At 39.4% G+C, this 129,137-nt stretch overlaps 2 protein-coding genes across 6 annotated transcripts; one reads left to right on the top strand and one right to left on the bottom strand.

Moving 5' to 3' along the window:
- Positions 1 to 721: 721 nt before the first annotated feature.
- On the bottom strand, positions 722 to 11,368 carry TRMT5 (tRNA methyltransferase 5). 3 transcript variants are annotated; one of them, XM_015473237.3, is made up of 5 exons: positions 11,052 to 11,368; positions 9,416 to 10,071; positions 6,783 to 6,907; positions 1,955 to 2,609; positions 722 to 1,587 (listed from the first exon to the last, which is right to left on the bottom strand). In XM_015473237.3, the coding sequence occupies exons 2-5, from the start codon at positions 9,903 to 9,905 to the stop codon at positions 1,535 to 1,537; spliced, it is 1,323 nt and encodes a 440-aa protein (XP_015328723.1). In that variant the 5' UTR covers positions 9,906 to 10,071; positions 11,052 to 11,368; the 3' UTR covers positions 722 to 1,534. The 3 variants fall into 3 exon arrangements, with proteins under 3 accessions (XP_015328723.1, NP_001029737.1, XP_010807776.1); NM_001034565.2 differs by having other exon boundaries at positions 11,310 to 11,335; XM_010809474.4 differs by lacking the exon at positions 11,052 to 11,368 and adding an exon at positions 10,516 to 11,020.
- Positions 11,369 to 11,495: 127 nt separating this feature from the next.
- Positions 11,496 to 81,493, top strand: SLC38A6 (solute carrier family 38 member 6). 3 transcript variants are annotated; one of them, XM_002691023.7, is made up of 16 exons: positions 11,496 to 11,660; positions 13,028 to 13,158; positions 14,873 to 14,946; positions 31,565 to 31,617; positions 35,908 to 35,947; positions 49,136 to 49,214; positions 60,293 to 60,375; positions 60,844 to 60,902; positions 70,465 to 70,530; positions 70,772 to 70,825; positions 72,947 to 73,026; positions 73,497 to 73,597; positions 79,610 to 79,734; positions 80,866 to 81,010; positions 81,116 to 81,210; positions 81,397 to 81,493. In XM_002691023.7, the coding sequence occupies exons 1-16, from the start codon at positions 11,556 to 11,558 to the stop codon at positions 81,475 to 81,477; spliced, it is 1,371 nt and encodes a 456-aa protein (XP_002691069.2). In that variant the 5' UTR covers positions 11,496 to 11,555; the 3' UTR covers positions 81,478 to 81,493. The 3 variants fall into 3 exon arrangements, with proteins under 3 accessions (XP_002691069.2, XP_005212125.1, XP_010807846.1); XM_005212068.5 differs by lacking the exon at positions 13,028 to 13,158; XM_010809544.4 differs by lacking the exons at positions 35,908 to 35,947; positions 49,136 to 49,214; positions 60,293 to 60,375; positions 60,844 to 60,902.
- Positions 81,494 to 129,137: the final 47,644 nt, after the last annotated feature.

A 129,137-nucleotide genomic window follows, 5' to 3' on the forward strand; every position in this document is an offset into this window, starting at 1 on the left:
TATCAACTCATCAAGAGTAAACAACTACTTGGACTCATTTACCATTTTGACTATTGATGGTACTCCCAGTGTTCACAACTCTTTGGGCAACTGTCCTTGCCAAAAGGCTAACAGTCCTAAACAAAACTTGCTTTCTCTGGACATATTTCTTAAGACTCCTGCTTTCAAAACAAACACAATTAACTCTCCGTCAGTAAATAATTTTCCTTTCTTGACTTAAAAAAGTCACTTGGAGACTTTTTGGTTGTAGCCCCACTTTCATTTTTTATAAGGAAATTCTACTGTGAATTTCCAGTTTAAATATGTAATTTTTCTGACAGTTGCTTGCCTGTGACTTGGAAATACTGATGAGTAGTAGTTCTTTTGGGAATGTCAAAGTATATTTTACTTTAGCTCAGTTACGGATGCTTTATCATCTAATTCAGTATCAAAAATGTTCATACTCTACCATACTTTAAAAGCTCAACATGGATGTCCACTTTTGTTGTTTTGGAATGATGGATATACACTCATAATAGTAAAATAAAATGTTATAGCTTGGCAATATATGTTGCACTTAAATGCTCTTGCGTTATAACCATGTCACTGATTTGTAATGTGCTGAGCAGCAATGTGAAGTGATGCAAATCATATCCCATCTGTGTTGCAGCTAACTACTCAGCTCTGGTGTTATACAATGAGGGCAGCCATAGCCAGTATGTAAACAAATGAGCATAAAAAATAAGTTCCAATAAAACTTTATTTATGGACACTGAAATTCAAATTTCATATAATTTTCATGTCACAAATTTTTTTTTCCCCCAATCATTTAAAAGTGTAAAAACCATTCTCAGCTTACTTGCCGTACAACAGGTGGTGGACCAGATTTGGCCTGCTGGACGTAGTTTGCCCGTCTCTGATCTAAATAATCTCATTTGTTATTACTAATACTTCTATATTAACAGTAAGTATAGGAGTACTTACATATAACTTAGCTACACTCTTCAACTACGGATAACTGTAAAATGATGAGTGCTTTCCTAGTTATTATGCAATTATCATACTTCCAAAAACTATTTTCTGGACAATATTTAAACATATTTATCTAATAAAAGACTAGATATATATGATGATAAAATTATAAAACAACATATATTTAGTAGGCTTAAATTTTAATTTGATAATTCCCAATTTATAGGACTGTGTTAGTCTCTCAGTCATATCTGACTCTTTGTGAACCTGTGGATTACAGCCCGCTAGGCACCTCTGCCCATGGGACTCTTCAGGCAAGAATACTGGAGTGGGTTGCCATTCCCTTCTCCAGGGGCTCTTCCAGATGCAGGGATCGAACCTAGGTCTCCTGCATTGCAGGCACATTCTTTACCATCTGAGCCACCAGGGAAGCCTCGAGGGTAAAATAAAAGGGTTCAATACTAAAGTAACTGAATGCTAAAATAAAATCATACAAATGATAGTTCACTATCACAAAGGTCTAGTGGGGAGATGGAGAAAATATTTCCAGTTAAGTGGCTGAAGCAATTTGTGTATTTTCTTCTTAGAAGTCTTTATCTGTCCTCTGGCGTTTAAGAGGTGGACCTTCATGATTGTCTGTAACAAATCCAGAAAACCTATATTATGTAAGATACTTAACATTTAAAATAACTTTTAAAAAGCAAATAATATAGGCATTTTAAACATTTTAATGTACTCAACTTATGCATGAAATAGTAACATTGCTATGGATTTAATGAAATAGCCCTTCTACTAGACTGAATAGTGTATCATAATAAAATCTGTAAAATTGTGAGAAATTAGTCACTGTTGAATGGCAAGGGGTCTTGAACTGAAATATCTAACTAGAATCAGTTTAATCTATTTCTAAGTTTAAAAAAGAATATAAAATATGTATGTTGCCAAGAAAGTTATGTTAAATTTTGTATTACAGCTTACATTTAATTTCCCAGAAATCGCTCACCTCGATTCACGGTCTGGTTCTTGTAAAGTATAGCAGCAGGAATCCGAAAAGTGATGCATAACATTTCCTTGTTAGGGGCCACATTTCTTACTAGGTGAACTGAACTATATGCCTCCAAGGAGATGCCTAACACAGTTGCAGCTCGTTGCTGAACATCCTTAGCTGGATTAGCATCTTTGGAAAAGCTGTAACAGTGCACAATGGGAAGGAGTTCACTGCCACATGGCTGTCCCTCTAAGAGTGCTTTGAAAGCACTGAGAAACTCAATAGCCTTTGCTGGCAAATTCATGACAATGTGCACAGAGTGTTTTCTTTCTTTAGACAGTGGTCCTAGCTGCTGCATTAACTCTTCTCTGACTGGTCCTTGCAGGAAGTCTCTCCCATCCAAGTTAAAGACTTTTACCTTTTGGTCCACTTTATTTAATTTACAATTGTGCAGTAGCCATTTATGGGATTCAGGATTGAGATCATTAGCAAACACAGTGCACTTTTTCTTTGCTGCTGGAATGGCAAAGGGCCCAACCCCAGCAAAGACATCAAATAGGACATCCCCAGGTTTGAGAAGTTCTGTGATACGGCTGTGTTCTGTGGAGAGACGAGGATTCCAGTAGACTTTTGAAAAATCAAATTCATAGGTGTAATTGTTTTCTCGAACCTGAAAAAGTATTATGCTTTTGGTTAAACTGTTTAGTCTTAAATTCCAGCCACTGATATTGGATAGATGCATTCACACATACACACATTAAAATTTACTACTATTAAGAGCAAATTACAGTGAGTTTAAAGGCATTTAAATTAGAAATCTGGTGTTTATGCTAAACTTGAGGGTAGTTACTATCTTGCATTAGATGTTTTCATGAGAGGAGTCATCTCTTCAAAACCAAACAGCTCTCCATCTCATCCTAAAGGACCATAAAGTGGCTCCCCGATCACACTAGGAATTTTTCAGATAGGCCAACTGACTGGCTTAATTATATTATCTCCTGTCACCTGATAGGAAGAAAGCCTTTAGGGTGAAACAACACACCACATCTGTCTTCATGGTGGGTAGCTAAATTGCAGACAGTCTTCCACGCAGCAAACATGCTTTGCTTCCTTAGTTTTCAGTTTGGCAAGATAGATGTGTCATGTGTCAGTGAATTTCAAGGTACTTCGTTATGTTTTTAGACAGTTACTTGGACTCTGCAGGTTTCATGTCTATAAATAGAGCCAGTGTATAGAATAAATCATTCCCGTGTTTTTGCCTTTCCCAAATCTGAGTTTTCATGGATAAACTAAATATACAGTGAAGCTAAGTCTTGAACAAAATTAAAACTTTATAGCATTTCTTTGGGGACTATTATAAACATGATAGAAAATAGAAAACAAAATTAAAACTACAATTGTGAAATGTGACCTCACCTATCATCTTAAGCCCCTTATTTTAACAGATGAAGAATCAAAGGCCAGAAAGTTCCTAAGTTCTATAAATCTAATAGAGACATCTTCTATACTCTGTCTTCATGGACCTTAATTCCAAATTTGTACTTATTTTTTCCTCCTGACCACATCAAATGCTCTAATCATATTATTAAGTTTCAAGAGTTTGAAATATTTCTTCATGATTCTGCCAACTGAGAGTCAATCTAGGTGTATAATATAACCTGGAAGGCTTAAATGTGTCTTGGGATGCTTTTCCTGAAATCTCCTTTCTACTTGTCTTTAAGCTCTTTAGTGTGAGTCACAGATCTAGATCTAGATTAAATGATGCTAAGTATCCCTCTGGTTTTACTCATGCTGTCTTTGATATCTTGTTCCCTTAGTTAAGCATTGCTTTCAGGAGATCCACTTTAGCAATGTTTTTAAATACTACTTAAATGTTGCATGAGCTCTTAAATTTAAATGTGATTGTGTTTGGAGCAAAGAAATTATATTGAGTTTTCATATTTATTTGATAGTATATATACTAGGCATAAAGTATGTCCTAAGAACAAACTTTAGTTGACTTGGGAAGTCAATCACAAGGCATTTATAAAATTACAGAAGTTTCTCAGTTTATAGAAGTTTACATCTTCTTTCTAAGAAGAATGATACTACCTGACACCCTAAGGGTCACTACCAAGTAAAGAACATGACAATGTTCAGTCTGGGTGTGCCTAAAGTTGAGTATGTCTTAGTGTCAGCTGAGCTGAGCACAGTTATTATCAAAGGATTCACATCCGAATCTTGCTTGCCATAACAGACCTTACTCACTGTACACAGGCAGTAGGTAGTGGAGGTCTGGTATACAAGGCAGGACTAAGCATGGACTCGAGTCAGAAGCCTGACTCAAAAACCCTCTGCTCAGTCAGTCCTTCATAGTTCATGTGCATAGAGAGAATAACAACAGCCATTAACTTGGGGGTCTCTCAGGATTTGTCTAGCCTGTTTCTTAGCTTGGGTACAAAATTTCACATAATGTTAACATGTAATTATCTAAGGCTTTAACTTAAAAACAGTTTATTATATCCAACACTACAGAGGGTCTTGGGGTGGAAGATGAGAAAATGGTTTATATCAGGAATCTATTCCTATATATTTTAAGTTATTTTTTCTTTGAAATAGGTTTTGTTTTTCTTATAGAAGAAGTATGTGCTCACACTTTAGAAAAGTATAAAGATAACAAAGGTCACCAGAAACTATACCGAGTGAAAATATGCTCACTGTTAACATTCTGATATTATGCATATTTACACATTTAAAATCATCACACCTAAAATGGAACTCAGTTATGTATACTGTTCTACAGTTTATTTTTTGTCACTTGGCTTGTCAGTGGACAATTTACTTTCAGTATGGAGCAATACTGCATAGGAACCTTGAATGTTAGGTCCATGAATCAAGGCAAATGGAAGTGGTCAAACAGGAGATGCCAAGAGTGAACGTCAACATTTTAGGAATCAGTGAACTAAAATGGACTGGAATGGGTGAATTTAACTCAGATGACTATTACATCTACTACTGTGGGCAAGAATCCCTTAGAAGAATTGGAGTAGCCATCATAGTCAACAAAGTCTGAAATGCAGTACTTGGATGCAATCTCAAAAATGACACAATGATCTCTGTTCGTTTCCAAGGCAAACCATTCAATATCATGGTAATCCAAGTCTATGTCCTGACCAGTAATGCTGAAGAAGTTGAACAGTTCTATGAAGCCCTACAAGACCTTCTAGGACTAACACCAAAAAGAGATGTCCTTTCCATTATAGGGGACTGGAATGCAAAAGCAGGAAGTCAAGAGATACCTGCTTGGTAAAGTTTGGCTTTGGAGTACAGAATGAAGCAGGGCAAAGGCTATTAGAGTTCTGCCAAGAGAATGCACTGGTCATAGCACCTCTTCCAAACACCCTCTTCCAACAACCCAAGAGAAGACTGTACACATGGACATCACCAGATGGTCAACACCAAAATCAGACTCATTATATTCTTTGCAGCCAAAGATGGAGAAGCTCTATACAGTCAGCAAAACCAAGACCAGGAGCTAACTGTGGCTCAGATCATGAACTCCTTATTGCCAAATTCAGATTTAAATTGAAGAAAGTAGGGAAAACCACTAGACCATTCAGGTATGACCTAAATCAAATTCCTTACAATTATACAATTAAAGTGACAAATAGATTCAAGGGTTTAGATCTGATAGATAAGAGTGCCTAAAGAACTATGGATGGAGGTTCGTGACATTGTACAGGAGGCAGTGATCAAGACCATCCCCCCAAAAAAGAAATGCAAAATGGCTGTCTGAGGAGGCCTTACAAATAGCTGTGAAAAGAACAGAAGCAGAAGGCAAAGGAAAAAAGGAAAGATATACCCATTTGAACGCAGAGTTCCAAAGAATAGCAAGGAGAGATAAGAAAGCCTTCCTCAGTGATCAATGCAGAGAAATAGAGGAAAACAATAGAATGGGAAAGACTAGAGATCTCATCAAGAAAATTAGAGATACCAAGGGAACATTTCATGCAAAGATGGGCACAATAAAGGACAGAAGTGGTATGGACCTAACAGAAGCAGGAGATATTAAGAAGAGGTGGCAAGAATACACAGAAGAACTATACAAAAAAGATCTGCATGACCCAGATAACCACGATGGTGTGATCTCTCACCTAGAGCCACATGCAAAGAACTGACTCATTTGAAAAGACCCTGATGCTGGAAATGATTGAAGGCAGTAGGAGAAGGGGACAACAGAGGATGAGGTGGTTGGATGGCATTACCGACTCAATGGACATGAGTTTGAGTAAGCTCCGGGAGTTTGTGATGGACAGGGAAGCCTGGTATACTGCAGTCCGTGGGGTCACAAAGAGTCGGACACGACTGAGGAACTGAACTGATGGAGCTAATAATCTTCAATGATGGGAGTATTCCATTGTATTATTATCCTAAAATTTAACCAGTTATCTACTGATGATATTTAGATTGTTTTCATTCCATCATGTTTATTTATTATTATAAAAGTGATGTAGGGGTCTAGTGGTTAAAATTCCATACTTCCACTGCTGGGGGGACATGGGTTCAATCCCTGGTTGGGTACATCATTACAATCTTGTCCAGTTATATTCTTGAGATAACTTCCTATACATGGAGTGCTAGGTCAAAGGATGTATCTATTCAAAACTGCAATATATTACAATACACTCTTCCACTCTTCCTGACTATATCAAATTCGCTCTCTCATCAATAATACATATATGTAAATGCTTACATTCTCACATACTCATCAATACTGGCTATTATATTTTCTTAATCTGTTATCCTGATTTCAAAAGTTAATCTTGATATATACTGTATTAGGAGACAATAAAATATTCCATACCTTTGTCATCATATTCTCCTCTCCAGATAGTACTTCCATTTCAAAATTTCGGTAGGTATTATCAATATTATTGATTTTATTTACTGCTGAGGTGATTCCTGGATTTTTGTCAATCATAACTTGGCCTAAAAGCACAGAAATCATGATAAATACTCCCTTCTGGTTGCAAAATAAAAGCTAAAATTGCAAATATGAAATGGATGTGAACTATATTTTCTGGTTTATAGTCAAAAATTGCACCTATTTTGTGTGCATGCATTCTAAGTGGCTTCTGTCGTGTCCGACTCGTGGCAACTGTATGGAATGTAGACCACCAGGCTCCTCTGTCCATGGGATTCTCCAGGCAAGAATATTGGAGTGGGTTGCCATGCCCTCCTCCAGGGGATCTTTTCCGACCCAGGGATAGAACCCAGGTCTCTTATGTCTTCTGCATTGACAGATGGGTTCTTCACTAGCACCACTGGGAAACTGATGTGTGTAGAGGAATGCAATTCTAAAAATTCAGCAGATTACTAAAGTTAATGTCTGACAGCCCCTAAGCAAACACACAGAAAATGTGTGGGTACATTTATAAAGAAAAAATTTTGAAGAGCTTGTTCTGTCTAATATTTTTCCATGTCTTTTACTTAGTCTTTTCAAATGTATCAATACAACAGTAAGCAAACATGTAGGCCCAGGGAACTGGTTAAAAAATAGAAGAGATGTTAAGGACTATGGAAACAAATGGTTTCAGAAAACACTAGCCTGTCCCCACTGGCCTCAAACCAAATGTTTGCTTTATTGTGTATTTAAAATAGATACTTCCACTTTGGAATGCATACTAGCAAAATAATGTTTTCAAATAAAAGAAACATAGATTATTTACTTTTCTCTAAATAAAATTTTTATTTACTTAAATTGTTCTTTATGTCAAATAGTTTCCAGAGCACAAAAAGCTACAAAGGTTAAAAGACACTGGCAATGGTATATTGATGCCATATAATCAAAGTCTGCATTTTTGTCAGCACTTAAAAAAATTTACAAGAATCTATATGCTATCTCATTGTATAAAGAAAGATACGTTGATTTGTAAGTAAGTATAAAGTACTCCATAATACAGGTACAACAGAGGACGACAGAGGGTGAGATAACGGTTGGAAGGCATCACCGATTCAATGGAAATGAGTTTGAGCAAGCTCCAGGAGCTGGTGATGGACAGGGAAACCTGGTGTGCTGCAGTCCATGGGGTTGCAAAGAGTTGGACATGACTGAGCGACTGAACTGAACTGATAATACAAACATGCTTAAATACCAACTGGAATTTGTCTAATTTCTCCCTGATTAATTAGATACCTGATTTTGAATATGATAATGTCAAACTATTGTCAATCATTGTTTTATCTTGTTCTGCTTCAGGTATCAGAACTCAATTTTTAAGGTACAGAAGTTAGTTTGAAATGAAGAATTTAAAAAAACATTCTAAAGGTCTATAGTAAAAGCTTTAAAATTACTTCTGTATGAAAACGTTTCATTTTCAATCTGTGAGTACCCTTTTATGAGAGCGAGTTTATAAGAGTGCTAAAAGAATGTTGAGTTAGGACAGGCAATGATTCAACGGAAAGCCTAGACTTGACATTTGTACCAGATCATAATTATAAGGCTCTGCTTAAGTATTTATTATGTTATCACTATGCATTATTAGTCCCTTTCATCAATAAAAACAAAGTAAACGCATAACAGCACATCTCTGAAATTCCGCCCATGCAAAACACTGAGCACTACATTTTAAAGCTGAAAATAATTCCCAGGAAGTTCTGACAATTACTCTGTATCAAAAATATTAATCTGGAGAATGCATGGACATTAAATATTCATATAAGGACAAGAGCGATTTTGATTAGTCTTCTACTTCTTTCTTAGCCCAAAGAATAAAAGACCCATGCTTCAACTCTGGGCTATAGAGTTGGTTCTAAAAAGCTAGGAGTACTAAAAAACAAAGTATGGTGCCTACCATATAGAAGAGGCTCAATTACCTGAATTGATGAAAGCCTGCATAAACATGGTCTTTCCCTTTTGACTATGAAACACACATTTATGAAACCTAGCATTCAACATAGTCCTGAAGGACTAATAAGTTCTGGATACCAAAATGATAAGTTGCCAAAGAATTGTGCCAAAGCAAACGATTGAAGTTAATGCTTATGTATTGTAAACACAAAAGCCTGAACTGATATTTAGAGCTTGCTTGACTCTGGGAGGGCTTCCCTGGTGGCTCAGTGGTAAAGAGTTCACCTGCCAATGCAGGAAATGTGGGTTTGATCCCTGGGTGAGGAAGATCCCCTGGAGAAGGAAATGGCAATCCGTTCCAGTACTTTTGCCTGGGAAACCCCATGGACTGGGGAGCCTGGTGGGCTACAGTCAATGGTGTCTCTAAGAGTGGAACACGACTTAGCAACTAAACAGCAACAACAAATGACTCTGGGAAGGCTATTCCAAAGTGGCCCTTAAAGGAGGGTATGGAGCTCAAGATCCTGCTTAAAATTATAATGATAAAATGTCCCGTTTCTGTAATTAGGCATTTACATTTTTTTAAAACTAAAATTAGAACTTGCTAATTGGTTTCTAATACGTGATTATTACTAAGACACACCTACCAATTAAATGCTTGTAAGGTAGTTGATGATCTCGAAGGTTCAGGTGAGCAATGTGTCCAACTCTGCTAAACCCTGAGGTCACATCTTGACCTTCAGGAAGCACAGCTCTCAAGATTTCTTCTGACTTAAAGTTTTCATAAGTTAGGTCCAAATTATATTTCGATATCTGTGGATTGACATTCAGCTGCTTTAAAATACTGAGTTCTTCTTTCTCAAAGGAGTCAACAGTAAACATTTTATAGGGATCCAACATAATTAGTCTACCTTCTCCATCTTCTGGATCTTCAATCACACGTTTTATGCCTGGGCGCTGCAGTGCTGCTCTTTTAAGGGATCGCATCAGTTTATTGACTACTTCTTTCCTCACTTTAAGCACTGGGATGGTGACTGTCTTTTTAAAAGCTGTTCTATCAAGTTCTGTCATTCCTCGAACTTCAGAGGGTGGGGAAAACAATTCAGAGTCTCTGTGATTTGTTTCTATTTCAGGCATGGTTGAGAATCTTTTTCTTTGATCCAGCAAGAAAATAACAGGTACTCTGTTAAGCTTCTGTATCAACGATGCCCAAGGTAGTAGAATCAGTGATGCTGACTCAGTTATTCTACAGCTTTCCACTTTGAGAAGTCTTCTTGAGAATGCAAATTGTTTCAATAAGCTCCTAAAAATAAAGCATTCAATTAAAAGAACTACCATAAAGCTACAAACTAGCTTAACATATTCACAAGTCTTAATAAAAATTTTAATTGTTTCAAATAACCTGCTAAATGCCAAAGATTAAAACTTTTAGTGGTATGTGAGAAGTGTAATATTAATAATTTTTCCAGGATAGGATGAGTTTTATTAGTAGTAAATAATAAATCTGTATACTTCCAGCCCACCTGCGGCCTGGACTAGGGTTTAGTGATCCATCACTCTCGCTATAGTCAACAAACCTCCCCACCCACAGTTTTCTACAGAACATTTTGGGACTGGAAGGCCGAAATAAAGGATCATCTCTAAACGACATGGTCACTATATTGATAATTTTACCAATGTCAATATTTAAAAGGATATTCTTATGGAAGCTTATTGGGTCAGATATTGTGCTGAACGCTTTACTCACAGTAATAATCTTCGGAGGTGTGTGGTGTTGCATTCTCATTTCTGCAAAGGTGTAAACTAAAGCTCAGAAATAGGTTAATTGACCCAAAATCTTGTTGCTGTAAATCGTTGAGCAAGGATTAAAATCCAGGGCCTGCGTTCTTAATCTATTTCTATGCTGTCTTTAATGTTTTACTGCCACAAGTCCTACCTATAAGTAGAGGTTTCAGTATTTCTAGGATGGGAAATTTGCTGAGTGTTGCATGCACATCCCGTTAGTATCAGTTTTTCATTTTGCCTTCCGGAATACCGAGGAAGTAACTGTTAAGAAATGGCCCTGCCTGCTGCTGCTGCTGCTGCTGCGTCGCTTCAGTCGTGTCCGACCCTGTGCGACCCCATAGACGGCAGCCCACCAGGCCTAGGAACCCTGTAAAGCAACTGTCAAAAAGTTGACAGGGTTCAAACTGGGTTTAGCAGTTAACCAGATGTGTGATCTTGGGTAAATTACTTAACATGAATCTCTGCTTTCCACAAGTAAGATGTGGCTAAAGGTTCTACCGGAAAGTTCTGAAGCGATGAAACACCCCTCACTTCGCCGTCCTCAGGCCTAGGCTCTGCACCGAGCGGTGGGCGACTTCCCGACGTTTTAGCGCCCAGACAGCGCGAGGCGGAGAGCCGCCGAGCCGACCGGTTCCGCCACCGGACCCTGAGCCCCTTCGAACTATCTATCAAGGGCACCACGGCCGCCACTTCACCAACGTCACCATCCCATTTCCCGGCGTCGCCCCGTCGCTGGCTCCAAGACCAGACCCTCACCTCATGCTCTGGTACAACTCGGAAGCGTGTCTTCGGCGGGTAGGCGGGCCCTCAATGACACCATCAAGGTTCGCCGCCGAGAGGCGAGCGTCACCAGATCGCGTCGATCCCTCTTTTCGTCCCGGCCCTGGTCAAGTACGGAAACCCGGAAGGGCCGGGAACGTAGGCCCGCCTCCAGCGCGACTACAGGCGGGAGGGCAGGGGTAGCAGCTAGTGGATGGACTGGGTAGTCGACCAGCGAGCCGCATGGAGGTCCCAGCGGGGGTCATCAACGCCGAACCCGGCTGGTTTGTCTCTACTCAGGAGCCTGAAGAGGCGGAGGCGGAAGAGTCTAGCCCGTTGCTTAGCAACGTAAGTTTGCTCCGCTGGCTCCCCGTTCTGAAGTGACTGCCAAATAAGACCGGGAAAGAAAAGGGATGGCAAGGGGAGCGGGGAGAAGCTTAGGACCTGGGGCCCAAAGGCAGCAGCCGAGATTTCGAGGAGGTCTGGCGGAGTTCATCAATGAGATAGGAGCCTAACCTGTCCTAGAAAGAAAAGTTGAAGCTGCAGGCTCAGGTGGAAGAGACGCAGCAGCAGGTGGAGGCAGGGGACCCTACTAGGGGAGCAGCCCCACGGTTATGTAACTCACTGCTCTCGGTATACTTGTCGGCTTCTCGTTTTTTTCACCAGTCTTGTGAGCTTTTTGCAAGAGTCACAAGATTTGGCTTTTCTCAGCTTAGTCATTGCTGCTGCTGCCAAGTCATTTCAGTCGTGTCCGACTCTGTGCGACCCCATAGACGGCAGCCCACCAGGCTCCCCCGTCCCTGGGATTCTCCAGGCAAGAACACTGGAGGGGGTTGCCATTTCCTTCTCCAATGCATGAAAGTGAAAATGGAAAGTGAAGTCGCTCAGTCGTGTCCGACTCTTAGCGACCCCAGGGATTGCAGCCTACCAGGCTCCTCCATCCATGGGATTTTCCAGGCAAGAGTACTGGAGTGGGTTGCCATTGGGGACCTGTAAACGTCTTAATACAGAGATACTTAACCGTGAAGGAGCGTGAGAGGCCGGGTAATAAATACATAGCACTTCCCTGACCCTAAAACCTGTGCAGTGGGCACTTCGGCCCTTTAACTCAAGTCCCAGGGCAGTAACAGTTTCTAGGACTTTATTCCCAAATGCTGTTTTAGAGGAGAGTGTTTTCAAGGCTTATCCTCGCCAGAGCAATGTGAATTGCTTCTATTTACAATATCGTCATTGCATGGCATTCCTGCCCATCCTTTCATTGGGCAGACTTAATTCATTAAGTGTATAAATAGAGATTAGTTTTGTAGTCCTAGTAATTAGGGAGCAACAGTTGTCTACAGCAACCTCAAGCTGACTCAGGGATTCTTCAGTTATCACGTGAGCTTGAGTCCATCTGCCTGCTCCCTGTCCCCACCCCATTTTACCCTATCTTCATCTTTTGCAGTCACAAGGTTAGTCATGCCTTCTTCCTGAAGCCTACTGGGTCTCTGCGCAGGTGGAGACGATTTTCCTAGGAAACTGGCTTCCTGGAGCTGCACTAGTGGGAAGTGAGAAGGAAAGGAAAGGAAACGAGGTCCTGGTTGCTTGTTGAGCAACTAGTATGTCACAGTATGTCTGTGGTTTTAGGAGACTCTCCATAACCTGTCAGTCATTTCTTGACCAAAGTTGGACTTCACCATTCAAACACTTAACTCTGTTAATTCGTGTGCTTACAGGAAGTTCACACACAGAGATCCCGAGGTGCTTCATTTGGTTTCTCAGTGTTTAATTTGATGAATGCCATCATGGGAAGTGGCATCCTTGGCTTAGCTTATGTTATGGCTCATACTGGTATCCTTGGATTTAGGTGAGTTTTTTTCTTATTTTACAATTTTTTCTTTTTTTCATTTTGATAGTACATTGAGAAGCAAAGAGATAGGTTGTAGAACTTGGTATTATACAATTTCTAGTTATTTCTGGGGTTCCTCTTATTCTTATATTGTTGCTAGTCTGTAGCTTGGAAGGATGCTATATAATTTGGTTTTTTATCCAAAGTGTGGCTAATTTAAAAAAAAAGAGAAACTTGATCCACATTCCTTAATAACCTTAACAAGTGGCTTATTTGTTGTGTTCAGTGGGCCAAAGTAAATCAGAGTTTATCAGTCATGCAGATTATTTATAAATAGCGATTTTGTGACTGTAAATAAAACATATAATCCTTTGGTTTCTCTCCGTCTCTTTCTCTCCTCCTGTTAAGTAGACTTGTTTCACTTTCTGAGGCTAGACATGTACCCTGTATTTATTCCTTTACATCTTTTAAGACAGCTCATGGCCAGTTTGCCCAAGACAGAAGACATTGCTGTCTTTTCTGTGTTTCCATAGTACTTGTATATTCATTCTTTTATTATAATGTAATTATCTGTTTGCAAGTTATTTTCCCCACTGAACTCTGAAATCCTTTAGGACTAGATCTTATCCTTAGCATGGAGCGTCATGCTTAATAGAATGAATGAACAAGTTTGTTTTGTCAGTACAAGCAGACCTATTTTTTCTATGAAATTTAAAATACAGTCTCATGTAGGATCATTTCTGCTTTTACTTTGAATTTCTTGGTTAGCTAACCAACTTTTAAGTAACCGAACTTGCTTTTAATATGGGATGTATTTGCAAACTTTCATAGTTTTAAAACTTAAAAGCTATGTATGACACCTCAGGCGAGACATAATCATAGGACTTATTTCTTAGTTCCATTTGAAAAATCACATTTTTTACTGCAGGATCTTACATACAGGTAAATACCACCGAATGGGGGCTTGCTGAATCATATCACAGTTTCCATCTGGTGATGCCAACCTTATTTTGTGAGGTCTCTGACATCAATTGACAAGTGTACTTTCACCTCTCCATTTTGCTACTTATTAACAAGTATTAAGTGGACTGCAAAGATAGAATTTCTTCAACTTCAGGAGCACTCCCCTGGAAACTTGTCTTGCCAGTATCTTCCTGAGAATAAATAAAGGATTATGTATGCTGTTTCTTTTCATACTTTTGGTGAGAAGACCCCAATTATTACATAACACATTTTTCAAATCATATCATTAAAAGTGTTTTAACTGTATTTTTTTGGTTTGCTTTGTTGAGTATGTTTAATAGATGCTGAAATGCAGTGTTTATTCAAAATTATAGGGAGGTACTCATCATTGGGGGCTTCCCAGATGGATCAGCAGTAAAGAACCCTCCTCAGAGGAGCCTGGAGGGCTACAGTCCTAGGGTTGCAAGAGTTGGACACGACTTAAATGACTAAACAACAGCAACGCATCATTAAAAGGGGAGGGATAGAGTAAAGAAAAAAGACAATGGGATTTCAAAACTGAAACTTACTTCTCTTAAGTTGGAGAGAAGACAGAGGAGCCTAGAGGGCTACAGTCCACAGGGTCACAAAGAATCAAACGTGACTGAAGCAACTTAGCACTCATACACGTGACCATTTGAATGTGAAAAAAAAATGTTTTTTGAATGAAATACCATAAAAAGGAAACTTTTAGGGGACAAATTTGACCATGTACTCTTTTATGTTTTAGTTTCTTGCTGCTGATAGTCGCTCTCCTGGCTTCTTACTCAGTTCATCTCCTGCTTAGCTTGTGTATTCAGACAGGTAAGTAAAATGTGTGCTTGCTTATTCATTTGATAAAATAGCCTATTGAGATCATGTCAGCCAGGTTGGGTGTCTCAAATCTAATTTCCAGTGGGAGTATTAGGTAGGGTGGTTGAAATGGAGAATTTCAGAAGGTCAGAATATATGGACCCAGTCCTTCAGGAGAATATCTGAGGGCAGACGAGGAGGAGGAAACCGGCATTCTTCCCCTGCCTTTCTCCACAACATGTGACATAGATTTCTAGGTTAGAGTAGATTAGGGAAAGCACCTGAAAGATGTTTAAAGGATCCAGACCTTGTGTTAGGGAGAAGCAGTACCCAGGTGTTCATGCTCATCGTCTTTCTCCTAGGGTGATCACTTTCTGGAGAACACCTTCCGAGATCTACTACTGCTGTCTCTGCCCCCCATATATTGATGTGTGTGCATATATATACATATATATATGTTTTTTCCACTTATGCAGTTCAGTCATGGATTGAATAAGTTCTTTCAAGTTGCAATAAATAAAAGCGTATGAATCGTGGAACTGCTTTCTTAAAGTTTTTCTTTTGGCATTAATAAATACTCTGTGCCCACCAATCCTGGTCTTTCTATCTGCCTAGGCTGATCTCCCTTTGGATTGCGACAGTTATGATGCCAGAATCATGAGTTTAAGTCTTATGTGGATGGGTTCACTTTGCCCTGTTGTTTTCAGGTTTTTAAGAAACAGAACAGATACATAAAATAGATAAAAATGGGATTGTTCTGGTTGAAACAGGTGTTTCTTGAGGATTTTAAGACTCTTCAGAACAGAGTTCTAAATCCACAGCTCTAGGCTGTTTAATCTGTCTATGCATCAGACGCATCTGCAGATTGTTCTGTAAACAGAGGTTTCTAAGCCTCAGGGATTCTAATTCCAAGAATCTGAGGTAGGATTCAGGAGTCTCTTTTTAAAAGTCCTCCAGGGGACTCTTACACAACATGGACTTAGGATCTGTAGTTCACAGCTGTAAGTTGTGTCATTGCTTTTGGTCATTCAACCAACGAATACATTCCTTTGCTTGCGGGGGCTTGGGTGACTGTGTAGACAGATAGAAATACCAGGAAATGATGCAATATTAATCGCAAAGTAACAAGTTGTTATACAACATCCCAAATTCAGGAGTAAGAGCATTAAAGAAGTATATTTGTAAATCCTGCTGAAAGGGGACTGAATTTTAATGCATGTTTTGAAATTTTGCTTCTTTGTTTAAAAAAGTTATTTTTACTTAATTGTGATAGTCTATCTAACATCTTCATAGGTTATTTTATCATGGTTTCTACTAAAAGATTAATATGGTAGTAAGTCATGTGGCAATTATATCTTCATTACCTGAAGTGTTTTGCTTTATTAATTTAGATTATTTGGAAGTAGTATTCAATTTATGAAGATTTCCAGATAATGCTATTTTTTTTTTTTTTGCTTTCCTTCAGATCATATGTATTTAACTTTAAAATTCTGACATCTGTTATTCTTTTCTATAACTTTGGGGCATCTAAAGTGAAAAGCTCTGTTTCTCTTTCTTTTTTCTTTTTCTTTGATTTTTTGTAGCTTACTTGGTCCATGAACTAACTTCTTCATGATTCTTCATACACACTGCTGCACCTGTCTGCTGTTGATTGAATTCCTTCAGTCACTGTAAAGTTCTCTGTGCAGGTAGGCTTTAAAAATAATAACAAATCATATATATATATACACACATATATATATATATATATATTGCATATGCTATACATATATGCTAGAGAATAATACACAGCTAAATTTCTCTCTAGTTTGTTGGACTGTCATAAAAGAGTATTCAGACTGGATTCACTGGTTGGAGAAAGGATTATCACAAGTCTTTACAGATTAGCTTCATTATTTGCCTAGAGCACAAGAGAAATTCTACCTTTATAAAAGTTCAGTTCAGTTCAGTTCAGTTCAGTCGCTCAGTTGTGTCTAACTCTTTGCGACCCCATGAATTGCAGCACACCAGGCCTCCCTGTCCATCACCAACTCCCGGAGTTCACTCAAACTTACATCCATCCAGTCGGTGATGCCATCCAGCCATCTCATCCTCTGCCGTCCCCTTCTCCTCCTGTCCCCAATCCCTCCCAGCATCAGAGTTTTTTCCAATGAGTCAACTCTTCGCATGAGGTGGCCAAAGTACTGGAGTTTCAGCTTTAGCATCATTCCTTCCAAAGAACAGGATTTCTTTTAATGAAATTCTGGTATTTTTGATTTTATATAGGATTTGGGATATGTCTGGACTTTTCTTGAGGGCTGAGGCATATAAGGTACCTTAATCTCTCTAGCCTTAGTTTGTGCTTAGTCATTCAGTCATGTCCAACTCTGAATCCCCATGGACTGTAGCCTGCCAAGCTCCTTTGTCCATGGAATTCTCCAGGCAAGAATACTGGACTGGGGATCCATTCCCGTCTCCAGAGGATCTTCCGGATCCAGGAAACCTTAGTTTGCCAGTTCTAAAATGATAGTGTAAATACTTTTCTCTTGGGATTATTGTGAGAATGAAATACAATGACATACGTAAAATATCAAGTCCTTGGTAAAATGCTAGTAGCTTTTATTATCATGAGTTCTCATTGGGCCAGAACGCATAAGGATTGCAAAGTATGTATATATATATATATATATATATATTTTTTTTTTTTTTGGCTGCATGGCATGTAGGATCTTAGTTCCCCAACCAGAAATTGAACCCATGCTCCCTGCAGTAGCAGAGTCTTAACCACTGGACCACCAGGGAGTTCCCCCAAGGTGCTGTACATACTGTACTGCTGTCCCAGAAACAGTTGGCTCATTATGATTCTCTGGGGAAATGTTTATGCTCTGGGAATAAAGGAAGAGCTCCCCTCCTCTGGTTTCCACATCAGTGTCAACAGAAGAGAATCAGAGTCTTAGAACTCAGCCTGTATCTGGTCAGGTCCCTACTTCCTAGTCTTTGCTCCCTACCACTCACTGCATTGTCATCATTATTTGCCTTGAGATCATTTGGATTAATAATCTTATACCACTTAATTTATGTCACTCAGTTTATGTCAATCAGTTCAAGAATCCTATGTTATCCTTCATTTCCCAGACTCACCCAATATAGTTCTGTCATTTTCTTTTTTTTAATTTTACTGAAATATAGTTGATTTACAATGTTGTATTAATTTCTGCTATACAACAGAGTGATTCAGCTATACACATATGTGCATTTTTTCATATTCTATTCCATTATGGTTTATCACAGGATATTGAATATAGTTCCTCTTAACTCTTCTGAATATTTCCTTACCTTTCTTACTCTAGAACCTAAGACTTCTCTGTGAACACTGCTTTCCCTACAGTTCTCTCAAGTGGCCTCTCTTTTCTCTTCCATGTCCCTCATACTGGTCTAAAGATAGGATAGATGTCCTACTGACATCTCATTTCTACTTCCTCTCCCTAAACCCCAGCTTTGAATCTCATAAAGTCTACCTTATGGATATCATATACAGACTCCTCAGCCATGTTCTGTCATTTTGTGAACATTTTAGCTTCTGCTTTCCTTTCAGTTTCATCAGTATCACCCCATCTGGATGGGTACTGGACGATTTCAGTACCCATATAGATAGTCTAACACTTTCATTTCTGTAATTTTTTGTCTTCTAATGATTATATTCTCTTCCTACCTCAGCTACTTATTTCCCTGGTCATACTATTGATCTTGTCTTTACCAAAATTTCATCCCCTCCAAAATCTCATTTTCAAGAATCCACCCTCCAAAAACTACCATCTTTTTAATTTGTTAAAAATTCATTCCCTCAAGTACTCCAACTCTGGCAATTCTTCGCCCCCCACCTGGATTTGAGGTCATTGATATACTACTTTTTGCTCTCTCCTTCACTCTCTTGTCCATATTTCTTCTCTGCATCCAGTTGAAGTTTCTTGTTACAATCATACCCTTGCTCCTCCCTTTCACCATGCTACTTTCCTGGCAAAACTCCAATCATAGTTAAATGTAACAGCCTACCTCACACATGCACCTGTGCAGTTGACTATTCCTGAAGAAGAACATAAAGCCATGCAGATTAATGTCACTGTAATTCAGTGTCTAGTGGATCTGTGATGCTATCATCTAATCCTTATTAACTTCTTCAGTTCATTCATTTGCTTACTGTGCTGTCTAGGAGATGTCTTCTTTCTCTCAGACCTTCAACACATTCTCCTTGATTTCATTCTTAGCTGATAGCTTCACTTTCTTTTTCACTGATGAAACAGAAACCATCGTAAAAGAACTTTATAAGCTCTTACTACCACTTCCACCCACCTGTCTTCACCTGTACCTTATATTCTCTTACTTTGGATGAACTCTCTGTGTTCCTGTCTGAGGCTAGCCCCTCCACTTCTGCTGTGACCCCGTCTGCTCTCACCTACAGTATTCAGCCACTTTCTCCCTTCTCTCTTCTTTTTCATCATCTTTGTACTTTTCTTTCTATGAGTTTACAAATAGATCATAATTTCTTCCACTTAAAAAATGACGCTGCATGCATTCACTATGCTCCATGCCTTCATAGGGGATGATTATCAGGTGGCGCTAGTGGTAAAGAACCTGCCTGCCAGTGCAAGAGACTCAAATTCAATCCCTGGGTCAGGAAGATGATCCCCTCGAAGAATTCATGGCAACCCACTCTAGTATGTTTGCCTGGAGAATCCCATGGACAGAGGAGCCTGGAGGGCCCCAGTCCACAGGGCCGTGAAAAGTCAGACACAACTAAAGCAACTTAGCACACATGCACACTGTCGTAGTAAAGCTCTTGTGAAAATAGTTATCTATACCAGATACCTCCCCTTCCTCTTATTCTCTCTTGAACATTCTTCAGTCAGCCTTTCCCCATTACTACACAGAAATTATTGGGCCAGCATCTTCCACATTGCTGATCCAGTGGTCAGTTCTGTCTTCATCTTAGTTGACTGGTCAGCACCACTGAACACAGTTGGTCACACCTTCCTCTGTAAAACGCTTATTCACACTCTCCTGGTTTCCTTCCTGTTTCACAGAATATGCTTTTCCTCTGCTAAATCCTTTTTATCTCCCTGTCTTCTAAACATTGGAGTATCCCTGGTACTGTTCCCCTGATCTCGTTTCTTTTACACTCTTGGGCTCATTACAGCCAGCCCTAAAATTGATACCCCTAGCCTGGATCTCTTCCCTTGAATTTCAGACTCATATCCAACTTCCTCCATGATATTGCCACTTGGATATTTAATATGCTAATGTCAAATTTGCCTCTTTATACTACCAGTCTACACTTTCCACTGTTTTCCTATCTAAGTAAATGATAAATCTTCCTTCTAGTTGCTCAGGCCAAAGACCTTAGAATTATTCTGGACTCTTCTTCTCATACTCCAAATGCAATTTCCAAATGTGAGGAAGTATCTGTCCTATAATTGTGAAAGTAAAATACTGACAAAACAAGTGTGAAGACCGTGATGAAAAGGTATAGAGGCTAACCATCAATCCAACATTTGTATTAGTATTTACCTACATGAGTTGAAAATTTATGAGCATGGATGTTTATAGCAGCTTTATTTATAATTGTTAGAATTTAGAAGCAACGAAGATGCCCTTCAGTGAGTGAATGGATAAACTGTGGTCCATTCAGTTAATAGAATATATTAACAGCACTTCAGAGAAATGAACTGTCAAGCCTTGAAAGACATGGAGGAATCTTATAAAGGCATCTTGCTAACTGAAAAAGCCAGTGTAAAAAGGCTGCATTCTGTATGGTTCCAACTATATGACACTCTAGGAAGGACAAAACTATGGAGACAATGAGAAGATCAGTAGTTTCCAGGGCTTAAGAAGGAAGGAGGAATGACTAGATGGAAGCATAGATGCAATTTAAGGTAGTTGAGACTGTTCTGTATGATACTATACTGGTAAATACACGTCATTATTCATTTATCAAAACCATAGAATGTGCAGCACCAAGGAGGAACTCTAGTCTATGGATTTGTGGTGATAATGATGTGTCAGTGTAGATTCACTGATGTGACAAATACACCCCTCTGGTGGGGGGTTTTGATAGTGAGTGGGGCTGTGCATGTGTGGGGATAGAATGTGAAAACTATACTTTCCGCTCAATTTTGCTCTGAACCTAAAACTGCTGTGAAAATAAAATCTGTTTTTAAAAAACTTAAACAAACTCAGAGGGAAAGAGGAAACAGAGATAATTCACAGACCAGATGAAAACTTTAAAAACTATATTTAATAGCTTCAGAGAACCAAAAGAAGATATTACATCATTGAAATAAGGACAAGAAATTATTTCAAACATATAGTAAGAGTATAAGAGTCCCAGATGTTAGAAATGAAATTTAAAATTAATTTAGTAGCTGGGTTGAAAAGAGTTAAGGAAATTTCCTGAGGGGAAATAAAAAGACAAGGAGCTTGAAAATGGGAGAAAAAATATAAGAAAATGAGAGGATCGGTCCAGGAGGTTCAGCATGCAAATAATAAGAATTCCATGAAAACAGAAAAATTAGATGATAGAAAATTATCAACAAAACAATACAAGCAAAGTTTGTAACTGAAAGAAATTAGTTTCCAGATTGAGAGAATTTTTCCTGGTAACCAGTGTAATAATTATAAAAGAATTCATATCAAGATGTATCTTTATGAAAAATTAGAATACAGTTATAAAGAGACTATACTGAAAGCTTCAGAGAGGAGAAACAAACAATTCTCATGCAAAGAGTCGAAATCTATAATGACAAAAGACTTCCCAGGAAGAACTATAAATAAGACTATAGAGCAATACCTTCAGAATTCTTGAGGAAAATGATCTCAGTATAGAATGCTACATCCTGCCAAACTATTTTTTACAGGTAGAATAATGACATAAAAGACTCAAAAAATTATCTCCTATACACTCTTATGTAATGAGCAATGGAGGATGCCACTTACCAAAAAGTTCAGTTCAGTTCAGTCACTCCCTTGTGTCCAACTCTTTGAAACCCCATGGACTGCGGCATGCCAGGCTTCCCTGTCCATCACCAACTTCCAGAGCCTGCTCAAACTCATGTCTATTAGGTTGGTGATGCCATCCAACCATCTCATCCTCTCAACCATGTCACCTTTCCTCCTGCCTTCAATCTTTCCCAGCATCAGGGTCTTTTCCAATGCGTCAGTTCTTTGCATCAGGTGGCCAAAGTATTGGAGTTTCAGCTTCAGTGTCAGTCCTTCCAATGAATATTCAGGACTGATTTCCTTTAGGATTCCCTGGTTGGATCTCCTTGCTGTCCAAAGGACTCTCAGGAGTCCTCTCTAACACCACAGTTCAAAAGCATCAATTCAGTGCTCAGCTTACCACAATTAGGTGGTACCAAAAAAATTAGGGATCCAGCACAAGGGAGAGGCTCCTTGGTGGCTCAGACAGTAAAGAACCCGCCTGTTCAATCCCTGGGTTGGGAAGATCCCTCGGAGAAGGGAATGGTGACCCACTCCAGTATTCTTGCTTGGAGAATCCCATGAACCGAGGAACCTGGTGGGCTGCAGTCCATGGGGTTGCAAAGAGTTGGACACGACTGAGCAACTTACACACACAGCACAGGGGAGAAGTGGAGGGAATTCCCAGGACAACAGCCAAACAGCAGGTCTGAGAGCTCCCTGCAGGTTGAAGTAGTTCTTTTTACAAAGGCGCAGTCAGCTTTCCAGGTCATGCTTGCCTTCAGGATTTTGTTCAGGATGGAAATCATTTTCTTTTTCTTCTTCCTGAAGGGAGTGCCTTTCTCATTTGTCTGTCTAGCTCTGATTTGTACTAACAGTACCTGTTAGATTAGCAGTAGATTAGCAGTCAGACCTGGCTGTTACAGAAGTCTAAGAATCAAATAGTGGAAGATTGAAGCAAGGTATTAACAAAGAGAATAAAAGGGGAAAAAAAGCAAGTTAAGAAACTTGGCGAAGTTAGACTGAATGTGGAGGAGGGCCTGTCTGAGGATATCTCCCAGATTTCTGACACAGGCCACTGGATTAATGATAGTGTCATTAATGGTCATAAGAACACAGCAGGAGATGCTAGTTCAAAATAAAAATGAGTTCAGTTTTGGATATGTGCACTCTGAAGTAAAATTAGATGGACCAGTCCTAGAAGTGAAGCCCAGGATAGAGGCTCATTCATTCATCCTATACTCATTTATCTGTGAGGATTACAGAGATAAATGACTTCCTTCCTTCCCTTAAAAAAGCTCATAATCTAGAAGGGGAGACATACATAAGCAAATGATTTATAATGTAGTGTGATCATTTAAATATGAGCAAGGTATAATGATAGCTCGGAGGAGAGAATGTTTTGCTTTGTCTCAGTGGGGGGTGAGGGGGGTGGTGAGGGTCGGCCAGTATTGGGAGGACCGAGCTAAAAAGGAATTTGACCAATAGACAAGGCAAGAGAGAATATTCCCGCACATACAAAGGTACATACTGAATATTTTACCCACCATACTAAAACTAGTTCACTATTATTTATGCATAAGACACAAAGAAGAAAATGAAACTGAATAAATAGACAAGTGTCAGATCTTAAGGAATTTGGAGCTTTTGCTGAGGCCGTGAGAAGTCACTGAGGTGGCTGGAAAAGAGTCAAAGTAGATACTAGGATTCACCAATTGTTGTTTCCAAAGAGAATTTTGATCCTTCTGAGAGCCCACTGAGAAAGAGAACATAGTCCCCTATCTTCTTCTTTCTAACGGTTACAATTCTTTTACGAGGATTTTATTTTTTAGCAATAATGAGGAAATAAAGAGTAAAATGACCCCCTTGCCCTCCCCATTCTTTTTTTAATGAAACATGGTAGAGTGGTGATTTGAAATCCATCACAGCACCCTCTTTTTTAAAAAAAAAATTCAAAATGCTTCTTTTATTACCTAAAGTGAATTCCTATAGGTATTATAACCTACTTGTGGTGGGCTAAGTTAGTTCAGTTCGGTTCAGTTGCTCAGTCGTGTCCGACTCCTTGCGACCCCATGGACTGCAGCATGCCAGGCTTCCCTGTCCATCACTAACTCCCGGAGCCTACTCAAACTAATGTCCATCGCTAAGTAAAGGTGCCCCCAAAACATATCCAGATTCTAATCCCTGTGAATGTTACCACTGATGGCAAAAAAGGGACTTTGCGAGGGCGACTATTCTGTGGACTCAGTGCAGTTACCTGGTCACAGAGAGAGAGCTCAGACAGCAGCGGAGAAGGCAATTATGACCACAGAGGCAGAGATGGGAGTGATCTGGCCACAAATCAAGTCAGGCCAGCTGTCACTGGAAGCTGGAAGAGGCAAGGAATAGACTTCCTCTAGGGCCTCTACAGAAACTGTAGCCTTGCTGCTACCTTGATGCTGACCCAGTGAGACTGATTCTGGCCTTCTGACCTCCAGAATTACGAGAGAATAAATTTCTGCTCTTTTAAGTCACCAAATTTGTGATACTTTGTTACGCAGCCATAGGAAACCAATACAGTACTTAAAATTAATATAATGCCGTATAGCAAAGTAAAGGAGAGGCAAAAACAAAATAAACGCTGTTAGTGATATGATTTTTCTAAATGGGAAACAGTTTTTGGCAAAGTTCCAAACAAAACCAAACATAGTAATTATGTTCCTGGAAATTTTAGTGTGTATTGAAAGCATTAGCCATTGTTTCCTCAGCATCTACCAAACAGAGGGTGTTTAATAAAAGCTGGGTATGTGGGTGATGATGGATGGATGGATTAGAGCTACAGAGGGATTCTATTTTAAAAGTTCCAAATTTAACACACAGGCAGAAATTACGTATGTCAGAAGTATCTTTGAAAATTTATTGTATAGTTTATAAAATAAAGTGTACAAATTTACATGTTGGACACCAAGATACCATTTCTCAATAAAGCTGAGAGCCTTTTATTTTTCCCCCACATTAGTCTGGGTACTGTGTGAAGGCTTTGGATCTCTTTAGGGTCCCATTCAGCACTGAGATGCTCTCATTGTGAGAGCAAATGAAACTGAAACTGATTGAAAGACAGTAGATTCCTATTTCCTATCTCAGTGCTCATAGTATTTATTTATTGTTTGGTATGATAGCTGCCCACACTATTTATAATTTTGTATCTTTTTCTTGGGATTAATGAGCATAGTTCAGTATTCCCACAATTAATTAAGTGGGCTGATTATGGGACTCCATTTTCAGTGAATGGTGGTCTTGTCTCATCCTTTCTTCTGGTAAGTACTCATCTTGCCTAGATTTTTCTCCCCCAGGGGCATGTGGCAGTGTCTAAAGACCCTGGTGGCTCACACAGTAAAGAATCCGCATGCAAGGCAGGAGACCTGGGTTTGATCCCTGGGTTGGGAAGATCCCCTGGAGAAGGGCATGGCAAACCACTCTAGTATTCTAGCCTGGAGAATCCCCATGGACAGAGGAACCTGGTGGGCTACAGTCCATGGGGTCGCAAAGAATCAGACATGACTGAACAACTAAGCACAAAGACATTTCTGGTTTTCAAGGCCGAGAATTGGTGGGCAGGGTGAGGTGCTGCTGGCATCTCGTGAGGCCAGGGACGCTACTAAACCTGCCGCAGTGCACACAACAGCCCCCTCTGCAAACACTTATCCAGGTCCAACGTATCAGCAGGGCAGGATGAGAAAACCTGAGCTAGACTGTATGTGTACTCTGCTTTTGTCATGACCCCTTTGTATTGTCTTACTTGATGGCAGAATGTTTCCTGTAGCAGAACTGAACTTTTGTTAGTGGGCTGCAGGGAAGGATGGGTATAAGTCTTTGCAGGATTAAACATGTTTTTAAATGAACCTCCTCTTTTAATTTTATCAAGGTAATAACAGTCACACACATGTGGATGTACATGCCGTGTGTATATGTGTGTGTGCACTTATGCAGGAGGACTTGGAACACTTTCCTGCCCATTCTTCCCCACCTCTAGATCCATTTTCCAGAGTTCACAGCATTTAGAGTTTTGCTTTGACTTCTCTTGGGGAGTTACCTCTCTAAGTGTAAATCATATTCTTCTACTGTTATTTATTGATTTAAGATATTATTTGTTGACACCTCGTTATGTAAGGTGAGGATTTAGCTTGAGTACACTAGTCCTTCTTCTAATTGTTGTTAGTTTATATTCAATAATTCTTTTTCTGATTATTTGTGACTCTAAACAATACATTTAAAGTTTTGTTTTTGTTTCTTAGATGGTGTTTTACTCTGCTACGTTGCATATATATATACTTGTATATATACTGTGCTTGCTTTCCCCTGTTGTCTATTTCCCGTCGTCCTTCTACTGTACTCTGATATTGTCAAGGTTGACAATATTTACTTTCTGTTTTATAATCTATCTTAAGTCATTAATGTTTTATGAATAAGTTGAGTCTAAAGTTGGAAAACCAATGAATAGCATTTATAGGATATAACCATGTAAATCCAGTTCACTGAAGAACCATGTGGTATGTTGGGACCCTAGAACTTTCTCTATGCCTGCAGGTATCTCACTTCTGTGACACTGAAAGGAGTATGTTCTTTGTACTCTCGCATTCTATTTTCTTTTACTACAAGTGCTCTAAAATCATGCCACATTTAGTTGGTAAACTGACATTTAAGTACACATTAAGAAAGATCAGAAGTGGTGGCACAGTTGCATAGGGGATATTCAATAAATGAATGGCCTGTGTGACACTATTAAGGAGAAAAAAGACAAGAGGAAAATGAAGGAAAGCACAAGAAAGAAAAGAATTTCAAAATAAGAGTGCATTCCAAATGGCCTGTTTTCTGAGGGTTGAACTGTATTTGAATAACTCACGTCCCTCACTCCAGTTCCAAAGATAATATTGCTGCTGCTGAAACTTGGGCTTTGTACTGTAACCAGAGTTTATTAATTGTCCTATTTCATTGAGGAAAAAATGCAAAGCAGACAGAACACTGGAGTAACTAGCTGGAAATATTCCACTGCTACATGGGAAGCAGCTTTCCAAATGATTCCTGTGGAGGCCAAACTCTCGGTCTAGCCAAAATAGCACTAAAGTGTGCCTTGATGGTACATTAAAGAAGAAAATTTTCCCCAATTTACTTGATTCAGATTTACAGCCTTTCTGCCCCCTCAAAGACATAGCATTGATTTCTTTAATATAAAAAACTAATTTCCTAAAATAGATTGCTAGTAACTGCTTTCAGTTATTTATTTAGAGAGGATTGTGCCAAGTATTGCTTGTTTGAATTCCTGTAAAAGGCTGAATTAATTTCATAATTTTCATAATTAATGTTATTCCTCTTCTGTAAGAATTTGCTATTAGTGTGACTGGTCATTACCATATCTTGTTTTGATAGCTCTCAAAGCATTTTTAACATTATAAATAAGGTATTACAACACTGATCGTATATTTTGCTTTATAGATCATATTTGATAAAACCTTTTGTTTTTCACTTAATATTGACATTTTTCATTTTATTCTAAACATAGCTTTTAATGGCTACATATTATTCTACTAGATATACCTACCATAATTTACTTAACCAGTTTACCATCATTGAGCATTTAGGTATTCTTTGTTTTCAATGTAATAATGCATAATGAGTTACATTTGTATACATGTATGCATGCTCATACGTAATGAGTATTTTTGCATACAGTGATTTCTCTGATATTAGCCTTATTTCCTAAGATGCACACTCCCAGGGGTCAAATATTATAAATGTTTTCAAGGTTCGTTTTTGAGATTACATTCTGAAGTCAGTTCCAATTTACACATAATTGTCCAAATGATAGAAAAGAATTTTAAAAGTATTTCACAATTGTTTTGGTTTATGTGTCAAAATGATCCAAAAAACCGTTAAAAAGTAAATATGTGGAGATAAAGCATTTGGCTGACTATGTACATATTTTATTTTAGCAATGCCTCAATATTAGGCCAGAAGCCATTATTCATACTCATGATGTCTCAAACATGGAAAAGTACTTCTGATTTTTGCAACATAAAAGAAGTAAGATGACAGTTACGGAACTGAATGACTAGTCAGATCTGCTGACTTGAAAAATAGAATTAGGATTTGAACATAATAGTCAGTCTCCATTTAAAAGTCTAAACCTTTTTTCACTCTGAATTTGGGGCTCTGCTATATTTAGAGATTTTTTAAAAAACTAGAAAATAATAGAGAATTAATTTGAGGTTGCTAAGATGTATGCCACTGTTGTCTGAAGTTGCAGTTACAGTATCTTCATTAAGCTGTTAGTGTGGTTATATTTTCTGGAGTAATGTTCTAATTTAAAGATTAAGACTAAGTGTTAAGTGTTTAATTTATTTAAATTTAGGTAATTGAAATATCAATTCTTTGGGGATTATTTCAGTATTATTTTTGCCTAAAGCAAAGTTACTTGCTTTAAAAAATTTTATTTATTTATTTTTAATAGAAAGATAATTGCTTTACTGTATTGCACTGGTTTCTACCAAACATCAATGTGAATCAGCCATAGGTTTACCCATGTCCCCTTCCACTTGAACATCCCTCCCACCTCCCGCCCCATCCCACCCGCCTAGGTTGTTATCCAGCCCCCGTTTGAGTTTCCTGAGTCATACAGCAAATTCCCACTGGCTATCTATTTTACATATGGTAATGGATGTTTCCATATTACTCTCTCCATACCTCCCATCCTCTCCTCCTTTTCTTCTCATGAAAAGTTACTTGCTTTTCATATTTACTAATATACAATTTATGGGGCTCTCTAAGTGGTGCAGTGGTAAAGAAGCCACCTGCTAATGCAATAGATGCAAAGAGAAGTGGGTTCTATCCCTGAGTTGAGAAGATCCCCTGGAGTAGCAAATGACAACCTGCTTCAGTATTCTTGCCATACTTGTTTTCTCCTATTTAAAAGTGAAACAAATCCTAGCTACATTTTTTGAAGATTATTATCTTGATAACTTGCTCCCTGACAAAGAAACTAGTGCAAAATAGGTAATTTTTAAAGCAAGTTATGTGATATATTTCCATGCATAACACTGAAAGCCTCCTTGCTTTAAGCCCTTGGAAGGAAAGTTTTTCTTTAAACAACACTTTCAACTCTAATATGAAAGAGGGATGCTGAAAATGAACACTGATGTTCCTTTAATCTCATGCTTCATAGTGACAAATCAGAGACCTTCTGAAGACTTGGTTCACATACACATAGTATGTAACAAAATTCCCTTCCCAATGTCAAATCAGAACTAATATTTAGAGCTTGTTCTGGTTGAATATATAAAACCAATCCTTTGGAATGTTAAATATAAAAAATTGTGTCCCTATAAATAACATTATTACTTAATTATGTTTAGGAACTTTGAAACAAACTTGTAAAGATTTATTGGTTGAAATAATTAATAATTTTTGTGATGACATTCACTTTAGAACATATGTATTTGGAAAAATAGAATTTGGGCATTTCAAGTAGAGGAAAAAATTCCAGATCTCAGTTTTTTAACTTTTTAAAAAATTTTTATGTTTAAAATATGTCTACAGTCTGCCCCTCTAGGATTATTCTAGGAAATTATTCTAGGAAATCTTTCACTGTTAAAGCATGAAGGTTCCTACTTGTAATTAAATTATATATTCCAAATTCCAAATTAAATTGTCCTTGCCCACTGTTGAGCAGTGTGTAAATACATTTTAAAAAATAGCTGTGTCTGGGACTTCCCCTGCGGTCCAGTGCTTAATACTCCATGCTCCCAATGCAGGGGGCACAGCTTTGATCCCTGGTCAGGGAGCTAAGATCCTTTATGCCACATGACCCAGCTAAAAAAAATTAAAATATTAAATAAAAAATTAAAAATAAGTATGTCATGCAAAAAGTTCTAAATTCTTTGATCAACCCTGATAATAGATTATAATTTTAAAATGTTAAAAAAATTTTTGTTCTTAAGTAAAACTTATTTTTTTAAGCATTTCACTGTGTTCTTTCTAACTTTGTAGTTATAACATGAAAAGACCACATATGGTTTTCAAAATGCTTATGTTTGCATACTTGATGAACTTTGTTCACCTTATAGCATGTTTAAAAAACTGATAATTAGAAGATCATGTCACTTAAGAGCTAAACAATGCTAAAAGATGAAAGTATACAGTTTTTTGTTAATATAGTGATAGCTTAAAGAAACCCATGTATATCTTGAGAGGAATGTTAAAAACTTGATTTAAGAAATGATGATCCATATCTTTGATTCAATAGGAAATGTGTGATGTTATTATTAAGTCTTAGTATCTACTAACCTGCCTTTTTTTGGCATAAGCACTGAAAAGTTAAGGACTTCTCAGACTTTGTTGTTGTTCAGCCGGTAAGTTGTGTCTGACTCCCTCAACCCCAAGAACTAACCGTAGCGCGCCAGGCTTCCCTGTCCGTCACTATATCACAGAGTTTGCTCACATTCATGTGCATTGAGTTAGCGATGCTATCCAATCATCTCATCCTCTGCCACTCGCTTCTTCTCTTGCCCTCAATCTGTCTCAGCATCAGGGTCTTTTCCAATAAGTCGGCTCTTTGCATCAGGTGGCCAAAGTATTGGAGCTTCAGCTTCAGTCCTTCCAATGAATATTCAGGGTTGATTTCCTTTGGGATTCACTGGTTTGATCTCCTTGCAGTCCAAGGGACTCTCTAGAGTCTTCTCCAGCACTGCAATTCGGAAGCATCAATTTTTGGCACTCAGCCTTCTTGATGGTCCACCTCACATCCATACATGACTACTGGAAAAACCATAGCTTTGATTTAGGATTATATAAACATTTTTAATTCTCTTATTTTTACCTATGGTATCATTAATTTTAACATGAAACTCCCATTTAAGGACAAATTTGGTTCTTTTATGAGCCTTTTAATTTTCATCTTTTCTGTGATCACACTTCTAGAACATGTGGAATGAAAATGTAATTTCATACTCTATGATGAGAAAGAAAATATATTCCCTTATCGCAGGATGAAGGTATTGTTTCCATCTGGATATATTATATCCTAGGTAGCCTGTAAAAGTGAATGTCTCTGAAAGTATGATTTAGCTTTTATACTTTAGTAAGATTTATTTACATAGACAGTTTTTAGAAACTGTTGTCAATGAAAATTAATATTGGACAATGTAGTCTGTGAGTACTGTTTAGTGAGAAGTGGATTGTTTTTGAGTAATTATTATTTGAATTATTGCAACCTGGGTAGTTAGACAACCTTAGGAATTGCTAAACTCTATAAGAGGACATTGTCTTTATGGATCATAAGTTTTCAACTTTCCCCCAAGTCAGTACTTCAGCTTTAAATTTAATGTGATTGTCGAATAGCTGGGCTTCCCTAGTGGCTCTGACGTAAAGAATCCACTTGCAGTGCAGGACACCTGGGTTCGATCCCTGGGTTGGGAAGATCCCCTGGAGGAGGGCAGGGCAACCTACCGTGGTATTCTTCCCTGGAGAATCCCCATGGCGGGCTACAGTCCGTGGGGTCGCAAAGAGTTGAACATTTCTGAGTGACTAAGCTTAGCACACAGCACATCGAATAGCTGTAGGTAGCAGTGGAATAGCTTTCTTCCATGTAAGACTTGGTACACAGACAGAATTGTGTAAAAATAACAATTATGATTTCTCTCAACAGCTGTGACATCTTATGAGGATCTTGGACTCTTTGCATTTGGATTACCTGGAAAGGTAATTTTTTTTCTCCTTGCTGTATTCAAAATCCTGAAAGGCAGTTTTTCCCTTCCATTTCCAGTTAGAAAAGACAAGTATATATAGGAGGAAGAAATTAAGGGAATAAAAGGAAACTAAAGTGAAGAAAAGGAATGATGGGAGCAGGAAGAGAAAGAAGAAATCTCTATGACCTTCCTAAAAATGCATTGATAAATATAATTCAACACTTAAATTTTTTAGTGTTTTTTATTCTAATGAAGGGGAGCAGTGACTTATAATTTTAAATCAATACAATGGCCTGTTTTAACATTTTGTGATTAATGTTGATTAGATTATATTTGAATTCTCATGAAGACTGAACAAGACAGATGCATGGAATTAACCTTATAGCATGTTTATAAAATTGATAATTAGAAGATCATGTCATTTAAGAGCTGAATAGTGCTAAAAGATGATCCTTCATTTATAAGTGAGGAAATTAAGGCCCAGAGAAGGGAAAGGGCCTATTTGTCTATAATTACTCAAGCCAGTATGGAACCATAGGACTCCAGACTCAAAATCTATTACTTTTCCTCCCCAGAATAAGAGGAATAACAACAGTATTTATGGGGCATTCATTTGTGGTAGGCATGCTAAACTAGTTTAGTTAAACTAATTACCTGTCTTCTTCCACAGATAATCTGGAGTTAAATATTATTGTTAGTGTTTTAATAATTATTTTTGTTTCTGAAGAGCTATCATACTTCTAAAACCCATTTATATGTTTATTCCAAACAGAGCTTTTTCTTTGCATTTTGTAAATCTGTTGTTTGTGTTTTTTGTTTGTTTTTAATTTAAAAGGATGCTATTTTGTTGTTGGCTGAACTAACCTTTAAGAATTAAGTCTGAGAGGAAAAAGATACAGCTATGTAATGAGGGGCGGGAGATGTGTATTTGCATTCAAATTAACTTTGTATTTAAAGTACAAAAGAGAATATTTAAATCATGTTATATAGTCTCATGGTTTGGATCCTTATAGCCTGAAATTTGAACTAAATGGAGACTGTGTCACTTTTGAGGGTAAAGATTTTTGTTAATCATCCTTGGTAACAATTTTTCTTGAAGATCAGGATGTTTGTTATAATTAAGATCAATTTCCTGCATCCAGTTTAATCAAGGGAGAAGAAGAAAATATTATTTATATAAGAAAACTAATTAATTTAATACAATCTATGAACATGACTGAGCATCATCACTGTTATTTCACATTAGTATTTCCTTTGTTCCTTGGATAGCAGCAGAGTCTACAAGAAGAACATGGATTATTGAGAGTCCCCTTTTCCTACACTCTAGAGTAGCTGCATTATCATCTTGGTATATGCACACAGTTTTTAGTAGGCAGATACACAGACAGAGAATACTATAAATGAAGAGCTATTTGTTTGTTTAATATTTTCTCTCAACTTCCAGAGTTGGGTTGAAACTTTCCTATTTCCTTCTTCCCAGATGTTACATGAGTATAGATATAACATATGATAGGGTCACATTATTCTGAAGTTAAATATTTTTGAAGTGATTTGAACCTTTTAGGAAAACTGTTTTAATTGTCTATACATGGTTTATGTGCTTGGCAAACATTTATTGAGCAAATACCATGTGGCCATGCACTGCACCAGGCATGAGAAAGACAGGTAGATGGGTAGGTATATTGACTTTCTAGATCAAAAATGCTTCAACTGAGCCAGAAAATGGGAAAATACTCATCAACGCATTGATATTATTGCTTTTTGCAGTATATTCATAGAAAAATCCAAATTTCGTGTGTGACTGACAACAGATATTAATTGCATATGAAAGACGGTGTACAGAAATTTCACAAAAGTCTTTTCACAAATAACTGTGACATTTTGGAACTAATTTTTAAATGGGATGGCATGTAAAGGTTTTTCTGGAAAATATTAGAATGATAATTATCATATCTTCAAAGACATCTTCCCAGATGTTTCTATCATTAGCCCTGCTTTCCAAGACCTCCATGTCTTGATGACTTAGTTTGTTCCCAGGATCAGATCAGATCAGTCGCTCAGTCGTGTCCGACTCTTTGCGACCCCATGAATCGCAGCATGCCAGGCCTTGCTGTCCATCACCAACTCCCGGAGTTCACTCAGACTCACGTACATCGAGTCAGTGATGCCATCCAGCCATCTCATTCTCTGTCGTCCCCTTTTCCTCCTGCCCCCAATCCCTCCCAGCATCAGAGTCTTTTCCAAGGAGTCAACTCTTCGCATGAGGTGGCCAAAGTACTGGAGTTTCAGCTTTAGCATCATTCCTTCCAAAGAAATCCCAGGGCTGATGTCCTTCAGAATGGACTGGTTGGGTCTCCTTGCAGTCCAAGGGACTCTCAAGAGTCTTCTCCAACACCACAGTACAAAAGCATCAATTCTTCGGTGCTCAGCCTTCTTCACAGTCCAACTCTCACATCCATACATGACCACAGGAAAAACCATAGCCTTGACTAGACGAACCTTTGTTGGCAAAGTAATATCTCTGCTTTTGAATATGCTATCTAAGCGTCTTTTAATTTCATGGCTGCAGTCACCATCTGTAGTGATTTTGGAGCCCAGAAAAATAAAGTCTGACACTGTTTCCACTGTTTCCCCATCTATTTCCCATGAAGTGGTGGGACCGGATGCCATGATCTTCGTTTTCTGAACGTTGAGCTTTAAGCCAACTTTTTCACTCTCCACTTTTACTTTCATCAAGAGGCTTTTGAGTTCCTCTTCACTTTCTGCCATAAGGGTGGTGTCATCTGCATATCTGAGGTTATTAATATTTCTCCTGGCAATCTTGATTCCAGTTTGTGTTTCTTCCAGTCCAGGATTTCTCATGATGTACTCTGCATATAAGTTAAATAAGCAGGGTGACAATATACAGCCTTGACGAACTCCTTTTCCTATTTGGAACCAGTCTATTGTTCCATGTCCAGTTCTAACTGTTGCTTCCTGACCTGCATTCAAATTTCTCAAGAGGCAGATCAAGTGGTCTGGTATTCCCATCTCTTTCAGAATTTTCCACAGTTTATTGTGATCCACACAGTCAAAGGCTTTGGCATAGTCAATAAAGCAGAAATAGATGTTTTTCTGGAACTCTCTTGCTTTTTCCATGATCCAGGGGATGTTGGCAATTTGATCTCTGGTTCCTCTGCCTTTTCTAAAACCAGCTTGAACATCAGGAAGGCAAATGGAATTCCTAGGAGAAGAAGGGTGATCTCTTTCCAGTCCATGCACGACTGAATGATCTTAGATAGCTAGTCAGCTCCAGACATACATTGGAAGTATAGATTCACCAAGATTTAAGTGATTGAAAGGCCCAAGTGGAAGCAGAATATTTAATCATTTCTTCTGAGTACATCTGATGACCAAGAATGGATAAAGTGCCATCTTGTATTTCCCAGGAATCTCATCAAAGATCACAAGTTAGCAAGGCTCAGGCATATTTTGTTTGGCTCAAATCTTTTTTTTATTTTTAGCTGATTGCCAACTAAGAGTTATGACATTTTGAAAGAATTCCGTTTCTGACTTTCCTTGAACAATCAGAAGATCTAGCTACATTGGATTCACATTCTCACATGTCAGCAACTGGCCAGAGCTGTATAACAGCTGCCACATTTTGAAAGAGGAGAAATTCTCCAATGTATTAAGGTCTTCACTACCTCCTATTGTCTTATACTCAGCCCACTGTGTGTTACTGAGTTTAAAATGCTTCGGTTTTCAGATATGTGGGCTCTAGAGTTTTCTGCTCTAGAATTAATTTATCCCTGCAACAAGGCTCCCATGTTCAAGGCTTGGTGTTTGCCAAGCTGATACACTCTGAAGATTATATTTCCCTTTATACAATACAGCATTGGCACAACACACCTCAAGCTGTTTCAGTATGCCTAGCAAAGCAATGTGATATAACCAATTAAAAAAAAAAAAAAGACCAAATTAAAAAAAATGAGACCAAATAAATTCAACTTCAATTCTTTGGTACTTTGATAACCATTGATTCCCTAGCTTTTTAACACTTTTAACTGTTTTAAAAATGGCTGCCAAGGAAACTTACAAAAGTGTGCTTTATAGTAACCATGGAACTATTAAAGAAAGGCTTTTTATGTGATGATTATTAGTTTTATATATTACAAATAGCTGGCAGAGTGTGTTCTTTTCAGTTTCTCTTCACTCAATTTCTGCATCTGTTTTCAAGTAATAGTTATTGAATTTTAATAAAATACCAATCCTTTTATATTGTTTCCCCTTTCATCTTCTGAATACATTTATTCTTTTATAGGTGATGGTGGCGAGCACCATAATAATTCAGAACATTGGAGGTAAGCAATTGCAAGTGCACAGCTTATGCCTAGACGTGGTGGAAACGATTTCCTCCTTTGGTTTCTTGCTTGCTACGGGTCCAGCAGGGAACCTAAACCTCTATAGACATAGGTATCTCAGAAGCCCTGTGTGTTGACCTATTAGTCTTTCTTTTTTAAAAGATCCTTTTTAGCAGCCCTTGTAGGACAATAGCTTCTAAATTCAGCTGCAGCCAAACCCTTGCTTTCAATCTTGTTATTAGGTCTGTAGCACACCTCTGAAGCGCTGGTTTTCTGTAGTTGTGGTAGTGGTGAAGTACAGCTTGGAAAAACTCTCCAGGTGATTCTGGGGTAGTTCCCCTCTATTTTTGTCCTGATCACCTGCTGTAATGTATACTGCTTTAGAAGGAGGGATGTTCCATGGCTGTGAACAGTCATGTGTAGAAAGGCAATCTCCTTTTGTAAGCACGAAATCGAAAATGACCATGTGGTGTACAAAATAAATATGCTTGAGACAAATAAGTATTCTCACATTTTTTGGAATTCCCTATTTTCCCATTTAAAAAAAAATGATCTGGTATCAAGAACTACAGAAACAAAAAGTACTGTTAATTATTGATCATTATTGACTAAATGTATTAAACATTTAAATCCAAAATCCTATGGGAATCATATTTGTATATGTTGTAAAGAAGTTACCATGTCTTAATTTTCTTTTACCATTTACTTGAGTGCTAAATAAATGTTTTTAATGTAAAGTTAAATACACAGAGTTAATATGATTACTAAGAACCATCAATCACAGTTTGTATTTTATGTAGAATTTTCAACTCAGGAATTTCGATCTGAATTTGTGGCTATGGCAAATGCCTGCTGGTGTATTCTCAGTATCCTTCACCCAGATCACTTCCTTGTCCTCTGAGCTGGTATGCAACTGTTATTGTTCCTGACTCTTTTAGCACTTGCTGTTAGGTCGAAGTTACCTCTGTATATGCATTCTTCCCCCACTATTATTATCAGCTCCTCCAAGTCAAGTATTAGTCTCTCTCTTTTTTTTTTTTTTTGTATTCCCGAAACCTAGCACAATATTTGGGACTTGATAAACCTTTTTTTCAACTAAATATTAGCTGAATATAATTTGTATGTGCTATTTGCAAGTACTTTGTAATATTCTACCTGTATTTATCAAGAAGACCAAAGGGGACTTCTAGACTGATCATTAGCTTTAAATATTTGAAAAGCTGAACGTGAAACATGGAAAGATATTACAGTAATTTAGTATTATTCTGAAGGGCAGAACTGGCTCTAATGGGTAGAAATCTACAGTAATGCTGGTTTGGTTTCATTTGAAATACTAAGCTTTGTGATAATGGGAGATGTCCTACACTCCTTTGAAAAAGCTCTGATATTCCTGAAAAAATTCAAACAGAGGTGGTTGGTCAGTTGTCAGAATGTTCTAGAAAGAATTTCTGCATTTCAATTCAGTTTAGTCACTCAGTTGTGTCTGATTCTTTGTGACCCCATGGACTGCAGCACACCAGGCTTGCCTACACTGGAGCCTACTCAAACTCATGTCCTTCACGTCGTTGATGCCATCCAACCATCTCATCCTCTGTTGTCCCCTTCTCCTCCCACCTTCAATCTTTCCCAGCATCCAGCTCTTTTCCAATGAGTCAGTTCTTCACATCAGGTGGTCAAAGTATTGGAGTTTCAGCTTCAGCATCAGTCCTTACAATGAATATTCAAGACTGATTTCTTTTAGGATTGACTGGTTGGATCTCCTTGCAGTCCAAGAGTCTTCTCCAACACCACAGTTCAAAAGCATCAATTATTCAGTGTTCAGCTTTCTTTATAGTCCAACTCTCACATCCATACATGACTACTGGAAAAGCCATAGCTTTGACTAGATGGACCTTTGTTGGTAAAGTAATGTCTCTGCTTTTTAACATGCTGTCTAGGTTGGTCATCAGAGAAGGCAATGGCACCCCACTCCAGTACTCTTGCCTGGAAAATCCCATGGATGGAGGAGCCTGGTAGGCTGCAGTCCATGGGGTCGCTAAGAGTCGGACACGACTGAGCGACTTCACTTTCACTTTTCACTTTCATGCATTGGAGAAGGAAATGGCAACCCACTTCAGTGTTCTTGCCTGGAGAATCCCAGGGACAGGGGAGCCTGGTGGGCTGCTGTCTATGGGGTCGCACAGAGTCAGACACGCCTGATGCGACTTAGCAGCAGCAGCAGCAGGTTCGTCATAGCTCGTCTTCCGAGGAGCAAGTGTCTTTTAATTTCATGGCTGCAATCACCATCTGCAGTGATTTTGGAGCCCCGCAAAATAAAATCTCTTGCTGTTTCCATTGTTTCCCCATCTACTTGCCATGAAGTGATGGGACCGGATGCCATGATCCTAGTTTTCTGACTTGAGTTTTAAGCCAACTTTTTCACTCTCCTCTTCACTTTCATCAAGAGGCTTTTTAGTTCTTCTTCACCTTCTGCCATAAGGGTGGTGTCATCTGCATATCTGAGGTTATTGATATTTCTCCTGGCAATCTTGATTTCAGCTTGTGCTTAAGCCAGCCCGGCATTTTGCATAATGTACTCTGTATAGAAGTTAAATAAACAGGGTGACAACATACAGCCTTGACGTTCTCCTTTCCTGATTTGGAACCAGTCTGTTGTTCCATGTCCATTTCTAACTGTTCCTTCTCAGGAGGCAGGTCAGGTGGTCTGGTATTCCCATCTCTTTAAGACTTTTCCACATTTTGTTGTGATCCACACAGTTAAAGGCTTTGGCATAGTCAATAAAGCAGAAGTAGATATTTTTCTGTAACTCTTGCTTTTTTGATGATCCAACAGATGTTGGCAATTTGATCTCTGGTTCTTCTGCCTTTTCTAAATCCAGCTTGAACATCTGAAAGTTCACGGTTCATGTATTGCTGAAGCCTGGCTTGGAGGATTTTGAGCATTACTTAGCTAGCATGTGAGATAAGTGCAATTGTGCGGTAGTTTGAACATTCTTTGGCATTGCCTTTCTTTGGGATTAGATTGGGAGTGGGATTGGATTCCAACATTTGGTGGCAGATAAATCATCAGTTCTTTCAGCTCTAAGTTTGTTGATTTGCTTGCTTTGTTTTAGAAACTTTTTTTTTTAAGTCACTTAAAAGCAGTCACAAAAATTTTTAATGTTCCTCCAATTCAGAAAAGCTGATAATGCTTGTTTAGTTTTTAGAATAATACCCTTGTGATTTTCTTCACATTTTCTAAAATTTTATTTATTGAGAGCCTACTAAGTAATACCTGAAACATATTTTCAAAGCTATTTTTCTTTTGTCTTAGCATGCATAAACCATTCCTTTATTAGAATAGAAATGGAAGCTTGCTGTTGTGAACAGAACACTGGGTTGGAAGTCAGGTGCCTATTTATTACAGGAAAGTTTCATGGAAGGGTTATACTTGGTTCAAAAGATGATTTGCTCTTTTCTTAGGTATTTTTAACAAGTCAGCCACTATTGCTGTAAAAACTTTCATGGATGCTGTTCTTTTTCAGAAAGGGGAGTCTCAGTTCTTAGAACTACCCTTTAGGGAAGCTGCTGAGCCTCTGAGGTTAAAGTCTAGGAACTCCAGCCTTAAGTAGTTTCTTGATTAACCTAAGTTGGGTCTGTGGAAGCCCTTAGCAGTTACTAAGCCATGTATGCTTGAGAAGAAACGGCATATTTATTTGGGAGGCTCTTTAATGTTGTACATATAACTTATTTGATGTTATTTCTTCCAAATGGATTTTGACTTTTTATTAATTGGAGATACATTAGATATTTATAAGATGATACGAAGTGTATAGAATCAGATTAAATGTTTGCATATCTTGCATGCCTACCTGCATATGTAATGTAGTTCAGATAGCATTTTTGGAAAGATGGGATATTCATTATTCGTATAAGTGGTCAGAGTTTTTCAGTGATTGTTTAGAAACGAGAAATAATATAATAAATTATCTTTAGGCCAGGCCTATACTTGACACTTTATACTTAACAGCAACACTTCAGGGTGGATGATATTATCCTCATTTTACAGAGGATGAGATCAGTGCTCAGAGGGGATAAGTGACTTGCTTACCTTTACCCCTTAATAAAGCCAGGATTCAAATCTCACTTTGTCTACTTCTAAAGGCTTTGTTTTTTCTGCTCTGATTTAGTAAATGTTGAAAAGCTATGAAAAGATTAAATGATGAGGATTTTAAAAGCTCCTTGGGGACAGGAACTATGTGTTTTCATTTGTTTTCCTAACTTGACCTAGTTTCTGGTAGAGGAACTCAATAAATAGTATTTGTTGAATGAATGAGACAATTAAAAAAATTCTATTTAGTTTTGCCAAATACCGAAATGAATCCGCCACAGGTATACATGTGTTCCCCGTCCTGAACCCTCCTCCCTCCTCCCTCCCCATACCATCCCTCTGGGTTGTCCCAGTGCACCAGAACTAATACAATATTGTAAAGTTTAAAAATAAAATAAAATTAAAATATCAAAAAAAAATTCTATTTAAAAAACTAAGATTTTGCCTTAATGAGACAATTTTATATAGCATATAAATGATACAGAGAAACTGAATGTCCATAGTGTTTAGAATTATATGAAAAATAAAAGGTTGAAAATATTGAGGAAAGTTAGATCTTATTTATGTAAAATAGAAAATAAAGTATTTTAAAATCTTCTACTTTTGCGTTAGGTAATCATATCTCAGATTAATGCTTTCTGGCTCTTTTATTCTTTGTAACATTTAAACATTTCTCAGTTTTCTTGAGATTCTATGTCCCTGATGAATCTATGAGAAAAGGAAACAGGGCCTGTAGAAGCAAGATGATCATGGATCAAGCAAAATTTTCCTTAATCAATATTTGTTCCATGAATCTTTCAGTAAGACTCAGTTTATTCCCTACTTCTATGTATTCCATGTCTATAAGTAACTTGTTCATTCATTTAGGTTTTTAAGTACCTAGCACTTGGTATTTAGTAAGTCTTATTTGTGTGTAAGTCTTATGTGCTGGAAGAAGCACAAGCTGGAATCAAGATTGCTGGGAGAAATATCAATAACTTCAGATACGCAGATGACACCACCCTTATAGCAGAAAGTGAAGAGGAACTAAAAAGCCTCTTGATGAAAGTGAAAGAGGAGAGTGAAAAAGTTGGCTTAAAGCTCAACATTCAGAAAACTAAGATCATGCCATCTGGTCCCATCACTTCATGGCAAATAGATGGGGAAACAGTGGAAACAGTGTCAGACTTTATTTTTCTGAGCTCCAAAATCACTGTAGATGGTGATTGCAGCCATGAAATTTAAAGATGCTTACTCCTTGGAAGGAAAGTTATGACCAACCTAGATAGCATATTGAAAAGCAGAGACATTACTTTGCCAACAAAGGTCCACCTAGTCAAGGCTATGGTTTTTCCAGTGGTCACGTATGGATGTGAGAGTTGGACTGTGAAGAAAGCTGAGTACCGAAGAACTGATGCTTTTGAACTATGGTGTTGGAGAAGACTCTTGAGTCCCTTGGACTGCAAGGAGATCCAACCAGTCCATTCTAAAGGAGATCAGTCCTGGGTGTTCTTTGGAAAGACTGATGCTAAAGCTGAAACTCCAATACTTTGGCCACCTGATGTGAAGAGTTGACTCATTGGAAAAGACATGATGGAGGGATTGGGGGCAGGAGGAGAAGGGGACGACAGAGGATGGGATGGCTGGATGGCGTCACTGACTCAATGGACATGAGTCTGAGTGAACTCCGGGAGTTGGTGATGGACAAGGAGGCCTGGTGTTCTGCAATTCATGGGGTCGCAAAGAGTCGGACACGACTGGGTGACTGAACTGAACTGAGCTGAAGTCTTATTTATTATAGGAAGAAAGTAAGGAATAAGAGAAGGAGGAAGAGAAGGAAAAGCCAGCAACCTGGCTTGGAACTCCTTTAAAAGGAAGATCAACTGGGAAGAGAAGACCACACAGAATGCATAAGTGAGCATATGGTTTCTTTAGGGAAGAATCTACTGTCAGAACTTCACAGAAAATCTTTTTTTCCCCAATATCAGTCACATACCAAGTATTAGTCACAGGGAACTAGTGTGGTCTAACAAATAGATTGGAAAAGTCTACTGTCTTTGAAAAATCTGTGAACTTTATCATAGAAAAAAAAATATGACTCATTAAATTTAGTACTCTTATTCTTAGGATTATGGAAACTGTTACCTTTAGAAAATGGAGAACCACATGGTAAAATACTTCTTAGAAGCAATTCCTGATAGATTCCCAACACTGATGAATTGGGGTCCCAAAACAGACCAGAGCCAGAGAGAGCCCCCAGCTGCTTAGTGCCTCAGGCACCAGAGGGACATTTGCTGAGAGTCGTTGCTTAGACCAAAGTCAGAAAAGAAGCATCTGGAAGTTTTAATATTTAATGCTGTTATAGGGAAGAGAACTCTGGCTGAGGGCTTGAATTTAGTGGACTATAAGCAAAAGGATTAAGAACTGTAATAGCAAATAAGTACAGGTTTCCATATAGTTCCTCTAATTTGCTGGATTATGAAAGTCCTTTCCTAAAAACCAAGGGAAGTAGTTAGTGCCATATGTGTTTGCATTTGCATTAGGTTTGCGATAGATCACTCAGTTAGCTAAAATATCCTAGAAATCAAGCAGGAAACTCAAATCATCTTTACTTAAGCTAAGAGAAAGTCCTATTAACTCTGATGAGTACGTGGTAAAAGTGAAGGTAATTGGTGTTTCTGATCTCGTCTCTTGCCCAACTCAAAATGCAAGGAGAGTGGCTTCTAGGAGTATGTTAAATTCTTATTTTGCTCTTCTGAAATATGAAGGTCCACTGTTGATAGCATATTTTTTCCTTAGTTCTTTAAAAGAGAATAAAGACTGAATCACTGCTGCATATTGTGAAAGGAGAACCCTGAATATTAGATTTACTGAAACCTCCTAAAATGACCCAGATTTTCCGGACTGACAGAGAACCCACAGATCTACTCTGGCAGCCTTGATCCACACCTCAGTTTGGGAATCTAAACTTTAAGAGAAACTCAGAGCCCTTTTATGTGGTCAAGTTGCACAGTTCCTAAGTCTCATAAACAGAAAGGGATAAATTAGATCATTCTTAGTTGAGAATTATAAAAATGCCAAATTCTCAGTGTTTTTCAAAATTGGGACGTAATATTAAATTAGAAACTTTTTGGCTTTACTTTATTCGTGAAAAAAAAGTTGTTGTTGCTATTTTGTTTTGGTAAGACAGGGAAGCCTTAGAAGTACTAGTTTGTACTGTCACCCGGGAAACGGGTTGGGCGTGCTGTTACAATGCCATCTGCTGGTCAGCTCATCTGTAGTCTTTTTTGAGGCCTGAATAGTATTGTCCGGAAATTCTGGAAAGCTCTGTCTGAGAGTAGGAGAAATAGAGGAAATTTGGAGGGGGAATCTTTCTCAAAAGTCCTTCCTTTGACAAAATTTACTGGTTACATGTCATTTTATTTTATTTATTTATTTTTTTGATGGAGTCAGAGAGGAAATTTGCATTTTAAGCAAAGCCTTTAAAGGTGAAAATGAAGCCTGACAGATGATCCAGGTCAGTGGTTCTGTTAAGAGACCTAGTTACAGACCCCTGAAGCCTATCCATAGGTTCTTTCTGATGACAGATTATAGAACACATTCAGTAAGTTGATAAAGACCAAGGAGCATTATGTATACCTAAAGATGTTTCCTGAAGACTGGGCTATTGTAAGTAGTAAAAAGACACTGATAAAATGTATCAAGTGATCACAGCTCTTGAGGAACTTAAATTGTGAAGGAGAGGGGACAGAACAGAAAAGTAACCTTTTGGTTCTTCTAAGATACAGAATACATTTTCTGAACTTGCTAGCAGCTAAATTAACAAGTTTACTAACCCAAACTGGCTAGAGTAACTGAAGCAACTCTACCTGACTAGGACATGAAAAAAAGGGATCAATGAGATTTAGGTTACCTAACATACTTGTAATGTATGTTCTGTCTCTTCAAGTTAGACTTACAATACTGTGCTTTTCAATTTGACCTGTTAATCACAAGTATATATGAAGAATCTAGTTGGTACAAAGCTCATAAGGATACAAAGATACTGCCACAAATTGTTACAAGGCTACTATTAGGAAGAGAGAAACACTCACTGCCCATACTCACAATAGGGAAGACAAAGTAGGAGCCACAGATGGAACAAAATGCTGCTGCTGCTGCTGCTAAGTTGCTTCAGTCGTGTCCGACTCTGTGCAACCCCATAGATGGAAGCCCACTAGGCTCCCCGGTTCCTGGGATTCTCCAGGCAAGAACACTGGAGTGGGTTGCCATTTCCTTCTCCATACATGTAATTTTTAAAATGTTTTTGAAAATAATGGATTTCTTAATAAAAAGTTTTATTGAAGTTTAATTATAGGGTTTTTAGAACCTAAATATTCTGGTCAGTTTTTATTCAAGTTTAAGATCTTGATAGATGATAAAACAAATATGTATAGTTTCCTAGGGTTATTGAAGGGAAAAGTTCCTCCATATATTTTTTATTTCCATTTGTACACAAAGTAGGAAAATGACCCTGTTTTCAAATTTTTTTTTTAATCCTTTTTAAAAACGAGAGGTTCTGTTGTACCCTGTGTTGCGCGGGAATAGCCTTTCAGTGGTATTTGGACATTTAGGAACGCCAGGTTAATAAGACACATTGAATAGAATAAACCAGTTGCTATCCATGACTGAAAACATGTTTGAAGTAAAACTGAATCTCTTTTAGAAGGAAAGGCAAACTTATTATTTCCTCCCGCAGTTCATCTGTGTAGAACTGGCTGACTAATCCTTGAAGAAGTTGCTGAACTTTTCCCAAGTGCTGAAAAACTGAATTCTGTCTTAAAAATAGAGCTGTGTAATCTAAACCTTCATACATGTATTTTAAATGTTTAACAAAAAGGATAATTATTTTTGTAAACTTACGGTTTCTTAGGTCCAAACTCCAGTTGAAGTCTCCAAACTCCAATTTGTCTTCTCTTTTGCTTTTTTTGAGGAGTGCTGGGAAGAGTAGCCTATGAGAGAACAAGGATTTGTGGGAAGAGGGATTGATTTTTGTTATATATTTTTTTCAATTGCAGGGTAGTGTTAATATCTCAGATATGTAAGAATAGGAAACTTTCTCTTCTGAACTACAGTAATAGCTGTAGATAAAATAGAATCATCATGGTAAATCCAGTAGAGTCCTATCATGAGATCCTTTAGCTTGTCTGAGGCATGTTGACTAATCACTTTACCAAACCAGCTATAAAACTGAAATGAAAATACAGGTCAAAGTGAAACGAACATTTTAAGTGTTTTTAGCGCTTCTAACTTAGGTTCTATGTTACAGAAATTCTTTTGTTTTCTTTGAATGCAACTGTGAAACTCAGCTTTCAGAAACAATTTATTGTTTAAATGGTGATGAAAAAAGAATAATTCTGGGGAGTGCTCCTTTTGGTAGACCTTTCTTATTTTTCTTTGCTGTGGTGGATTTCTTCTTCACTTTTCTTCTCTGCACTTTCTCATAGTGTAACAGTTAATAGAGTAGATTTCTCAAGCCAGACGGGCTGTTTCCACTGGGCAAGTTAACTCTCTGAGTCTCCATTTCCTCATTTGTGAAATAAAGAATATCTGCCTCACAGGTTTGTGGTGAAGAAATAAATGTAAAGGAGAAAGTAACCTGTAAATCACTTGGAATAGGCATCCTAAGCCCCCGCCCCAATGTTGCTCTTCTTGTTAATTCTCCTCTTCCGAACCACTTCCCCTTTTGTGTTTTTTACATCTCTCCCCTCAGCCTCTATGCTCCCAACTCATGTGTTTCTCTTTATGATTAGATCAAACAATATTAATACCTTACCACTTGCTATTGCCTAATCAAATTTTACCCTATTTTAGTCTTTTCTTAATGTACAGTTGCTTCTCCTCATGGTTTGCATAAAATATTTTCAACTCCTGTGTTTTGATTAAGTTGACAGATTTTTTATTTCCTTCCTAGGGCAGTTTCTATTAAATGAGTTCTATTAGTTAGGTTTAAAATGAGGGAGAAAAGAATAGCTATTTAGTTAATGTGGTGAAACTAAATGATTTATAATGGCTGAGTACCTGTCACTAAGGTATGTCTTCTAGCCTTAATTCTGGCTTTGGTGGTATGGAGGCCAGAACCACTTAACTACAACCATGGCTTTTGTGGATGACCCCGCTCCAGCTATTATTTAGAGGACAACATGGTGTGTGTCGTATTAGGAGTCCATGCTGTGTATCTATGTCAGCAAAAATCATTTACAAATTCTTGCTTATGACCTGCCTGTAAGATAAGTCCTTAAACACTTCCTTATGCTATTAATAGAACACATGAGATGAAAGGTATGGCAGGCAACTTTTGGAGCATTGCAGGCGGATTCTTTACCAACTGAGCTATCAGGGAAGCCACTGGAAAAAACAATGGATACATAAGCATTCCTATTGATTTTATATTTTTGAAGCTTTTCCACTTTATTTTATTGAGCTGATTATTCTTTTTATGTAAATCTAATTAAGATGTATTCCTAACAACGTATATTTATAATATGTTAAGGTGCCAATCCTTGCATGAAAGTTTACTTGTGGTTAGGGAAAAATAATATATACAGTAGAAAGAGTGGTATCTTTCTTTGTTTCGTCAGTGGAGTTTCCCCCCCACATGAGTAGTTTTGTAGCTCTTAAAACAAACACCTGCATTCTCTAAGAAAGGAGCAATATTTTACATGTTTTGTTATATTTATATCTTGTATGCTGAGACTCTTTTTGAGAGAGAAACATATGTTTTATGAGTTCATATTTCTTGAAATATACATGATTCTCCAGACTGGAATCTAATGAAATAGGACTCTCGTTTGAAAATGAAAGAGTTAAGGCTACAACAGAGGATAAACATGATCAAATGATTAGCCAGGGGCTAATAGAAATTCTGGGAAGAATGACAGATTGTATATTAGGAAGAAATAGGATCTCATATTCATTGCAGCTTTTTACAACTAAAGATCTAAAAGAAATAATAGAAAATTACTGAAAGAGATGAATGTCTGAAACCTTAGTAAAGCATGTGGTATTGGATTAATCCAAGCAAGAAAGACTGATGGACAGATAATAAATTACATTGTGTAGGAAGTCTGCATTCCTTGTTTTAAAGGTACTTTTGTCTTTTTTTTTTTTTTCCTTGCAAGATATATTTAAGTAGCCCTAGGCCAGTTTCAGAAAATTCAGTTCATGATTTTCATCATCACACCATATGTGTATGATTCTTTGGAATAGATAAAGTATTACAAACAAAGACCCCCAAATTCTTGAGTGGAGAAGGTTAATCTAAACCTTCCTTCTGTTCTGTACCAAACTGGTAGCATTTTTCCATATGAGAATATGAATGACTTAGAATATCTTTCCACATACAATTAATTGTGATGTCCCATAACTAACAAAGCATTTGAAGAAACGTGCTGTACTTCTGCTGACTAAAAGACTTTATTTCAACAGCTGTACTTCCACTGGGAAAAAAAGAAATAGTCATAAACTGGAAAGTGTGAATATGTGTATTTTCACTGAAGAGAAGTGACCATTAAGTGTTCTAAATTTTACTTTGCCATAGGTACATGTTGTTTTATTTTTTTTTTTAAATGAGAAAGAGTGTATGTGTTTATATGTGTAAGTATTGCCTATCTTCATATAAACGTATATACAAACTAGTATACAACCTTTTTCCCCCAGGGTTGAGCAGTCATGCAGCACTGTAATAATTGTGAAGCTCAGCTACTTTTAAATTTGTTGGTTGAAAAACATACATTCTTTTTTGAAAACTCTTTGAGCTTTTCAATCAGTCTTTCCTCAGATTTTTGCCATTCAGACTTGGCATTCATTTATGTTCTTGGTTTTTGTAGGTCCAAGGAGAAAGTGAAATGTTTCCTGAAATATAAATAAGTAATAAAATTAACATGCACACAGAGTGCTCTCTATTCTTCATGGACATATACTTGTTGGCTCTTTTTAAATATATACTTAATCTCTAGGGGAAACAGAGATTATTACTCTGTTAAACTGACTCCACATCATCTGGGTTTCTGTAGTTACTTAAGCATTTAAGTTTAAGCTCAAGTATTTACATATAAATGAGTTCTCTATTCTGTAACCATATGAAAACATTTCCCAGTGTGGGATGGAAGGTTTATAAGATGTGAGATTTTTTGTTTTTTAATAGCTACACCAGAAATAGGATCATTATTAAAATGCTGTAAAAGCAGGTTATTTCTTGGATCCTGTCTGATAGAGTGTGAGAAGTAATGCTAACTTTGGGTTTTGTTTACATAATATAAAGGAGCCCTGTTAATAAAACAGAATAATAATTGTAAGTTTTGTCCCTTTAATGTGCTTGATAATTTCAATTGGATCTTTTCTAATCTGTTTTGGAGAGCAATTTAAAATGTAACTCATTTTGCATTTTGCTTTTGTTTTATAATAGCATGAGTCCACAGTGTGTGTGGAAGGACAGTAGCAGAGAAAGAGGAGAAGTGAGACTACTGGGGGGAGGTCTCTCTCTAATAAAAACAAATAATCAGATTTATTAGCTATACTTATTTATCTCTTATTTCTCTATCAGTTGTTGCTAAACTAAACTCTAATGCCTTGTACTGGGAGATAGCATTACGAGTTTTTGTCTAGCTTCACGGGAAGATCCCCTGGACTAGGAAATAACAACCCACTCCAGTATTCTTGCCTGGAAAGTTTCCATGGACAGAAGAGTTTGGTGGGCTACAAAGTCCATGGGGTCCCAAAGAGTCAGATATGACTGAGCACACATGTACACATGCACACACACAAGCAAAATTTTGTTTCTAAGTGGGTTGTAATCAAGAACCTTTCTCTTACCTAAATCTTTTGCCTTGAACTTGAAATGTAAACAAAAGATACCTAATGAGCTTACCAATTATTCTTCTCTACAAAGAATATTAATTATTTATCTTTATTTATCTCCGTTCCTGGTATGTATCTTTCTTTGAGGACAGTGCAGTATGAATTAATCTTCCACATGCTGTCATATCCCAAATCGGTATCCGTGTTTCTAAATAAGATTATTCTGTAAATGGTTAAAAGTTATAGGATTCTAATAGGAACTCTTTTTATTCTGTCTGCAGCTATGTCATCTTATCTTTTAATCATTAAAACAGAACTTCCTGCTACTATATCAGAATTTTTATCTGGAGACTACAGTGGGTAAGAAAAAGTATTTCACATTGTATTCATTTATTTATTAATTCAATAAATATCTATTAAGCCCTTGTGGGAAATAAGGTAAATGTAGTTCCTGCCCTCAAGACACTTACAAAGTTATGTGGAGACAGTGGTCCTAGAGAAGGAACCCCTGCAGACCGCTGGTGGTAACCATTATGTTCAGAACAATGGTCTGTGAATCCTCTGACAGGCCAATGGCAATCCCTGCTTTCCATGGGGGTATGAAAGAGCAGGACAAGTATGAGCCAGCTCTTAGAGAAGAGTGGAGGAGAAATTTCTGGATATGAAATGTTGGCTGGAGGAGCAGGGAGGCTGAAAGCACTGACGGTAAAGGTCTTAAAGGAGGGAGCAGATAATCCTGCTGTCACTTTTCAGCAAACCACAGTGATAAAGAGAAATCAGAGTGATAAAGTTACAGCGGACTTGTGTAAAATCCTGTTATAAAGCATTATTGGAAAAAAAATTGTTTCATTTCCTGTTTTTAACAATATTATATATAATACTAAACCATGTTATACTGCCCTTTTTTTTTTTTTTTTATAAAAACACTGGGTTCTAAAGACTATTAATTCATCTTTTTTTATGAGGAAAAAGTCCAAATTAATTATACTTTTCCTCTTACTATATATAACATGAAATTTTGAGAAAAACGAACTTGAAAGGGCTAAATGAATCCTTTTAATTGTCATCAAATTAATTCATATAATTTCTAAATCACAACACCAAAACCCATCAGACTTTTTGATTTAAATATTTGGTTGTTTTGCTCCAATATTTTGTTCCAACTTCTTCTGGATTGCAGGGCAAGTTTTCAAAATTGAGTTTTAGCTTTTACAAGTTGGCTTCCATGAAAGAATTCTACTTAGACAACTACAAATACATATTTATAAGAAAAATATGATATAGTTTAGGTCTGAATAGGAACTGTGATTGATAAAAAGGTAAGGAGAAGTCCTTACCGATTTTTCATCATTGGAAGATGTGCTTTTGTGTAGTACTTTACAGTTGACAAAGTTTCCATATTCATTGTCACATTTGATACTTAGAGCTACCTTGTTTTATCTGTAGCTTTATCTAGTTTTAAGTTTTATGCTCTTATTTTGATAAACAATTGCTAAATGACATACCTATGTAAAATTTGCTTTTACATGTGCTGTAAAAAATAATGAGGACAACTTCTATTACTCAAAAAATTCTATGCCATAAATTTCCATTATAATTTAGGGCTAAGAAACTCAAGGCAGTAAGAGGTAAAATGAAGAATGTTAGGCTAAGAGTAAGGAAACATGTGTTCTATTCATTTCATATTCAGTAATCTCAGGAAATTAATTTAACTTCTTTGGCCGTATAACTTAATTTTGAGCCTGAGGTTTCTTTATCTGGTGTAATGGTGGTACTGGTATTGCCTTCTTCACAAAGTTGTTGGGATGACCGAGTAAGATATGATACATATACATGCTTTTGTAAGCTGATAGCATAATGTGAGTGTGGGAAATCAAGCAACTCCATAATGTTGTATGTCAGTTACAACTCAATTTTTAAAAAGAAATTGCAATAATAATGACTGTATAAAGGTGGCTTTTCCCTATTTGCTCTAACTGCCAGAAAGGTCAAAGTCAAATTTGAATGTATTGCATTAACTGTGTTAATCTTAATAGTTGTCACATGTGTTCTCCTTTTTCTTGATCCTGAATTTGGTTACTTCTATTTACTTTTTTTATGTCATATGTCTTTGCGGAAAGAAGAGGGACAAAAATACATATAAAGTTTTGGAAATAATTAAGGTAGTACGTGACAGAATTGCTATTAAAACTTAGGTCTTCTTTCTTTAAAAGTGATACTTTTACCATAGTGTCATTTTAAGTTAGTTGTCATTTTCTTATTTTCTCTAATTTGTTTAAAGAAGGAAATAAAAAGTAACTCCCATCTTATTCATATTAGAAGAAAATTGATCAGTTATTTTTGCATCAGAAATGAATTTTTAAAGCTGTATATACTTCAAAATACTGTGAACAGTTTGCAACATCTGTTAACGATGTTTTAAAATTGCTCATCTTGTTTTAAATGTAATATATATTCACTTATTTTGGATTTCAAAGTTTTGAAAAGCATTAGAAAGTGACTAATTATATTAATTGGTTAGAATGCAGATAAATCATGTCTTTAAATTTTAATACTATGAAAAAAGTTTAATACTATGAAATAATTAAGAAATAAATGTTATGGTAATTGATTTGACTACCTAGCACAGTTTAGTTCCAGGTAGAGTTACAGAGCAGTATTTCTTCTGTGAGATCAATATAATATTGGTGTACTTTTAGGTTTCGAGTTACAATAAATTGCAGTTAAGAATTTTCAGTTGTGCTTATGTTCTGTGTTATATGTGAGATTTGATGTACCTTTGTGAAAAATAAACCTTTATAAAGATGTTATCAAAAAGAAACTACTTTTGTAATATTCTAATTTCAAAAATTATTATTAGAAGTCAGAAGCTATTTAATACTTATACCAAACTTTTATGAGGCATCTATATTTTTCATAGAGTAACATTTAAAAAAATCTATGGCTGTTATAACTTGGAAGTTCTATGTTAACATTTAATGATCTTGTCAGCAGAATATGATTGACACAATTAAGTTGTCTTGCATTTGAGTTACATAATTGATATGGGATGTGAGTAAGATCCTAATTCAGAACATATGATACTCTTGTTCCATTCCGTTCAAGAATGAAATTAAAGCAACTTATAAATAAATCTGGTTTTCATTAAAATATGGGGAAAAATCTGCATGCCAAAGCATTTGCAATGCAGCTAGGGATCTATACCATATATTTCATACTTGGAACAATTTTATCATATAGGATTAGTCCACAGATCACACGAGTTTTCTAGGAAGTGTAAAACTTTTTACTCTAAATCTTTTGGCTTGAAGAGAATATATATTTAGATCACAGTAGGAAACAGGGGTTCTGTTAGATAACTCTTTTCTTCCCCTACTTAGGAAAAATTTTAAGGTTAGCATATTCTTCTAAAATCTTGATTTTTCAATTGTGCTTCTGCAATTTCTTTGTACTGGCTTGTATTTCTCAAGCTGGAGTTTTATTTTGTAAAGTTTAGTCATTTCTGCTCCTTGGAAAATATCCATTGCCAAATACAATTCAGTTGACTGTGACATGCACATGAAATTTGAGCTAATTTTACTGTGCATTACTGTATTGCTTGATTGTTGACAAATAGTAAAGAAAAGCATTGTATTTATAATTGGCTGTGTTAACATAACTTAATAAAGATAAGAAATGACTAATATTAATCAGTAGCCAAACTAGGGATAGAGAAAATTTTTTTAAAAGTTCTTTTTAATATCAGAAATTAAAAGTGTAGTCTTGTGAAGAGGAGAGCGTAAAGAAATCACAGTCTTGAGAAAAATGAGGCCATAAATTCAGAGTGACTATTCAAGAATAGAGAGTATTTCCATTGCTTCTGTTACTAAGATTGTCATTGTCCTTTTGCTGATTTTGTAGACATATACAATGAAGTTGTTGAAGCAGATGATCTCTGAGGTCCCTTCTAGTTCTAGCATTCCATAACTCTGAGATTCCGAGTTACCACTGGGAGGAGGTAAACTTATCTTCAGACCCAAAGCTTTGGGCAATCGTGTAACTTCCGTGGACATGAGTGAATTATGATCTGAAATAATGTAAAGTTATAAAGTATAATACATAATAGTAAATGTTATAGAGTGCAGGGTTTCCAAGTGTTCCTAAGAATCTTAATGCAGGAGAAAAGAATCTTTGGTCCATAGGATTAATGTGCCCAATTCTTGCTTTGTGACAGGAGGGACAGCAGAACTAACAGATGGAATCTTCTTTGGTGTGCCTCTGGGCCTTTTTTTCTCCTGGCGCTGCAACTGTCTGAGTCTGTTTTGGGTCACAGAAGGAAAGAGATTTCAGGCATGGAGCCCTGGGCTTTTTGCCAGCTTTAGAAATTTAGTTGCCAGGTGTTCCTCGGTGAGGGATATTTTGAAGCTCTCATTTCCATGCGTATTCAAGAGTGAGTAGAAGACGAATATGCCAGGAAGTGTCATGTTGTATTTGTAATCTCCATGCTCTCTTAGAACCTCCTGCATACCAGGACTTGAGGGGCATGTGCAGATGTAGAGAGCACAGCTTCAGGCCCATTAGCTAGAAATACTTGTGTGCAGGATTTAGTGTCTGGCATGTGCATTTCCTAAAGACATGAGTTAGGGTGGAGAAGGGCAAGCTGTGATCATGGTGTTTCTTCAGCTGCTGCTCCTTCTCTTGTTCTGTTAAAGAGGAAGTTGTCAGCACCCAGCAGTACCTTTTCGAGATACATTAGAGAGGACTTCTTCATAAACTAAGGTGTGAAAGAGACACAGTGAGTCATAACGTTTGTGTTAAAACCCATGGGTTGAAGCCGATTTAAAGGAAAACCTTTTCTTTCTTTTTTTAAAAAATTGAGATATTGATGCTTGTGTTGGTGCTTAGTTGCTTCAGTCGTGTCCGACTCTTTGCGACCCCATGGACCACAGCCTGCCAGGCCCCTCTGTCCATGGGGATTCTCCTGACAAGAATACTGGAGTGGGTGGCCGTGCCCTCCTCCAGGGGATCTTCCTGACCCAGGGATTGAACCCATGTCTCCTACATTGCAGGCGGATTCTTTACTGCTGAGTCACTGAAGTTAACATATAACATTGTCAACTATATATTGTGTGAGTTTCAGGTATCCAATGTATAAATTTGATACACATATATTGTGGTATGATTACCACTGTGGTGTTTAGCTGATACCTCCATTACCTCACATAATTATCATTTCTTTTTTGTGGTGAGAATATTTAAGATTCTGTCTCTTAGCAACTTCCAAGTATATAAAATAATTCTGTTAATTATAATCACATTGTTTTGCATTCGAGTCCCAGAACTTATTCATCCTCTAACTGCAAATTTGTACCGTTTGACCAACATCTCCTCCATTCCCTTACCTACCAGCCCCTGCTAACCACCATTCTATTGTTTCTTAAATTCCACATGTACATGATATACAGTATTTGTCTTTTTCTGTCTGACTGATCTCTTAGCATAATGTCCTCAGTGTCCATCAGTGTTGTCACAAACGGCAAAATATCTTTCTCATGGCTGAATAATATTCCCGTGTGTGTGTGTGTGTGTGTTTTATCCCACATTTTCTTTATCCCTTCATCCATTGACAGACACTTAAATTGTTTCCGTATCTTGGCTACTGTGAATAATAGCCTATAAACATGGGAGTGCAGATATCTTTTTGATATCCTGTTTTCATTGTCTTTAAATATATGCCCAGATATGGGATTGTTGGATCAATCATGTGGTAGTTCTGCATTTACTTTTTTGAGGAACTGTTTTCCATAGTGGTTGAACCAATTCACATTCCCACCAAAAGTGCACAGATCTTCTTTTTCTCCACATCCCTGCCAATACTTGTTGTCTCTTGTCTTTTTGATGATATACATACTAACAGGTGTGAGATGATATTTCCTTGCGATTTTGATTTGTATTTCCCTGATTAGTGATATTGGTCATCTTTTCATGTACCTGTTAACCATTCATATATCTTCTTTGGGAAAAAATATCTATTTATTTACTTTGCCCATTTAGAAATTGGATTTGTTTGATTTTCTGCTATTGAATTGTAAGAGTTCTCTATATATTTTGAATATTAGCCCTTCATCAGATATATGATTTGGAAATATTTTCTCTCGTTCTGTAGACTGCCTTTTCATTCTGGTAATTGTTTCTTTTATTGTACAGAACTTTTCATTTTGATATCGTTCCATTTATTTTTGCTTTTGTTGCTTGTGCTTTTGGTGTCATATTAAAAAAAAAATTATTGCCAAGACCGATGTCAAGGAGCATTTTCTTTATGTTTTCTTCTATAAATTATATAGTTTCAGGTTTTACATTTGAGTATTTATTTCAAGTTAATTTTTGTGAATGGTATAAGATAGATTTCATTTTTCTGTATATGGCTATCCAATTTCCTCAGTCTAATTTTTTGAAAAGACTCCCACTGAATATTCTTGAGTCCTTTCTCAAATATTCGTTGACAGTATATGGGGTGGGAGAGTATGCCGAGGCGCCATAGTCTGTTCCTTTGAACTATGTGTCTGTTTTATGCCAGTACTGTATTGTTTTGATTACTAAAGCTTTGCAGTATACTTTGAAGTCAACTTGGTTTTCTTTCTCAGGATTGCTTTGGCTATTTGGAGCCTTTTGTAGTTCCATACAAATTTTAGAATTTTTGTTCTATTTTGAGAAAAAAACTGTCATTAGGACTTGATAGGGATTGCACTGACTATAGATAGCTTTGGATAGTTTGGACATTTTAACAATATTGATTATTTTGATCCATGAACACAGTTGTTTGTGTCTTCAATTTCTTTCATTTAAGTTTGACTGTCTTTCACTTCTTTGGTTAAATATTTATAAGTATTTTATTGCTTTCATGCTATTGTGAGTGGGATACAGACCAGGAGCTGACTGTGGCTCAGATCATGAACTCCTTATTGCCAAATTCAGACTGAAATTGAAGAAAGTATGGAAAACCACTAGACCATTCAGGTATGACCTGAGTGAAATCCCTTATGATTATACAGTGGAAGTGAGAAATAGATTTAAGGGACTAGATCTGATAGAGTGCCTGAGAACTATGGACGGAGGTTTCTGACATTTTGCAGGAGACAGGAATCAAGACCATCCCCAAGAAAAAGAAATGCAAAAAAGCAAAATGGCTGTCTGAGGAGGCCTTACAAATAGCTATGAAAAGAAGAGGAGTGAAAAGCAAAGGAGAAAAGGAAAGATACACACATCTGAATGTAGAGTTCCAAAGAATAGCAAGGAGAGATAAGAAAGCCTTCCTCAGTGATCAATACAAAGAAATAGAGGAAAATAATAGAATGGGAAAGACCAGAGATCTCTTCAAGAAAATTAGACATACCATGGGAACATTCATGCAAAGATGGGCTCGATAAGGGACAGAAATGGTATGGACCTAACAGAAGTAGAAGATATTAAGAAGAGGTGGCAAGAATATACAGAAGAACTATCCAAAAAATCTTCATGACCCAGATAACCACGATGGTGTGATCACTCACCTAGAACCAGACATTCTGGAGTCTGAAGTCATGTGGGCCTTAGGAAGCATCACTACAAACAAAGCTAGTGGAGGTGATGGAATTCAGTGGAGCTATTTCAGATCCTGAAAGATGATGCTGTGAAAGTGCTGCACTCAATATGCCAGCAAATGTGGAAAATTGAGCAGTGGCCACAGGACTGAAAAAGGTCAGTTTTCATTCCAATCCCAAAGAAAGGCAATCTCAGAGAATGTTCAAACTACCACACAATTGCAGTTATCTCACACATAAGCAAAGTAATGCTCAAAATTCTCCAAGTCAGGCTTCAACAGTACATGAACCATGAAATTCCAGATGTTCAAGCTGGATTTAGAAAAGGCAGAGGAACCAGAGATCAAATTGCCAACATTTGCTGGATCATTGAAAAAGCAAGAGAGTTCTAGAAACACATCTATTTCTGCTTTATTGACTATGCCAAACCTTTGACTGTGTGGATCACAACAAACTGTGGAAAATTCTGAAAGAGATGGGAATTCCAGACCACCTGACCTACCTCCTGAGAACTTTGTATGCAAACCAAGAAGCAACAGTTAGAACTGGACATGGAACAACAGACGGGTTCCAAATTGGGAAAGGAGTACATCAAGGCTGTATATTGTCACCCTGCTTATTTAACTTCTTCTTTTTTTTTTTTTTTTGCTTATTTAACTTCTATGAAGAGTAGTACATCATGAGAAACACTGGGCTGGAGGAAGCACAAGCTGGAATCAAGATTGCCAGGAGAAATATCAATAAGCTCAGATATGCAGATGACACCACCCTTATGGCAGAAAGCGAAGAAGAACTAAAGAGCCTCTTGGTGAAAGTGAAAGAGGAGAATGAAAAAGTTGGCTTAAAGCTCAACATTCAGAAAACGAAGATCATGGCATCCAATCCCATCACTTCATGGCAAATAGATGGGGAAATAATGGAAACAGCAAGAGCCTTTATTTTCTTGGGCTCCAAAATCACTGCAGATGGTGATTGCAGTCATGAAAGTAAAAGTCGCTTGCTCCTTGGAAGAAAAGTTATGACCAAGCTAGACAGCATATTAAAAAGCAGAGACATTCCTTTGCCAACAAAGGTCCATCGAGTCAAGGCTATGGTTTTTCCAGTAGTCATGTATGGATCTGAGAGCTGGACTGTAAAGAAAGCTGAGTGCTGAAGAATTGGTGTTTCTGAACTGTGGTGTTGGAGAAGACTCTTGGGAGTCCCTTGGACTGCAAGGAGATCAAACCAGTCCATCCTAAAGGAAACCAGTCCTGATTATTTATTGGAAGGATTGATGCTGAAGCTGAAACTCCAGTACTCTGGCCACCTGATGCGAAGAACTGACTCATTGGAAAAGACCTTGATGCTGGGAAAGATTGAAAGCAGGAGGAGAAGGCGACAACAGAATATGAGATAGTTGGATGGCATCACCAACTCGATGGACATGAGTTTAAGTAAGCTCCGGAAGTTGGTGATGGACAGGGAAGCCTGGCATGCTGCAGTCCACAGGATCGCAAAGAGTTGGACACGACCGAACTAATTGTTTATTTCTTTTTCAGATACTTCTTAGTTTATAAAAATACAACTGATTTCTGTGCGTTGTTTATGTATCATTCAGCTTTATAGTATTTTTTGATTAGCTCTAACAGTTTTTTTGGTTGAAGTCTTTAGAATTTCCTATATATAAGACCATATCTGCAAATAAAGACAGATTTACTTCTTATCCAATTTGGATGCCATTTATTTCTTTATCTTGCCTGATTGTTTTAGCTAGGACTTCCAGTACTATGTTTAATAAGAGTGGTGAGGGTAGGCATCCTGGTCTCATTCCTGACCTTAGAGGAAAAACTAAGCCTTTCACTGTTGAGTATGATATTAGCTGTGAGCTTGTTATATATGGCCCTTATGTTGAGATTTCTTCCCTCTGTACTAAATTTGTTGAAGTTTTCTTTTTTTAAATCATAAATGAATATTGTGTTTTGTCACATGCTTTTTTGGCATCTATTTTTTAATCATATGTTTTTAACATTTTTATAAAACCTATTTTTTAACATTTTTATTATATGTTTTAATGTTTTTGACCATGTGTTTTTTATCTTACATTCTGTTAATGTGCTATTTCATGTTGACTGATTTTCATTTGTTGATCCATCCTTGCATCCTATGGATAAATCCCACTTGATCATAATATATGATGCATTTAATGTGCTGTTGGATTTGGTTTACTAATATTTTGTTGAGAATTTTTATAATATATTCACCAGGGATATTTTTTGTAATGTTCTTATGTGGCTTTGATGGTAGGGCATGCTCACCTTATAAAGTGAGTTTGGAACTGTTCTCTATGGTCCAGTGTTTGGGAAGAGTTTGAGAAGCACTGGCGTTAGCTTTTCTTTAAATGTTTGGCGGAATTCACCAGTGAAACCATCTGGTCCTGGGCTTTTCTTTGTTGGTAGTTTTTTATTACTGGTGCAGTGACCTTATTCATTATTGGTCTGTTTATATTTTTTTAGTTCTTCATGATTCAGTCTTGGTACACTGTATGTTTCTAGGAGTTTGTCCATTTTCTTAATTGAACGTGGCAGTGGGAGACTTTGGCTGGTAGTGAAAGGATACATTATAGTCAACTGGAAATTCAGAGAACATCTAACAAACGACTTGAAAGAGTAATACCTGTTATCTTTGATGCTCCCAGCTCTCATATCAGCATGAATTTTACTTTGTTACCATTTTGATGTGCACATGCATATATTTCAGAGTAAAAATGATAGCTACTTTACAGACAATTTAGAAGACAAAGCAAATAAAAATTATACATAATACCATCTCTTACCCAATCCCTGCTATCATTTTATTTCCTTTGAATTTTTCCACCAAAACATTTTAAAAACATAGTTAATAATCATTATTTTGTATTTTTATCATTAGTATTTTCTGTTTTAGTAAACTGTCTTTTTAAAAAAAAAAAAAAAGCTGTTTAACATTCCATTGAGTATGCTGTTTTTGACAAACATTTTTTATTGTTGGTTATATAAGATTTTCCTCAACTTTTTAATATTATGATAATGTTATACTCACAGCTTCATGCACATAGAATTCTTTATATCTTAGATTATTCTCTCAGAGATTACCACACATTATCAGTATTTTTCCAGAAGATAGTGCTAATTGACAAGATCACTAACGTTGTGTGAAGGACCAATTATTCACATCCTTGAATATTATTTTTTAAATATTTGTACTCAATAGCCTTATTAGTTATTTCTTTAACATCAGAGATTGGATTTTTCCTCATGTGTATTTACTAGTTGCACTTCTTTTATGAATTGCTTAATTATTATATACCAAAGAGAAGTCTTTACTATTAAATTCTTAGGGAATTAAGTCTGATTTTTAAAAACTTCAACACATGTATTTTTATATTGAAACTTTAAAACCTTATATATGCCACCAGTACACAAAGATTTCTCAGTGCTGCTACATAGAAATATCTGCTTTTGGTATTTTAAGTATATCTTTCTAACTTTTTTATAACTCTGCATCCATTTTTAAAAAAAAATAATCAAATCACACATTTACCTACCTTTTCTCATTCAGTATTCTATTACCTTTATATGAAAAATGTAATATGTTTTCTCCTAGTAATTCATACCCTTTCCTGAAAATTTTAAAAATATGTAAAACCACTGTATAAGAAGAAAAATTATCCATCTTTCTACCATGCAGGTATAATGGCTATAAATATAGCTCCTTTCCATTTTTAATAAATCTTTATATTCCCTCAAACTTGTTATCATATTAAATATATTTATGATATATTCAATATATTATTTTATTACAAAATATGTCAAGGTGGTTTTAGTTGCTCTGTACCTCAAGTAGAACTTTTTCCCCTAATAGGTCTTGGTATCTTGATGGAGACACACTACTAATAATCATTTGTGTTGGCATTGTGTTCCCTCTTGCACTTCTTCCTAAAATAGGTAAGTCTCTAGAGAAGAGGATGTTATTTGTTTATAAGAAAAGAGAAAAAAGAAATAACGTTAAGGGGCTTTTAAATTTCACAGTTCCACAGTTTTATCAGAAGGTGATTGTGAATAATTTTGAACTTGGATTTATTTTAGGTTGTTCAGCCTTCAGCCCTGCCTAGTTAACCTATTACTTGGTTTGCAGTAGTATTTTGTCTGCCCCACTAAAATAAAATCTTTACAGCGGAACATTAAAGAGCAGCCTTTCCTTACAGTGTGCCATTAGTGGTAAGCCAGTTCCAATTCTGCCGTACAGAGCTACATAAATGATCTGTGACAGATAGTCGGAATGTTGTTATTCTCAGCCCTAAGCCCCAGATACCAAGCAGTGTAATAAAAAACATGCCCGAGATGTATAGCTCTAGCTGCATGTTAGGATCACTTTCCTTATAAATTGCTTTTTATTTTACTGTTATTTTACAGGCTTTCTTGGCTACACAAGTAGTTTATCATTTTTCTTTATGGTGTTCTTTGCTCTTGTGGTAAGTTTAAAATATACTATATTACTTATCTCCTCACTAAAATTGAAATCATTGTGTTAATGTCTTTTTTTCTCTTTACTCTGTTTTTTATTGAAAAGGTATCCCATTTTATTTCAGTGTGTTATTAAAAGCACTTTTATTCTGCAAAACTGTTTCCTTCATAGTATCTATTTTGAAGAAGCTTAGCAAGAATAGCATTTCAGGTTCAGTTTCTCTGTGCTTAACTAGAGAGAAGAGCACACCAGTTTTGTTAAAACCTTGGAGTATAATTCTTTGAGTAAGTCTAAGTATTCACTTATTTCTGTACAAGATTGTGTATGTATGTTTATGTTTTGGGGGTTCTCAAGCATAAGAATCAGGCTGGTTCTAAGCTGTAAAATCAATTTGAATCCTAATCATCTTAATTTTAAAACTTAGTTCCATTAATGAAACCAGAGCTTCAGGGGTTTACCCACTGAAGAGATCTAGTAAGAATTGGAGTGCCTGAATTCTCTCCCATCTGATTTATTAAGCATTGGTTAAGCTGTCATAAAGTTCACTGCACAGAAATACTGTTTTTCACATGTGGAATATTTTTTAAAATTAGCTCATTTTAATTATAGGAAAAATATCTCTCAGATGGTAAACTTTTTATAAAATAATTTAATATGAAGATAAAAGAGAATTTAAATTTCTGATTTCCTTTTAATTCTTCTAAAACAGATTGTAATATTCCAAAGACTATCTTTCTGTGAAATTCTGGGGGGAAAGATCCTTTTCTTTTTGCTTAGCAGCTTATTCCACAGTCAGTATCTGTCCAACTTTAAGTAGGATTAAACATTTTAAACTTTCCAAAATACGTGCCTAAATGGCTTGATTAAACTCTTAAAATCATAAGCTTATTTAAACTCTCCTGGGTTATTGAGAAATGAATGAAAGAAACATGCCATCCAAAAGAGCAAGACAACACATCATTAGTTAAACCATAGGATAGAACCAGATTTCCAAGCTGTCAAAACAATTTAGGATGCATACAACTTAGGCCAAACTATCTTCTGGAATACAAGGATAAAATAACTTTAGATTATTTAAATGAAGTGAAAGTGACCCTGGTTCCAGTGTACAGGAATATTTATTTAATGAATGCTCTTAAAACTAAAAATACTTGACAGTGTTTCCATTTAACCATTTGTTGAACTTACCAACATTAGAATCATTGCCCTCCCTCCACAAACTGTCTGACTTGTATCTTATAAGTGAGTTGAACATACACTTATTTAAAAGACCTTTTTCTTTCTGTCTTATTGAGATATAATTGACATACAGTGCTGTGTAAGTTTAAGGTGTGCAGCATGATGACTTAACTTACATATATTGTGAAATGATAAGCACACTTCTTAGGTGTCACATTAAGAGGGGAACAAAAAATATTTCCATCATAATTTGATTGTTGAAAAGCATCTACGTGGTTAAGAGTGGCCTGTATTTGCAAATGAACATACAGATATTAAAGAGAATCAGTATACATAACATTGAATATTTTCTTCACAGATAATTGACCACACAAGTGCTGCATAGGTAGGAGTAATTTGGTTTTTATAGCCAACAGTTTGAAGCAGGTAAAATATATTGATACCACACGTCTATCGTAGTTTTCACAGTATTCATTTCTGTCATGGCAGATACTCTTTAATTTGATGCAGATTTCTCCTGTAGCTGTCATATGGAAATAATACCCTTATTCTGCGTTTATTATCCTACTTTACAAACCGTGTGCTCAGATTTTTACCTTTGAGCACAGTTTAAATTTGGTCTACTATGAGGCAGTGAAGACACACTATGTCCTTCCTTCTTACTTCTCTTTTAATTGGCATGTAGGCATACCTCAGAGATATTGCAGGTTCAGTTCTGGACCATTGCAATAAACCGAGTCACACACATCATTTCTGAGTATGTACAGAAGTTATGTTTACACTGTACTGTAGTCTATTAAATGTACAGTAGCATTATGTCTAAGAAAACAATGTACATACATTAATTTAAAAACACTTCATTGCTTATTCAGCCTTAGTCAGTCAGTGAAGTCGCTGTTTTCTGTCTGACTCTTTGCAACCCCACGGACTGCAGTCTGTCAGGCTTCCCTGTCCATCACCAACTTCTGGAGCTTACTCACACTCATGTCCATTGAGTTAGTGATGCCATCCAACCATCTCATCTTCTGTTGTCCCCTTCTCCTCCTGCCTTCAATCTTTCCCAGCATCAGGGTCTTTTCCAGTGAGTCCATTCTTCGCATCAGGGGGCCAAAGTATTGGAGTTTCAGCTTCAACATCAGTCCTTCCAATGAATATTCAGGACTGATTTCCTTTAGGATGGACTGGTTGGATCTCTTTGCAGTCCAAGGGACTCAAGAGTTTTCTCCAACACCACAGTTTAAAATCATCAATTCTTTGGCACTCAGCTTTCTTTTATATTCCAACTCTCACATCCATACGTGACTACTGGAAAACCATAGCTTTTACTCGATGGACCTTTGTTAGCAAAGTAATGTCTCTGCTTTTTAATATGCTGTCTAGGTTGGTCATAGCTTTTCTTCCAAGGAGTAAGCGTCTTTTAATTTCATGGCTGCAGTCATCATCTGCAGTGATTTTAGAGCCCAAGAAAATAAAGTCTCTCGCTGTTCCATTGTTTCCCCATCTATTTGCCATGAAGTAATGGGACCAGATGCCATGATCTTAGTTTTCTGAATGTTGAGCTTTAAGCCAACTTTTTCACTCTCCTCTTTCACTTTCATCAAGAGGCTCTTTAGTTCTTCTTCTCTTTCTGCCGTAAGGGTGGTGTCATCTGCATATCTGAGCTTATTGATATTTCTCCCGGCAATCTTGATTCCAGCTTGTGCTTCATCCAGCCTGGGATTTCTCATGTTACACTCTGCATATAAGTTAAATAAGCAGGGTGACAATTTACAGCCTTGATGTACTCCTTTTCCGATTTACAACCAGTCTGTTGTTCCATGTCCAGTTCTAACTGTTGCTTCTTGGCCTGCATACAGATTTCTCAGGAGGCAGGTACGGTGGTCTGGTATCTCTTTCAGACTTTTCCACATTTTGTTGTGATCCACACAGTCAAAGACTTTGGTGTAGTCAATAAAGCAGAAGTAGATGTTCTAAGTACTCAGCCTTAAAAAGGAATGAAATAATGCCATTTACCCCAACATGGATGAATCTAGAGATTATCACACTAAGTGAAGTAAGACAGAAAGAAAAAGGCAAAGATCATATGCTGTCACTTACTGTGAAATCTTAAAAAAATGATACACATGAACTTATTTATAAAACAGAAACAGACTCACAGATACAGAAAGCAAATTTAGGATTACCAAAAGGGAGAGAAGGTGGGGACAAATTATGAGTTTGGGATTAGCATATACACACTGCTATATATAAAATGGATAAATGACAAGGACCTACTATATAGCACAGGGAACTATATTCAATATCTTGCAATAACCTGATGGAAAAGAAAAAAATATTACTAAAAAACACTATCACCTGAGTCTTCAGCAAGTTGTAATCTATTTTAGCTAGTGAAAAGTCGTCCCTTGATCAGGGTGGTGGTTGCTGAAGGTTGGAGCGGCTGTGGCGATTACTTAAGATAACAATGAAGTTTGGTGCATACACTGACTCTTGTTTTCAAAAATGATTTCTCTGTAGCATGCGATGATTTTTCTGTTTGATAGCATTTTACCCGCAGTAGGACTTCTTTCAAAGTTGTAGTCAGTCCTTTCAAATTCTGCCATAGCTTTATCAATTAAGTTTATGTAATATTCTAAATCCTTTGTATTCATTTCAGCAATCTTCATAGCCTCTTCACCAGGAGTAGATTCCATCTCAAGAAACCACTTTCTTTTCTCCTCCATAAAAAGCACTCTGAATCCATTCAGTTGTGTTGTGAGATTGCGGCAATTCAGTCACTTCTTCAGTCTCCACTTCTAATTCTAGTTCTTTTGCTCTTTCCACCATGTCTGTAGTGACTTCCTCTGCCGAAATCAGAGTCATCCATGAAGGTTGGAATCAGCTTCTTCCAAACTTCTGTTAATGTTGATATTTTGACCTCTTCCTATGAATCACAAATATTTTGATTTCATCTAGAATGGTGAATCCTTTCCAGAAGATTTTCAATTTATTTTGCTCATATACGTCAGAGGAATCACATCTCTGGCACCTACAGCCTCATGTAATTGTTTCTTAAAGAATGAGACTTGAAAGTCAGTATTCCTTCTGAAATCATGGACTACAAAATGGATATTATGTTAGCTGGCATGAAAACAACATGAATCCTGTTGCACATCTCCATAAGGGCCCTTGGATGACCAGGTGCATTGTCAATGAGCAGTAGTATTTTGAAAGGGGGCTTTTTTCCTGAGCAGTAGGTCTCAACAATGGGCTTAAAATAATAAACAGATGTATTGTCATCCAGGCTTTGTTGTTCCATCCATAGAGCACAGGCAGAGTATAGATTTAGCATAATTCTTAAGGGCCCTAGGTTTTGTGAAATGGTAAAATAGCATTGTGCTATTCTACTTAAAATCACCAGCTGCATTAACCCCTAACAAGAGAGTCAGCCTGTCCTTTGAAGCTTTGAAACCAAGCATTGACTTCTCTCCAACTATGAAAGTCCTAGATCACATCTTCCAATAGAAGGCTCTTTGGTCTACACTGAAAATCTATTGTTTAGTAATCACCTTCGTCAGTGATCTTAGCTAGAACTTCTGGATAACTTGCTGCAGCTTCTACATCAGCACTTGCTGCTTCACTTTGCACTTCGATGTCATGGAGATGGCTTCTTTCCTTAAACTTCATGAACCAGCCTCCACTGGCTTCAGACTTTTCTTCTGCAGCTTCCTCACTTCTCTCCCTTCATAGAATTGAAGAGAGTTGGGGCCCTTGCTCTGGATTTGGCTTTGACTTAAGGAAATGTTGTGGCTGTTTTGATCTCTATTCAGATTATTAAAACTTTCTCCATATCAGCAATAAGACTGTTTCACTTTTTTTTTTTTAATCATTCGTGTAGTCACTGGAGTAACACTTTTCATTTCCTTCAGAAACTTTTTCTTTGCATCCACCACTTGGCTAACAGTTTGGTACAAGAGTGCTTTTGGCCTATCTCAGTTTTGCACATGCCTTCCTCACTGCGCGTAATCATTTCCAGCTTTTGATTTAAAGTGAGGGATGTGCAACCCTTCCTTTCACTTAAACAGAGGCCATTGTAGGCTTATAAATTGGCCTAATTTTGGTATTTTTGTGTCTCACAGAATAGGGAGACCCAAGGAGAGGGAGAGAGATGGGAACTGCCAGTCAATGGGGCAGTCAGAACATACACAACAGTTATGGATTGTTTGCCATCTTACATGGGCACAGTTCATGGAACCCCAAAACAGTTACCATAGTTACATCAAAGATCACGGAGCACAGCTGATTGATCACTATCACAAATATGATTGTAATGAAAAAGTTTGAAATATTGTGAGAATTACCAAAATGTGACACAGAAACATGATGTGAGTAAATGCTCTTGGAAAAATGGTGCCAATGGCCTTGTTTGACACCCGGTTGCCATGAACATTTAATCCATAAAGAAAGAACTTCACAGTATCTGTGAAGTTCAGTAAACTAAAGCACAATCAAATGACGTATGCTTGAATTTATTATAGACTCTTTTGTTAGTTTTAAAATACATAGTGATTAAGGAAAGGAAACACGTATATATTAACCCCAATTTTTTTGAAGGATTCCAATTTTTATTATTATTTTAATATTATTAATATTAAACATTAATAAACATTAAATGTTATTAATGTTTAATAATAATATTAATCCTGATAATATTAGGATTTTTTTTTCCATTGTACTTTTTTTCATTAATTATTTTTATTGCTATGCTGTGCTTAGTTGCTCAGTCCCAGAGAAGCCTGCTGGGCTTCTCTGTCCATGAGGATTCTCCAGGCAAGAATACTAGAGTGGATTTCCATGCCTTCCTCCAGGGGATCTTCCCAACCCAGAGATGAACCCAGGTTTCCTGCTTTTCAGGCAGATTCTTTACCATCTGAGCCACCAAGGAAGCCCAAGAATACTGGAGTGGGTAGCCTATCCCTTCTCTAGGGGATCTTCCTGACCCAGAAATCGAACCAGGGTTTCCTGTATTACAGGCAGATTCTTACCACCTGAGCTACCAGGGAAGCCCCATTTTTATCAATCAATTCAGATTAGTCACTCAGTCATGTCTGACTCTTTGCGACCCCATGGACTGCAGCACGCCAGGCTTCCCTGTCCATCACCAACTCCCACAGCTTGCTCAAACTCATGTCCATTGAGTCAGTGATGCCATCCAACCATCTCATCCTCTGTCGTCCCCTTCTCCTCCTGCCTTCAATCTTTTCCAGCATCAAGGTCTTTTCCAGTGAGTCACTTCTTTGCATCAGGGGGCCAAACTATTGGAGCTTCAGCATCAGTCCTTCCAATGAATATTCATGACTGATTTCCTTTAGGATTGACTGGTTTGATCTCCTTGCAGTCCAAGGGACTCCAAGAGTCTTTGCCAACACCACAGTTCAAAAGCATCAATTCTTCAGCACTCAGCTTTCTTTATGGTCCAACTCTCACATCCATACATGACTACTGGGAAAACCGTAACTTTGACTATATCGACCTTTGTCAGTAATGTCTCTGCTTTTTAATATGCTGCCTAGGTTCATCATAGCTTTTCTTCCAAGAAGCAAGCATCTTTTAATTTCATGGCTGCAGTCACCATCTGCAGTGATTTTGGAGCCCAAGAAAGTATCAATATGTGTTTGTAAATCTATGTAGCATTTATTATTAAATTTTTAAAAATTGGCCCATAAAAGTATTATTTGCTTAAATTATGCTCTCCAACAATGCAAATCAAAACCTACACTCTCATCTATTGTCCCACATCCTTGAAAAAAAATTGAAAGTTTTAGTCACTCAGTGGTGTCCAACTTTTTACTACCCTGTGGACTATAGCCTGCCGGACCCCTCGGTCCATGAAATTCTCCAGGCAAGAATATTGGAAGGAGTAGCTGTTCATCTTCCCAACCCAAGGATCAAACCCAGGTCTCCTGCATTGCAGGCAAATTCTTTACTGTCTGAGCCACCAGGGAAGCCCAGATATTTATTTTGCTTAAAATTTTTTGACATAAATTTTTGCTCCAGCTGAAATATCTAAAAATTTAAAAATAAAGTTTGTTGTAACAGTGGCTCAGCATGATGGTATCTTTTTTGCTTTGTTTTTGAACACAAATTTACAGTGTTTCTAAAAGTTCTTACAATATTGTAAAAAAAAAAAGTTAAAAAATAAAATTAAATTAAAAAATAAATAAATAAAAAGCACAAAGAATAGAAAATGGAAATAAATAAATAAATAAAAGTTCTGTCTTGAGACAGAATAATAACAGATTGGTATTCTAATCCTAATATTAGACCTAACATTTTAATAAGTCAATAATGAGAATAGAGAGCCATCTGAATTGATTTTGGTTAGATTTGGCTTTCCTTCTTCTGTGCACTATGTTAGTCGTCAGAGTTGTGGTAGTTTAACTAAGATACTACTTGTAAGGATCTGTCCATCTCGTTGGGAAAATAAGGTAAATTTATTAGAAAAAAAAAATAGAGAATAGCATAGTTAATACATAGTTAAATGTTGATATATCTGCTTCAGAATAGGAGTTATAAGAGTTGAGAAGAGAGAATGATCACCAACAGCTAGAATAAAGAAGGATGTGGAGGGAAATAAAATTTGAGCTGAGCCTTGAAAGATGGGAAGGTCTTGGAGCAGAGAGAAGAAGGAAAAGCCTTCTGTGCAAGTGAGCAAGTGTTTCTGATGCTTAATCTTTTTTTTCTTTCTTTTTCTTTCTAACCCCTGGGTGGATCTTCTTACTGTGCTCTGCCTTCAGCCTGAGCAAGGACCTCCTGTTACCCTTTGTTATGGGGTATCTTCCATGCCTGTCCTGTACTTCTGCTTTCTAGGACATCACTTCTGTCTCCCCCCGGGCTTGGGCTTGAGGTGGGTCTCTGCAGAGAAATAAGCTCTAGTAACTGAATTTTATGTTAATATAAATTCAGGCTGCTAATGATATTTTCTACACTTAATCTTAGCCAGAAGGCTGAGAAGTGGTATTTTCTTATTAACAAAAAATAATAATTACATTGCATTTTGGAGCATTGTTTTGAAGTATTTGGATTTGCAAGTCTGGTGACAACAGCTGATAAAATGAAGTGGCTCACATACCGACCTTTATCAATGTCTCTGGTACATGATCAGTAAATGGTTCTTGCTACTGCCTCCACTAGTAGTGAGGAGGAAATGTGAGATGCTGGGTTTGGAGCAGGGCTGAGAGAGACCAGCAACAACCTTCTACCCCACCCCATCCTCACCCGCTTTGGGGAAACATATCAGAAAAAAATCGTGAAATTATTGCTTTTGATTTTTTTCCTCCTAATAAATTGTCTATTTAGTTTTATTTCATATGAAAAACTTACCTAGAAATGTCAAAGCAACTTGCTCAATTATCATTATAGTTCTTTTTTTTTTCCCTTGGTGAGTTTTAAATAAGAGTAATTTTTCAGTTCACTCATTAACTTAATCCTGAAAGTATATTTTTTTCAGTTTATCACTATATAAAATTTTGATTGAATTAGTTAACAAAACTAGATAGATAGCAAATAGGAGTAGTGTTTACTTACTTGTCTGCTACAAAGGACAGATGCTTCCTTTATTCCCCCTTGCCCTTTTGTTTGCTGGGTTTCAGCCCAGAGCAAGGATTTACGGAATAATTATGTGCCCTGAAACAACCACAACAATGGTGATGCTGGCACAACTCCACTGTAGGTCTAGGAACAGGATGCCCACAGTTAAGAGTAAAAGCCTAACCATTTTCACTGACTGTTTCTGGGGAGTAGCATTCTCCTGGATTTCTTTCAATTTTTTAAAAAATTCATTTTATCATCTCTAGTTCCTTAGCTTTGTGCTCTTATTCTTTGCCAGATTCATCCACATACAACAAAATAACATAAGTCTTAGAACAGCGAGGAAAAACAGTGCCCATGCATCAGCCATCCCTCCCCCTTTGCATCTGCCTGTGGTCATTTCTAAAACTGCTATTAATATTTCTCTATCTGCTACTGATGCCAGGTCCGCAAATAGCCGTATAGGGGAACATCATGTTCCCATTCTGAGCTGCATTTTCTTTTAATGCCTTGATACTATTGGAGTTTTGAAAGCTGTCAGGAGAGTATGCTCAATGTTCAGTGGGGGAGATCTCCACTGAACAGATACACAGCACCCCCACCCTCCCCCACTATAGGGCACATGTCAAATGATGACCCCATGCTAACCAGGGGAAATCCCATAAATAAAATATCTTCTGTTTGCATATTATTTGTTATAGTTCTGTTTGCATATTATTTGTTATAGTGTTAAGATTAATTGAAAAAATGCTGACCTATTTGAGATCAATTTCTTGTCATGAGATTTGTAAGAAATAATCTGATTCTACTTATTTTTACAGGTAATAATTAAAAAATGGTCCATCCCTTGTCCTCTGACATTAAATTATGTAGAACAGTATTTTCAGGTAACAGTTTGTTTCTAGCTTTTTGTTTTATTTTAAGCTAAAATTTTTTGACTAATAATGGTTTTTGCCTAATTAATAAAAAAGTATGGCTATATTGCATTTTGGAACTTTGTTTTGAAATATTTTTATTTGAGAGCCCAGTAATAATAAATTCATCTCTCTCTCTCTTTTTTTTTTCCCTAAGTGTTCTAACTTTTAATAACTGTTGGTTTCTCTCTTTCCCCTCAATCCTCTTAAACAGATTTCAAGTGCTACAGATGATTGTAAACCAAAGCTCTTTCATTTCTCCAAAGAGGTGTGTAAGTTATTAACAGATACTTTCGGTTGATTTTTCACATTTCAAGTTTTAAGAGATTTGTGTAACAGAGTCTCTTAGGTCTTTGTACCTGTAACTAATTAATTTTCATGACAGTGCTAAGTATAGGGTTGCTTACCAGAAGAATAATATTATTTAACACAGGGTGGCCCATTATGAAACAGCCACCTTTTTTTTTTTTTGGCATGCCTTTAAATGGAGCCTGTTTTAAATGGGCCACTGCCTAAAAGAACAGATTTACCGAATGTCTGGTCTGGCCAATAAGGTCCTCTGTGGATACAGACTTCCTGTTGCCCTCTGGACTTGTAAAGCTAAATAGCCAATTATATCAAAAACTCCTCCCCTGTGAGTAGAACCTTGGTCTGTGGCTAAACAGCCTCATGATTGGACCAGCAATTGAGCACTGACAATGTGTCTCCTGGCTGACATTCCAAAGTTAAAATTTGTGATGCCTATAGCAGAAGCTGAAAGACCAAGTCCCCTTGCCTTCTCCGAGAGCCCTACGATACTGGAAATGCCTGCAGGAGCCCCTAAGCATCAGCAGAGGAGACAGGAAACTGTGATCTGGATGATCTCTACTTTAACCGTTCTAGAAGAGCTCCATGTCTTCCTTGTTGCTGTAGGCTTCTTCATGTACAGTTTTTGATTCTCTAAAGTGGAGGTCCTAGACGCTAGAATACCCTCCACTCATGTGCAACTCTATTAGTATAGCATTTTAGTGTGATAACTCCTCCATGCAAAATTCTCCTTTTTATTCCCCAGGTTTTTTGTTTTTGTTTTTTTGGGGGGCTGTGCTTCATGGCTTGCGGGATCTCAGTTCCCTGACCATGGATTGAACCCAGGCCATGGCTGTGAAAGCCCAGAATCCTAACCACTAGGCCATCAGAGAACTCCCTTACTCCCCAGTTTTAAAATGAGAAATGTCTGTCTGGCCCCACAAGGGAGATTACCACATCTTTTGCATAGTAATGGCTTCCGCATGTCTTAAAGATTTAGGTAGGGTAATTAATAAGTCAGGAAACTGAGAAATATATGAAAAAAAGTTTGTGAATTGAACACTCTTTCCCCTAATTTAGCCTTGGGAAATATTCCAGCTTTCCTTCCTCCCAGCTCTCTTCAGATATTTTAGGAGGAGGTCTTGTGTCTGAAGACAGGTCTTCAGTCATTTGGAACTTCTTGTGCTAAAGAGCCTTAAATTAGTTAAGGAGAAATTTTTTGGAGTAGAAAAGAGAAAGTAAATCATTACCATCCACTTGTAAAGACAGTATTTTCACTTAGATGGTAACTTTTGTTTGCTTTGTAACTTTCTCTGGTTCTTAATTATTCTAAATTTAAAAACAGCAACAACTTGTGATCGTATATTCCAGTGGATCACCAAGAATTTGTTGGTCTAGACTAAATCATGTTCAATCCCATTGAAAGAGACCCTAAAGATGCTGCTGCTAAGTCACTTCAGTCGTGTCCAACTCTGTGCAACCCCATAGACAGCAGACCACCAGGCTCCCCATCCCTGGGATTCTCCAGGCAAGAACACTGGAGTGGGTTGCCATTTCCTTCTCCAAAAATGCTAAAATGTATTAATACATTCACTATTCTCTTAGAATAAGTGGGTACTTAGGTTGACTTGGTGAAAGCTGGTTCAAAAGCATAAGTATTAATGCTGCTTAGGGTAGTAAGATATATTTAAGATTTCCTAATACTTACATTAGGAAAGACTGAGAATTATAATAAGATCATTTCTAAAATTTTATTATATTTGATTTTATCTAAATGTTATTTATCTTACCTAAATTATTTTTATCTTACCAAAATAATATAGAAGCAGTAGTGACTGCAGTAAAAACAACATGGATAGAAGCAGCCAAGAAATATTTCAGCTAGTACAGACAATCCACCTATCAAGTAAAATACTTGCTAGTGACCATAACTGTGTGTCTCATTTAACACTAATAACAACAACATGTTTTATAAACAGATGATTTATGAAAAATGAAATATAGCTAAATTCATTTTTTAAAAAACTGAGTTTATTTTCAAATGAAATAGTAGTTTCAACAGAGTACAATTTAGTAATTTAATCTTAAATTTTTTTTTTTTCAGAGTGCTTATGCCATACCAACCATGGCCTTTTCATTTCTATGCCACACCTCAATACTGCCCATATACTGTGAACTTCAAAGGTACTATAGAATCCTGGAATATATTAAATGTATTCATTGCTTCTTTTGACTTCTAGGACTTTCAGATTGAATGATATTTGCCTCCATGAATCCCTTCCCTCCTATCACTTGATTCTAGGTGTTAGTTCTGTCTAAGTTGAGAATATTTCTTGGAAGCATAATCCTTTGCACAGTAATTTAAAATCAGGAATTCTGTTGTGTAGTTATTAATGAATCAGGGCTTGAGTGATTAAGGAATCCTTATATCTATTTATTTAGATTAATTCAGATGGTGCTAAGTCACTTCAGTCGTGTCCAACTCTTTGTGACCCTATGGACTGACTGTAGCCTGCCAGGCTCCTCTGTCCATGGGATTCTCTAGGCAAGAATACTCAAGTGGGTTGCCATGCCCTCCTCCAGGGGGTCTTCCCAACCTAGGGATCAAACCCGTGTCTCTCTCTGATTCTAATTTTGCCATTTTTGTCTTTTAGCCCTTCTAAGAAAAGGATGCAGAATGTAACCAATACAGCAATTGCTCTAAGTTTTCTCATTTATTTTATATCTGCACTCTTTGGGTACCTCACTTTTTATGGTAAGCATATTATTTCATTATGGATGACAATATAAGTTGTTCTGTAGTTGATCTCACACCTGAATATGGACTTTGTTTCTGCCTTTCATTAGCAAGTTAATCTGTTCAGGCTGACAGAATTCAGTGCACTCCTGTGGTAGCTCTACAGGTCTTAAAGAACTAATTTTCTTTCTTTTAAAAGAGTGGATCAAGTTCAAGATTGATAACTTTATATGAAAATTTTCTTAAAATAAACACCTAAAAATAAAATATTGGGCTGAGAAACATTGAAGTCTTTCTGTGAAGGAAAAAAAAGTACAATAATGATTTTATTTTTTACGTTGAAATTTCAATATATTAGACTCTAGTTCAGCAGTTTGGGAGATTAAGAGCATCAGTCATCTTAATGGCAAAAGAGCAAGTCAAGGAAGGAAAGAGTTTCGTGCTAGACTGTAGTTGCACACTTGGGTCAGAGACCTCTGCCTTCAGACTTAATTCACACAGCTCTGCGGTGTGTATTCTGTGCTTTGGCATGACCTTTCTCCCTAAATTCTTAAAAGACACTTTTAAATTCATAAAAGTGAAATTTTCTTTTATTTTTGAAAGGTTACATGCTTAGTGTGTTTTTCTGTCTTCTGATAAGAACCTCAAGAAAAACTTAAAAGTCTACAACAAGAGAAAAACTTGTAAGCTCTCTTGTTTAATTTGCAGACACACTTGTTTAATTTGTAAACAAACACATAATAAATTACACTCAATTTGTCAAATTCTTGAATGCACTTTTCAGTCTATGAATGTTCTTATAACAACACTCCAGATAGACGGCTATTATTGTTCTTGTGATATTTAGCTGTTTTGACACTGAATTCATGGTGAGTGGCCTTATGTATATGTGTTTCAGGTTTTAGACATTCACAATGAGATGTAATGGTTTTGCCTGCCTCTCAGATATTTTTCAGCTCTGACAAGTTTTTGGACATTTACTTGCATAGCCACCTTTCCTAAGCCCAGTAGAAAGGGTCTGGATTTTGAAACCCAACAAATATGGTTGAAAAAACCACTCTGCTCTAACTAGCTATGTGATCTTGAACAGGGTACTTCACCTTACACCACCTTCATCTCCTTATGTGTAACATAGAGATAATTGTATAGCGTTGTATTGAAGAGGAAACAAGTTGTATGTAAAATGCCTATTACAGTATCTGGCACACAGCATTATTGCAATAATTTCATAATTTCAGGTGCTCTTTTTTCAGCACTATACTTCTCTCCTTACTCTCATTAATAAAGTCTAATTTAAATATGGTAGCTTCTGTATATTATTATTAGTGTATTATCTTGGAGTTTTCAATGTGTGAGAAAGTTATAATTGCTCTCTATAGTGCTTTTCTGGCTAACTCTACATCATTTCAACAGTAATAAAAGCAACTGATGAACCAAAATCTGCTCTTGCATTTTAGTGCTGTGTCAGCTAAGAGAGGTAGAGCTCTGCACACCACCAGGAAGAGCATACTTCCTACTTCCAACATGATCCTGGATATACTACAAGGAAAGCTAAGATAGATGGTTTAATGTTTTTTGGTCATTATTAGGGAAACAGCATTTTTGAAATACATGAACTATTTTTGGTTGTTAGGTTTGTTTTTGTACAGAGTTGAGCACAGTAAGACCTTTCTGTAGCAATGAGATACTCCAGCAGGGTCTTTGTTAGGAATTCAGCAAAAACTTTGTAGAATAGCTGTATGTTTTTATAAATTGAAATTGTCACCTGGCACAAATACTGTTCAGTTCGGTTCAGTCACTCAGTCATGTCCGACTCTTTGCGACCCCATGAACCACAGCACACCAGGCCTCCCTGTCCATCACCAACTGCCGGAGTCCACCCAAACCCATGTCCATTGAGTCGGTGATGCCATCCAACCATCTCATCCTCTGTCATCCCCTTCTCCTACTGCCCTCAATCTTTCCCAGCATCAGGATCTTTTCAAATGAGTTAGCTCTGTGCATGAGGTGGCCAAAGTATTGGAGTTTCAGCTTCAACATCAGTCCTTCCAATGAACACCCAGAACTGATCTCCTTTAGGCTGGACTGGTTGGATCTCCTTGCAGTCCAAGGGACTCTCAAGAGTCTTCTCCAACACCACAGTTCAAAAACATCAATACTTCGGTGCTCAGCTTTCTTTATAGTCCAACTTTCACATCCATACATGACAACTGGAAAAACCATAGCCTTGACTAGAAGGACCTTTGTCGGCAAAGTAATGTCTCTGCTTTTGAATATGCTATCTAGGTTGGTCATAACTTTCCTTCCAAGCAGTAAGCGTCTTTTAATTTCATGGCTGCAATCACCATCCGCAGTGATTTTGGAGCCCCAAAAAATAAAGTCTGATGCTGTTTCCACTGTTTCCCCATCTATTTGCCGTGAAGTGATGGGACCAGATGCCATGATCTTAGATTTCTGAATATTCTAGTTAGGGATCTTCAAAATTGAGAAAAGGTCCAAAAAACGTGCCTCCTTTTATTCCCTATGGATAAACAGAACTATCTGTAGGAAACCTTAAATGCCTGCCAATTTCCAGGATAGCCGAAAAGTAGTTATGTAAAAATTCCTATGAGATGTTAGGAGCCGTGTTAAATTGTACGAAAGTTTATATTAAAGGGGAAGTGGAGGAAGGATGGATTTTAATACATCTGTTGAAGTAACATTTATTATGTAAGATGCAAGGTGTTTTATATACATTGCCTAACTCATACCTTACAACTCTGCAAGATACAGGTTCAGATAAGATTGGCCACCTTGGCTAGTACCTGCAGTTAATGAAGAATGAGTTGAGGTTTGAATCCAGTTCTGACTCTCTCCAGAATCAATGCCTGTATTTCTGTGCTACCTACCTCCTCAGGAATTATGCCATAGAATCCATTTTCCCGTCATTCTCAGAGTGAACTTTTGGAAAAACCTGGCTTACTTAAGTTCCAGGTATATCTCTACCTACCTACCTATCTACGTATCTGTCTTTGCTTGAACACGGAGACTAAATATTTTCATCATGTACGTGAAATGTTTCCACACAGGGATTTTCTTGGTTATCAAGTAAGAGTTGTTGTCTCTAACTTAACCCTTCTCCACTGATTCAAATTCTTCAGAATATCCACATTTTATGTAATGGAGAACTGTGCATCTAAGAAAAATCACACGGTAGGTTGGTAGGTAGGTGACAGAGAGAAGGAAAGAAAGAATGATATAAAAGTAGTTCCTTCTCCAAAGACAGAAGAAGATTCAGGAATTGGCTTGCTGTTCACAGTGTTTTCTTTTTTGCGGTATAAGTATATGCTTTTTTGCAGTATAAAAGTGTAAATCTTTTACAGTATTTTTCTGTTGGAATAGCAGTAGCTTTCAGTCTTTCAGAAAGAAAGTGCTGATTGAACCTGAGGCCTTATCAGAAGGGCTTGTCACCGATTAAGGCCTGGGTGGAGTGACCTGTCCAACAATAGAGGCGTGTCTCCTGCGTCTCCTGAATATTAGTCCAGTGATCTTTCAGTTATTCTTCAGGAATCTTTATAAAATCATCCCCTGTTTGACAGTGTATATTAAACAGGACAGCCACCTGGCTTCAGTAGAATATACATCTTGCAGGAATCACTGTTGGGTCCTTCCTGAGATTTGTAGAGATTTGTCTGAATCCGGAGAAGTGTGCTGTCCTCTATCCCTTACACATGTTAAGGCTCAGCTAAGAACACAGAACTGCTGGCTCAGGAAAAAGCCTTTTATCTCGGGAAAGTAGATATGTGACAGGTATTTTGAATTTGTAATAAATCTAGTTCCTCAGGCTTCTGGAGCTGCTTGGGGTCCCTTTATTCAGTGTTCTTAAGACTCAGTTTAATATCTAAATTTTGTCAGGTTTAAGGGACCAATAAGTATGTACCTAGATTAATGATATTGGTTCTGATTACAGATGTTGAAGCATTATAAGATGAGGAATAAAGTGTTCCTCTGGTGAGCAGGCCAATACCCAAATGTTGTGTAATAACCAGACCATTTTAAAAGTCTACAAAGTTGTTAAGCAATGTGTTAATAATTCATTTTTATGATTCAGAAAGTGAAAATAGTTTGCCATGTGTCTCCAAAGACTCACAAGTATCTCTCATATTTGGGACTAGAATTCAGCTTTCCTGGCTCTTCTTAATTTCTTGCCTGGTCCATTAGTCCCGCATTATGTCAAGTATGTCTTTGATACTTTCCACAATTGGTTTCTATCCCATTTCCATCGTTACTAATCTAGTTCAGATTCTCATTACTTCTCAGTGATTATGACAGTAGCCTTCTGTTAGTCCTGTTTTGGATCTCTTTTTCTTACAGTCTGTCTTCCTACTTAGTTTAAATCATAACATGCTGTTCTTCAGAAGCCATTGCATCTCTGTGGCCTACCAGATTGAGTCCTGACTGTACAAATAGCTCTGTTGCTTGGTCATTCATGCATTTCCAGCCTTATCACCCGTCGCTGTTGGCTCTATAGTGCAGTCTTTCAGCCTCTCTAGTGCTCCTGGGCTGCTTGTTTTCTCAGATGCAAATTCCCTTTGTTGCTTGGTGGCCTCTGCTTGTGCTGGTTCTTGGTTCCAGAACTTCTCCCTCAACATCTTTGAGTGTGAGCACACATAGGTTAATTAATGTAATGCTCTCAGCAACCCTATAGGTCAACATATTATTGTCCCCATTTTACAGATGTAAAAACCAAGAGACTCAAAGAAGTTAAGTTGCTACTAAGTAGTAGATTTTGAATCTTGGTCTGTTCAACCCCCGAGTTCAAGTCCCGCTTCTACTATCTCGCTGCTCACTATCTCAGGATGACTCTCTTCAGGTTTTCCTGAATTTCTTTCATGTTCATCCCAAAGCCATAGTTATCTTTCCCTGTTCAAAATCAGCATAGTTCTTTGTTTAGACCTTCTGCCACTTAAGTGCGTATCTGTGTTTATACACCTTCTATTATATGTATGTGTCTTTCATCTTATCACCCTTTAAATTTTAAGGTCTTTGAAAACAGAGTTGTGTTTGATTTGTTTTTTAACTTTCTCCAAAGTGACTTTCCCAAAGCATTCGGTCTCAAATTAAAAAAATCCACCACTGTATTTTAAGTAGAAACTCATCTTTCCCTGCATGGCAGTGATATGAAGTTCTCTTGAGTACCCACTCTTCACAGTCCTCGTCTGGCCTGGGGTGAGGATGACATAAGGGTAGAAGCAACACCAAGGAGCAAAGCATGGTCTGCTCGCTCCGATTCTGTCGCTGACTACCACACCAGCTTGCTGAGGGAGCCATTGCCCTAGCACTGCATTCTCCTTTATGAAACACAAATCTATAGATGAAGTGTTGATGAAGCAGGTAACATGCGTGAGACTATAAGGTCCTAGAAAACATCATGATATTAAGGAAAGGCTTTGGCATCAAAAAATTTGGATGTACAGTCCTGCCCCTTTGTCTTGTATGATCTTGGGCAAGTCAGTTAATATTTTTAACCTGGTGGTTTAGTCACCAAGTCATGTGTGACTCTTGCGACCCCATGGACTGTAGCTCGCCAGGCTCCTCTGTCCATGGTATTCTCCAGGCAAGAATACTGGAGTGGGTTGCCATTAGCTACTATCTTATATTGTTATCACAGGGACCAAATTCAGCAGTACACATGAAAGCACTTTACAAAATAACATAGATGTTGCTTAAAACTTTCAGATTATGGAAAAGTTCTAAAGAGATTTTTTTTTTTGAGATTAAAAAATATATATATATATATATATTCATTGTCATAATTTTAGAGAATCTGCCTGGGCTAATTTCTAGTTACATTAAAAGAAAAGACAGCAAGTTCCAAGAAGATGTTTGACTAATGTGTCTGTGTTTCGTAGGATAGGAAAAAGGCCAGAGATGGATTTGGTACCGGGACTCCAAAATCTGCTAAGATCTGTTTGTGCAAAGGCAAATAGCGTTGCTATTATTAACATCTCAGTAGTTTATAATGTGATCCTTATTTTTTTGAATTTACAGACAGTGTGGCGTCAGAATTACTGCAAGGTTACAGTAAATACTTGCCACATGATGTTGTCATCATGACTGTGAAGTTATGCATACTATTTTCTGTGCTTTTGACAGTCCCTCTAATCCACTTCCCTGTAAGTACTCTTCAAGGTTTTGTTCCTCGGTGTTGCAGCTCCCTAATATGGCAACACTAATTCTTTACAGACTAGAATGTTTGAATCACATCTAGTCTCGTGTATCTTATTCATTTGTCAAGGAATTGATCAAAGACCTCATACTTGCATATGGCCCCATGAAAGCACAAAAAGAACAGTGAACCGCTAAACGAATTTGTGCTTTTTCAGATTTAGTTTAGATTTTCGCTTTCCCACAGCATTGTTTCCAATTTAGAGACCATAGTTGTTCTAAAGTTTTTGGGGTTTTTTTCCCCCTTTAATTCTGTATTCAAAAGAATGTGTATGAAGAAGAAAAAGTCAAGTCAGCAAAAGTAAGCTCCTTCTGGTTTATTGGAAATTTATTTAATCTTAGTCACAAATTTTATTTGCTCTAGAATTATAGTTAAGGGACAGAATGGATCTTCATTCTGCATTAGTTGTGATACATAAGAATCTTAGGAATTTCTGGGAAAATAGAAACATAAACTTTGGGTACAAATGCTTCTACATGAATATCTTGAATCCCTAAACAGTGAGTTCCTGAAAACCTGAGCCTTCCCGATGTTTGCCCCCTTCCTGTGTGAACTGCAGTGCCAGGAGTGCAGTGGGGGCTGGATAGAAGTTTGTGGGCTGTGACCGCCTGTTGCCTGCCTTGGCAGTGGGAAACATCATGGACTACTTTTCTTATTTACATGCCGTGAAACAATAATATAAAACAGTAAATGGAATTTCTTTACCATGGCATGACTTCTGTTTCTGTTTTGAGCCATTTGTTCTTTTATCTGTTGAATTTCCTGAAAATGATACCCTGAGATTTCTTCACACAGTGTTATGGTTAGTAATTTTGAAAATTATGCAACCTAAAGAAATTGCATGTGATGATTTTTTCAAGAATTAAACCAAGACAACTTTTATGAAGGTCACACAGATAGGTACATTTCTTAGTTTATGTGCAACAAATACTTTACAGTAACAGTCCAGGCTATATTTTGGGCATCTAAATGGTTTGGAATATCATAGTACCCGTGCCATACATGGGTTTCCCTAAGCAAGTAGTGTGGCTTTGACACTTCCTCTTTGCTTAAATCTGTTTCTTTTTCTGTTTTACAGGCAAGGAAAGCTTTAATGATGATGTTTTTTTCCAATTTTCCGTTCTCATGGATTCGCCATTCTTTGATCACTCTAGCTCTCAATATTGTCATTGTTTTACTTGCAATATATGTTCCTGACATTAGGAATGTATTTGGTATAGTTGGTAAGTTTTCTATTTCAAAAGTTCCGTTTTCTAAAATAGGTAAAATTATCATCTAGTCTCACATCTAAATCTGGCATTCTTTTTTTTTTTTCTCCCCACTTTAAGGTTCCAGTACATCAACGTGTTTGATTTTTGTGTTCCCAGGACTGTTTTATCTTAAAATGAGCAGAGAGGATTTTCTTTCATGGAAAAAGTTGGGGGTAGGTTGGGTTTTGTTTGTTTCTTCTAAGAATCTTATTTTAAGAAATAATTTGTCATTTTTTAATTAAGTCTTTTACCTACATCAAAAAAAGTTAATATATTTTGAACTATATACATTATTGGAGAGGATGAAGGTTTTAAAAAATAATTCTAATTTTTCTTTATCTTTTCCCTTATTTCTACAGGCATTTGTTTTGCTCATCTTTGGTATTTTGGTTGGTAATTTTAGTTTAGCACTCATTATTTTTAATTGGATTAATAAATGAAGAAATTATTTTCCCACTTTGTATGAAGCATATTTTACCTCCTTATGCAAAAAGGAATGATTATGGAAAGCACCTTGGATGAATCCTCTTTATATGGGTTAACATTTTTGCAAACATAACAGAAAAGCAGAACAAAACAAGAGTGGGTAGGAGAAAGTAGATGTAGCAGTTTTAATCAAAATAAGAAACAAACTCAAAATGCTCTTAAGTGTGTTGAGCATCTTTGTGAGTTTATTTTTTTGAATTAATAGGGTAGTTTTAATGTTTACAGAGATAACTGAGCAGAAAGTACAGAGAGTTCTCATATATTCCCTCATTCTAGCACCCCCATACTTTCCCATGTTACTGACATCGTGCATTAGTGAGGTACATTTGTTATACTTGATGAGCCAATGTTGATGTATTATTATTAACTGAAGTTCATGGTTTACATTAGAGCTCACTTTAGATGCAAGCATTGGCAACCACGAACCTTTTTACTGTCTCCATAAAAACCATGAGCCTTTCCTAAAACATTGTTTGGTGGAATCATGCAGTATCTAACCTTTCAGACTGGCTTCTTTCACTTAGCAATATGTGTTTAAGTTTCCTCCATGTCTCTTCATAACTTGATAGCTCTTCTTTTTAGAATCACTGATAGTGTTCCATTGTATGGATGTACCACAGTTTGGGGCTTCCCAAGTGGCGCTAGTGGTAAAGAACCTGCCTGCCAATGCAGGAGACTAAGAGACTGCAGGTTCCATCCCTGGGTCAGGAAGATCCCCAGAAGGAGGGCATGGCAACCCACGCCAGTGTTCTTGGCTGAAGAATCCCATGGACAGAGGAGCCTGGTGGGCTACAGTCCACAGAGTCGCAATGAGTCGGACATGACTGAAGCAACTTAGCACACGTGCACCAGTTTGTTTTTCCTTTCACCTGTTGAATGGCCTCTTGTTTGCTTTCAAATTTTGGCATTTGTGAATACAGCTGTTATAAACATTTGTAGGCAAATTTTTGTGTGGATAGAGATTTTTAGCTTGTTTGGGTTCATACCACTACCAGAGACTTTGCTTCTTAGCAGTTGCTGCATGGTATGGTAGAATATTTAGTCTTGTAAGAAACTGCCTAACAGCTTTCCAGAGTGGGCTGTAACAGTTTGCAGTCCTGCCAGCAGTGTGTCAGAGTTCCTGTTGTTGCATATCCTCCCCAGCATCAGGTGTTGTCAGTATTTTGGATTTTCACCATTCTAATAATGGGTGTGCAGTTGTAGTAATATCTCATTTTTGTTTTAATTTGCATTTCCCTAATGACATATGATGTTGAACATGCTTATTTACCGTCTGTATATTTTCTTTGGTGAGGTTCTGATTTTTAAAATTGGGTAGTTTTTCACTGTTGAGTCTTGAGCATTCTTTATATATTTTAGATACCAATCCTTTATCAGATATGTCTTTTGCAAAGATTTTCTCCCAGTCTGTGGGTGTCTTTTCATTCTCTTAGCAGCATCTTTCACCAAGAAGTTTTTTAGTGTTATTAAATATATTGAGATAATTTTTTGTTTCTTTGTTTTTTTTTTTTTAACAAATTAGTACTTGTTGATATACTAAATTAAATCTTAGTTCATGCGTTAATATCAACATCAGTCACTCATAACAAAACTGTGGGATTATTTCACTTTGTATTTTGCCCTGACTTCAAATCCTGACTAAGAAACTTAATGATTTTCCTCTGGTATACAGTATGAGATAGAGCTGTGATGACTGGCTGTGGATTTGAAAGTTCTCTGAGCCTTCTCATTTGTCACTAAAACATATGATTTTCTACTTGACAAACAGAGACAAATATTGATGATTTATATCATATTTTGTTTGGAAGTTATAGATCATTCCCACCTTCCCATTGCTGTGGCTTATTCCTGGTTGGAAACCAGCAGTTAGGTTCCCCCAACCCCCACCGCCCCGGGGCGTGTTCTGTGTAAAGGCGCCTTGTTAGCAGCCTGCCAAAGCCAGGGTGTATCAGTAAAATGTAATCCTGCCCCGGAGCACATGTAAAGTAGAGAATTACATGCAAACTGCCAATTTGCATGTATGAAAACACACACTTTTGCAGGTGCCCCCTTGCTTCCCACTTAGGAAATGGGCTAAAAAATTGATAACTGAGCTGCTCTTTTGAGTTAAAATATCTCTTCGGCAGGGTGTAATGGAAAAACTCCAAGTTTGGAGGTTAGAAAGACATAGATGAAAATCTCAGTGAGTTTAGACAAACTACTTAACCTCTCCAAACCTCTACTTTCACATCGGTATTAAATGGAGTTAATACCAATTATACAGGGTTGTGTTGAGAGGATTAAATGGCCTTGTATAAATTAGGTGCAGACCAAAACAGGCTCTCTTAATAGATTGGATATTTATCCCCTTTTTTTCCATCCCTTCACCTTGACCTGTAAAATGAATTTGCTTTCGGACACGGACGTGGAATTTCTTCCTCTTCCATCTTGCACAGTTATTATGTTTAGAATCTTTCTAGCCATCACTCACAGGAGAACTGGCCCCATGTGCCTTCCTTTTAGTGCTTTCCCACATTTCTATGGGAAATTATAGATCCAAATACAAATAGGTGTTCAGCTGCTAAAATAAATCTAACTCCAATAATACCAAAATAACCCTAAATCTGCAGCAGATGCAAGGATGTCCCCAGGGGCAGATGTTAAGTGTGATGACAGGTGGGCATCAATTAATACATTTGTCACCTGCTCACAAGATGGGATCATGGGAGGTTTGGCAAAGGGACAAGTAACCTATTTAACACTGCCCAAAACTTAGTTAATATCAAGAGAAATTATTTCTAGAGGTGTTTATTTTTATTTTACTTTACTGTTCTGCCTTATCTAGTTGCCTGTTTGGAGTTGTAACTTTTCCCTGAGTTTGGAGGAAGCTAGTAAGATGGTTGGTAAAAAGCAGTGCCCCCTTCATCAGGATTTCACATAAAACCTTATTCAAGTTCTCCTCAGCTTTTTTCCTGGGAAATATAGGCCTTCTCATTTTGGGCTTAATGTTCATAATTTATTAGGTAATAACTATTTAAAATAAAACTAAGTAAAGCACAAAATCTATATTTTTCTAACACTTGGAGACTTGTTTGCTAAATTAAAAGACGAAGTGCTGAGAATATAAATTACTTTCATATGTTGAAGGTGAATGTTTAAATTGTACTTTTTTTCAGAGAATGTTTACTCATGAGCTTAGCATTTAAATGGTTAAAACAAGCCTTTGAAGTTAACACTCCATTAAGATGAATGGGGGTAGTTCACACCTCTGCTGGCGCGGTATTATTCAGTCTGGCTGTGGAGCAAGCAAGACAGCAGTAGGTTGATTTACTGTGTGAAGGCCCTTTAAACACCCAGGTCTGGAAATCTTTGTTGTTTTCTTCTTTTCCATCTAGAAAGAGAATCTGAAATACAGCACAATTTAGGTTTAGAATTGAAGTCTTGAAAGTAAAATAGCATAGGTTCTGTACTCTCTGGAAATTCCTAACTGGCACTTGATGGGTAGCTAGTTACTAGGTCAGCCCTACCTCTCTGGCTTTGTTTGCTTCTGTACCCTCATGTTTCTTCCTATCATGGCACCCTTTAAATTTAAGCTTGATACCCTGGTATACGGGGCTTCCCAGGTGGCTCAGTGGTAAAGAATCTGCTTGCCAATGCAGGAGGTAGAGATTTGATCCCTTGGTGGAAGGGCTATAGCCATTTGACCCTGAAATTATTTGTTTTAGGAATAAGATTATGTGAGCACAAATGAAATGATGAGAGCGTTGTATAAGATGTTAATGAATGTGGAAGATCAGATTTTTCTCTTCTGCGTTTTCTGCCCTGTGTATTTGCAGGATCAGGTTCCTAGGCAATTTGTGGGGAGCTGGGTGTGGAGAGTGTTTCCATTTGGGCTATCTTCAGTGCTGACACTGCCAGTTTAGTATATGGAGATGCAGAGTAGATGCTAGAAACAAAGGGACTCAAACCATCCATTTTAACCTGGTTTCCTTCTTGGCATGTTGACAGTACTCTGTGGCTGTGTTAGAATTAAGCCTATTGGAAACATACTTTGTTTCCTGCCACTTTGCCTACATTTTAGGTGTCATAATTTTTGATCTAAGAACTTCTCAGAACCTTCTATAGAATAAGAAATTAGCTTTTCTAATTTAAACACATAATTTATTCATCTTTCTACCATAATCCTCCCAAATATAGTCTTTTTATAATGAAGCAGGCAAAATGGGAAAGCAAAATTTTGACAAAGGATGAGTAAAGTTGTTGTGGAGGTGGTTCCCCCAGTGCCATCAGAATTCTTTGCTTCTCACCCTTCCTAAACAACCTGATGTATGGTTTTGCTATCATCGTGATCCAGTGTCCTGGCTTGCCAGCCTGTCAATCAGGATGAGCAATTATGAGGAGCAGGAAGACTCATCTTGGCTGATGGCCAGGTGGACAGGTTGGAGTGAGAGGTTTTTTCACCTATGGGACAAAGTAAATGGTGGAGAGGGAAATGGAGTTGCCAGGGGAAAAAAGAAAAACAGATGAATTAAAAGGCATTATAATATGAAATGTTATAAAGAAAAAAAACTTGCAGAGAAATGTTTCCCACTTGTTTGAATGTATATGTGTTTTATCTTATGTTGATCAGTGCACTGATGCACAACACCAGTAAGGGAGCTGGCTAATTCCACCAAGCAAACAGTTACAGAGCTCATATTGTGTACTGGCAGTCTCACTGGAGCTAAAAGTGTGAAGGTAAATCAAGCACATTTTTTCCTGAAAAAAAAGCTTAGATACAACTCGGATTTTTCTGGCTGGACATTTTCAGGTGGACTTGTTAAGTGAAACTGCTTAACCCAAAGGAGAAATTATATCTCTATATATTTCATGTTTGTATCTCTGTATACACAGATATGGGCTTCCCTGGTGGCTCATGTCTGATGATGGTAAAAAATCTGCCTGCAGTGCAGGAGACCCGGGTTCAATCCCTGGGTCGGGAAGATCTCCTGGAGAGGGGAATGGCTATCCATTCCAGTATTCTTGCCTGAAGAATTCCATGGACAGAGGAGCCTGGTGGGCTATAGTCCATGGATTGCAAAGAGTCAGACACTACTGGGTGACTAATTTTTTTAATACACAGATATATATGTGTGTATGTATATATACACACACACATATATACATATATATTAAGGATTTTGGAGTCAAACTGACTTGTGTCCAAATTCCAGCTTTACCTCTTTTTGTCTAATTTGGGAAAAGTTACTTGAAGTCTTTGAAGACCTTCCGTGTTTGGATACTGAGTTTTCTCTCGACCAGGGGAAATATACCTTGTGTTTTTGTTGTGTGTGTGCTTAGTCGCTCAGTCATGTCCAACTCTCGCGACCGCATAGACAGTAGTCTGCCAGGCTCCTCTGTCCAAGGGATTCTCCAGGCAAGAATACTAGAGTGGGTTGCCATTTCCTTCTCCAGGGGATCTTCCCAAACCAGGAATTAAACCCAGTTCTCCTGCATTGCAGGCAGATACTTTACCGACTGAGCTAGCATAAGCTGGAATAAAGATTGCTGGGAGAAATATCAATAACCTCAGATATGCCCATGACACCACACTTATGGTAGAAAGTGAAGAAGAACTAAAGAGCCTCTTGATGAAAGTGAAAGAGGAGAGTGAAAAAGTTGGCTTAAAACTCAACATTCAGAAAACTAAGATCATGGCATCTGGTCCCATCACTTCATGGCAAATAGATGGGGAAACAATGGAAACAGTGACAGACTTTAATTTTGGGGGTCTCCAAAATCACTGCAGATGGTGACTGTAGCCATGAAATTAAAAGATGCTTGCTCCATGGAAGAAAAGTTATGACCAAGTTAGACAGCATATTAAAAAGCAGAGACATTATTTTGCCAACAAAGGTATATCTAGTCAAAGCTAGACCCACATCCAAGGTCAGGGGCAGCGGCCAAGAGGAGCTACCCCACGTCCAAAGTGAGGAGCAGTGGCTGTGCTTTGCTGAAGCAGCCGTGAAGAGATACCTCACGTCCAAGGTAAGAGAAACCCAAGTAAGATGGTAGGTTCTGACAGAGGGCATCAGAGGGCAGACAGATGGAAACCACAATCACAGACAACTAGCCAATCTGATCACATGGACCACAGTCTTGTCTAACTCAATGAAACTAAGCCATGCCATGTGGGGCCACCCAAGACGGACGGGTCATGGTGGAGAGGTCTGAAAGAATGTGGTCCACTGGAGAAGGGAATGGCAAACCACTTGAGTATTCATGCCTTGAGAACCCCATGAACAGTATGAAGAGGCAAAAAAGACAGGACCCTGAAGGATGAACTCCCCAGGTTGGTAGGTGTCCAATATGAATCTGGTGATCAGTGGAGAAATAACTCCAGAAAAATGAAGGGATGGAGCCAAAGTAAAAACAATACCCAGTTGTGGATGTGACTGGTGATAGACACAAGGTCCGATGTTGTAAAGAGCAATATTGCATAGGAACCTGGAATATTAGGTCCATGAATCAAGGCAAATTGGAAGTGGTCAAACAGGAGATGGCAAGAGTGAATGTTGACATTCTAGGAATCAGCAAACTCAGATGGACTGGAATGGGTGAATTTAACTCAGATGACCATTATATCTACTACTGTGGGCAGGAATCCCTTAGAAGAAATGGAGTAGCCATTGTAGTCAACAAAGGAGTCCGAAATGCAGTACTCGGGTGCAATCTCAAAAACGACAGAATGATCTCTGTTCGTTTCCAAGGCAAACCATTCAATATCACAGTAATCCAAGCCTATGCCCCAACCAGTAATGCTGAAGAAGCTGAAAGTGAATAGTTCAATGAAGACCTACAAGACCTATTAGAACTAACACCTAAAAAAGATGTCCTTTTCATTATAGGGGACTGGAATGCAAAGTAGGAAATCAAGAAACACCTGGAGTAGCAGGAAAATTTGGCCTTGGAGTACAGAATGAAGCAGGGCAAAGGGTAATAGAGTTCTGCCAAGGGAATGCACTGGTCATAGCAAACACCCTCTTCCAACAACACAAGAAAAGGCTCTACACATGGACATCACCAGATGGTCAACACCGAAATCAAATTGATTATATTCTTTGCAGCCAAAGATGGAGATGCTTTATACAGTCAGCAAAAACAAGATAGGGAGCTGACTGTGGCTCACTTCATGAACTCCTTATTGCTAAATTCAGACGTAAATTGAAGAAAGTGGAGAAAACCACTAGACCTTTCAGGTATGACCTGAATCAAATCCCTTATGATTATACAGTAGAAGTGAGAAATAGATTTAAGGGACTAGATCTGACAGACAGAGTGCCTGATGAACTATGGATGGAGGCTCATGACATTTGTACAGGAGACAGGGATCAAGACCATCCCCATGGAAAAGAAATGCAAAAAAGCAAAATGGCTGTCTGAGGAGGCCTTACAAATAGCTGTGAAAAGAAGAGAAGCAAAAAGCAAAGGAGCAAAGGAAAGATATACCCATTTGAATGCAGAGTTCCAAAGAATAGCAAGGAGAGATAAGAAAGCCTTCCTCAGCGATCAATGCAAAGAAATAGAGGAAAACAACAGAATGGGAAAGACTAGAGATCTCTTCAAGAAAATTAGATACCAAGGGACCATTTCATGCAAAGATGGGCTCGATAAAGGACAGAAACGGTATGCACCTAACAGAAGCAGAAGATACTAAGAAAAGGTGGCAAGAATACACAGAACTGTACAAAAGAGATCTTCACGACCCACATAATCACGATGGTGTGATCACTCACCTAGAGCCAGACATCCTGGAATGTGAAGTCAAGTGGGCCTTAGGAAACATCACTACGAACAAAGCTAGTGGAGGTGATGGAATTCCCGTTGAGCTATTTCAAATCCTGAAAGATGATGCTGTGAAAGTGCTGTACTCAATATGCCAGCTAATTTGGAAAACTCAGCAGTGGCCACAGGACTGGAAAAGGTCAGTTTTCACTCCAGTCCCAAAGAAAGGCAATGCCAAAGAATGCTCAAACTACCGCAAAACTGCACTCATCTCACATGCTAGTAAAGTAATGCTCAAAATTCTCCAAGCTAGGCTTCAGCAATACATGAACCGTGAATTTCCAGATGTTCAAGCTGGATTTAGAAAAGGCAGAGGAACCAGAGATCAAATTGCCAACGTCTGCTGGATCATCGAAAAAGCAAGAGAGTTCCAGAAAAACATCTATTTCTGCTTTATTGACTATGCCGAAGCCTTTGACTGTGTGGATCACAATAAACTGTGCAAAATTCTGAAAGAGATGGGAATACCAGACCACCTGACCTGCCTCTTGAGAAACCTGTATGCAGGTCAGGAAGCAACAGTTAGAAATGGACATTGAAAACAGACTGGTTCCAAATAGGAAAAGGAGTACGTCAAGGCTGTATATTGTCACCCTGCTTATTTAACTTCTATGCAGAGTACATCATGAGAAACGCTGGGCTGGAAGAAACACAAGCTGGAATCAAGATTGCCGGGAGAAATATCAAGAACCTCAGATATGCAGATGACACCACTCTTATGGCAGAAAGTGAAGAGGAACTCAAAAGCCTCTTGATGAAAGTGAAAGAGGAGAGTGAAAAAGTTGTCTTAAAGCTCAACATTCAGAAAACGAAGATCATGGCATCTGGTCCCATCACTTCATGGGAAATAGATGGAGAAACAGTGGAAACAGTGTCAGACTTTATTTTTCTGGGCTCCAAAATCACTGCAGATGGTGACTGCAGCCATGAAATTAAAAGATGCTTACTCCTTGGAGGGAAAGTTATGACCAACCTAGACAGCATATTCAAAAGCAGAGACATCAGTTTGCCAACAAAGGTCCGTCTAGTCAAGGCTATGGTTTTCCCAGTGGTCATGTACTGATGTGAGAGTTGGACTACAAAGAAAGCTGAGCACCGAAGTAATGATGCTTTCGAACTGTGGTGTTGGAGAAGACTGTTGAGAGTCCCTTGGACTGCAAGGAGATCCAGTCAGTCCACCCTAAAGGAGATCAGTCCTGGGTGTTCATTGGAAGGACTGATGTTGAAGCTGAAACTCCAATACTTTGGCCACCTGATGTGAAGAGCTGACTCACTTGAAAAGATCCTGATGCTGGGAAAGATTGAGGGCAGGAGGAGAAGGGGACAACAGAGGATGAGATGGTTGGATAGCATCACTGACTCAATGAGCATGGGTTTTGGTGAACTCCAGGAGTACTTGATGGACAGGGAGGCCTGGCATGCTACAGTTCATGGGGTCGCAAAGAGTCAGACACAACTGAGCGACTGAAGTGAACTGAACTGAGTCAAAGCTATGATTTTTCCAGTAGTCATGTATGGATGTGAGAGTTGGACTATAAAGAAAGCTGATCGCTGAAGAATTGATGCTTTTGAACTGTGGTGTTGCAGAAGACTCTTGAGACTCCCTTGGAGTGCAAGGAGAGCCAACCAGTCAGTCCATGTTAAAGGAAATCAGTCCTGACCTTTCATTGGAAGTGGTGGTGCTAAAGCTGAAATTCCAATACTTTGGCCACCTGATATGAAGAATAGACTCATTAGAAAAGACCCTGATGCTGGGAGAGATTGAAGGCAGGAGGGAAACGGGACAACAGAGGATGAGGTGGTTGGATGGCATCACCGACGCGATGGACATGAGTTTGAGTAAGCTCCGGGAGTTGGTGATGGACAGGGAAGCCTGGCATGCTGTAGTCCAGGGGATCGCAAAGAGTTGGAGATGACTAAGTGACTGAACTGAACGAGGGAAACATTCTCTGTTAAGCCCTGAATTGAATATAACTACAATTTCGTTACTTGATGTTTCCTCAAATCACATAGTTTCCAAAACCATATATCTCTTCTCCGTTTTCTGCTTTCAACCAATAGTCAGCAGCCTGATCAGAAAATAGTGGTCTAGAAATAATCCTGACCCATGCAATTTGTTTTCACTACTGATGTATTCTGTCCCAGAAAAAAATAATTTTTGTAGTTTTGTAATACATACTCTGTTTTTACATCAGTTTTTTCACAACGTCATTACACTTTAGACTTAGAAAGTGTGTGATCATGAATCTTGATTCTAGAGCATTAGGGTTGTTTCCTGCTTTTTGACATTCTTCGTTGTCTTGCCCTTTCTTCATCCCATGAAAGAGGATGAAAATGTTCACAGATGAAAATGTTCAGTGACACAAGACTAACTACCAAACCCCCAGCCCACCACTAGAATCCTTTCTTCCAGGTCATCATTAACCTCATCTCTGGGTGCAGTTATTATGTTCCTATAGTGTCATCTAACTTGCTTTTCTTCAGGTCCCCTGGAAGAATCTCCCAAGTTAGTAGGCACAACCTAAATTCTCACCTATTCTTCGTGTTTCTAGTTGTTCTTGGCCATTTGCTCTTGGGTGCCACACAGTGACCTCAGACCCAGTGTGTTCAAATCTATCCCCCTCCACAGTTTTCCCATGGCTGTCAGTGGCCCCACTGTTGTAATCGAACCTCTCAGCTGGTTTTCTTGTTTCCATCCCTGCCACCTGCAGTCTATGTTCACAGTACAGGCAGAGTTATCGTTTAAACATGTAAGTCAGATCACTTCACTACCCTACTTGATTTTCTCCCATGGTTTCCCATCTCACAATGCCATGGCCTACAAGGCTCAGTTTCATTGGTACCTACTCATTTCTCTGACCTCACCTAATATCTATCTTTCACTCTTCTCTAGCACACAGGCTTGTCTGTCTCTTGAACACACCAAGGTTGTTACCGTGGGCTTACTCTTTTCCCTTGTTAGACCATTCTCTTCAAAGACCTTTGCAGGCTTGGCTCCTCATCATCAAGCCTCAGCTCAAACATCACCCTCTCAGAGAGGTCTTCTCTGACCATTTAATGTAAGCAAGTGGCTCCTAGCATACAGTCATGATTTATAACTTTACCCTATTAGATCTGCATATTTTTTTGTTGCCTGTGTCCATTGGACTGCGAGTTTCATAAGAACTGGGAATCATCTGTCTTGTTTATCACCAAACACTTAGACCCTTGAAGGGTACCTAGCAATTGGGAGTAGCTTAATAAATGTGTTGAATGAATACATAAAGGACTCTTAGTAACTATATATCTTTTTACTCTTTACCTCCAGTTTGTCATCATATCAGTTCTTCCTTGGAAATGTCTCCTAGATTTGCTTTTATCCTATCCTCACCCTCCTGCCAGCACTTGCATCTAAGCCTCATCTCTTTGTGCCTGGTTTGTTGCAGTGATTCTCCACCCAAGTTGTTTGCTTTTTAGAGTCACTTGGGGAGTTTTAAAAAATGACAGTGTTCAGGCTCTCAGTTCAGTTCAGTAACTCAGTTGTGTCCGACTCTTTGCGACCCCACGAATCGCAGCACGCCAGGCCTCCCTGTCCATCACCAACTCCCGGAGTTCACTCAAACTTATGTCCATCGAGTCAGTGATGCATCCAGCCATCTCATCCTCTGTCGTCCCCTTCTCCTCCTGCCCCCAATCCCTCCCAGCATCAGGGTCTTTTCCAGTGAGTCAACTCTTCGCATGAGGTGGCCAAACTACTGGAGTTTCAGCTTTAGCATCAATCCTTCCAATGAACATCCAGGACTGATCTCCTTTAGAATGGACCGGTTGGATCTCCTTGCAGTCCAAGGGACTCTCAACAGTCTTCTCCAACACCACAGTTCAAAAGCATCAATACTTCGGCGCTCAGCTTTCTTCACAGTCCAACTCTCACATCCATACATGACCACAGGTAAAACCATAGCCTTGACTAGACGGACCTTTGTTGGCAAAGTAATGTCTCTGCTTTTGAATATGCTATCTAGTTTGGTCATAACTTTCCTTCCACGGAGTAAGCATCTTTCAATTTCACGGCTGCAGTCACCATCTGCAGTGATTTTGGAGCCCAGAAAAATAAAGTCTGACACTGTTTCCACTGTTTCCCCATCTATTTCCCATGAAGTGATGGGATTGGATGCCATGGTCTTCGTTTTCTGAATGTTGAGCTTTAAGCCAACTTTTTCACTCTCCACTTTCACTTTCATCAAGAGGCTTTTGAGTTCCTCTTCACTTTCTGCCATAAGGGTGGTGTCATCTGCATATTTGAGGTTCTTGATATTTCTCCCAGCAATCTTGATTCCAGCTTGTGCTTCTTCCAGCCCAGCGTTTCTCATGATGTACTCTGCATAGAAGTTAAATAAGCAGGGTGACAATATACAGCCTTGACATACTCCTTTTCCTATTTGGAACCAGTCTGTTTTCAATGTCCATTTCTAACTGTTGCTTCCTGACCTGCATACAGGTTTCTCAAGAGGCAGGTCAGGTGGTCTGGTATTCCCATCTTTTTCATAATTTAGCACATATATGAATATGTCTGTAGGATAAACTTGTAAACATTTAACTGGAATTCTGAGTCAAAGGGTATGTGTATGCATTTCTAATTTTGATAGATATTACTAAATTGTCCTCCTTTAAAAGTTTTACTGATTGATATCCCCACCAACAATGTAGTAATTTCTCATGTGTACCATTCCCAGGAGAGAGGTGACCTGTGTGATATTTTTAGGAGGATTGCTGTCCATTTCTGTTGCTTTTCCAGGATTCTCTATAATCATCTCAGAAAGATCAACCAGTCTTTAGATCTGTTAACAGGTTTGGTTAATTTGAATATTCAGCATAAGGACTGTAGCTGACACCAAGTCAAAGTGACAGTACAGTCCATGGAATTCTCCAGGCCAGAGTACTGGAGTGGGTAGCCGTTCTCTTCTCCAGTGGATCTTACCAACCCAGAGATTAAACACAGGTCTCCCACATTGCAGGCAGATTAAACATGTCCTAGAACTTAGTAGATAACAAATTTTTATTCCACATACTATAAAGTATCTTTAAAAAAAAGCTCTACTCTATCGAGTTTTATCCAATTCAACTTTTTATTATGAAAAATTTCAAACATATGTATAAGTTAGAACATGTCCATGTACTCACCATGAAAATTTAATGTTTGTTCATTTTTTGTACATATATATATATATATATATATATATTGAATGGTTTACAGGTAAGTTGCTGATATTCCATTGAGTATTAAATAAAGCTGAAAATTCATTTTATGTACTATAAATCACCTTTTATAAACAAATCTATACACTATTGTGAAAAATGTTTCACATTTTCCTTTTTTTTACAAATTATATCCCTTTCTCCAAAAGGATAAGAAGTGTTTGATGGCATCTGATATCTTCTCCTTAAATGTCAGAAGACTTATATCCATGGAAGAACAAGGTTTAAGGGAAGTAGGGGGTGACCAGGTGACACCAGAATTTCTCTTAGTAAGGGAAATATCTTTAGTGTCTTTGTTTACTGTCTTTGTTATCTTGATAAGTCATTTGAGAATGACAAGTGAGAGACCTTATACAGTTTCACAGTGTGAGAGTCCTAAAGGTCTGTGAATACTGTACTTTAAAATGGTTAATTTTATATTATGTGAATTTCACTTAATTAAAAAAAAAAAAGTGAGCCCCTATGAGAATGAGTTGACAGGAGAAGAGGAAGTGAAAGTGAGATATAGCTAACACAATTTACATGAAAAGAGCGTGGACCAAGAAGTTGAGGTGGAGCAGAAGGAGACCTGCAGTGGGTGCTGAGCCATGGTGGGAGTCTAGAGACTGAGGAATAGCAGCTAAGAATTTTAAGAGCATAAATGTCTAATATTCAGTTTTAATTTGCTGGCCTCCATCTCCTGAAACCAATAAAAGTCAGTGATACACAGAAATGCCTTGTGTGAGCAGGAGCGTGTGTGTGTACACCCTTCTCTGGAGCCACACAGGGCAGAACAGTGTAGCACACGTGCCAGCAAGGTGGTCCAGAAACCTCTGGAAAGGGGCACTTCAGAGCCAGAGATGAGAAGAACACAAACAAGTCACCACTGCTTCCTCCCGGAGTCCTTGGGGAGTTGGAGGGGCTGTGAGACTGTCCTCATAGGAAGAGGTGGTTGAACCAACTTAGCCTGACTCTCAAAGAGCAGGCACTTTTGGTTGACATCTCAGTGGCAGTAAAGTATCGTTTCATTGACTTAGGGGTTCATTCTTGATTAGTCATCCATCATACGTGTAAGGAAATGCCTCTTTTTAACAGCCAGAAGACCAGACCTTCAAAGAAGTGGATCTCACGGGTGTCAGTGCTGCACTTCCTAACACTTCCCCTTGGAGTCATCTTCCCAGATTGTCTAGAACCAAGCCTGGTGCTTCAGAGGCTGGGTTCCCAGAGGCTGCCTTATAGAAACCTGAGGTGTTTTTCATTTGAAAAACCCAACCCCTTAACTTGACTTCTAATTGGATGGTGAGAGTAGGAAGTGGTGGAGCCCCTTGGGAAGGGCACTCCTATGGGGAAAGAGGGAAGACCGTTTTGTAGCATTCCCTAGTTCTCTTATAGAATTCTCTAGTTCTCTTAGTTCTCCATTCAAATCTGAGAGAGATTTGTGTGTTAAATGAAGGTTGTCAGTCTCATAAAATAAAATGATAATGATGAGCAAGCCCTTATATGTATGGACCGGGCACCATGCCAAATCTCATGTGATCGGAGACAGGTGTAGTTAAATCTGCGCCCCTCCCCCCACCATTTAATAGGTTAAACATCAAAGTTTAGAAAAGTTATGAAGTTAAGTGACTTGTCCAAAGTCACACATCCAGAATATAAATAAGTTTGACTGTAAAACCTGTGGGCATAAATGTCATGCTAATAGTTAAGTATAAGCAACTGTTGAGGTTTTTCCCATAAAAAGGTTTTGCTCATAGTAGATATATAGTCAATACTGACTGTGTTGAAGGCTGCTTTATTCATTTTAAATGTTGCATATAAGCCTAAGTCTGTTTTGCACACCAACCAGACAGCATTTGGGCCCATTATGTGTCCTCTGAGTCATGGTCTGTTGCCAAAGCATTGTTGTGAAATATTTCAGAGGAAATTCTAGGCAAAGAAAAGTTATGTGTTCCAATATTTGTCAGTCAAACTTAGAGAAATCTTGGCTCCTTTGAAAAACAGAAATCCACTTCTGTGTTCTATGACTCTGTATAAATACAATTTTAAAAAATACAGATATAGCTCAGACCATCAACACTCTAATTCATTGTTTTCAAAACTGAATTTCTTTTGAACTGAAGAAGAATAAAACTGAATTTCTTCTTTCTTCTTAGAACTTCAAAACAAATTTGGGGACATTCATAAGATTGCCAACATTATTTTGCAAATTGGCCAAGGTCATTAAAAAAAACTTGCCACCATTCATCACCATCCTTTAATATAAAAAAGTAAAGTGAAAGTGAATTCGCTCAGTTAAGGTCATGTTATAATAAAATACAGTCCTTTAAATTCAATAGATCTAGATTTCTTAAATGCTTGCTATTATAGTCCTTTTTTTTTTTTTCATCAAGGACCATGAAAACTTCCTCACTTTCAATATTTGAAAACTATTGGTCTAGATAATCAAAGTCTATATTAAAAAATTCAGTAGAGATTTTGGTACCTCTAATGCTTACTGACTTCAATTATCTTATATTCAAAAGGATATGTATATATATGTGTGTGTATATATATATATAAAAGATCTTGGTTACGAAAATAGATTAATGACTTAATTGGCTTTCTCTTCCAAAATTGCTGGTCCTAAACTTTGGAAGGGAAAAATATCTAATTGATTCCCAACTTACAAATTTACAAAATTTTGCCAAGTTTTCAGGATTTAGGGGAAAAAACAGTATTTCTGCTATAAGACTTCATAGGTTTATATTTCATATTGAAAGTCAATCAGTAATGATTATACCATGATAATATTTACATTTCACAGGGAAGCAAAATACTTGCAGACTCGCCGTGTCTCTGTCTAGAGATCTGTGGTTTATTTGCATTCAGATAAATTATTTGTTTTCATTCATCCCCAGAATAGTTAACCAGACTAAATAAGTTGCATTCATGCATTTTAATGTCAATGTACAAATGGTTTTCCCAGATTTTATTCTTTTCAATCAATTCCTCCAAAAGATGTCTAATCACTCCTAGGTTCAGTTACTCCAACATTTCACAGTGTTGTCATTTCTATATAGTAACACAAAAAACAATACTTGCTTTGAGGAAATCACAGAGCCATACTCTAGCCATTTAAAACTTTATTCTGGTGAGAGAAATCCCTTGAACTCCATTTCCAACCTAATTTGTGAGTAAATGATTTTGCCTATCACATAGCTATATGGCATTGTATATACTGATATATAATATTTGTTCTTTAGTTGATGAATCACTTCTGGAGGTTATAATCCCCTAGCTAGGATTGTAATGTCCTGAAGGACAGGAATTGGCCATAGTACCTGCTATGGGCACACTAGAGCATCAGCAGTGCTTGTTAAAAGAGTGACGTAGCTTGGTGAGGAATATTAACAGGAAAAGCTCTGCTGGACTTCATAGGGATGGGGGCTCACTGCCCCCTGGGTGAGTGGGGGAAATTGTGTGGAGGAAATAATAGCTGAGTAAAATTATAGTATAACCAAAGTAGAATGGAGAATGGGATGGAGGCATTCCCACTAGAAAATGCTAACAAACATACAAGAAAATGAGAAGGTAAAAATATTTTGAGAATGATAGGTAAGAATTTTGCCGGGAGCAAAGGTAATGGCAGTTTGAGAAATAAAGCTGAAGAGTAGGAGCCTGGTTGTAGAGAATGCAAAAAGGTAGGCTGATGTGGGATTTTCCATCAGAGAGCAAGACGTGATCCAAAATGGTAATAGAAAACCATTAATTGTGTCTCTGCATTGACTCCCAACATCATCATCTTCCAAAAACGTTATGAGAAGAGGTACTTTCGCCCTTTAAGTGCTAGTCACGTAAAAGCCTACACTTCATTTGTTCCAAAGTCTTGGCTCCAGGGAGCCTGAAGAATTGTCCTGGAGTTTGGCAAGTTCCTCATGCCCTCAGATCCTATTAAGACCTCTGGCATCTCAAGGGACTTCCCACGAGTTCCCGCCTCCACATTTTTGCACAAATTATATATCCTTTTTTGTCCCCCAAGCTCGTCCTCTTCCTCAAAACCTAACCTCCTCTGGAAGGACTTCTGAGAGTATGATTTTATGTGACTCTCTTTGTTTCATTATTCAGAAAATCCATCCCCAACATCATCATGCCACATTTAATTTCTTTAAATTACAAAATATACACATTATTGTATATTTATGTCTAAGCACACTGTCATAGCCATTAGGAAAGATCCTTCCATCTACGTGCCCCGTTACATCTTTCATCTAGGACCTGCCTCCCACGACTACCCCAGCGCCCCGAACTTCACAGGACAGTGTGGGTATCCTTGGTGAGTACTGGTGGATTAAGAGCTTGCCCTGAACCACGGAGGGTTTCTTTGGAGCTGAAGTCCTATGGACTGCATGAACTCTGGGTTTTCCACTCTCTCTGGCTCCAACTCCTTTTCACCAGCATGTGTAGAGCTTCTAGAACAGTTCCTACCAAGAGAGAATCACTGCCTCCTTCCTATCCTAGCTTCCAGTTTCTATGGGTCTGCTAGTGATGATCAGAATACAGGCTATTAATGTGCCATGCTGTTAATAACTGGGGATTGGGCACCATGAACAGTAAGCATTTAAAGAGAAAAAAGGAAAACTCATTTTTATTCAGGCTTAATTTCTTCCTAACTCGTGTGTGTGTGTGTGTGTATGTGTGTGTGTGTGAAAGTTGCTGAGTCATGTCTGACTCTGTGACTCCATGACTGTACCTGCCAGGCTCCTCTGTCGATGGAGTTCTCCAGGCAAGAATACTGGAGTGGGTTGCCGTTTCCTTCTCTCCTTCATCTATTTTCTCTGTGAGTAGCAATGCTAAGGCACAACCCCCCTCCGCCACAACATACACCCCTCATTCCATCCCTCCACATTTTCTTTAGTGTCTCTAGGGCCTGTTTGTCATTTGATCTCTTGTGGGGAGAGACCCAGCTGAGGGAATCTGTGCTGCCAGAGGGACAAAGATATATTTTTATCTCCAGATGCCAGCCTGGTGAAAACCATAGCACTTAAGGATTTGAAGCTGGCTCTCTTCCTTGGCAAAAATATGTCTTAGACCACTTGACCCTGCGTGCGTCGGCTTTGACTGTGACCAACCACCACTTCAGACCGAGCTTGAGAGTCCCACTTCATGGATGCAAATCATGACAGAGCTCAGCATCAAGTCTAGGAAGTAAGTCCAAGTGGTTTGATTTGCATGGAGGAGCTCTTGTCGCTGAGTGAAGCCAGCCAAATTCCCTGGGCTTCCCAGCCCTCCGGAAATCAGCCTTACAGGCCCCGGGGGGCCTGGACCCAACAGGGTGGGCGGGATTTGACTGTTAACTGCCACAGCTGCTGCGCCCGGCGCTGGTCACTGCCATCCGTTTCGCTCCATTTTACAGCCTCGGAATCCCCCAGTGCATGTTAGTGGTTAATACAGCAGCCAGGAGACGCCAGACAGCTCTCGGCACCTGGTTCAAATTTAAGGCTCATTTACACATGATGTCACACACGCATTGTCAGCGCGAGGGAGGTCAGGATGGTTCATTTTGGGAAGGTTCACATTGTTGAGTCTTTACAACACTCACTGCTATTAATGCCTTAACCATCTGACTTGGATTTCGGTTTTCTGGCATGAGGTAATCCCAGGCACTAGATTTATATGCTGAATGGGGAGCTAGCAGTGGTGGCTAATCATGCTGGTTTGCAGGTCTGCACCTCTGGAGCCTTGGGATGGAATTAGAGGGCCACATGGCATGTAGCAAATCATGGAGGTTTTGAGCAGGAGAAGACTGAGCCAGACCTGCAAGCAGGGTCTGGGGAGGGGGTGTTTGCCTGAGGCAGGAGGCTAGATTGAGGAGTAGAAATTAAGCCCAGAGGCAACAGGAATTCCTCTCCTTTGGCCATATATATTTTTTAATAATTTAAAAAATATTTATTTGTTTAGCTCCACCGGGTCTTAGTTGCGGCATGCAGGATCTTTTTTTAAGTTGCAGCATGCCAACTCTTTGTTGTGGTGTGTGGGATTTATTTCCCTGATCGAACCCAGGCTCCCCCAGAACCCCATTGGGAGTGTGGAGTCTTAGCCAGGGAATTCCCTACTTGGGGTTGTTACATTACCTATCCTTTTGTTCATCATCCATAGAAATTCTAGGCCCACCTTCCCAGGCTTCAAGTCTCTTCTGTCCTGTGAAACCTTTCCCGGCTCCCCTGGCTCATAGTGATCTCTCTCCTGAAGGCCTGAGTACTTTGGTTAATAAGACAATTAGTCCTAATTTGTGCTACTAGCTTATTTCACCCTCACATCAATCCTACGCAGAAGACACTATTATTTCCATTGTTCAGATGATAAAGTAGCTTCAGAGAGATTAAATAACATGTCCCATGTCAGAGCTGATAAGAGCCCGGATGGAAGACTGATTCCAAAGTCCAGCTTTTGCACCACGGGAGTAGGTCACGTACGGTGTAGCAGTGCTACACTGCCTGTAAAACTTAGTGCAGTAACACGGGAGACACAGTCTTCGCCTCAGGGAAATGCCGCAGAGGAGTACACAGTGGTACACGTGAGGTCGAAGGCCTCATGTGTGTGTGTGTTCCTGTTGTCTGCCTGGAAGTAACTGCAGGGCAAAAGCTGTCACTTCTGCTTTTCCAAATCCCCTTACCTCCTAGCTCCCCGGGGATATACTCAGATGGGGTGGATGGATACCAGCCTTCCTTCACCCTCACATGAGATAGTTTCCTACCTAAAACATATTAAAGTGTTGCGATCTTTGGATAATCACCCTTATCACTTGCTATTGTCCTCTAACAGAAAACTGATCTGCCTACTACATTTCCAGTAAGAGTCTCCTTACCTTATAGGAAGCTCAGAGAACGTCCTTTAGTTCTGCTCTTGAAGGGTAAGTAAGGGTCAGTCAGTGAAAAGGACTCATTAGAAAAGACCCTAATGCTGGGAAAGATTGAGGGAGGGCAGGAGGAAAGGGGGCGACAGAGGATGAGATGGTTGCATGGCATCATCAACTCAGTGGACATGAGTTTGGGCAAACTCTGGAAGATAGTGAAGGACAGGCAAGCCTGGCATGCTGCAGTCTATGGGGTTCCAAGGAGTTGGACACAACTGAGAGACTGAACAGTGAAAAGGAGTGAAGGAGTGTGAAGGGCACTCCAGGCAGAGGGGGCAGCGTGCACAAAGGCTTAGAAGCATGACAGTGTGTGCCCAGGAACACACCTGGACTCTGACTGGAAGGGGCTCGGAGTAGGGGGTGGAAACCCAGTCATACCTGACCCTTCTCTGCTGACACTTGAGCAGTGTGAATGACTCTTCTGACCTCCTAACTTTGACCCCAGGGAAGATGTCTCTGAAGACTGTTTTCTTAGGAAATGTGTCCTCAGAATGACCTACAGTTGTTTTTCAGGGTTCTTGAACATAACCCACGTTAAGTAGAAACTCAGGCAGTTGAACACTCCTGTCATAAATCACCATGGCTTCAGAGCAGGATGTAGTGGGCAGTTTGCAAGTCATTCTGAGTGTCTTGTGCCTGCCCCTGTCCCTTTCCCACCCCACTCTAAGCCTCAGAGGCTGACCCCCTGGGCTGTGTCAGTAGGTTCCCTTGCCTCTGGCTTCCCATTGGATTCAGCGAGAGCTCAGAAAGGGGAGGACAGTGACGTCAGGGTATTTATCCCCTCCGCCACTCCCTCCCTGCCAGGCAACTGTTGGCTGCACCTCCCTACCAAACACACAACTCCTGTCAGGGGGCCTCTCCACACAGCCAACTGTGCCAGCGTCTGGGTTCTGTCAACCTCCCCTCTTGCCCCTTCAGTCACTGGGCAGTAATAGCTGCCTCCTCCATTGTTACTAGCTCTCACAGGCTGAATTTTGTCCCATCAGATTCACATGTTGAAGTCCTAACCCCCAGGACCTCAGAATGCAACTGTATTTGGAGGTAGGGCCTCCAAATTTAGAGGGTGATTAAGTTAAAACGGGACCATTGGACTGGGCCCTGATACAACCTGACTGCTGTCCTTATGAGAAAATGTGGACACACAAAGAGACACCAGGGAGGTACACGTACAGATGAAAGACTATGCAAGGTCATAGTCAGAAGACAGCCTGCAAGCCCAGGAGAGAGGCCTCAGAAGAAACCAAGCCTGTAACACCTTGATCTTGGACTTGGATGTTGTTTTGTTATAGCGGCCTTCGCAGACTAATGCACTGTATGCAGCCCTGAGGGTGCTTCACTATCCCTTGCTGATTTCCTTGAGCTTTGCTTATTACATTGTACGAGTCCCCTTTACTGAAGTTTCCTTTTGAGTGTGTCATCTGTTTCTTGCTGGGACTGAGTGACACACAAGCTTAGGCCAACAGGAGGATTTAGTGACAAAGGCAAGAAAGTGTACCACTGAACACAGCTACCACTTAAAAGTCCCCACTCTCCCCACCTGGGGATACACGAGTACTACTGCAAGACGTTTCCTCTGCTCTGGGGCTAAATGACTCCAGGTGAGTCGTTCCCTCAGAGCTTCAGTTTTACTATCTGTAAAGAACAGATGACAAAGCTACCACTCTAGGGGTATTTTGAGGTGAGCGTTGGGTGAAAATGTGAAAGAACCCTACGAAGAACCGCAGTGCTCTTCCATAGTATGTCCATGAGCAGTGTCACTGATGAATGTGCATGAGCATTGCCATCTTTGAAGGCAAGAGAATGATGAATTCTGCTATGAAAGGCAGCCCTGAGTGTAGTCTAGTGGGAGGCTCTGCTGTATGTTCAGCAGTTTCCTATTAGCTCTTCATTAAAAAGAAAGAAATCAACTTTGGTTTCACATGGATACACGCCCCATATGGACAACAGGAACAATGCATGCATCTCTTCACCGTGTCCCTGCGCTTTGTAGGAAAGGAAGTCAAATGAACCAGCCGGAGGCCAGAATAGCTCAGACAACGAAACAGGTATGCAGTGTGGACCAGGAGCAGAGTGCCTTCAGAGTCTTGTTTGCTTTTTCCAGTAAATGAGGACCTTGACCATGTTATTGTTGTTATGCAGTCACTAAGTCATCTCCAACTCTTTGAAACCCCATGGACTGCAGCCCACCAGGCTCTTCTGTTCATTGGATTTTTCAGACAAGAATACTGGAGTGGGTTGTCATTTCCTTCTTCAGGGGATCTTCCCAACCCATGGATCAAACCTGCGTCTCCTGCGTTGCAGGCGGTTTCTTTACCACTGAACCTCCAGGGAAGCCCCTCAAACATGTTCTCCTCACCTGCAAAAGCTGAAACAATCTTCACTGCTCCCCAAAGCTCTGAAGAGGGAGATCCTGATATCACACGGGGGGATGCTGTGAGAGTGGGGGCAGGTGCCTGCCTCCCAGATGGTCTCAGTGAGGGGAGGACAGGCTGTGGACACTGAGGCAGAGCCTGGAAAGTCAAGGACGCCAGGTAGCCTCTGGCATCCCCCTTGCCTTCTCTGCAAGCTGGACTCTCCACTGTTCCCTCCCAGCATGGGGCAGGACTCGGCTGGATCCCTGGCTCTCCAGGAGATAGAGCTGACCCCTGGAAGGCTGCTACCTGCAGAGAGACAGGACTGCCTTAGCCAAGTGAAAAGAGAATGAAGAAGCTCACCAAGTAGCAATCTAGAAGGGGTGTCACCCCCACTGTTATTTTAAAAATTCCAAACTGCCAGTTTACTACTTTTTTGGGACCCATCACAAAAGCTGAGGTCACAGTGGGGATCACCACTCCTGAAATCAAGGATTGATGCGGGCCTGTGTGGGACACGAGCCTGGGCTGACCTGAGGTGCAGATGCCATCAATAGAATTCACCTGGAGTCGGTAAAGAACTGGTGGAGAGTGAGCATGGGCTGGAGAGGGAGCACGGAGCCCCGAGGGACTACAGATATAGAGGGGGCTTGCGTCTTCTCGCTGGCTTTTTTCCATGGAGCTCTCACCGAAAAGACTGGACAAAGTCCTGAGAACCCCCTCAATAGGGTCTGGAGGAGGGGAAAACATCATCTGCAGGAGGGTTGCAAAGCCCTGCTGGACCCTCCCCCATCCCCTTTCTGGAGCAAAAAACCCTTATCTGCTGGAGAAAGGGCAAAACACTATTTCCCTTAGAGTGCTGGCAAAACTGGGGGAAGCAAAATCAAAAACCCTCCACCCTAACGAAGGGGTAAGAATTCAGAAAAGGAAGACTCAGACTATTGCTGGCAGATGCTGTCTACAAGAAAAGTTGAATTTCTTCAGGAGGAACGCGAGGCAAGATGGAGGCGCACTGGAATTTGAGTAAACGCAGGTAAAATACACTTAAAATTTTTGATTGTTCTAAAAGATAAATGATGGTCGAGAGTAAAAAAAACTAGTAGCAGTGTATTATGTGCGTATGAAATGTAAAAGTATTATAAAATGTATAATAAGAGTACACATGTTGGATCAGTACACAATATCCTGTTGTGAGGTCCTTATGTTATACATGTTAAGAAACCAGAATTCAACTGAGTGAATTTTAAAGGTCCTATTGGCTTTATTCAGTGATTCATAAATTGGGCAACAACCAGTCTAGCAGGTAAAAAGGGACTCTGAGGAGCTATGGGCAGGAGGAAGCAGGAACAAGGAAGTTGTATCAGGCAAGAAAGCAGGCTGATTATTGCAAGGACACTTTCCTTTACAGGGACCATCCGCAACCTTTGTGGCACCAGGGACTGGTTTCGTGGAAAGCAGTTTTTCCAGAGACAGGGGCAGGGGAGATGGTTTCAGGATGATTCAAGCACTTTACATTTATTATGGGCTTTGTCTCTATTATTATTATATCAGCTCCACCTCAGATCATCAGGCATTGATCACGGAGGTTGCTTTAGAGGATGGTGGGGGTCTATCAGGTAGATGACCTGACTGGGGCTGAGCAGGTGATTCACGATTGATTGGTTTAAGAGTCCATTTCTGGGAGAGGCCGAAACCTAATCGAGTCTCGGTTTGGTGACTTGGGGCTTAGTGTGACTCCATTTGGAGACTGCTGTCTGGTTTTTAACAATTCTCACCTATCGATTAGACTTTCTGTCTGAGAGACACAATGAAAATTTTAAGGCATGAGCGCTCCTCCCAGCGACCACTCTGGGTTTCCTACAGTTTTGATGAATCTCTGTGTGGTATTTATGGGTCATGATGTCGTGTTCACAGTTTTTTAGTGGGCCATTCTCTTTGTTCCTTTTCTGATGTTCTGTACATAAGGAGATCATTTGGTTGGTGGTTAGCAGCTGTGAACATGTATTTAAAGCTTTTGAGAGACTACAGCGCACCAGGGAGACTGCCGTGATTATTACAAGCAGAGGAATTCCCAGTGTCTGGAGGGTACTTCGGTGCTAGGGTCCCCAAGACCCAGACCAATCAGAATCAAATAAGTCAAAGAAAGACCCTGTTGAAAGAATCACTTTCTTAAGCCAATGGCTTGTTCAGTTGATCCTGTGCAGTTGAGTTTCAGCTTCCCTAGTAGTGTCAGTTCTCATGCCGCAAGTGGTTTTGGCCATAGCACAGATATCTCCTTGCTTAGCTAAAAGATAATCAAGGGCTGTCCTGTTATCAAGAACAACTTTGGCCAGAGAGTCTAGAGATTTTTATTGGGCAGCTATCACTTTAGCAGCAGATTCTGAAATATCTTTGAGAGTTAAGGAGAGGTTTCTGATCACAACTTCATTTGGAATTACTTCTAGCCAGGGGTGTAGGGATCTGCCAGAAGAGACCCCTGCGTCATGAATTTCTCCTGGTAATTCCCATTTGAATCTGTGGCTCAAGACTGGAGAGGTGACAGCCATGGAAATCAGGAAAATTGAAAGGTCTGTAGACTGCATGGGAAATTTTATTCTGGTAACACTTACACTTGGCTTGTGTCCCTTTCTTTGTACAGAGCCTGGTGTGACAGAGACAGGGCTGAGTTTATTCCAGAAAAAAACAGGCATTGAAAATCAGGGAGAAATCTGTGATAGGCAGAACAACAGGATCACCAACATTATGGCAACTCCAACCATTGTTCCAAGGTTGGATTACTTCCTCCTTTGACATATTCTCAGATATGCATTACCTTTCCAGGCCAGAGCAAGGGAAAAGGTAGACAAAAGAATCATAAAGACATTCATGGAACAAGAACTAGGAAAAAGACAGACAGGGAAGGAAGATTAGAAAGAAGCATTGTAGATTTGATGTCTTAGGAGGAAGCAGTCTACCTTGATGTCAGCATCTTCTCTTCTGAGTCAGTGTGATTGACTATGAGCAAAACCACATGCTGCGCATGAATCGATACTTCCAGGGAAGCTGACAACTGCATTGTCAGTGTTTGCACATAACCAGATGTCAGATGCATCCTTCTTCCATTGTGAAATATGCACCCAAGGTTTAACACCTTGTAATCTGGCAGTGGAGTCAGGGGTCAAGTACCTGGGAGGGTCCTTTTCTTGAATCTCACTTTTGCAAAAGCATCAGAGTAAAACAGTAACTTGTCTATAAGTAACAAAATTGTAAATAAATTCTCATGGTTAAAGTTTTGATGAGAGTACATTATAATGGAATTGACAAGGAAATTTGATTATTTCTTGACATATAACGTGTTAAGGTAATGGCAGCATTGGGCTGTGCTAAGTCACCTCAGTTGTGTCTGATTCTTTGCGACCCTATGGACTGTATCCCACCAGGCTCTTCCTCCATTAGATTCTCCAGGCAAGAATACTGGAGTGGCTTGCCATTTCCTCCTCCAAATAACAGCATTACACCAGGACATACCAGATTTCTAGGAATTTCCTACAATTTCTAGAACACTTATTGGCTGCTTAAGGGAATAAACTGATAGCAGTTAATTGGACAGTCCCTCACAGTGCCATCAACCCTGGGGAGGAGGGGTGGTGGTGGTCATGTGAGGGTTCTCCTTCCAGGGTAGATATGATAGCATTCAAGTTGGATGGAAGGATTTGACAAAACCTTCAAGGATAATTTTTTCCAGTGCCCTGGTTGACTGCAAATGAGACATTGAATTCTGGGCCAGTGTTTTGATGTTGGGTGCAATAGGGAAGGTTCAGGTGTTATTTATTTAAGGTTTCTGGAGGTTCTAAGGTTTCTGGTTTATTTATTTGCAGCTATTGCAGCTATAAGGTAACTAACTTGGTAGTCTTCAACTTACCGTCTTGTAGTCCCATCGGAGTGGAAAGACAGTTCAATAGAGGATTCATAGACCAAGTCCTCAGGTAAAGGAGGATAGAGGAGAGTGGGAGGAGTCATGTTAGTCTTATAGTCTTTCATTTTAGTTACCTCTTGTGTCTAATTTTTCATCAACCTTTGCAATGAATCTTTCAGTGAAGCTATTTTGTAATCTTGAAGTCTCGGAGGCTTCTGCATATTTCCAGTTAAAACAGATCCCATTCTATTTGTATGGTTTGGGACCACTTACTTCCTATGTGTACATCGTAAATGAATGATCCCACCTGATTGGAACATTCACCATACTATAATAGTCACTGTGATTCTGGATTGTCTTAGCCAGATTTGCCATTTCTGTAGACATTTACAGCTTCCAGGACTAGTTCTTAGACTTTTATGAAATAAGTTTTGCTGGAAGGTGGCATGCTCAATTCTTTGAAACTTGAGAATCCCATTTTTTTTTAGCTAAGGCTTGGGTCTCTTGGGGCCAAATTAATACCTAAGAGGGATGTGCCACTGGGTCAGAGATTTTGTGGTATTTTACAGTGCACCTTGTTTATGGAAATTTGCTTAAGGTTGCTGCATGACCTAATGTTGACCTAACATGTTCCATGACCAACTTAGAGATAGGTGCAAGCCTTAGAGTTAGGTGCTGAGCACTCGCACAGTGTTGGGCCTCAAGCCAGGCCCACAAAGTTTTCAGCTTTCTCTTCACTTCATTTCCAAACTCCACGTTCTTTATTTCTCTTTATTCTTTACTGCACTGGCCAGGACGTCCAGTAAGATGTTGAATCGGACTCGTAAGAGGATACCAGGACAAAGCATTCGTCTTTCACCATCAGTCGTGATGTTAGCTGTAGGTATTTTGTAGATGTCCTTTATCAATTTGAGGAATTTCCTTCTCTTATTCCACTGAGAGTTTTAATCATGAGTGGATGTTGACATTTGATAAATGCTTTTTCTGCATCAATTGATATGATCATATGGTTTTCCTTCTTTAGGCTATTAGTATGGCAGAAGACATTGATTGATTTAAAAAATTGAATCAAATTTGTTTTCCCAGGATAAACACCATTTGTTAATGATGTATTTTTTTTCTGTCAATTTTTCAACATCAACATAAACATTTTTAATTATCTGTTTATCATTTACTTGGTATTTATACACATATTATTCTTTTTGTATATCGCTAATATTTAAGGGATATCTACATATGTAAAAATGATAAGTTTTTTAAACTACCTTGTCTGATTTTGATATTAGGGTAATCCTGGCCTCATAAAATCAAAGTATGTTACTTTCTCTTCTATTTTCTAGAATATATGGTGTATAATTGGCAACTTTATTTTTAAAGTGTTTGATATAATTTTCCAGTGGAATCAAATGGGTCTTTTTTTTTAAGGTTGTTTCTTTCTTGTTGAATTTTTCAGGTGTTTGTAAGTATAATTCGACTTCAGCAGTTTGAAAGTGTCTTAATATGCTTGCTTTTTTTATTCTCTGAATGATGCTAAAGCTGAAACTCCAGTACTTTGGCCACCTCATGCGAAGAGTTGACTCCTTGGTAAAGACTCTGATGCTGGGAGGGATTGGGGGCAGGAGGAGAAGGGGACGACAGAGGATGAGATGGCTGGATGGCATCACTGACTCGATGGACATGAGTCTGAGTGAACTCTGGGAGTTGGTGATGGACAGGGAGGCCTGGCGTGCTGCGATTCATGGGGTCGCAAAGAGTCGGACACGACTGAGCAACTGACCTGATCTGATCTGATCTGATTTATCTTGCCTGTGTTTCTCTGAGACTCTTGAGTCTGTGGCATGATGTATTTTATTGTTTTTTGGAAAAATTTGACCACTATCTCTTCAAATATTTCTTCTGTCTCATTCTCGTTTCTCTTTCTAGCATTCCAATTAAATGTTTGGACTCTCTGTTTTCATTGTTGTTATTGTTTGTTTCTCTCTGTGTTTCAGTTTGGTTATTTCTATTGACATATCTTCAAGTATACTGATTTTTTTCCCCTCAGCTGTGTCAAATCTATTATGAGCTCATCAAAGGCATTCCTCATCTTTGCTACTATAATTTCTAACACTTCCACTTAATCTTTTGTTATGGTTTTCATTTTTCTGATAAAATTCATGATCTGTTCATGTTGTCTGCCTTTCCCAATAGGATATTAATACTCTAATCATTATTATTTTAAATTCCCTATTTAGATAATTCTATCTGTATCATCTCTGAGTCTGGTTCTTTTGATTAGTTTATCTCTTAACAGTGGATTGTTTTTTATTTGCTTTTTTGTTTTTCTCCTAACTTCTGATTGCATGTCAGATGTTGTATGTCTGACATACAACAGAGAAGGCTGAGGTAAATAGTACTTGTGATGGAAATGGGCATTCATTTTCTTCTGCTAAATTGAGTGAATTATAATGGGGTTTGAGCTGGGTTTGGGTTTTGTTGTTGCTATAGTGACATTCAGTGCACTACCAGATTCAAATTCCTTTAGCATTACCTTATGGTTAAGATTGGGATGTCAGAGGGTTTTTCTCAGTGTTATTTCTTTACTTGTAGATTGCAATCTTTACTCTATATCTGTGTCTGAGAAAGGTTCTTGCTTCTAGGCTGTGGAGTATGCTGCTGTTGCTTGTTACTTGGCTCTGGGGAACACAAAATGTGTTTCCTGCTGGTTCCATCCCAGGCTTGAGCAGGTTCTGTGCATGTGGGTTTCAAATATAGGGCTTCTCAGAAATTCTGCCACTCATCTCTCTCTCTAACAGCTGAACTCTGTTTTCTGTCTTATGCCAAAGAGAATGTCCTGCCGATCTCCCTCTGATAGGACACCTCTTACAGAATCCTGATCCAGGGCTATTTCTTGCTCATTCCCCATGGATAGAGAGGTTTTCTGGGTTTTGTTTAGTTTTGTTTGTCTTTTATCCTTCCCCCAGCTATGGTGGGTCTTCACCTGTGCCCTGAATGAACAGTTACTGCCTTGTGGCTTCAGGGGAGGAGTCTAGGTGTAACTTTGTGGCTTTCCCTCAGCAATGTTGCTCCCCTTCTCCAGACTCACTGGGGAAAGGGAGTCTTCTTTGGTCTCCTGCCTGCTTTCTGTCCTTTCTGGAGCAATGAGTGGACGTCTGCAGAGAAGGGCCTGCAAGTGGGTGTGAATTCCTCTTGTGTTTGCAGCTCCCAGGGGTGCTGTACTCTCATGCTAGCCCACTTTTGTCCTTTCACAGTTTGTTACAACTTTTAGCTGAGTTCTTTTTATTTTAGCTTAGTTTTGTACGGTACCCAATGTCTCTTCTTCCTATACTCAACCACAAGTAAGCCCTTGCTTAGTTTCATCTCTTTTTGGAGAGGCTGTCTATCCATACATAGCCTTTGGGCTTTTTGATTCTGTATGACCTTAGTTTTCCGATGGATTCAAGAAAAGTGGTGATTCTGCTGATTGTTTGGAGGATGGGAGAGGTACTTTTTCAACCTTTCTACATTCTAGGTAGGAGTGGAACTCATATGTTTTCATATCTAATCAAGCATGTACCCTCTCTTTATTCCTTTCAAAGGGTTTCTTAGCTATTCTCATGTATTTATTCTCTTAAATACACTTTAGAATTATTTTGTCAAGTTCTTCATCTCCCATCTTTCCCCCAAAAAACAATTCTTTTCAGAGGGAAAGGGTGTTAAAATATGTAGACTGATTTGCATTCTTGGTAGTGTTGAAACTCCCACCCCCAAGATCTGAAGATCACAGCCAGGGCCAGTGTTGTGATTGGAAGAATCCTCAAAGGCCAGCCTGCCTCTAAATCCTACTCATCTGCTCTGGTGCCTTGAAATTCCAGTATTAGAGGTAAGAGAAATATTTTCAGAGCCTTAGGGGATTAAAATGTATGCAGTTTGCCTTGGAAGGATCAGTATAATTTGCAACCATCCCTCCACTTACAAATTAAGACCACATATCTGTACAAAGTTTTGTGTGAATTGAGTGACTGAGTGTGTGAATGTGTAGAAAGGAGGAGAGGAATTCTGTTAAGAACATGAGAGCTGGAGGGAAAATCCCTGGATCTGGACCTGAAAGCCGTAAGCAGCTGAAAATGAGGACACTAAACCCCCTGGTGGCCAGGAGCAGTGAAAGCCCCACTGGCAGCTCTGTGGTCATCATGCTTCAACCTGGCAGTCAGAGCCAGGGCAGACAAGACTCCTCAGAGCACTGGGTGTTTGGGGCCAGAGTGAGGCACTCGGCCCGTGGCAAAGGTCATGAGGAAGGAGGCTCGACATACGCAAAGGCGGGATCAAGCCTCAGGAGTCCCCCTGGAAATCCTCAAGCATCTACCCCCATAACCAGAACCTGCCTACTTTACTACTTTGTGCTCTCACCTACACCTCTGACTTTACAGGGGGCTGTCCCCAACCACCTCTTTCAGAGAAGGAGTTAACTTAGAGCTCCAGTTAATAAAAACTCCTGGGCGTGACAAGAGTGTTTTAACCTACAAACTCCTCTGAAGGTTCTCTAGCCTGCCTGACAGGCTTGTCCAGCCACATGTGATTGCTCACAGCCTCCCAGCTGTGAGATGCACGAGATGCTTTAAACCTTCTAAAAACAGGTTCCTTAGAAAAGTTAGAAAACCATTAGTATAAGTATAGTGGGCTGATTAGAAATTGTATTGATGAAGGGTTTTTCATTTGTTGAGCCAATGTTTGTTGCTAAGTCTCCACATCCCCTGCCCTTACACACATTAATGAATATATAGAAGAAATAAGTATTAACCTTTGATATAAATCATGTTAGACCTTAGGCTAAGTAAATTCTTTCCTTAACTAAAACCCACTATACCCTCACCCTATAGGAATGTAACTTTATTTGGGTGGCGTCTGTTTTAAGAATAATCACCCCTGGAGAAATAAGTGTCCTGGTTGACTGACCGCTGTCACAAGGAGAGGGTCATAAATTGTCAGCAGGCCCCCTGGCCAGAAGATGATATAACACCCCTAAGACCTCTGTATACATTTGTATGAAGCACACCTGACTTTGATAAAAGTCAGGACTGCTGACCCCGCATGACTTTTGCATAACATCTCAGCATATAAAAGTAGACCATGGAAAATAAAGAATTGGGATCAGTTTCTCAAAATACGGTCTCCCCATGTCGCTCTCTCTCTCACTCTGGCTGAGTCTCCATCTGGAGCGCAGAACCCACCAAGCTTACTAATTATGCCTGGGCTTCTAAGATCCGACCGGGGAGGCCTCAGTGTCTCCTCTCCTTCGGGAGAACGGAAGGACGCCTGCGGTCTACATAAGTGGTGCAAGCTTCTTGTCTTGAAGTTTTATTGGTCTCCCGCATAAACCAAGCTACTCAGCCTCTTTTCTCCACTGAATTTTCCTACTGAGCTATCCTCATTCTATTACTCTTTACATCTCTAATTAATATCTAATTGAAGCTATTGTATCCTGATCCTCGCCGACGCCGTCCCCGCTTCGAACTCCCTGGATCAGCCGGGGCAGGACCCCAGCAACTGGGCATGACTGGGGGGCGGTGGGGGGAGGGCACGAACTCTCTAGAAGGTGTGGTGGGGAAAAAAAATTCTCCAAGAGGAACCAGTAATTATCACACCTATTGATTTGTTCTACCATGGCCCTCACAACTGTGACTGTCCTGGAATCAAATGAAACAATCCATCAATGGTTTCAGAAAGAATTTTCCAGTAGGGGAAATAGAAAAAGAAAAAAATTCTGGGAAAGGAAAAAAAAAAAATCAAAACACCCAAACTTCTTGATGTTTTCCACAGACTGTTTTAGAAAGAGAAAGAATGATGCAATTCAATAAAAGACGGTGATCCTTGGTTGACCCAAGTCATTTCACAGACCAAAAGCTGGAGGAACATAATAGGCATAGACGCCCAGAGGCACACCATAGTTTTGACTTTTAAGATGCAAAAATTTTTTGTAAATTAATATTTAATTTTCAACCAACTCCAGCACCTCATTAAGGAGAGGGCTGTTCTTTGCCAGACTCTTCCAAGGAAACCTGCTGGGTTTGAGTGTAGGTGTCAGCAAACATTTCCCAGTGTGCTCTAATGGGGAAATATTTATTTTGTAACACTCCTCTCTGACCAAAGAAACAATTATGTGACATATTTTATATGACCAGGGAGATTTGGACTAATCATATCCATAATGTACCCTAATACTGAGAAACAGTTTTACGGGTATTTTTTCTTTGGCATGGATAGGGTGCTCCATCCTGGAAGAATGAGGCTTCATGGGAATTTCTCTTTAGCACTTAGAAAAAATAGTTTGGGAACACACAAGGCTGTGCTTGGTTTGGGATCTTGAATCCTGGAAGGTCTCTGGAAAAGGTGAGTGGGTGTGTGAAATAATTGTTAGTTACTGCAAGTCCATTTCATAATGGCCTATAAAAACACACACATTCCTTTTCTGACACTGCTATGCCTTTACTAAAACTTTTTGAAACAAAAAAGACTTCCCACAAAGTCATTTTCTGCTATTGGAGGGATAACATTTAGAGCAAGGTATAAAGGACCTTTGCCAGAATAATTACTATTTAAGGCAAAGATCTCCAAGATTTTACTTGGAACTGAGCAGGCTGGCGCTGCCCCTGCTCTGTGGACGCACCACATGCATCCAGCAGCCACAGAAAAGCTGGCTGCCCTGCCAGGCAATGCTGCAATGTTAATAGAAATCACATGTTCTCAAGGGTGAAATGTGATTATCTGCTAAGTGAAGGCTCTGTCAGGAGAAGCCAGAGGAGTGGCAACAGCATGCCGAACCAAAACCCCGGAAGGCGTCCTGACCCTTTTCCATCCATCCCCTCTCGTGTATTAGAACATGTCCCCATGGGCACCTCCATGGCATGGCTGCCAGGACTCAGCATCCCAAGGCCAAGGCAAGTTTATGAACAGAAGGATCATTTACGTGGCTGTTGCATCTGGAACACACAGCAGTTCAGTGATTTGAAATCACTGGAAGAACAGAGAGACGGATGTGTTATGGCTGAGGGCAGAACTTGGGCTAACGTTCAACAGACCAGCCAAAGAGCCCATGTGTTAGTGTCCTGCTGGTAGTTCTGTCAGGAAGGTCTGTCATGTGTTGGGAAAATGAGACCTCTTATTAGAAGATAATTATTGTTATATAAAAGTGATGCTGTGAAACTGCTCAGGTACCCATGCTAGTGAAAAATCAAATTCATCATCTAACTGATACATAAATACAATAGGAAATGTATATATATACATTCAAACAAGTGCTATATTCATGATCGCTCAGCACACTGTCTGGTTTGAGGCATGATTGGTAGCAGGCATGGTTCCAGGCGGCGGCGTCAGGGCTGTCAGTTTAGGAAACCCCTCTCTCCCCCCACATCCTACCTCCGTTAATAATTTGTTATGATTCCTTAATCCATACACCTCTAAACCACTTACCAGCTCCAAGCTGTCACTGTGCAACAAATAGTACTTTCCTCTTCCGTAACACAGAGACAATCATATTTCCTTTTACATTCCTAAATTTACCTTGATCTCCAAGATAGGAAGAAAACGTACTTCTGTAATTTTGGGCTATGGAACTAACACTCTATGTTTTTTCTTCTTTGTTTCTTTCACAATTTTTATAGTGTTTTATTGCATTTTCTTTCATCCCTCTTCTTTCCAGGAGAAAGAGACCTGCTTGTTTTTTTGGCTCTATAGGAACCATTCCGTTTTCTTGACCATATTATTGCATTTCTCTGGACCTTCTCCAGTTCCATTTTGCCTTCCCAGCAAAGAGATGTTTTTAAAAAGCAGTTATTTGGAGGAATAATATCAACATGGTTTATTATTTTTCTGCTTCATTAAATACCAGTCTGCTGTACTAATCGCTGTCAGTAAAGCCAAAAGTTAGTCAAGTAAGTAAATCATTTTGTTTAAAAATAGAAGTGTTGACACAGGCACAATGTATTAATTTGCTAATCCTTTTGGGACACACACACACATAACTAATTTTGTACACACTCACATAACTTTGTAACATCCAAGGTAGTGATAGAATTACATATCCAGAGCTGCCAGTTAGTGATCAATAAATTGATAAATTATGAGTATATTGATATATTCATGCATTTGGTATGACCATAGTGTATGCAAATTAATGATAGGGTCCCATAGTTAAACAGCTGGAAAAAGCTCTTAAGCATCATCTAGACCAGCCCTGTATTCCTAGATTAGGCAACATTTGAAATAGGCAAATCAAACATTGTCTTTCTTGTAATTTCAGAGTTCTTTTATTAAGCATTGACTGTGGCTAGTACCATGTCAGGCACCAGAGGCAGGAAGATGGATGGGACCTTGTTCTGGCTGTGAGAGTAGGGCCACACTTGAGATACTGAGCCATTGGCTTATTGAGAGGATTAAAGGGACTGATAACTGTGAACTGCTTAGAAGACCAGGTACATAGTGAGCTTTGCCTAAGTTTGCTATTATTATTTTTAAGTTTGAACATTTTAACTTCTATGTTTTTATAATCAGAAGGAAATGGCCTGTTTAAAAATACCCAATGAGAAGTGTAATACTAGAAGTATGAACAGAATACCATGGGAACCTGGAGAAAGGAAGGGTGGGACCTGCCTGGAGGAGTGGGAATGGGTATCAGGAAGAAGTTGAATTGGGGCCTCAAGAAAGAGAAGGTGGGAGAAGAGCTTTCCAGTCTGGGGTGACAGCAAGTACTAACTGGATGTGTTCTTGCTTCATTTGGAGGCAATTTCCTTTCGTTGAGGACTTTTGAGAGATAGAGAACACTGATTAGAGATGCCCCAACAATAACCCGTCTTTCCCGAAGGACGGTAAGTCACCCATAATAAAGCTTCCCTTCCAGATCATAATCTGCTCAGTTCTCCTTTTTCCTCGGGGGATTTATTCTCATATTTTGTTTTTGTTTTTGTTTTGGCAGAAAGGCAGTTAGCAAGAGCCTTGGCAAAATTATCAAAGGAACAATATGTCCTTTTGACTGACCCCTTCCCAGTTTGAAGTCTCGTCCCCATTCAGATTGCTTGATGTTCACTGAACAAGAAAAAGGAACCCACAAGCTCATTCTCACGGCCTCTTCTGGGCTTACCACGCACTGTTTGCATCCTGAAGGCGAGCTTTCCGAGAATAATGTTTTAATGCAGAGGTTCCTTGGCCAGTAAAATTTTCAAAAATTTTGGCAACCCCCAACAAAAAGCTAACTTTTTACTTTGCTAAGTGGGAACATTAAAAAGAAAACAAATTCCCACCCAAGAATATCACCAGTATTTCTTAAAAGAAAGCATGTTTTTTTTAACAGCAACAAATAGTGGAAAGGGTAGAATTTCAGATTAAAGGATAGTCTTTTACAAGAAATAGAACTGGTTTAGGAAAGTTCACTAGCTTTATTTTGCTGCTGACCTGTGATGGTCATTTGGGAAGGGCTGCATTGACTAGAAGGGATGAATACCTAAGGGTGGGAAGTCAGCCACCAGTAGGGGCTAAGTAGGGACAGACAGAACCTCATGGTTTTCTCTGCCCCTCTGCCTTCTGTTTCACCATTGGATTTCTATCTGCTTCAGGAGCTCAGCTTTATCTGCTTCCATCTCCTGACTATTGTGGGAACTGAGCCCTGTTCCTTGGCATCAACTGCCCAGACCATCAGGGCTTCCCAGGGGCTCTAGTGCTACCTGCAATGCAGGAGACATAAGAGACATGGGTTTGATCCCTGGGTTGGGAAGATCCCCTGGAGGAGGGCATGGCAACCTACTCCAGTAGTCTTGCCTGGAGAATCCCTTGGACTGAGGAGCCTGGTGGGCTATAGTCCATGGGGTCACGAAGAGTCGGACACACCTGAAGCAACTTAGGTCGCACACACGCCCAGACCATCAGGGTCAGGAATTGACCTAAATGGACCTGTGGCTGTTGTTGGCCCCTGCCATTTCAAATCTCTTCAGTCAGCCATGCTCACTGTTTAAAAACCTGTGCTTGATCATGGCCCAAGCCTTGAAGAATACATTAGTCCTATTATCCTAATGTGTTAGGAAGAATACATTAGTCCTAATGAAGAATACATTATTCCTCAATATGTCTATTGAGGTTTAGAAACTTCGCATCAAGTGAGGTTGACATGCTTAAAATATAACTTTGATGTAAGTGCTTTTCTGAAGGTAACAGTCACCTTTGAGTTACTTGGCATTTCTAGCCCACTTAGAACACATCAAGTGTCAATAAAGTTTGATTTATCCAGTAGCCAAGCCAGACCGCTATGGACAGGGTCAAGATGCTAGCATTAGGGAATGGAAATATGCAAAACCTGCCTTTCTATTTTTGGTCATGTTCTGCAGTGTGGTTCCTAGAATAAATTGCCACTGCACAGCGGGATTCAAGGAAACAGTGCTGACGGCCTCACTCTTCTTGCATTGTGAAGCCTGGAGAAAGATCCGCCCACGGCTGACTTGTGTCCTAAATGAAAAATGCATTCCAGGTAGAACTGTGGCTCCTAATAATTTACTGGATCTTGCTCAAGAGAAATAGACATGAGTATTTATTTATGGCTGCTCAACTCCCTTTCAGACGCACTCCAAATTTATTATTCTTGAAATTGAATTAGTTGTAATCACTGATTATGGGAACACGGAACAATTTTGAGGCAGGACGGGAGGAAACCTTTGTCGTTAGACTCTCCTGCACTAAATCCTGGTTTCAGCTGTGGGCCTTGGGCAGGAACTTAAATATTTCACTGTATTTTCACGTCTGTAAAATGGGGAGGTTCCATTTATTTGGCAGAATCATTGTGAAGGTTGAAAAGAATAGCTGTGCAATGCTGGACAGATAACAGACCCTCAGTGAATAGTTCGGGTCATTATTATCAAGAATTATTTAGAGTGGGAAAGAAAGCTCCTTTGGCATTTCCTGACCACCCTGGGACAAGGGTAAGGAGTGGGAGAGGGCTGGGAGAGTATGGCCTGTTTGCTTGTGCTGGCTTCTGGATGCTTTCTCCTCTTCATGATGGACGGGCGAGGGCAGGGATCACTTGAGGGTGGCTTGAGGAAGTAAGTGAGCCAACAGCTGCCTCTTGCTCTCTAAAGTTCGGGGCCCTCACCACCTCCACCCACAACACCTGGGATCTTAGTGGTGATTCAAATGCACATGTCTCTTTCAGGTAGGTTGAAAACATCGTTGCAGGCCTGTCCTCCAACCTCGCCCGCTCTGTATGTCCCCCTGGCAGTGCACACAGCACATGCTGGTTTGTTGACTCTGGAAACCAGGTTAGCACAACGCAAATAGGACTTGAGTGAATTTGGGGACAGCTGAAGCAGCTGGACACATAAATCCCTTTTCCATGACCATGGTGGCCTTTGGCTTACTCCATTGGAAGAGGGGAAGGAGAGGATGAGATGCACTGTCATCCAGGCCAGGTTCAAAGACAGGGATGCCAGAGAATATAGTCTGCTCCTGTTTTTAAAGTTCTCTTCTCTTGTTGCTATTGCTCAGTGTAAACAGTCAGCACTCAATGAATGCTAGCAGACAGACGGAATCACTGCTCTCACCAGCTGGCCTGGAAGGACTACCTGCCCTACCCCCTGAGCCTTGGCTGCTGTGTGGCACTGCCCCTGGCTAAGCCCCAACCCCCCTACTTAGCACCTGTCAATCTCCTGTCCTCTATGAAAGAGCCTGTTTTTCTCGAAACCTGCTGGGCCTTCCACTTCTCCGGGATTTCCTCAGTGCTGTCTGTCCAAGTCTTTCTGCTGCTGGAGGTGTCGCTCAGGCCCAGAAACTCAGGGAAAGGAAAAACGAGTCAGCTCTAGGCATGACTACAAAGTCTTTGCCTTCCCAGCAGCCTGGGGGGTTTTCTTCTCACCAGGACAACAGTGAGTCTCATTGGCTCCCACTGCGCAGGCCAGCAGGCCAGCTCTAACCATGTCCCCACCCGGGGCAGCCGCCCAGGTGATTTCAAGGGGTCTGAGGAAGAGCAGTGGGACTGAAGGGCGAGGGCCTTTTCTTGTCAAGTGCAGAGGCTCCCTGCCCTGGATACCGGCCACGTGCCCACGTGTGCCTACACTGTCAGAGTACCAAGCCCACCCTGCCCAGTTTGCTTGTGCTTTAGTTCTTGGTGGCTGTGGCTGCAAATAGTGCAGTTTTTAATTCTGTGTAATACTGCTGTGAAAATGGGCTTAACTGCTTTGCAGTGTGGTCGTTATGACTCTCTTAACTTCCCTTCCCCATGAAACCTTGCGTGAGTCATGGCTGGAGAATCTCACTCCACCCCAACTGTCCTGAGGACAGACAGCCTGGCTTCCTGGGGTCTCTCTTCCTGGCAGTAAACCCCGCTGTCCCTGAGGACTGTTATAACTGATCTGTGGTCAGAACATCAGGGAGCCCATAACCTGGCAGGAGTGGGGCTCTCCTTCGCAGTTCACTCCCCATCCAGGAGGGAAGACAGGCGTCTGCTGCACCTTCCCACGTGGGGCAGTGGGAGGGATGGAGGTGGACCATGGGGCCTACTGGGCACAGGGGGGCTGTCCTGCGAAGTCCCCCAGCCCAACCAGGATCTTCCCTTCCCGAATTTGAGTCTCCTTGCTCCTAAGGGCAGTGGGGGCTCTTTCACTTGTAAAGGACAAACACTCACTTTGGCCTCTGTATCTGTTTACAAGGGCTCCCTTAACAAAGACAGGGTGACTTCAACAACAAAACTTCATTGTCTCACAGTTTAGGAGTCTGGAAGTCTACAATCAAGGTGGCAGGAATGCTGATTCCTTCTGAGGGCCCTGAGAGCAGGTTCTGCTCCAGGCTCGCTCCTGGCTAGTAGATGACAAGTTTCTCCTGTATCTTTACACCATCTTCTCTCTCAAGTGTGTCTCTGTGTCCAAATTTCTCCTTCTTATAGTCACTCAGTTGTGTCCGACTCTTTGCGACCCCATGAACTGTAGCCTGCCAGGCTCCTCTGTCTGTGGGATTCTCCAGATAAGAATACTGGAGTGGGATGCCATTTCCTTCTCCAGGGGATCTTTCTGACCCAGGGATCAAGCCTGAGTCTCCTACACTGCACGCAGATTCTTTACCAGGGAAACTCTGTAAGAGCACTGGTCATACTGGATTACAGCTCATTCTAATGACCTCATTTTAATTTAATTATCTCTTAAAGACCCTATCTCCATATACAGTCACATTCTGAGGTACTGGGGGTTAGGACTTCAGTGTATGAGTTTTTGAAAGGACACAGTTCAGGCCACAACAGCCTCCTAGAATAAAAGTTCATTTTAAGGATATTGAGCTGAGCTGGGCCCGTGTGCAAGCAGCTCTGGAGAGTTTTCCCTTTCTCGCTTTCTTTCTCTGGACTTTTCAGACCCTCTGGGTGAAGTTGAGTCTTTCTCATATGCACACTCCTAACACCCCTTCTCCCTTATAGAATTTACCAGATGTAATTAAATAATGGGAGGCAAAGTTTCCTGGTCAACATCCATCTTGCTACTCTGGAAGCCCCCGGGGCAGCTGGGCAGATGGCAGCCTTGTTCCTTGCTGGGTCCCCAGTGCCTGGTCCAGACTTGGCAATTTCAGGAACTTAATCAGTAGTTGCTGATTGAAGATGTCTCACTTATGGTGATTCACCTCTTCTCCTCCCACTCCTTACTGGCCAGTTCTTCATTAGCCTCTGATCTGATTTGCCCATATTGCAGAATTGCTTTCTGTGTCTCATATTTTACTTTGTGACATGCATACTATTATTTACCTAGTGTTCTCCTTTGAAATAAGTCACATTTTTACATGGAGAAATTTATTTTAAAAATTGTGTCATAGGTTTGACATTCTACTTATATGTTGAAATGGGTAGATATTAAAACAAATGAGAAACTCTCAGTAAATGTTTGTGTAACAATGAAGGCTTTCCCTGAACCACTGGTGGACTATCTGCCCTGCTCAGGACTTGGAGGAAGATAGTCTACCTGACTTAGCTGACCATCTCTCTGGTTATAACAAACAGGGTGCTCTTGGCTGCGAGTAATAGAAACCGCACTGAAGCTGACTGAAAGGATAAGGACGTTTATTACATAACTGAGATACTGGCATAGTGAGGTGTGAAGATTGTTTGTTTTGGGGGCTCAATCGTCTCATCAAAGATTGAAGTTTTTTGCATCAGTCTGTCCTCCAGCCTCAGTGTTGGCTTAACCTTGTGGTAAGAGCAAGACGGCAACAGTGTCACGGCATAACGTCGAGACGCCACGTTCAGAGAAATAAGGGAAATTACCTTTGTCATTTTCTCTTTTCCTACAAGATTCCCGTAAGACTTCCCTTTGAAGTTCACTGGCTAAAATTGTTCATGCTGAGTCCTTGGAAATGAAATGACCAGGATGTTGTCTGGGCTGGAAAAGATGTGTGGAGGTGACAACCACAACGTCCATGACACACATCAGTTACTAGACAATGGACGGGTTTGCCACTGAGAAAGGTGCCCACTGCTGGTTCATTCCATGGCTACTCCTGGCCCCAAACCAGCCTATGTCAAGGGCAGGCAGTTTCAACCGGGTGAGGGGTTGGGGCATGGCAGGGGGCACAATTGACACATCCAGGCTCTCCCTTCAGGTGGCAGTTTCTATGCCCTCCAGCTCTGCCTGGCCTGAGGCTGAGCCATCAGCTTCCAAACCAATGCCGCTGCCTCCCGGACTCCCGTGCTGTAGCTAACAGCAGACCTGAGCAAACAGAGCCGGCTCCCACCCCACCTTGGCCCCCAAGTCTGGGAAGAGAGAGTCTGCCTTGAGTCTGCTTTTGATGGGGCTGGGCCAGACCCGCAGGGCTCATTTTCTCTGTCTCCTGCTAAATTCCCTGGCTGCTCCTCAGCTGTCAGGTTGCCAAGCCCTGAGCGTCTCCTGGCTCCATCTGCAGCAGGAAATGGGCCTGACAATTGTTCTTCCAGAGCCGGTGATTTTTCAATATGTATTTGTATGGATCCCACCCACGCTTCGTCTCCCAAACCCCAGCTTGTATTCAGCTCTTGATTTACTAAGCACGTACTACAGCCCAGCTCTGTACTCAGCATGGTGGGTTGGGGGTGGGCGAGGAAGGGAGCGGGGAGCAGGGAGGGGACAGAGGAAGCATCTGACATGCTCTTTGTTTTGGGGCTTGTCCTCTAACCATAGCAACAGCCACACACTCAGAAAGTGAGATCACCAGCCAGGGAGGCTTTGTTTGGCTATAGGTCACATAGGTGGTCCAGATAAAAACTGCCATGTGGGTTCAGAGGAGGGTAAGATGGACAGGGCCAGCATGTGTGCTGACAGTTCTGTCTGCCCCTACTCATGCCCAGGGGCATTCTCTTCCCTACTGGGTGCTTGGGACTGACTGCCAGAGCCTGCATTACCTGGTCTTGGCCCTCCTCTTCCACTTGGGCTGGTGGGACCACAGACAGGAGACGGGGGCCGAAGGAAAGTGAGGTCTGGGATCTAGTCTCCCTGTTTCCTCCCCATCTTGTACCCCTGTTTTGTCGACTTTGATTCTGGTTTGGCTGATTCTTCTAAAGCCGTAGCTTCTGGGAGGTGCAGGATGGTGTGGCTTCCTGCTGTCATGGGCCCCTGTGTCCCTATTTGGTTTCCATCAGCCTCCTCACACCTCTGAAAATAGTTTTATTCTTCAGAGCTCCCTTCAGTGCGCTGGGACACTGACTGACAAACCAGCTTAGGAAACCCCCTTTGAGCAGAGCCTAGAGCTGGGAGTCTGAGGATGAGTTTAAGTCGGGTAAACAGAGAGGAGAACAAAGTGCTTTCCAGGAGGAGCACAGCCTGAGCTGAGGTGCCAGGGATAACCTGGGGGAAGTTGGGGAAACTGCCTGGAAAGGAGTGAAGGCTAGAAAACCAGATAAAGCACTAGCATGGGAAGTCCAAGACCGATAAAGAGCCCATTAAATTTTTATCATTAAATCCATTAAATTTTATCATTTTATCATTAAAATTTTATCATTAAATTCATTTTATCATTAAATTCATTTATTTTTAACTGAAAGATAATTGCACTACAATATTGTGTTGGTGTCTGCCAAATATCAACATGAATCAGCCATCAGTATGCCTATGTCCCCTCCCTCTTGAACCTCCTTCCTGCCTCCTTCCCATTCCACCCCTTTAGGTTGTTACAGAGCCCCATTTTAAGTTCCCTGAGTCACACAGTGAATTCTCATTGGCTGTTTTACATATGGTAATGTGTATGTTTCCATGTTACTCTCTCCATACATCCAACCCTCTCCTCCCTGCCCACCCATGTCCATAAGTCTGTTCTCTCTGTCTGTGTCTACTTGCTGCCCTGCAAATAGGTTCATCAGTACCGTCTTTCTAGATTCCATATGTATGCATTAATATGCAATATTTGTTTTTCACTTTCTGACTTACTTCACTCTGTACAATAGGCTCTAGGTTCATCCACCTCATTAGAACTGACTCAAATGTGGTCCTTTTTATGGCTGAGCGAGACACCATTGTATATATGGGTCACAGTGTCTTTATCCGTTCATCTGTCGATGGACATCTAGGTTGCTTCCATGTTGCAGCTATTGTGAATAGTGCTGCAGTGAACATTGAGGTACATGCGTCTTTTTCAATTTTGGTTTCCTCGGGGTATATGCCTATAGTGGGATTGCTGGGTCATATGGTGGTTTTCACTGACCTAGAGCCAGACATCCTGGAATGTGAAGTCAAATGGGCCTTAGAAAGCATCACTACAAACAAAGCTAGTAGAGGTGATAGAATTCCAATTGAGCTATTCTAAATCCTGAAAGATGATGCTTTGAAAGTGCTGCATTCAATATGCCAGCAAATTTGGAAAACTGAGCAGTGGCCACAGGACTGGAAAAGGTCAGTTTTCATTCCAATCCCAAAGAAAGGCAATGCCAAAGAATGCTCAAACTACCGCACAATTGCAGGCATCTCACATGCTAGTAAAGTAATGCTCAAAATTCTCCAAACCAGGCTTCAGCAAGACATGAACCGTGAACTTCCTGATGTTCAAGCTGCTTTTAGAAAAGGCAAAGGAACCAGAGATCAAATTGCCAACATCCGCTGGATCATGGAAAAAGCAAGAGAGTTCCAGAAAAACATCTATTTCTGCTTTATTGACTATGCCAAAGCCTTTGACTGTGTGGATCACAATAAACTGTGGAAAATTCTGAAAGAGATGGGAATACCAGACCACCTGATCTGCCTCTTGAGAAATTTGTATGCAGGTCAGGAAGCAACAGTTAGAACTGGACATGGAACAACAGACTGGTTCCAAATAGGAAAAGGAGTACGTCAAGACTGTATATTGTCACCCTGTTTATTTAACTTCTATGCAGAGTACATCATGAGAAACGCTGGACTGGAAGAAACACAAGCTGGAATCAAGATTGCTGGGAGAAATATCAATAAGCTCAGATATGCAGATGACACCACCCTTATGGCAGAAAGTGAAGAGGAACTCAAAAGCCTCTTGATGAAAGTGAAAGAGGAGAGTGAAAAAGTTGGCTTAAAGCTCAACATTCAGAAAACTAAGATCATGGCATCCGGTCCCATCACTTCATGGGAAATAGATGGAGAAACAGTGGAAACAGTGTCAGACTTTATTTTTCTGGGCTTCAAAATCACTGCAGATGGTGACTGCAGCCATGAAATTAAAAGACGCTTACTCCTTGGAAGGAAAGTTATGACCAACCTAGATAGCATATTCAAAAGCAGAGACATTACTTTGCCAACAAAGGTCCATCTAGTCAAGGCTATGGTTTTTCCTGTGGTCATGTATGGATGTGAGAGTTGGTCTGTGAAGAAGGCTGAGTGCCAAAGAATTGATGCCTTTGAACTGTGGTGTTGGAGAAGACTCTTGAGAGTCCCTTGGACTGCAAGGAGATCCAACCAGTCCATTCTGAAGGAGATCAGCCCTGGGATTTCTTTGGAAGGAATGATGCTAAAGCTGAAACTCCAGTACTTTGGCCACCTCATGCGAAGAGTTGACTCATTGGAAAAGACTCTGATGCTGGGAGGGATTGAGGGCAAGAGGAGAAGGGGACAACAGAGGATGAGATGGCTGGATGGCATCACTGACTCGATGGACGTAAGTCTGAGTGAACTCTGGGAGTTGGTGATGGACAGGGAGGCCTGGTGTGCTGCGATTCTTGGGGTTGCAAAGAGTCGGACACGTCTGAGTGACTGATCTGATCTGATCTGATCTGATGGTGGTTTTATTCTTAGTTTTTTAAGGAATCTCCACATGGTCGAGATTATGAATTGAAGTCAACAATTTTGACTTAAAAAAAAATTATTTATTTATTTGGCTGTGCCGGGTCTTAATTGCAGCATGCAAGATCTTTAGTTGTGGTATGTGAACTCTCAGCTGCAACGTGTGGGATCTAGTTCTCTGACCAGGGATTGAACCTGGGCCCCTGCATTGGGAGTGTAGAGTCTTAGCCCCTGGCCCACCAGGGAAGTCCCTTAGTTTTGATTTTATTATTAATGATTTTGTTTTGGTTTCTACTTTTTCCTATTGTTGATTTTACTGTCATTATTAATAACAGCTAATATTTATTAAACACATACTTATGGATTGAATTGTGCCCACCCCCAAATTCATATGTTAAAGTTTTAACTTGCAGCACCTCAGAGCATGAGTTTATGTGGAGACAGGATCTTTACAAAGGTAATAAAGCCAAAGTGAAGTCTTTTAAGTGGGCCCTAGTCCAATAGGACTGGTGTGCTTATAAGACAGAGAAATTTGGACACAGAGTCGTGCATAGAGAGAGGATGGTGAGCAGAGACTCAGGCAGCACATGGCTGTCTGCAACCCAAGGAGTGAGCCTGGGACAGATCTTCTCTCAGAGTCCTCAGACAGAAGTAGCCCTGCCAACACTGTGATCTTCCAGCCTCCAGAGCTGTGAAATAACCAACTTCTGCCTAAGCTACCCAGTCTGTAGGACTTTGCTGCGGCAGCCCTAGCAAACTGATGACACTTACCATGGAGCAATTGTGTGTTGATCTGTTGTGAGCAGTCCTGTGTGCACAAACCACAAGTTATTAATATCACAGTCCTTCCATGTCAGCCCCTCTATCTCAGCACACTTTAACTGGGCTTCCCTGGTGACTGAGGGTAGAATTCGCTTGCAATGCAGGAGACCTGGGTTCAATCCCTGGGTCAGGAAAAACCCCTGGAGAAGGGCATGGCAACCCACTCCAGTATTCTTGCCTGGAGAATTCCCATGGACAGAGGAGCCTCGCAGGCTACAGTCCATGGGGTTGCAATGAGTCAGACACGACTGAGCAATTAAGCACACACACACATAACACTTACAGTCCTGACAGTTTTCCATAATTATCAACATATCTATTTATTGAGCCTATATTATATACCAAGCTGCCTTCTAGAGTTGGGGAGACAAAACTGACAAAATTCCTTAGGGTCCTGGAGCCGACATTCAATGTTTCTGTATTTATTTCTTTTCCGTCTGCTCAAAGAAGAATAGCTCTATGAGTTAAGGACACCTGAATGTGGTTAATGTGGGATAAATGAGAATGAAACCAAGATGACAGTGATGATGCCCTTGCCCAAGGTCAGTACATGACAGGGCCAGGAACCAGATGCTGCAAATCAGACAGGCTGAGCCTTTGGATCACTATTGTCCACTCAGTAATTCCTCTCAAACTGAAGCGACAAGGGACTTATACCACAAAAAGGAGTGAGACTCTGTACAAGCCCTTGTTAATGCCTGGGGTATGTAGGTTTTCATTTAGTGCACAAATGCCAGGATTTCTGCTCAGAGGACTTGTTGTGTTCGGTCGCTGAGTCAGGTCCCACTCTTTGTGACCCCATGGACTATAGCATGCCCATTTTCCCTGTCCTTGAGTGTCTCCTGAGCTTGCTCAAACTCATGTCCATTGATTCAGTGATGCCATCCAACCATCTCATCCTCTGTTGTCCCCTTCTCCTCCTGCCTTCAATCTTTCCCAGCATCAGGGTCTTTTCCAGTGAGTTGGCTTTTTCATCAGGTGGTCAGAGTACTCAGCTTCAGCATTAGTTCTTCCAATGAATATTCAGGGCTGACTTCAATATTAGGATTGACTGGTTTGACCGCCTTGTTGTCCAAGGGATTCTTAAGAGTCTTCTCCAGCGCCACAATTTGAAAGCATCAATTCTTGTACTCTCAGCCTTCTTTATGGTCCAACACTCACATCCATACATGACTACTGAAAAAAAACGTAGCTTTGTCTGCAAAGTGATGTCTCTGATTTTTAGTATGCTGTCTAGTATGTCAAAGTTTTTCTTCCATGGAGCAAGTGTCTTTTAATTTCATGGCTGCAGTCACAACTGAGGAAATGTTTAAAAGAGAGGGAAGGACCCATATTTAGACTTTCTGAGGAACATCCATTCCAGTTTCAATTGCACTTATGTGCAATTCTGTCCTTGAGAGAGTGCTGGCCTGGCCTGGAGGCCAGTGGTGGCTTCTGATGGTGTGGGCAGCTGCCTTCTAGATGACAGTTCACCAGAACCTCTGGCCGTTGTTTGAGAACAGCGTCTGGTGGGGAGTGATGGTGAAGGCAGGTGGTGTGTTGTATGACCAGCTCGTGCTTCAGTTCACAGCCCTGAAACATGTACTTTCAGCTGCATTCTCTGTTGGGAGCAGAACAGAATGGGATAGAAGTTACCAGCTTGTTGGAGGCCCAAGATGTGGAACAAAGGAAGCAGATCCTAGATGCTGAGAGAGTCCTTCCACCCCATTTGCTGGGAATTCTCACGGGTGTTGTTTCCCTATCTCCCTCAGCCTCACCCACTCTCTTAAACGACCCAGGAGCCAGGTCTTGTGCCTTCTTTTGGGCCGTGAGATCATAAGCATGATCATTGTGATGGTGTAAATAGACTTTAGTCACCCCAACTTCTGCCAGACGTGGAAGTTCTCAGGCCACAGCGTGGGGCTGTAGAAAACTAAGTTGCTCATGTGTCAGGCCACACCAGCCCCAGGAACTGCTTCTGAAAGGCTGGATGTGCTGGTATGGAGTGATGGCCAGTTCCCCACGCCAGGCCCTGAAAACAGGGTGGCCAGGCCTGCTGCTCAAGGTCCAATACAAACCCTCAAGAAACTGGGTGCTGGTCCCAGGTCTCCTTCTCCAGTCATGGTCCAGGTGAGACTGCGTGTGGACAATTGTCATCTGCCCCTTCTGGTGCAGTATCAAACGTATAAATGATTTGTTCACTAACTTCTTTTTAGCTACAGTGGCTTCTTGATTGCCCCATAATAATGCCCCTCACACTTATTGTTATCCCAGTTTGTTTTTGTGGGTGGATGGGGAGGGTGGGGGATGGCCAGGTTCTGGGAACTGGGCACAACCTTGGGTTGGTCCAGGGAGTGTATTGCCCACATGAATGTCATCATCTCGTATGTTGTGGCAGAAAAAGTTGGGAACCAAATGTCTTTCAGATTGTTCGGAGAACGGCTTCTGGAAG

The sequence above is a fragment of the Bos taurus genome, chromosome 10 (assembly GCF_002263795.3).
Source record: "Bos taurus isolate L1 Dominette 01449 registration number 42190680 breed Hereford chromosome 10, ARS-UCD2.0, whole genome shotgun sequence".
Classification (NCBI taxonomy): domain Eukaryota; kingdom Metazoa; phylum Chordata; class Mammalia; order Artiodactyla; family Bovidae; genus Bos; species Bos taurus.

What these genes read in the sequence shown, in the direction of transcription:
- TRMT5 (NM_001034565.2), bottom strand. An exon ending in AGGAGAATATGATGACAAAG is followed by an intron (nt 2,610 to 6,782) that starts GTATGGAATATT and finishes ATACTTTTTCAG; the next exon opens with GTTCGAGAAAACAATTACAC. An exon ending in GAACCAGACCGTGAATCGAG is followed by an intron (nt 1,588 to 1,954) that starts GTGAGCGATTTC and finishes GATTTGTTACAG; the next exon opens with ACAATCATGAAGGTCCACCT.
- SLC38A6 (XM_002691023.7), top strand. Translation starts at nt 11,556, where the DNA reads ATGGAGGTCCCAGCGGGGGTCATCAACGCCGAACCCGGCTGGTTTGTC. An exon ending in AATAATTCAGAACATTGGAG is followed by an intron (nt 35,948 to 49,135) that starts GTAAGCAATTGC and finishes TTCTGTCTGCAG; the next exon opens with CTATGTCATCTTATCTTTTA. An exon ending in ATATACTGTGAACTTCAAAG is followed by an intron (nt 73,027 to 73,496) that starts GTACTATAGAAT and finishes TTTGTCTTTTAG; the next exon opens with CCCTTCTAAGAAAAGGATGC.